The 144,179-nt window shown below is 33.7% G+C and overlaps 2 protein-coding genes and 1 long non-coding RNA gene across 13 annotated transcripts; 2 read left to right on the forward strand and 1 right to left on the reverse strand.

The window, feature by feature from the left end:
• The first annotated feature begins 30,609 nt into the window (after positions 1–30,609).
• On the forward strand, positions 30,610–84,339 carry UVR8 (Regulator of chromosome condensation (RCC1) family protein). Of its 11 annotated transcripts, none has more exons than XR_016528155.1 (14): positions 30,612–30,737; positions 30,996–31,219; positions 35,450–35,636; positions 37,195–37,341; positions 49,121–49,202; positions 65,911–66,066; positions 68,230–68,403; positions 69,737–69,808; positions 73,025–73,096; positions 73,244–73,362; positions 74,678–74,763; positions 74,861–74,913; positions 80,607–80,720; positions 83,974–84,339. XR_016528155.1 is itself a non-coding variant. In XM_039026726.2 (13 exons), the coding sequence occupies exons 2-13, from the start codon at positions 31,147–31,149 to the stop codon at positions 84,055–84,057; spliced, it is 1,305 nt and encodes a 434-aa protein (XP_038882654.1). In that variant the 5' UTR covers positions 30,610–30,737; positions 30,996–31,146; the 3' UTR covers positions 84,058–84,339. The 11 variants fall into 11 exon arrangements, 5 of the variants coding, with proteins under 5 accessions (XP_038882654.1, XP_038882653.1, XP_038882652.1 ...); XR_016528154.1 differs by lacking the exon at positions 30,612–30,737 and adding an exon at positions 30,748–30,882; XM_039026726.2 differs by lacking the exon at positions 80,607–80,720 and having other exon boundaries at positions 30,610–30,737.
• Positions 76,486–78,353, reverse strand: LOC150037531 (uncharacterized). Its single transcript, XR_016528156.1, has 2 exons — positions 78,108–78,353; positions 76,486–77,059 (listed from the first exon to the last, which is right to left on the reverse strand). It is a non-coding gene; the product is annotated as an uncharacterized LOC150037531 (long non-coding RNA).
• Positions 84,340–93,127: 8,788 nt separating the features above from the next.
• On the forward strand, positions 93,128–95,247 carry LOC120074481 (heavy metal-associated isoprenylated plant protein 23-like). Its single transcript, XM_039027616.2, has 2 exons — positions 93,128–93,406; positions 94,842–95,247. Exons 1-2 carry the CDS (start codon positions 93,265–93,267, stop codon positions 95,144–95,146), a joined length of 447 nt encoding a protein of 148 aa, XP_038883544.1. The 5' UTR covers positions 93,128–93,264; the 3' UTR covers positions 95,147–95,247.
• Positions 95,248–144,179: the final 48,932 nt, after the last annotated feature.

The following is a 144,179-nucleotide window of genomic DNA, read 5'->3' on the forward strand; positions in this document are numbered from 1 at the left end:
CGCTTATATTAAATATGATGCATGAATAATATTTATCCGAAGGTGGGATTTTCAAATAAAATTATATGGGATACGTTATGCGACATATATTTAAATTAACCATATATAAAATGCAAAAATTAAATTAAACAGCAAATTGGACCAAATTTTGGTACCTCTAAAAAATTAACTTAATCAATATAACTAATTTATATTAATCTAATTAATAAAAAAAACATATGCAAAAAAATCGAAACCAAGCTCGAACCCACGACCCCACGAATGGACTCACGTGCACCTTTAGCATCAGAGCATCGTAATATTGTACCTTAGCGTTGTGATGCCACGGAAACAATTTCAATTCTGCTTCCCGTCGGAAACTACAACGCTAGGGTACAACATCATGATGCAGCGGCACACAATGCCTCTTTACAGCTTCAAACTTGCATCGAATTGCTTTGTTCTTCATCTCGATCATCAGCAACTCTTGCCAAACTCGAGATCTGAACTTACAGACTCGATAGTAGTAAGATAAACACCTAAAAACAACCGGCCCTTTACAACTTTAATGAAAATTAGAGCAATAAATCTAAGGTGCCAACATTCGAAAATGTCCAATTGTAAAACAACATTAATCACATTCATCAGATTCATAATGTAGAATGCATAATCCCACCTAAACTCTGATTTTCAAATCAAATTGAAAAACTAAAATCACACGATTTGGCTCTGATACCAATTGAAAGAATTAAATCTCATATGGCATGAATTTCGTGCGATTTAATTTTCAATTTGAAACAAAAATAGAAAATATAGAGAATCATGAAACTAAAATTCATAGAATAAACATTTTCCAAAAACGGCGTGCTAAAAGAAGATGGGAAAAAAAAGAAAACTAATACTCACCCTTGAAGACAAATTCTTCTTCACGTTTCCTCTTCCCATCTCACGGGCGGTCACCTCCCCCAGTCTAACCACCACGAACGCAACAAAGGAGAAAGAACTAATGGACACCACCACTAGGGCTTCCTCGTTATTCTCAAGGTTGAGAATCAGCTGAGAATTGTAGGCTTCAATGATTTTTAATATTGCGAAAGGGATAAGGGTTTTTTATGATAGGAAAAGAATTTTTACAAAGAGCTACATTTTGGAGGTCCAAACGTGAGTGATGAAGATGAAGATCTCAACTGTCACACCCCGCCCCGTGCCCGCACTCTTAAGCCCGATGAGAGGCGTGAAGGACCGCAGATACCACACTTTTGTGATACCTACTGTCCAACTAAACCTCTTTCACTACACTCAATAAACTTTAAGTCAAGGAGATAACAACAACTGATTAAGTAGGCCCATTTTATATTACAACAATGTAGTGTTCATACACTCCAAGACTTAATTACAATGTTTACAACAACTATTCTTAAAACCCTCCGGAAGTGTAACTGTGGCTGGTGGCAGACCTTGACCTTAGCAGCACCCTGGAACTCCTCACCTTTCGCTACCTGGGGGAGGGGGGGAAGATATAAAACATGGGAAACATGAGCTACAAAGCTCAGTGAGTGGCAGTTTTAAACAAACATAAATTTGATTTTAGAAATTCATTTTTGGGAATACAATTCCACGATCAACAACAATCACATAATAAAATGCAATCACCCCAACCTGTCAATTGGACAACCCTGGCATGATCATGTATTTTCCCCAGGTATTCTCTGCGAATAACCCGTGATGACCAAATTTGGATACAATCTATAGTCTACTGAGTATATTATTAATTCCTATTAGTCATGCTTGAGTACATTGACAATTCCAGTCAAGTACCTTGACATTCCCAGCCAAGCATCCACAAGGCATGCTAACAGTATCCCAAGTACCAATCCCATTCCAACACAATGACACATGCATTATGACAACAATACAAAAAGAATCAAATCTAGGCCAAAACACATTTTTCGATCATGTCAATATTTCAAACATAACCTATATATATAATTATATTCACATATATACATAGAAATCAATCATACAAACAATAGAATAACCACTCACCATGGTTGGTTAGGAACTTTCCTTTCCGAAGTTCCTTAGATTTCCTTGGTTTCCCTTTTGAACCATAAATTCCAGATTCAATTATCAGCTTAGATTACTCATAGTTCCAGAACTTATGTTAAGATACTTCCTTCTGTAAACATGTTCTAAAATGTCTCAGAAAGTTTACCCTAAAATATTAGCTCAGAACTTCTCGTATTTTGGCCAGAATCATCAAAACATCAAGTTTGGCCCAAGCTTATCTAACAGTTAGACCCTTCTATCTTTTCCTCATTCTCTAGCCCGATTCCTTGGAGCTTCTTCTTCGACAGCCCGAACCTGAAAACTAGACACTCAGAGCTTTCAGGTGGCTTCAGAATCACTCTAAACGCACGAGTATTTTGGGAGATATCCTCATCTCAAGTTGATGCTACTTCCAGACCTTCCTGTCCGACAGCATCTCCTCCTCTTGGAACTTCATGACTGACGCATGGTTTTTGCTACCAACGCATGCGTTCTTCCATCAATGCATAGTTCCTCCCATTAGACCCTCGTACACTCTTCCTAATGTCCTTTGAAGAGAATTCGAGTTATCATCGAAAGTCCTTGTCCCTATTTATAGGTGTCCAAAATCTCCCTTAGTGTGACACCTCCTGCTTGGCCGTATGTCCAAGTGTCCTTTCCCTACAATATTAATGCAACTTTTACATCATTTCAATCCAAGGTGTCTTCCTCCCCTTTTACCAACACATAGCCTTCACATTTGCATGTCTTCTTATGCATCCACCTTATTTGCTTAAGGCCTAAGATTTCTTCCCAACAAGCCACATGTCCGGATGACGACCTTGAATGCGTCCATCCAATCTCATATTCGCCCATCTACCACAAATGCATCCATTCAATCTCATATGTGCTCATCCAATGTCATATGCGTCCATCCAACTTCATATGCATTCATCCAACTAGCACAACACACATGTCCGAACACCACCCCTTGGCACATGCGTCCATCCCATCTTTGCGCCCTTGTGGGGTCTTTTTAAATCTCAACATAACACCCTTCAAACTGCCGCCTCGCACCTTTCCCCATATGCGACCTACTAACCTCGATTGTGCCATTTCCAATTAATGCAACCTTACCTTGTACATCCAATTGATGAAACTTGGTCGCATATGCTAGATGCTCGCAAGGCCCATCCTTGGTCACATGCCCTCTACCACATGGCTTACTTTTGCCCTATGCGTTCAACTAGGATTTTGACCAACCTTTTCAACGCATATTATTTGCCTTGTCCTATGCGCCCACATGCCCTCGGATGTCCAATGCATATAGCAGGTCGCATAGTTCACACCATGCGTTCAACACCAACGCATAGTATTAGCCTTGTCCTATGCGCCCATATGCCCTCGGATGTCCTTGGTGCATAGCACATCACCAATGTATAACAACCTTTGGGTCAACCTAGTTCTCAATTCAACACCTCATGGTATAGCTTACCATCGCCTAGGCTCTTGCTAACGCATCTCTTATGACCAACGCATGTATGTCCTTTTTTCTTGTCAACGTCCTTAATCTCTTGCTCAAGACCAACGCAACTAACCTCATAAACCTTATGTACCCCAAGCCTTAGCAATGCAAGACGTTTCACCATGTGTCAACCATGGCTTGTTTCATCGTTGCATAACTCATCGTCTAGTACTGTTGCTGCATAGCACCATCGCATAGCGTTGCCACATAGCACAATCGCATAGTGTTGTCGCATAGCACCATCGCATAGCGTTACCTCTTAACACCATCACATAGTGTTGCCGCATAGCACCATCGCATAGACTATCGTTTAGCATGACTTCCCGCATCGTCTAGCGCTACACTTTAGCGCAAGATCGCATAGCGCATCGTTTAGCTCCCCGCTTTGATACACGATCGTCCAGCGCCCGCTTGCACGATCGCCTACCTCATCGTATAACTCCGCTCACTTACTATACGATCGTATACTCTATTGTGTAGCGCTGCTCATTTGGTACACAATCGTATACCCTATAGTGTAGCACTACTTATTTACTATATGATCAACCTGTGCACACAACTCCAACGCCCAGCGCCCATGTCCACGCAACTTGAGGCTACCGCGTGCTTTGCTAACCTCTCAAGACATTGGCTGTCGCATGCTTGTCCCTGCATAGCCTTTCCTCTCGGCCACACTTTAGCCTCTTTCAATACCCAAATAACCTCTTAAATTCTAATGGCCAACGCATGGAACAAGACCAACGCTTAGCACAAGACCAACGCATTGTCTAATACTTGGCTATTTTTTCTAGCCTCCAATGCATAGTTCTTTTTAGATTCATACTTAACCAAATTTTCACTAGTAACGGCTTATTTCAAAGCTACTAAATAATCTATTTAAACACTTAGAATTTTTCTACTCTTTAATATAGGATTTAACTTATACTTAGTTAATCCCTTTTATTTCCTGCTTAAGTAGGGAAAATGGAAATCCGAGTTTCACATCAACCTCTCAGTAAAACAGTAGAATTTTGAGAAATTAGTTACTAAAAAATAACTCCATCTCATGTATTATTTAAGAAAATAAAAATTCATAATTCATAATTTTGAATTTCAAATAATAACCAACTTTATTATTATAAATAACCATATGTTATATCATATATAACTTATAACCTATAATTTATATTATATCACATACAATATACCTATAGTTTATTAATCTCTCAATTAACCTATAGTATTAATATGAATTGCATTCATATTAATTTTAACCTATAGTTTTTACATGAATCATATTCATATAATCAATATTTGAATCATATTCAAATATTTATTTATAAAATATATCATATACATTATATTAATTATATCTTATATAATTAATTCCTTTTAACTCCTTAAGTACCACTGATCCCTCTAATGAACAATTAGTAGTACAACTATAACCAAACCCCTCTCGGACCAGGAGAGGGTGCGGCGTCACATTGTTCAAGCCCCAGAATTAGCCTTTAAAGAGAGCAATTTCTCTACTTACCCTAATAGAAGGGATAAAGTGAATTCCTTCTTCTATAGTTGCGTTCTCAGCTCACCAATCAGACGAATCCCTAAAATAGCAGGCTTATTGAGTCGGCAAATCTAGCCACTCTCACCCATACAGATCAAATGACCGCTTTCATAGGTAGGAATTAACAACTCACTCATGATTCAGGTCAAGTCACCTATGGTCATCCTAGTGAAATGTAAGTCTCTTCTAGCATATAGAGAGAGACTATTCATTTCGTGGTCTGATTCTATACAAACACTTCGTATAGGATACCCTCGCTCACATATCTTCACATGAATGATTAGGATTAGATCATTTGTAGCACTTTACAACGATTGTAACAACTACAAAACAGGTCGTATTCGTAGTGTCACCAGGACAAGATACCCAACCTTATCTATCTACTACAAATCGTTTAGGTTATCACTTAAAATTGATCTACCTTTATGTCTTCACATATTTGTTTAAGTTGTTGAGTTTTATATCCTAAAACTTGTGGTTTGTAAACAATAAACTTATTCTATTAATCAATATAGATGTTATTGAAGTTTTATTTAATAAAGTTGTTATTGAATATATGAATTGCTCATTTCATTTTAGAAAGAACCTAAATCCAATAAACTAAGATCCATGGCTATTACATGAGTATTTGGACTTTATGAGGAGACATAAGACTGGATCAAGTTCGAATAGATGCCAAAGTGATTTATAGCATACGGATAAGGTTGGGTACCTTATTCTAGGGACACTATCGAATGTGGCCCACTTTGTAGATATTACAATTGTTGTAAAGTGCTACAAACGATGTGATCCTAATTCATTCATGTGAAGAAATGCAAGTGGGGATATCTTATGCAAAGAGTTAGTATAAGACAAGACCAAGAAATAAGTCACTCTTACTTTATAAAGTTGTTTACTATTTAAGACTAACTATTTCAAAGCGATGACCTAGGTAACTTGACCTTAATCCTGAGCTAACTATGAACTCCTATTTACTCGTGATTATCCTTAGATTTGCATGGGTGAAGGTTGGCTGAACAACATCAGCTCTATAAGCCTCCCATTTCAGAGGTAAGACCAGGTAAATAGCTGGGGACATCGGGTGCAAGACGAAATTCACTCCTAGCCACTTTTAAGGATAATAGAGAGATTGTTCCCTTAAGTGCTGACTTCGAGTCTTGAAAAAGGGGCTCCACCCTCTCATTGGCCCGAGAGGGACTCGGTTTGGTGATTGGATCACAAACCAAATATTCATTAGAGGATCAATGAGACTTAAAGAACAAGATGTAATATCTGGGTAAAATAGCTTTTAACCCAGCCGTTATTAAGAACAACCTGTGAAAGGTTGACATACTAATTATGGCTTATCGAGTGGACAAAAATATATCTACAATGAAGGGAGTGTAATTACTGGGTTTTAGTGGAGTGACCCGGTAGTTAACAAATGTTGGTTAATTAGGTTAAAGAGTTTAACCAATTAATATCGGATCGTTGGAACCCATGATCTATAAATCCTCCTAGTAGCTCACAAACGTATTAAATCTTAGACTAGTGTGATGAGAGAATTTGAAACGTTCAAATTCGAATTACAAGATATTAGTTATATGTGATATAATTAAACGTTTAATTATCGAGTTAAACAAAATTGAAAAATTAGATAATATTTAAATTCGATTTAAATATTAATTACATGAATAGGGATTCATGATTGTGAAATTGGTGATTTAATAATCTGATATTTGATATCAAATTTTAATTAATTAATATAGTTTAATTAATTATTTAGAATTAATCAGAAATTAATTATTAGAACTAATTTTGGTTCATTTTTCCAAATTTTGAAATTTGATTTCAAAATTAAAATTTTAGTTTAAAAATCAATTAAATTGAAATTTAGATTTCAATTCTGAAAATCAATTTAAAAAATTATGTTTAGTGGACTTTTCCAACATAATCTAGCTCCAATTCCATTATCTTCTAAGTGTTTGGTGTCAAGCTAGGAGGAAAAGGTGTATTGCATGCTAAAATGAGATAACTTCAATATCTTCCGCTTGAAAATGGAGATGTAACTCCGATTTTTCTGAGATTTTGGGGTTGAAGAAAAACTCTTCGATACATATACACCAAAAACCAATTTTCTTCTCCAAAATTTCCATGAATTCAACACATTTTGGATCTCATAATCCAATCTAAGGTTCTAGAAGATAGTAGAGAAGATTAAGTGGTGGTCTACGTCTTGCTGAAGAAGAAATTCAAGCTGGTTTTGGAGAATTGAAGAGTTCTTCAAAGATATATCTTCAAAACACTATTTTCAATTTATGAGCATGCTTGCTTAATTGCTAACATTGATTGAATTATAGTGCTTAATGATTCTGTTTACTTCTGCTAATTGCATGTTAACTCCAACATAAGTTACATTAGATAAATTCATATCTTAATTTATTGGTTTTTAGGTTAATGTAACTAAATTTCGAATAAAATACATCTTATTTTGTTAGATAAATAAAATGTTTGTATAAATACCATTACAAACTACAAGACCACAAGATTTAAGACATCAACCCTAACAAAAAAATATTTTTGCTACCTTGTCCCTCCGATTTTTATGTACTCAAACACCCAAATAAATTTTTATTTATTAGTTGTTAGTGTTAATATCTAGTATTGATTAATTGTAAATAACTATAATTATTATAATTATTTAAGTTTTACTAGCTTTTCATCACTATTAACATTAATTTTAGAACTTCACTTCATAATTATTTTAAATTAATTAATAGACATCAATACAAATGATTGAAAATGAGTATTTAGTAAAAAAATCAAAATTAAAAGTGTAAATTTTTAAATCTACGGACCAAATTGAAACAAAATTGAAATCAAATTCAAAATTTAAATATTAAACGCAAGATTTTAAACCTTAAGGACCTAATAGAAACTATACCGAAAATCTAAGGACTAAAAATATATATATTTTTTTTCTATAGAAATAGAAGGGGATGACAAGAGGAGTGGTGGTAGTGAAGAAAGAGAAGCACATAGACATAGAGAGTTTAATAACTTTTTTTTTCTTTTCTTTTCTTAGGAAAATTTCTAGTACTACTAGTTTTCTTCTTTAAGCTTTTTTCATTTCCTGAATTTGTAATAATTGCATTTATTTCTTTTAAAATTGTCCCTTCATATTATTGGGTGCTTAGCCCTTGTTCTGAATTATTGAAGCAGTTTGATGGTAATGCATTTACTCTTTAATTTCAGCATGCGCCAACGCTTTTAAAGCTAAAATTTATGAAACCCTACCTATAATTTGTCTTCTTTTTTTTTTTTTTTTCTTTTCTCCTTTTGTTATTGAAATTGCTCAAAGACACTGACCAACTTAGAGAAAGGGGGGTGTATTCACATTACGAAAATATATAAATAAATAAAAATTGGACCTCAATAATGGTTTGTAAAAAAAAAGAAAAAAAAGCCACAAATAGTTTCTTTCTTTATTATCTATTTTTTAAAACATATTTTCGAAAACTAAGTAAAATTTGACTAAATGATAAAAGAATATACCTCTTTTAACTTTTTACTTTGTTTCAAAAATACTTCTTAACTTTCAAACGTTTCAATAGTACCTCTAAATTTAAAAAAAAAAAAAAGAAAAAAAAAAACCTTTTACCATTGTTTTTTTATGGAAATTATCAATTTGTTTCAAAAATACCCTTGAACTTCTGAAAGTTTCATTACTATCCTTACACTTTCGAAAAATACTCTTAACTTTCAGTATATGGACGGGAATCATTAGTAGTTCAGTTCTTTTAAAAATTCATCTAAACTTTTTAAAGTTATAATACTATCGTTAATTCTTTTTTTTTGAAAAAAAAAAGTCTTTTCCGTTGGTATATTGAACAAAAACCGTTTATATCTACACCCACACACCCCATTTTCCCATCTTCTCTCCAATGCCTTTTTACTCTCCTTCTTTCACTTCCCAGTCTCTAAAACTATCCCTTTCAATCAAGGCATATATGCTATAGCAAGAAGAAAGGAGAATAGTTATACCACTAAACATAAATGTTTTAACAAGGTTACATTAGTAGTTGAGTGTAATTAAGTTAATACGTCATTTTGGTTTAATATATACAAAAAGAGAGACATTTTGAGAATTTCATTCATAATTTTGAGGATTTGATATAAAAGAAAATATATGCATTATCAGATTTACAGCGATGAATTAGATTGTGTTGATCAATTTAGCAATTTAAATTAGTTTGTTTATTATGATAAGTTAAGAAGGTGGAAATGTGATATTCCTTTGTCACATTTTTTTTGTACTTAGTGATTCATCATTTTGCTAAAGTTTTGAGTGGAGATTTTTATTTTGAGACTGAGTGGGATTTCATACTTTAACTTGAATTTTGGATTTATTCTCTTGTTGAGAAAATTGGTGTAAAAATTGGACAACAGAAAGAAAAATGAAAGAATTGACATAAAAAATGAAGGTATGTAAATGAATTGTTTTCAAATTAGTTATTTTCTAACTCGAGATAACTTCTGAAAATTGATTATTTAGATGTTGATATTTTATATATTTATGCTTGGACATACTAAAATGTGAGACCTTTATTGCTTATTAAGAGTTTTGATATTCAAGAGAGAGGGGAAAAAGAGAGAGAAATGAGTTAAGTTTTATATAGATTGGGGAATGAAAGAAGGGGATTAAGAAGATGTTAAAGAAGTAGGGGAAAACATTAGAAATGAGAAAGTGTTAGGGTATAAATTTTGTTTGCGAAAACGATATATATAACAACAGAATAATACTAGCAAACTTATTACATCTTAATTGGATTCAAATAATAACAGTGTAACATATAAACAATGTATACAATAATAATGTTCAAACCTCAAGAGTAAGTTAGATTGAATAGCAAGGGTAATAAATTGAAATGACCAAAAACCTTCAAGATCTTGTGGAAACTCAATAGATAATCGAGGAACACTTACAAACATTGTTCTGAAGACAATTATTCACTTTATATTGTTTGTAAGCAGACAACAACAATCTTCTTTATAGGATACAACAACTAATTTAGTAGAACAACAATCTCAAACTACTGGAATCTGATAGAATTTTTGGATATTTCCTCTCAATTCAACTCAAGATTTAAAAAAATTACCTTGATAATGGTTTGGAAAAAAATATGCACACATACAATGATGGAGAGCGAGAAAACTTTTGAGAAGTTTGATAACCATTCCCCCTTCTTTTAATTACTAACATCTGTTAAGAATTTTTTTGTTTTATGATCTACTTTTTGAACATGTTTTAAAAAATCAAGTTAACTTTGGCTAAATTATAAGAAAAATACCTCTTAATTTTATATTTGTTTCAAAAATACTTTTTCCAAAAGTTTGAATAATAATCTTAATTTTTTAAAAAATAAAACAAAAATACCTTTATCGTTAATTTTTTATGGACACTGTCAATTTGTTTCAAAAATAAACTTAAAATTCTGAAAGTCGTTTCACTAATACCTTTGCACTTTTAGTAAAAGTTCAAAAATGCTCTCACCTTTTAGTATATGGACATGAATCTTTAGTACCTTATTCTAAAAATATCTAGTGAACATTTTAAAGTTACATTAATACCGTTAATTTTGAATTAAAAAAAACTTTTCATTGGTATATTGGACAGAAACCGTTTTTATCTACACCTCTTAGCATCCCTCCTTCACTTTCTCTCTCTCTTGTGCTTTAATCTATGGCCTAACAATGCCCCATTTTCCTCTCTTCCCTCCAATGCCCTCTTACTCCCCTTTTTCCATTCTCCAATCTCTAAAACTATCCCCTTCAATCAAGGCATATAGACTATAGTAAAGAAGACAGGAAAATAATTATACCACCAAGGGACCTTAAAACTTAAATGTTTTAATAAAGTTTCATTAGTAATTGAGTGTAATTAAATTAATACGTCGTTTTGATTTAATGTACAAAAAGATAGACATTTTTAGAATATCGTTCATAATTTTGAGGGTTTGAGATAAAAGAAAATATATGCATTACCAAATTTGCAGCGATGAATTAGATTTTGTTGATCAATTTAGCAATTAAAATTAGTTTATTTATTATGACAACTTAAGAAGGTGGTCGATGATTAAAGGCGATACTCCTTTGTCGCCTATTTTTGTATTTGGTGATTTATCAGTTTGTTGAAGTTCTGAGAGGAGATTTTTATTTTGAGACTTTGTGGGATTTAATAATTTAACTTAAATTTTGGATCTCGTTCGGCTATTGAGAAAATTGATGTAAAAATTGGACAAGTGAGAAAAAAATGAGAGAATTGATAAAAAAAAATGAAGGTATATAAATGAGTTGTTTTCCAATAGGTTATTTCCCAACTCGAGATAACTTTAAAAAAAAAATGATTATTTGGTTATTGATATTTCATATATTTATGCTTCAACATACTAAAAAAATGATAGACCCCCAATTGTTTATTAAGAGTTATGATATTAATAAGAGAGGGAAAAAATTGGGTTAAGTTTTATATAGATTGGGGAATAAAAGAAGGGGTTAAGAAGATATTAAAGAAGTGAGGGGAAAATATAAGAAATGAGAGAGTGTTAGGCTATAAATTTTTTTGGGGGAGAACGATGTATATAAAAATTGAATAACACAAGCAAACTTATTACATCCTAACTAGATACAAACAATAACGGTATAAACATACGAACAATGTATACAATAATAATGTTCAAACTTCAATAGTAAGTTAGATATAGAATAACAAGGATTATAAATTGAAATGACTAAAAACCCTCAAGATATTGTAGAAACTCAATAAGTATTCGAGGCACACAAAGCATTATCCTGAAGACAATTATTCACTCTACACTAATAGACAATAGTGATTGTCTTGGCAGTATATAACAACTAATTTTAGTAGAACAACAATCTCACACTACTTGAATTTGATAGAACTCTTGGATATTTTCTCTCAATTCAACTCAAGATTATTTATAAAAAAAGAGGGAAGGAGAGAATAACTTTCAAATTGGAATGAGATACTCCAAATGAAGAAATAAGTTACTATTTACAGATAAGAAACTTAGTAACCCTTCAAAATATAATATAAAATCAAATAAAATAAAGATTGATATACGTTTCAAACATAACTCAATTGTATGACGACTTGACAAATTCAAACATAACTTCAAATGGTTAATTATAAATTTAACTTTTATGTATGTTAAATTTGTAGAAGAAATCTCATCCATTTTGATGTTTTTAACCATAAATATAATCCACATATATTAAATTCATTTTTACGTGAAGAGTTGACTCATTGTTGATCCAACTGTAGTTATGAGCGATTTGTGAAGGGTTGATTCATTGTGGATTGGTAAAATGGTAATTTAATCCAGCTATAGTTATGAGCGGTTTGTGAAAGGTCAACTCACTATTGATTGACTATATCCGTGGACATAGAAATATATCTACAGTACGAAGAGTGCAGTTATCGATCTTTAATGGATGGTAGTTAATGAAAATTGATTAATTTAACTAAGAGCTTAAATCATTAATCTCATATCATTGGAGCTTTTAATCTGTAGGTTCATAAAATCCCTTGTTAGCTCAATAGATAAGAGGAATGTTATGAATTGTTTAAGTCAATTGACGGAATAATATATTAATGAGATTAATATGATATGGTTAGTTATAGATGTGGTTTATAATTAAGAGAGAAATATTTGAATAAGATTCAAATATTAAATTCTTATGAACTAGATTCATGAAGAATTAATTATTAATTTTGGGAGGTGAAGGCAAATAAACATGTGATGTTTATTTATTGATTAATTAACTATATATATTAAATTGGATTTAAAATATATGGTTATTTAATTGGTATGTTAATTAATTGAATAAACGTTATTTAATTAATTGAGCTTAAGGGTAAATTGAGAAAAACTTTGAGAAGGGGTAAATCCTTCTCCATGTAATATCTCTTTATGGCTAATTTAGGGGATGAAATTTCATTGTGAAGGGTCCCTTAATAGCTGATTCTGGATCTTGAACATTGAGACCTCAACTTCTCATTGGCCCAAAAGGTGTTAGCTTATAGTTGGACTATAAAATGTTTGTTCATTAAATCAGTGGTACTTAAAGAAGTTAGAGTAACTATAGGGATAAAACGGTAATTTGATCCAACTGTAGTTTTGAGTAATTTGTGAATGGCCCACTCACTATTGATTGGTTATATACGTAGACACAGAAATATATCTACAGTGTGAATAGTACAACTATTGGTCTTTAGTGGAGTGACGGATAGTTAATGAAGATTTATTAATTTAATTAAAGAGTTTAAATCAATAATCTCATATCACTGGAGCTTTTAGTCTATAAGTTCATAAGGTCTACTTATTAGCTCACTAAAGGATAAATACGATGAATGATTTGAATTATTCAAGTCAATTTATGGAATAACATATTAATGAGATTAATAGGATATGGTTAATTAAAGATGTGGTGTATACTTAAGAGAGAAATATTTGAAAAAGATTTAAATATTAAATTCTTATGAATTAGATTCATGAAGAATTAATTAATTAATTTTGAGAGGTGAAGGCAAATAAACAAGTAATGTTGATTTATTAATTAATTAACTATATATATTAAAATGGATTTAATATATATGGTTATGTAATTGGTATGTTAATTAATTAAATAAACATTATTTAATTAATTGGGCTAAAGGTAAATTGGGAGACTTTGAGAAGGGTAAACCCTTATCCATATAAATATCCTTTTATGCCCAATTTAGGGGTTGGAATTTCATTGTGAGGGGTCCCTTAATAGCTGATTTCGGGTCTTGAACATTGAGGCCTCAACCTCTCACTGGCCCGAGAGGTATTAGTTTATAATTGGACTATAAACTGTTTGTTCATAAGAGGAATCAGTGGTACTTAAGAAGTTAGAAGTAACTTCAGGGATAAAATAGTAATTTGACCCAGCTATAGTTATGAGCGATTTGTGAAGGGTCGACTCACTGTTGATTGGTTATATCCGTGGATACAAAAATATATCTACAGTGCAAAGTGTGCAACTATCAATTTTTAGTGGAGTGATCGGTAGTTAATAAGAATTGATTAATTTAATTAAAGAGTTTAAATAATTAATCTCATATCATTTGAGCTTTTAACCTGTAGGTCTATAAGGTCGCCTTGTTAGCTCATTAAAGGATAGATAAGATGAATGATTTGAATTGTTCAAGTCAATTGATGGAATAGCATATTAATAAGATTAATATGATATGGTTAATTATAATGTGGTTTATAATTATGAGAGAAATGTTTGAATAAGATTCAAACATTCAATTCTTATGAATTAGATTCATGAAGAATTAATTAATCAATTTTGAGAGGTGAAGGCAAATAAGCATTTAATATTTATTAATTAATTAACTATATATATTAAATTAGATTTAATATATATGGTTATTTAGTTGGTACGTTAATTAATTGAATAAATTCTATTTAATTAATTGGGCTTAAAGGTAAATTGGGAAAGACTTTGAGAAGGGTAACATATAAATATCCCTTTATGGCAAATTTAGGGGATGTGATAGAGTTAGCATGCAATTAGCAAAAGAAATCAGGATCATTAAGCACTCTAATTCATCAATTTTAACAACTAATAAAGCATGTTCATATCAGAAAAAGAGGGTTTCATAAAAACTCACTTTTGAAGACTTTGAACTTCAAAATGAGCTTCAATCTTCTCAACAACAAGGTGTAGACCACCAATAGATCTTCCCTACTATTATCTTGGACCTTGTGGGCTCAAAATGAACAGAATTGAGGGAAGAATATGGAGATTTTTCTTGGTTCTTTAGCTAGAGAATGAAGAACTCTTCTTCTTCTTTCAAAAAAGAAAAAACAGTCGCATGGCTCATCCTTTCAGCCCAAAAATCTCAGGTTTTGTTCAATCTCTTCATGCAATCAGATTGCACATTAAATTGACACCTCTACCTTGATCATTTTGAGTGGGATTGAGTGGAAGATGATTCAAGTTGGAAAAACCCACTAAAATTGGATTTTTCCAATTTTTCAATTTTAATTCAATTTTAATTAAAAATGAAATTGAATTTATCAATTTTCAAAATCAATTCTATTTTAGATTTGATTCAAAATCAATTAATTGATTTTTTGTTAAAATTCAATTTTTAATCTAATTTTCCAAAAATAAAATTAAAACAAAAAGTGATTTTCCAAATTTGAATTTTCACAAAATTTAAATTTTCAATTTTAAATGCAATTGATTTAATTTATTAAAAAATTTAATTAATTATTGTTAATTTAATATCAAATATTAAATTAAACATCAATTTTATAACCATGAATCCCTATTCATGAAATTAATATTTAAATCATATTTAAATATTATTTAATTCTTTAATTTTGTTTAATTCAATAATTAAACGTGTAATTATATCACATATAATTACTAATTCCCTTAATTCGAATTTGAACGAAATTAAACTCATCACGTTATTCTAAGGTTTATTCTATTTGTGAGCTAGTAGAGGGACCTAATGGACCTACAAATCATAGGCTCTAACGATCCGAGATTAATCAGCTAAATTCTTTAGACCGAACTAATCAACCTTCGTTAATTACCGGGTCATTTCACTAAAACCCAGTAGTTTCACTTCCTTCACTGTATATATAATTGTGTTCACTCGATATAACCATAATTAGTAAGTTACCCTTCACATGTTGTTCGTAATAATAACTGGGTCAATAGTTATTTTATCCCGAGGTTACATCTTCTTCCTTAAGTCTCACTGATCCTCTAATGAACAATTGGTTTGTGATATAATCACTAAATTGAGCCTCTCTTGGGCTAATGAGAGGGTGGGGCCCCTTGTTCAAGACCTAGAATTAGTACTTGAGAAAACAACTTCTATATTATCCCTAATAGCGAGTAGGAGTGAATTTCATCTTACACCCTATGTCCCCAGCTATCTACCGGGTCTTATCCCTGAAATGGGAGGCTTATTGAGTCGGCGCTGTTGAGTCAACCCTCACCCATGCAAATCTAAGGATAATCCCGAATAAAGAGGAGTTCATAATTAGCTTAAGATTAAGGTAAGTTACCTAGGTCATCGCTTTGAAATAGTTAGTCTTAAATAGTAAACATCGTTATAAAGTAAAAGTGACTAATTTCTTAGTTCGATCTTATACAAACTCTTCGCATAGAATGCCTTCACTCGCATGTCTCCACATGAGAGACTTAGGATCACTTCGTTTGTAGCACTTTACAATAATTGTAACATCTACAAAGTGGGTTACATCCATTAGTGTCCCTAGAATAAGGTATCCAGCCTTATCCGTATACATAGACCATTTTGGCTATTTACTCGAACTTGATCCATTCTTATTTCTCCACATAAAGTTCAAGTATTCATGTAATAGCCATGGATCTCTAGGTTCATTAGGTTCTTCTACTAGCTCACAAACGGAATAAACATTAAAATAGAGTGGTGAGTTTAATTTGAAACGTTCAAATTCGAGTTAAGGGAATTAGTAATTAGATGTGATTAATTACACGTTTAATTATTGAATTAAAAAAAAATTGGAGAATTGGATAATATTTAAATATGATTTAAATATTAATTTCATGAATATGGATTCATGGTTGTGGAATTGATGTTTAATTTAATGTTTGATATTAAATTAGCAAGAATTAATTAAATCAATTAAATTTTAAATTGAAATTTTAAATTTTTTGAAAATTCAAATTTAGAAAATCAAATTTTGTTTTAATTTAATTTTTGAAAATTAGAGGAAGACATGTTGAAAAACAAACAAACGACTGTTTTAGTTGTCTTTGCTTAACCCATCTCACAAAACATCCAATCAGTTTAGCAAAACCAGGCAATCATAGAACCCTAAATAAATTATTGATTGGATTTTGCAACGATACTTCAGAGGTTTAGGACAACAACCACATAAGGGTGATCAGCTATCCCTCCCCTGAATTGAGACTGTCTCAGCTAATTACTAATTCAAGAATAACCTTTATTCCTATAGCTCTTAGCTACCATTAATTTGGTCAAGGATTCATTAACCTATTAAATTCATCCTGTAAGTGTGAGCCTTTCATTTTTGAATTTCAAAGGTATGCTTCAACATGCTATCGATAAGAAAGACAACTATTGAAAATTAACCTAAGAAATCCTATCTATTATGGAGTTTGGCGTTGTTTCAAAACTTATGATCAGGCCCTTCGAAGGGATGGTCGCTCTAGGACAACACACAAGCGGAACATAAGAATCTCACGATGCAACCTAATGAAGAAGACCGTAAGATACGTTGACATGTGACCTTCTCCCACTTACTTTGAACATTTCTCTTATTCACCTTGATATTGACCCATGCAAATACTTTTCAAAGGGAGGCCATGCCTAGGACGACACGAAGGCGAGCATAAATCTCACGGTGTGAACTCTTAAGGACGTGAGAGCGTAAAAATAATATATTTTATATATCATTTTTCTCCCACTAAAATGTTCTAATTAGGATTTTGTTATACTTAGTTAAATTTCGGCTAATGAATCTATCTAAGTCTATGCCTATTATAACTCTTATAATAAGATCTTTATACTAAAGTTCTAGGCGTATTAAACCATTTAATTGACCTAGTGACATTGCATGCTAATAGGACCTCGGTTAATTCAACTCAGGTTCTGATCCAGTTCCTAGTTAGGATGTGTTACGTAAACCATTAACTTAAATACCTCTAGTCTAAACAGAACTGTATCGATTGAGTTCCCTTATAACCTTAATCCTATTTGTCTTTCTTAGTTAATTTTAAAAATATTTTAAAAGAAACTAAGTAATTATTCTAATCTAATTAGAAATGTGATCTTAGGTCTAATTAATTTTAAACAATTTAAAATTAATATATTTTTCCTAAGATCCTATGTTTGCATGCAACTCTTTGTTATAGGTTAATGGTTGAATCATTAATTTTTATAACTATTACAAATTTTAATGATTTATCCTATTATATACTCACTATGATTTTAATTAATTAGCAATCATATTTTAATAAAAAGTAAAACCACATTACACGCATCAATGCATATTGATTTTCAATTAAATATAACACTTATATTATATTATGAAAATCAACCAAGCATGTTCATATACATTAATAAGTATAACTAATTACATTTTCTAATTAATGTCATGCAACATGCTTCTCTAATTTCATATATTTAACATATCACATACATTAAATAAATCTTGAAATTATAAATCATGTATTTCATACTATACATTATAACACTTATAATATACAAAAAATGTAAGAACATGTTTAATCTAAGGTGTGATTTATTTAAATGACATTTACAAAATATTTAAATAGCAAATGAACCTGCAATTTTGGCCCCTATAATAAAATAAAATAGTAAATTACATTAATTTAGTTAATTTTATCCTAAAATTTTTTCTGCCGCGTTAGAACCGGACCAAACTAACCTGAACCGACTTGAACTAGATCACCAACCTGCGAACCAAGCCAACCCAATCGAACCGGACCTCCGCAATCGAACCAGATCCGCTTTGCTAGCCCTAACTCTACAGAGTCGTGTAGGGATGCCGAACGTCGGCAGAATTACGATTTTTGGCCAAATTGGTCTTGATTTTCATCAACATGAACCCTAATTCTAGACTGAACTTACAGAGAACGATTTGCAACAATAATGCCCAAAAAACAAAGGGGTCTTTACATTGATCATATCAAAATTGTAAATCTAAGGCAATATTGTAGAAAATATTCTATTGCAAACCATAACATTCATAATGCAAGAAATCCCACCAAACCAATGAAAAAATTTTAAATGGCCAAATTGATACTACGATTTGGCTCTGATTGTTGGGGTTGATGCCCTAAAGTCTCGTGTCCTGTAGTTTATATGAACGCTTGTGATATATAATATATGATATTTATTTCACTTATTGGTTTTGCTCATCTGAATGTTTTATTTGCTTTACCACAAACCAATAAACTAAAATCTCTGGTTGTCTTGATGTAACTTAAGCATGTATGTGGTGACATACAAGTGGATCATGTCTTAAGTGATAACCAAAATGGTCTGTAGTATATGGATATAGGAGAGAAACCTTATCCTGGTAACGTTATGGATACGGCCTGCTTTGTGGAATAGTTATAAGTGTTGTGACTTGTCACAGATGGTCTGCTCCTGATCATTCGTGTAGGGGACATGCGAGCGCGGTCGTCCTATACAAAGAGTTGGTATAAGACCTGACTACGAAGTGTTAATGTCTCGTTATATAACACCGTTCATGATAGAGACTTCACTTCACTAGGATGACCATAGGTAATATGACCTCAATCCTGAGTGAGTTGGGAACTCCTGACATTGAGGGCAGTTCTTTGATTTGCATGGGTGCGAGTGGCCAGACCGCCAACTCAAACTTACCATTTTGGGGATTATTCTGATTTGGGAGTTGGGGGCAAGTAGATAGATAGCTCCCTTAAGGGCTGATTCCAGGGCTTGAACGATGTGGCGTTACACACCTTCTCATGGCCCGAGAGGTGTTTCACACATAGTTGGACTATGTTGTATTGTTTATTTGCGGGATCAGTGGTACTTAAGGAGTGAGATGTAACTACAGGGGCAAAACGGTAAATTGGCCCAACTATACTTACGAGCATCTGTGAAGGGTTATCGTACTCATGATTGGTTATATTCGATGGACACAGAAATATATCTGTGGTAAGAAGAGTTCAGCTGTCGATCTTTAGTGGAATGCCTGACAGTTAACAGATGGTAGATCTCGTGACTAAAGAGTTTAGTCAGCTATACACGTACTGTTGGAGCTTCGAGCCATAGGTCCATAAAGTCTCCTTGGTAGCTTGGATAAAAGTTGAGAATCAGTTTTTGGGTCAGTTTGAAATGTTCAAATTGACAAGAGGGAGTGATATAATTGAACTCGTTAGTTATATATGATATGATTGACTAAATGTATGAGATACATTATTTTGGAGGAAATTGGATATAAATATCATTTATATCAAGTAGAGGAGAAAACACTATAGTTGATATATGTTATTAAAATATAGGTTAAAAATATAATATAATTATATTAATTAATTGATTAGGTGGTTATAAGATAATTGACCGAGTTTTTCTCCGAATTCGTGTAAAAGTGGGAAGTTCGATTCAGTTATTGTAACTGAAGAATAAAATGAAAATAATTTTCATTTTGCAAGAGATCCGAAAATTCGGTCACAGTGTGAAAGCCTTCGATCACTTAGTGTTGAGAGCCAATACGATAGCGCCCGCCTTCCTAAACGATCGCACACCCGCGTAACTAAACGATCGTCCGTGATTATCTAAACGATTGCTTACCTTTTGATAGATGATCGCTTGGTTATACCTACACGATCGTGTACCACGACCTAATTGACAAGCACCCGACTATACGATAGTCATCCCTTTCTCCCACTTGCTTGTTTGTTTTACACGATCACTTTTCTTCCTCCCCTATACCAATTCCATCAAAGTTCACCCTTTGGATTCTCACCCCGAGAATACTAAGGGCTTCGAGTGGTGGTGTTATCCCTGGTTGCTTTTGTTCATGCGTTGTTGATCGTGTAGACGACCGTGGTGCTATTAGGCGATTGCTTGCTGGACGAGTAGGAACGAAAAGAGTTCGCTTCTAGTTGGACCGAGTTCCTGTGAAGATTATCTTCAACTGGTAAATCTCTCGGTCTTTTGTTTTATCTTTTAAAGCATGCCAATAATTAGTGTTTACAATGCATATCTGTATGTTAGAATGTGTGTGTAGAAATTCTCTCACAATGAAATTGGAAAGATCCGTTTCCGCTCATAGGCAATTTTGTTTAAGAGTTCCTTTATGGATGAAAACCCTAAAGCACAGTGAAAGCCAAAACACATAACCATTTCATTTTTTTTTCTAATTGGCATTTAAAAACAAAATAATTTTGCATTAGAACAAAAGGTAATATTGATTAAGCATGCAATTCTCAAAAGGACTTGGGATTCATCGCACGTTTTCTCGTAACTTCCCTAAAATAGGGAGTTAATTTGTTTAGTTTAATTTAATTTAAATTAAATTAAATTAAATTTATTAATTAAATCATATTTAATTAAATGATCATTTAAATCATATTTAAATGATTTCATCTCAAATAACCTATAGTTTTAATGTGCATCTAATATATATTAAATTTAACCTATAGTTTTCATTTAATCAATTTAATTATATTCAAATTTTAATTAAATTAAATTAATTAATTATTCATCCAATTAAATATTACATATTTAATTTAATTTCCCATTTGAATCATATTCAAAAACATGAAAAAACTCTAAAACTTGAGAACCAGTAAGCAGAAGCGGATCGTTCCAAACTTAATTGAGAAAGAACACATACAATTACAGTCATTCAGAAACGATTATGTATAAAGAATAAATTATAGCATGCTTTTTAAATAAATACAAGGGGGTCGAGTATAATACCTTTGAAGAACCCTTTCTTCACGTATTTCCCTTGGTCAATCGCTAATGCGTTTAAACAGCATGAATGCAACGATCGAAACTCGATCTCAACAAGCAACTGAAAGATCCTCGATCACCAGCAAGTGAAACTCGATCCACGAACCTTGACCTTCGAACAGAACCTGACACCACCACAAGGTTACCTTGGTATTCTCGATGTGAGAATCAAGGAGTTGTGGGCTCTGTTTTGGATAGAGAAATGGAGGAAGTAAACGATCGAGTATGCGATCAAAAAATCGTGTAGAAGAATAAGCCTCTCATATAGACTTGATACTCGATTGTGTAGTAACGAGTAACTATCGTATAGTAAACTCGATACTTGATCGTTTAGTCTCTGAGGCTATCGTTTAGTAAAACTAGTTTTTACGTGATAGTGTTTTTGTGAGATGTTTCTAATAGAATTTGCACTTAATGATTTGAAAAACAAAATTTTCTTTTTATCTCACAGTTACCATAAAACCTCAAATAACCTCTCACTGAAGTCGGTTATTGAGAAAAAGAATTATTAATTATCATATAATCAATAAATTATAAATAAATACAATAACTAACTTATCATATTATATTTATAATCTATAGTTTTAATATTGCATCATATGCAATATATAAACCATAGTTCTTTTTCTATTTTATGGTATTTAATATAAGTCATATTTATATTAATTCCTCCAATCAAATAATGTATCAGATACACTATATCAATTATATCATATATAATTGAATTAATTTAATTATATCATATATAATCAAATCTCCTCTTGTTAATTTGAACATTTCAAACCAACCCAAAATATGATTGTCAACTTGAACCCATTGAGCTACCAAGGGGACCTTATGGACCTGTAGCTTGAAGCTTCAATGGTACGTGAATAACTTACTAAACTCTTTAATCATGATATCCACCATCCGTTATTTACTGGGCACTCCATTAAAGACCAACAATTGCACTCTTTGCACTACAGATATAATTCCATGTCCATTGGATATAACCAATCAACAGTTCGATGACCCTTCACAAATCGCTCATAAGTATAGTAGGACCAATTTACCATTTTTCCCCTGTAGTTACAACTAGCTCCTTAAGTACCACTAATTCCTCTAATGAACAATAAGTCATAGTCCCACTATGACTGAGTTATTTCTTTTCAAGAGAGGGTGTGGCCATTATGTTCAAGACCCAGAATCAACCCTTAAGAGAGAAATTTATCTACTTACCTCTGCTTTGGGGAAGGAGTGAATTCCGTCTCGTGTAGCTGAATTTTCAGCTCCCCAATCAGGCGAATCCCCAAAATGTTAAGCTTGTTGAGTTGACAATTTGGTCACTCTTACCCATCCAAATAAAAGGACTTCCCTCATAAGTAGGAGTTCCTGTCTCACTCAGGATTCAAGTCATGTCACCTATGGTCATCCTAGTGAAATGTAAGTCTCAATTATCAACGATGTTATATAAAGAGACTAATCATTTCATGGTCCAGTCTTATACAAGCTCTTTGTATAGGATACCCCCACTCGCATGTCTCCACATGAATGATCAAGATCGGACCATTTGTAGCACTTTACAACACTTGTAACATCTACAAAGCGGGTCGTATCCGTAGTGTCTCCAGGATAAGGTATCTCTCCTTTATCCATATACTACAAACCATTTAGGTTATTACTTAAGGTTGATCCACTTGTATGTCTCCACATGCATGCTTAAATTACGTAAAATAACCTCAGATCTTAGTTTATTAGATTGAGTAAATGCTTATTAAATAACACTTATTTTATTAGTAACAATATGTTTATAGAGTTTACAAACTACAAGACTACCAAGAGATTTAGAACACTATTCCCAACAATCCAATGCACATTATTTTTAACTTAAAGTTTTCAATATGAATCTTATTCATGTTAAATTAATATTTGAACTCATTTCAAATATTTCGTTATCTCATTTATTAATTTTGAATCATATCCAAAATTAATAATAAAGTCTAAAAATCAACTTTATATTAAAATGTATCAACATACATTAAAAAATTCTCAATTCTGAATTTGAACATTTCAAATTCGATTTAATGACAAATTACCTGAGACTAATGAGCTAAACTCATTAACCAAATTAGTCAATAATCGTTAACTGTGGGTACACTCCATTAAAGACCCACAACTGCATTCTTCTCACTATAAATAATTTTATTTTGTCCACGGATATAGATCAATAACACCAAGTTAGTCCTTCACGAGTGTTCGTAACACCAACTTGATCAAATTTACCGTTTTACCCCTAGGTTACCTTTATATCTTTCCTCTCGGACCAGTGAGAGGGTAGGACCCTTTGTTCAAATCCCGGAGATACCACTTAAGGGAATACTCATCTATTTACCTTGAAGTCGAGAAGGAGTGAATACTCATCTACTTACCTTCAAATCCCAGAAATTCATAATATACTCAGGAGTATGACTAAGTTGCCTAGGTCATTCTATTGAAATAGAAACCTAATTAGTCAACGGAGTTACATCTAGTGGTTACTATTTCGCAGTCCAGTCTTCTGCAAACTCATTGCACAAGATATCCCCACTCATGTGTTTCCTAGATGAATGCGTTGGATCACTGCATTTGTATCAAATACAAAGTGAGTCGTATCCATAGTATTACTAGAATAAGGTACCCAACCTCATCCTTTTACTATAGACCATTTAGGCTATATCTTGAACATTGATCCCTATATGTCTCTACATATAGTCCAAGACTCATAAGACAGCCTATGATGCTAGTTTATTGGATTTTAGGGTTAATAAGAGAAAACTAAATAAAACATCAATAACACTTATTTATGAAAACATTAATAGCTATTTATTAATGACAGTCATTTAATTACATTCACTATCTACGAGTTTTAGGACATAAAACTCTACAAACTCCTACTTGAACTAAAACTCTAGTTAGTGGGATGTACATTACATGGAACAATGAATCCCTATTCATGTTTTTAATATTTAAATCATATTTACATATTTTCCACTTCTCCAATTCGTTTAATTCGATAATTAAACGTCTAATTATATAATATATATAATTAACAATTCCCTCAATCTGAATTTGAACATTTCAAATCTTCTCATCATACTATTCTAAGGTTTAGTCCGTTTATGAGTCAATAGGGGAACCTAATGGATTTACAGATCACGAGCACCAACAATTCGAGATTAATTGGCTAAACCCTTTCAATCGAATTAATCAACTTTCGTTAACTGTCGACTCACTTCATTAAAGTTTAGTAGCTCCACTCTCCTTGTTGTAGATATATTTATGTCCACTTGATTTAACCATGATCAATAAGTTGATCCTTCACAAGTTAATCGTATTAACAATCGGGTCAAAATTACCGTTTTACCTCTGTAATACATCTTGCTCCTCAAGTCTCCACTGATCCACTGATCCACCAATTAACAATTGGTTTATTATCCTACTAATAAACTAAGTCTCTCTCAATCGTAGAGAGGGTGGGGCCCCTTGTTTGAGATTAGGAGTCAATACTTAAGGGAACAACCTATCTACTAACCTTGAAACGGGTAGGAGTGAATTCCATCTTGTAGGACTATATCCTCAACTATCTACCCAGTCTTACTTTCAAAATGGGAGACTTATTGAGCAACAATGTTGAACCACTCTTACCATTGCAGATTAAAGGATAATCCGAATAAATAGGAGTTCATAGTTAGCTCAAGATTGAGATCGAGTTACCTTAGGTCTTCAGATTGAAATAGTCAGTTTTAATAGTAAACGATCATTATAAAGAAAAGTGACTATTTCATGATCCGCTCTTATGCAAACATCTTTTGCATAAGATGCCCCCACTCGCATGTCTCCACATGAATAATTTCAGGATCACATGTTTGTATTAAATACAAAATGGGTGGCATCCATAGTGTCCCCATGATAGGGTACCCAACCCTATCTTTATACCTATAGACCTTTTTGGCTATAAACTCAAACCTGGCCTACTTTTATGTCTATACATAAAGTTTAAGTATTCATGCTATAGCCAGGGGTTTGTTAGTTTATTAGATTTAGGTTATTTCAAGTGCAATTTACATGTTCAATAACAACTTCATTGAATAAACCTCAAAGACAACTTTGTTGTGATCTATCACTGTCTATCTCAATTCAAAGTTATCAATAATAGATCCACTCAACTAAACAAATATAGAGTGCAAATGATATAGAAATTGTAGAAACAAATATTAGTGTTTACCATTGAAGTCTATCATTGTTTATCTGAGATAGACATAGATAGTATTCATTGTCTATCTGAGATATACAGAGATGATATTTTATCTCTGTCTATCTCAATTCAAAGTTATTAATAATACATCCACTCAACTAAACAAATATAGAGTACAATACTATCTCTGTCTATCTCAGATAGATCATGATAAAACTCTATCACTGTCCATCTGAGATAGACAGAGATAGTGCTCTATCTTTATCTATCTCAATCTAAATTTATCAATAATAGATGAATTGATGTTAAAGTTTTTGCTAAAGTTCCTAAGGTAGATAATGGACATACAAGTACATTATTAAATAAAAATAATGCACAAGTATGTATTGATGTTAAAGTTCTATTGATACATGGAGAATTTGAAGTTATCAACTACTTTAGTTTTACCTTCTTCTTCTCTTCAGATTTGTTTCCTTTTGCTCTGTTTATTGATGATCGGTTTTTATTATTTTCTTTCCTCTTCCTTTGCTTCCATCAACTTTGACCATTTTTTTGCTTACCATCTATTTAAACAAAACTAGGTTCAATAATGTTTAATAAGTATAATTAAATAGAAGAATTAATGAAATAAAAAGATAAGAGAATGATTATAACCTTGAAGGATTTGATGATAGATTCTAACCTTAAAGAATCAAAAGAAGCAATGGGAGAAGAAGATGAAGTAGTGGGACAGAGGAAGAAGAAGAAGGAGAGACTAAAACTGAAGTAGCAACGACGGGAGAAGAAAATGAAGCAGTGGAAGAAGGAGAAGTCGAAGAGATAGAGGGCGATAGATGGTTATCATGTAGTATCTAAGGATTCATTCCCATTGGAAGAATTAGACATGGAACACACGAGTGTTGGGCATGAGCGTGGGTTTTGGATAATCCGATTAATTGTTGGGTGGGTCGCAATTTTTTGTGTGGCTGGAATACTTTTGGTATTTCACATGTTCGGCTGGATTTTTTCCCATCCCATTTTGGTTTATTTTTTAATTTTGCTATTGATGATAAATAATTTGGGCTTTTTTTATTACATTTGAAAAGACCCCTATAATTTATAATACACTACATATTACATATTTTAATTTTAAAAAATAATCGAGTTAACAACATGAGATACTATGTTTCAAAATATTATTACTTTTTCTTTAAATATAATTATGGTGAATATACTAAAAACATAAAAGATGCTATTTCATTTACACTATTTGGATAATATAATTTGAAAACATTTGATGTAGCCTAAGAAATAAAAGGAGAGAAATCTTCAATAATAAAATCAAATCTTTATAATGATTGAAAAAATATCAATGCAAGAAAACAATTCCTCTATTTATATAGAATTAGAAATCAAGCTAACATTATTTTTTAAGAAGAAAAACAAACTAACAGTAATCTTAATTAATCATATAAACTAATCATATAAACTAATCATAATCTTAATAAACTAACAACACTAATCCTAATCTTAATAAATTAATAAAATCAATCCTAATCTTAAAGATTGGACCAAGATATCCTACTTTACTATAATCTTACTAAATTAATAGTTTTAATTCCAATTGCCTACAAAATGCATTTGAGGTTGATTTTGAGAGGGTTAATAGTATTTTTTAGAGAATTAGCCCTTTTTTTTGTATTTGGTAAAACAAATTGAGAGTAAATATATTAAAATCACTTTTAAAACACACGTATGACACTCTTTAAAAATAATAACCTACAAGCTTTTAAATTTTTGTAAGATCATATTTCACTTTTTAATAAAATTTAAAATTTAAAATTTATCCATCAGCATTAAGATTTATTTTATATATTTCCATCTTTCCCAAACAACTAAAGTCCTAATTTTTTATAATTTGAATGCAGCAATTTCTTTAATGTATATATTCTTTAACAATCATAGCAATTTCCACCTTTCTCACACAACTAAAATCCTAATTTTTTTTATATTTTGAATGCAACAATTTTTTTAATATATTTTTTTTAACAATCATAGCATATTGTTTTGTTTTTGTTCTCGTTTTTTCTTTAAAAAATTAAAGCTATTTTCCTTAACCATTAATCTTCAGCAACAAAATATAATATTTTAAAATAATTAGTTAAAAATTATAAATTATAAAAAATACAAATGTTAATAATAAGTTTATTATATATAAACCAAAGTAATTATTTATTTATTTATCAATACGATTTTTTTTTGACAAAACACTATGATCAATTTGTCGAGATATAAAACTAAAATTACAAATTGTTAGACAAAATAAGCATAGCTCGACTTACCTAGTGTTCGTATTTTCAACTTCATAAAGTTCGATTTCCCCTCCCACTTAGGCCACATTTACCCGAACTGAAACATAATCCATCTATGGTAAAGTAAAAAGTGTGCCTCATTTGATTACATTTGTTGTTTTTTTACCTATATTCCGTAATCGTAATAAATTATGGAACCCGCCTCCAAATCTGTAATCGAAACACGCAATCTAATTAAGAAACAGATGGGGTGCTCAATTTGTTTGTGCTTGAAAATTACGTTAGACCCACTACTTTTACCATTACCATTATCGTTACAGATATTGTTACAGTATGAGAATTATGAATATGTCACGTTTATTGTTACATTTACCTTTTGTTAGGGTCAAGTAGTGACGATAACAGTAAAATATGACAAATTCATGATTCTATTCAAATACGATCAAAAGCATCCAATTATATTTATGATTTAGTCCTATTACAATTACACTAATTTTTATCATGGATTGATGAACGTGACATTGCACAAAAAAAGTTTATTTTAAATCTATCACCGAGAAAATTTTTCATACTACCTCTTTCCTTATTTGTCACAATAATAAGGGGGTGTTTGGCTCACCAACATGAGTTGAGTTGGTATAATATACCAACTCATTGTTTGACCCACCAACTTTAAATGTTGGTGGAGTCTAGTTGGTATATTTTACCAACTCACCCCAACTCTCACTTCTTCCCATGTTTTCAATGGCTATACCCATCAACCATTGTCACACTCCGAAAACTAACTCTGGGCTTCGATAACCACCTTCGATGACTCCAACGACCAACTTCGGGCTTCAACAACTACCTCCGATGACAATTCCAACGATGAAATTCGGACTCCAACAATCACCTTAAATGACAGCTCCAACGATCCACTCTGAGCTCCGACAATCTTCGTGTGGCTAACTCCGACAACTAATTTTGGTCTCCGAAAATCACCTTTAGTGACCCAACTCTAACGATCACCTTCACGCTACCAACTCCACAACCAATTGGCTCCGACAACAAACTTTGACTACAAACTCCGATGAAAATCACCTTCAATGATCACTTTGAGCGAGCAACTCTGACGACCAACTTGGGCTTTGACAACCACCTTCAACGACAAAACTTCGACAACCAACAAATACCACCTTCATGCGACTAACTTCGGGCTCTGACAGTCGCCTCTGACTACAATCTCCAGCGAAAAATCATCTTCGATGATCAACTTTGACGATCACTTTCACCCGACCAACTTTGGGATTCGAAAACCACCCCGGATGACAAACTTTGACAATCAACTCCAATATACCTTCATGCAAACCGACTTTAGCTTGACAACTACCTTCACTACAGACTCCAGCAAAAATCATCTTCGATAATCAACTTTGACAACCACTTTCGACTACTATAAGATTGACGACTATTAAAGTATGTTGTAGAGTTGTTGATTATATAAAAAAAATATTATTTTATCTACATTAAGTGCAATATTTATACGTAAAAATTTGTAAAAACATATTTTTATTTAATTGAATTTACATATCAAATGAGTGTTAAGAATATTTAGATGAAAAGTATATAACATATAACAAAAAAAATCTTAAAATGATTTTTTTTGTGGAACATTTTATAGCAACAATTAGTGAAAAATAGAGATTTGTTCTTTGATGATCTTCCAAATTTAGAGGAAATTAAAGTGAAATTGTTGAAGAAATGTGATGATATTCTATTGGCTGATGGAGGAAATTTAGTTAAAAAAATTCATGACATAGTAAAAATATAGAGCAACAATAGGAAGAAGAAGAAAAAGAAAAAGATGATAATGAATTTCATGGAGAAAAAATAGTTAGAATCAAAAGTTTTGATTTCGCTTTAGTTTATCATTTTATTTAAACATATTTATACAAGAAATGTAATAGGTTAATTGTTGTTCATTGCTAGAAAAAGAAAAGAAAAAAGAAAAAAAAGATAAAAAGAAAAAAATTTAAAAATTAAAAAAAATTGCAATCAATATTTTATTCAAATAAAGATGAATATAATTATTGAATAAAAAAATTTCAAAACAAAAATAGTCATTATCAAAGCATATTATTAAATAAAAAAGTTTAAAAAAACTATATCAGATACCCACATATATGAACTCTGCACCCCAAACACTTACCTATGAACTGGAACCAAATAACTCTATACCTCAAATAGAGACATATGAACTCCAGACATCTTATCTCAACTTTGTATTCCAAGCTGTCCCTAATATTTTAGAATTATATAAGATGTATAAAATAAATAAATAATAAATTAACAAATCCTTTAATACCAGTTTGACTTGACGTGAGGAAGTGGTACTCTGCTAGTGCTAATTTTTTTTGGGTTTCGAACCGAAGTCTGACAATAAAGGAGAAACGAAGGTTCTGGTTGTGTATTAAGAAGAAAGAGATGAAAAGTAAGAATTTGTCGGAAATGACGAAATTCATAGAGTGGGAAATGAGAGTGAAACGAAAGAAACCACAGCTCCGACCCCACTGCATTCAATATCAATTTTCTTCATGGTAGGTAGCCCAATGCCCATATGCTCTTGTCTCGTCTCTTTTCCCTCTTTTCCCACCTCATTTCTTTCAATTATTTCTCAATCTCTGCCACTGCGAATGTGAGGTACAGTTTAAATGTTCCTCAGTAGCCAGTGGGTGGTTGTAGGTTTGCTTCACCTCCCCCTTCAATTTATCTCCCCTGTCTCCATCACTATAAATACTTTTTCCCCCTTCTTTTGGATTTATTTGCTTCTTTTTCTGCGAATTTCTTGATTTTAGGGACAAATTCGTGATGGGGTTCTCACTGTTTATCCAAAAGTAATTTACCCTTTTGCTCTTTCCCCACTTTTTCTTTCATGCCCCAACGATTCTGGGATCTTCTTTACTAGATTTTGATTCTGGGTATTGAGACAATATCACTGAGGTTCTGATGGAAGCGACTTCTCCAGTTCGTCGTGTGCTTTTCATCTCCGGGGGTGCTAGTCATTCGGTTGCTCTTCTTTGTAAGCTACTTTCATTTCTCGGCTTCATCTTTTTGTCTTGTTGTCTGGTAGATCAATGTTCTATCGTGCTGATAAACAAGACTTCGATGAATTTATCCATTGGGTTTCGATTAAAAGAATCTTTAAGTAGTGGGTGTTAGTTGACTTAGAACAGTGAGTTGCCATTTTATGACAAGGGTTGGATCTTTTGCTCTGCTGGCTTTTCTCGATTTCGTGGGTCTGTTGTCAGGTTCAATGCCTTATTTTGGGGGTTGATCTCTAAACGATTCTTATAATTATTTTTTATTAGGTTGATTATTTTGGACTGGACACACACTTCGAGCCCTTCTTGTATATTTAATTAATCCTGACTTTGTTTTGGCACCTTTTGTTGGGTTGTCTTTTTGTGCCTGCTTTTCTTTTATTTTTTTTTTCCCTCAATGACAGCTCGGTTTGCTGTAAGAAAAAGTGACAAGGAAGCACAATAGAATTTTGAAACTTATGCAGTGTGTTGCTATGTCCCCAATATATAAAAAAAAGACAAAATGTATTGTCATTAAAGCTCAGATCTCTTTCTGATTATTGCTTATGAACAACTTTGATCAATTATGAGGTCCTACTCTTGAAGTATATGACTATTTAAGTCAACAAACATTTTCTTAATTATTTCAATAAATTTCTAGAATGACCCAATGGTGCTGTCCCTCTTATCTCTCCATCTCTCTGTCTAACTTTTCTCTCTTGCCCCGAATATCTGATCCTTTAATCATGTTCGATACTGTTTGTCCTTTCCATTTGCAAACATGGTACGTTCGTGATATGCCAGCCAATGGGAGAGCTTATGGTAAACTCTTGGCTATTAGGGCACACCTTGTTCTACCTCTCTTTCTCTCTCTCATTTATTTTATTAAATACCCAAGCTTTCATTGAGAAAGAAAAAAAAAAAAGAAAAAGAAAAAGAAACAATATGAGGGCATACAAAAAAGAAAGCCCAGAATAAGCGGAGGCCACCTAAAAGACAAGCCTCCAATCAAGCAAGATAAAATTAAGCGAACAATTATACAAAAAAGGCTTCCTAGTTGAAGCCCACAAAGAAACATGGAACCTAGTGAGAGACCAATCAAAAGGATTAAGTTCATTCTCTTTAAAGATTGTACTATTCCTCTCACTCCATAGCCCCCATGAAATAGCACACCTTCTCCCCAAAGGGAAGATGAAGAAGGAATTCCTTCATCATCTCTCTTACCATAAAAGCTACGTTCTCTCCTTTACCATCTGTTTCTTTTTGGAAATTGATCTAATGGCTCATATTGGAATTTAGATGGAGAAGGAACCTATGGCCTACAAAATTGAAGTTTAAAATCATGAAATCTACCACCCATTTGTTTTCAAAGTAGTGGCATGCTTGAAATGGAGTGTAGGATCAAGTTGGGATTACCTATCATATGAGCAGTAGCACCAGAGTCTATGACCAATTGTGTAGAGGATGAAAGAAGACAATGACTTATGTTACCTGAATTAGCAATGGTTGTAATAGGGGCATGCGCAAATGATGAAGAAGATGCTTTCAATGATATCTGGTATTGTTGAGATTTAGCAAACTCAGTGATAGAATGAACAATGGGCCTTTTAGACATACCATGGATGAATTGAGACTGTAATTGAACCACAGTAGACATCACATGGTCTTGTTCAACCATTTATGAATAACAAATGTAGAGTTGCAAAATTTAATCCGAACCCACGAAATCAGACCCAATAGACTTCATAACTTCTGAAAAAATCTGTTGAAAAGCTGAACTAAACAAGGTTTCCAATAAAAATTTGGTTCTTTTCCAAACCGACGTCTATCACCAGCTGAATATGACCAAAGCAACAACACAAATAGGTCAAGAGTAGCAGATGACGGAAAAAACTAAAAGTCGGAGAAGATTTTAGCCACGCATGCACTCTCACGTGCCAGTGCGTGGGACTGACAGTAGAGGACTACGACGGTGCGTGAAGCTCACTCATTCATCAGATGAACGTCGGACCACCACGGTTTTGTAGATCGGCGGTTGGGCTTCCCTTTGGAATGAGTGGTGTCAAAAAATAACGTAAAACTAACCAAACTTGCAATGGCGGTGGATGGTGATCACACTGCAGATGCCATATGGCGGTGACAAGCAGAAGTGTAAACCCAAACACTTCCCAGAACCCTAAACACAAATAGGTTCTACACTCTCAAACCCTAAGGTCTGCTAAACCCTATTGGCTAGAGCTTTGATACCATGTTATTGTGATATCAAAATATTGAAGAATCTCATTCATTCTATACATTAGAGTTTAATATACACGAAAGCCATAGACTATAGTGAAAAGACAATATAGGACAAGAAATTAATAAGCTCCTTTATTTACATATATACTCTAACAATCCAAACACTTGACTTCTCCTTTGGATAGATTGACTTCTAAAGCATTATGGAAGTCAAAGAGCCTAAGACGTGTCAGCATCCCTGTTTGGATTATGATTTTTGGGTCTTTGAATTGCTCTTTATTCAACGAAAGCCTCCTTCTCATAGCTTGTCTCCATCTATTTGTCCTCTTTGTATGGCTGAAAGTGAAGATTTGCAGCACCTTTTTTTTTGGTTGCTGTTATGTTCAACTATGCTGGTGGCGTTTGCTCTCTTTGTTCAATATCAGTTGGGTATTTGGTGAGGATTTTGAATTAAATGCGGTTAAGATTTTGGTTGGTTCAGCCTTGAAGCCTTGTCCTTAGTGGATTTGGTCTAATGCTGTTAAAGTTTATGCTTGCTGAAATTTGGTTCGAAAGGAATCAAAGGGTTTTTTTCATGATAAATCCATTGCTTGGATAGATCGCTTTGATGCTGCTCGGATTAATGCTTCATCCTAGTGCACTCTCTCTATATCTTTTGCTGAATTTTTCATTCAAGATCTATGCTTAAATTGGAGTGCCATTATTTTTCCAGCTTGATGCTTATTTTGTGTTTGTATTTGCTCTTTGTTGAATTCCTTTTCTTTGGATTTATTCTGGTTTCTTCAGTTTTGATATTGTATTTGGTACTTTATTTGGTATCTTGTATTTTGAGCATTGGTCTCTTTTCACCTCTTCAATGAAAAGAGTAGTTTCCGTTTAAAAAGAAGAAGAAGAAGAAGAAAGAAAAGTTTGGTCCTTTTTGTGGTTCCTCTTCTAGAAAAGCATAAAGACTCACGACAAGGTCTGAAAGAAGAAATCCCACATCTACCTCCCACAAGCTGCCTGAGGAAGGACGAACCATTAATTTTGGCCGTTCTCTAGCTACAGATTGCTAGAACAGATTGTTCAATCTTTTTGGATTGACTGTTTACATGAAATGGTTAAGGTTGTGCATGAGAGATTTTGTGATGGTGGTGGTTAAAAGGCAAAGCCATTTGGAAAAAATGCGACTACAGCCACCCTTTGAAATATATGGATGTAAAGGAATTATAGAATATCCAAAGAGACTTGAAAAACTTCTCTTCGGGTTGCTCCTACTCTACTCTTTTTGGACTAAACTTCCCCAATAATTATTTGTTGTTTCCTATAAGTGTTATTAATATGGATTGGAGTCCGTTTATGGATTACTCATTTTGATATTTCAGGAGGACGTGCGTTCTCTCCTTGGCCTTTTGTGTATCCTATTTTTTGGTGTGAAATGTTGTATCCTATATATAAAAAAAAGAGGTAATTTGGTTAAGGGTAATTATCTCACAGGTAGATAAGAACTTTTGATATGGGAGTTTGTATCCTTGAATTTTCTGAGGTCCTGTACTCTTTCATTTTATTCTCAATAAGAGGTATTCCTTATAAAAAATACATGAAAGATACAGGCTTTCTGTTCCAACTGTAGACTCCAAAGGAAAAAAAAAAAAAATGGAAGCAAGAACATGACAAAGCTCTAGGATCTTTTTGTCTCTTTTAAAGGGAGAAGTGAAATAAGAGATAGGATATCACCTGGTTTTGGGAATTCCCCCCAAAGGAGCATTGTAAACAATTCCAGCACTTTGTAGCAAATGCACAGCTGGTAAAAATATGAATTTGTGTTTCTGCGCTGGAGAAGTGAATTTGTTAACTAACCAACTGTTTTTAAAGTATAATTGGCACCTCTCTACATGTTTCAGTTCTTTTTCTTGATTTCTTTCCTTCGTACACATTGATTCTACATGTCACAATTTTACCATTCGACATGGCTGTCAGCCTCATTTAACCATATTTTGGATGTTGTGCAGCTGGAAATGTTGTTTGTTCTTGGGGACGTGGAGAAGATGGTCAATTAGGTCATGGAGATGCTGAAGATCGACTTTCACCAACACAATTGAGTGCATTGAATGGCCATGAAATAGTATCTGTTACTTGTGGAGCGGATCATACAACAGCTTATTCTGAAGCACGTACAGAAGTTTATAGTTGGGGATGGTAAGTGATTACGTTTTGACAATCACTTTTAAAGCATTCGGTTTACTTATTAGCATATTTATGATAGATGATCTCTGCAGAAGGTCAATGCCTCCATGGTGTTATCTAGTTACTTAGAATTGATATTGCAAAAGAACTTCTCTCTCTCTCCTTTATATATGTGTGTGTGTGTGTATATATCAAACAGAGAAATTTTGTTAAAAAGGACTCGACAAAAACAGCCTGAAGGCTATGAGGATAAGACATCCCTAGACAGAAGGGGAAGGGTTGAACAAAAGGCCTCCAATCTTGGTTGGTAGTGAAACCAATCTTCTGGCAGGTGATTAGTCATCAAAGCGCTCACGCATATATATATGTATATATTATAGAAAATGAGGTTGCTGAATGCAAAAGTTCCATCTCATAGAAGTAGTTAGGCCTTATGTTCACTAGTAATGTTCTGAATTTTTCAGTTGCAATTTTTACTGCCACCTACTTAGTTGTAGGATGCCTTCCTGGGTTCTTACCTTTAAGACCTCTCTTCACTGCCCAACGTGTCAAACGAGTGTACTGTGTTTGGCCTCTCGGTTTGTTTCCTTGTAAAATAGGAGAATCGGAAATGGAATGTTTAGTCTTTGAAGAAAAGCCAAAGTTTTGTGGAATTATGCTGCTAGAGCCTTATTTGTGGCTCACTTCAAAGAGAAGGCTGTGAATGAGTATTTTCTTTTTGTTTAATGTACAGTATAAATCTTCTAGTGGTGCTCCAAAAACAAGAATGTCTTTTGTAACTAGTCTGTCTCGCGATTTTATTTTACAGGAAGGTTCTTTTGTAGGTTTTGGGCTGGGGATATCTCTTCCTCTGGTCCTTGGGCTGTTTTTTTGTGTTTAATACAAGCTCCTGTCTCATATCAAAAAAAAAAAAAAAAAAAAAAAAGAAACCCATAAAGAATCACGTTGACTGGATTTTCATAAACATTTTAACTAGATTAAAATCCTTACTTTAAACTCATCCTCACCTGTTTTGAATTTGGTTTTTGGGGGACACCTTGAGTTGGGTTCTTATTTAAAGTTGGTGAAGTTGCAATATTTTAATAATATCAGGGACCTCTGCGAGGTTTGGTCCTGTCTCATATAAAAAAAAAAAAAAAAGAAAGAAACCCTAAAGAATCACTTTGACTGGATCTTCATAAACATTTAACTAGATTAAAATCCTTACTTTAAACTCATCCTCACCTGTTTTGAATTTGGTTTTTTGGGGGACACCTTGAGTTAGGTTCTTACTTAAAGTTGGTGGTGAAGTTGCAAAATTTTAATAATATTAGGGACCCATGCGAGGTTTGGTCCTTAGTAAGATTTCATATGTCGCTTTGGGCTTTGGAATCGAAGGTCTTTTGTAATTATTCTTTTGGAAACATCTTACCTAGTTGGAATCCCTTCCATTAGAAGGGGTGTTTTAGTGGGCTTTCCCCCCTCCTCTCCCTCTATATTCTTTCATTTTTCTTCAATGAAAGTTGTTGATTTCATAAAAAAAGGGATGTATTTTATTCTTATTGACTATGTTCTTGAACTTGATTTTCAGGGGTGACTTTGGAAGGTTAGGTCATGGTAATTCTAGTGATTTGTTCACACCGAAGCCAATTAAAGCATTGCATGGTCTTAGGATAAGGCAAATTGCTTGTGGAGATAGCCATTGCTTGGCGGTAACTATGGAAGGCGAGGTGCAGAGGTTGGTAGATTTCTCAATTCTTACAAACGTTATTTTATCTGTTGCTTTACTAGAGAAGAAACTTTCTATTGTTCTTATGAAGTTCTGGATGTTACAACCCTAGATTTAAAGGGAAGAATTTTGTACAAATAAGGAAAGACAAGTAACGTAAAAATTCCTTACGGGAAAAATAACCATATAAGGAAAGAAAGAAAAATGGGACAGATTGAAAGTGGGATAATTTTAGAATATTTCCATAATAATCAAACTCCCCCCAAGCTGGATTGTATGTTTTAATACTATTCAACTCGACTCTTATTTATTCAAATGAGTTCCTGAATAGGGGCATTTGTGAGGATATAAAAAATTTGCATCTTGGTTGACATGTAATTAAAGGTAATGCTTTTGTTTTCGAATCTCTCTTTGATGTAGTGACGATCAATTTTCACGTGCTTAAAATGAGCATATTTGAATGAGGTCTTTGGGAATACTTAATTGTGGCTTGGTTATCACAGTAGACCTCTATTAGTGCCTCCAATGTTATATATAATTTAGATACGATTTTTCTGATCCATATTCCTTCACAATTCTCTTGTGTAAGGGCTTTTAATTTAGCTTCAACACCGTTTCTTAACTGTTAGAGTGTTGATATAACATTAAATTTTGCCTTCATCCATGAGCAAGCTTTTGGGTCAATCGGTGATTTAACATGGTACCAAAGTAGGAGGCTTAAGAAGGTCATGTGTTCAAACCCCTACAATGTTATTTCCTCCTAGTTAATATTGATTTCCATTTGTTGGGTCTTCTTGTATTTCAAGTCCACGAGTAAGAGAGAGTGTTAATGTGTTGATATAATATTAAATTTACCTTATCCATCAGCTTAAACTTTTGTGTCAATTGGTGATTTAACATACAATTGTGTGTTTTTTACTTTGCCACGTTACCAGGTTGCAATAGTTGCTAGTTGTTGATCTTTGATCTATTATTGAACTTGTGCAATCTACATTAGTGATGACTTTATTTGACAATTTTTTTGAAATACAATCCTTCTCCAAGTGTTCCCTTTAGGTATCTTATGATTTTATGGCCTGCCTGCAGTCGAATTGGCTTACATAACTAACTTCAAAACAAATATCAAGTCTAGTATGAGTGAGATATATAAGTTTTCTAACTAGTCTTTGATACTATTCTTTGTTAGTTAGAGCATTTTCTTTGCCAATGTTTTAGTGAGGATCAATAGGAGTACAGTACATAGGTTTACACCCAAGCATTCTTGTTTTCTTTAGAAGGTCAAGAATATATATTTTTTGGGAGATCCACAAACCTTTCTTGAGCGAGCCACTTCCATGCCTAGGAAGTATTTTAGTGGTCCTAGATCTATTACTTTAAACTCTTTTGCCAAGAGTGATTTTATGTTAGTTATTTCTTCCTCAGGGTCAACTATACGAATAATAAGCATCCACATAGACAATAATCATTAGTATTTTACCTTTTTCTTTTAGGAATTTTCCTAAGGAACTATTAAAGTAGTCTTTGAGACGAAGTGTTCGAAAGTCTTTCAGAAGATGCTCTCCCTTCCTCTATGTTTTCAGCTTTCATTCGTGTTCCTTTGCTAGTTTCTCTAGCCTCAACCTTTCAATTTGTAGCTGATTTCACCTGGTTCTGTCATAAAAACTTGGATGAATTCTTTGCTAACTCTGAAGTTAGCAGACAATGTTCTTCAAAGGGAGACATGCTAGAGCATGTGATGCCTATAGGTATTGTGGTCAAAGATGTAGAGACCTCTAGATGTCCCTTTACTTTACCATTGACTCTTCGTCGTAAGATCTTGAAATATGCAATAACCAAAGAAGTGGACACAACATTGAAAATCACGAGCAAGAAATTGATCAAATTAAAGGAGAATTGTGGTGAATATAATATCGAGTATAAAGAGATAGTATGAAGAGACCTCTAGTACGAGTGAGACTGGCTGTGCCTGATCCTAATATAGGAGTGGTGGTTCCATCCACTATAGCGACCTTTGGTGAAGAAGTAGATGGAAAAAGGTGAGAGAATAAATTGGGATTACCGTCATATGATTTATAGTGCTAGAGTCAATGACTCATCTTGAAGTGGAGGAAATAATATATTTAGATGTGTTACTTGCCTTTGCAATGGCCATAATGGGAGTAGAAGATCATGTTGTCAACAATTCTTGATACTGTCAAAATTTAGGTAACTTCTCTGCAAAAATTGTGATAGATTTTTTAGTATTATTAGGAGTAGATGCAACATGTGTAGATGAAACCCTCTGACCCTTATTCTGCTATTTTCTACTGTCACGTTTCGTATGACTTGACTTATGATATAGTAGACATCTCTTGAATTTGATCGTTGAGTATTGGGATAACCTTTTGAGCTATTTAATCCAACCTCCCTATTACCTTGATAGTCATTTGTGTGCCCAACCACTAGGAAGCACAGGCACATGTCCGATACCGACACGTGCTTGACATGTGTTAGACACACAATTTTGCTTTATTTATTTTATTATTTTTTTTAAAATAATAAATAATTTGACACGCCAAGACATGCTCGGACACGTTTTATTTTTTATTTTTATTTTTTTTACTTGGTTGAAGTAAGCCCAAGTCCACTTTTGTGCTATCGGATGTTGGAGAGCTCCAGCTGGCTTCAGTGATTATCAGGATGGTGATGGCTTGCGATGGCAGATCAGTGGTGAAGGGAGGGAGGCTGAACGAAATTGGGGAGGAGAGTAGAATAGGGGGATAGAGGGGAGAACAAATCGGGGGAGGGGAAGATAACAACAGCGGCTGAATGGAGAATGAGATGTTAGGGTTTTTTTTTTTTTTTTTTTTTTGGTTTTAATGTGACTACACAAGGGAGAATAAAATATTAGGGTTTTTTTTTTTTTTTTGTTTTAGTGTTTGTTTGACTTTTAATGCGGGTTTTTATGGGTTATTGGTCTTTTGTCTTATTTAGTTTTAGTGGGCAATAATTTATTGGTTTCATGCACCATTAACATTTTAAACTAAATTAAACTTTTTTTAAGCAACTTAATAAACGACATATTTGAAGTTACTTTTCATTCACAACTTTTTATAATTATGTATAATATTTTGTAAAAAATAAAGTATTTTGGGTTTTATCTTTTAATATTATTTGAAAAAAATAAAAAATATGACGTGTCCCCCACATGTCGTGTTCTACATTTTTAGAAATTGGTGCATCGTCGTGTCGTATTGTGTTGCGTGTCCCGTGTCCGTGTCCATGCCCGTGCTTCTTAGCCCAATCAAAGCACTGCAAGACTCAAAGGACATAATTGCTTGTGGCTTCTTTGTACAAATTATTCTTTGTAGGTGGCTGCGACAATGCTTCAGCCTCATGTGATGGTCAAATGAGCACCAAATTCTAGAGTTCTGTAAATTGGCGTCTAGGCTTCCTTGGGGTATGAATGGTGTTAAACAATGACGATGCAAGCTGACCAAACTCGCCGTGTGTTCTGGTAATGACGGTGGAAATAAGTATGGACAAAAACACTTCACAAAACCCTATGAAATGCAAATGGGTCCTAAACTTCAAACCTAAAGGTTCACCAAACCCTAATTAACCTAGGGTTCTGATACTTTGTAAACGCTAAGGTTTAAGAGAATCGTAATTATCTACTTCATTCACTAAAAAGGTATATATACAAAAGTATATCAGAGTAACCTAAGTAAGAGAAGGTAAAATGACAGTAAATGAGAATATGACACAAAATTTACAATAATATACTAAAACAAATATTAGATAGTCGTATATGCCTGTGATCACCTACCATTGCCACCTTTGGCCATTGATCCTCGTGGTCGACTTCTTTTCTTCCTTCTTCCAAGTTGTCAATTTCCTTTTTTCTTCCTTCTTTCGGCCGTCGTTCCTCTTTGTCACTCTCCACCATAGCCTCCACTGATGGCTGCAGATATCTTCGAACACTTACCCTTGACGCCTTGCTCGTTGATCTTCGCTGTGGTTCGTTATGATGGAAATCCAGAGTTGCATTCAAAATTCTTATTTTCGCCTTTGGAATGAGGAGAATGGGTTTTTTTTTGTGTGGAAGATATGAGATACAAACATAGGATAATCCTTTCTCTCTCCCTTTTACGTTGGTTTGAAGCTGATTGGTTGAGCTTTTGCATCTCCCAGAATAGTCATAGATTGTGGAGCTTCAGGAGTCATTTGATTATCTAAGTTTAGATCCTCCTATGGAAGGTGGTTTGAGTGGGCTGTTTGGCCTAGCACCGGGGAAGAATGAATATTCATGTCCTAGCTAGCTTTAACAAGAAAGGATGGTTAGTATTTTGGGAAATGGTTAGAAACTTTTTCTCTGAGCTTGTCAAGTTGAGAAACTTGAACTTTAATTTTGTTTGTTTTCATGAAAATGATCAGCCTCATGAGGAATTGCAGATCAGTAAGTCAAATTTGGGAAGTTTTGTGGAAGTGAATTGCCAAACTTCCAAGTCGAGGCAGTCTATTGGTTCAGTTGAATCAAATTCTAGCTCTCCATGTTTTCAAGAGTCCTTTTAGGTTCGAAGAGAGTGAGGTTTTGGATTTGAAGTTTGACTTTGTTATTGTAGTTACTCGACTGCTCGCACATTATCCCTAGAAGAAAATTCAGTATGCTTTGGAAGATTATTTCTAGTCCAAAATTTCCATTAATACCTTTATGGATGACAAGGCTTTGATCAAGATTGATGAAGATTTTGCGAACTTCAATTTTAATGGTAAATGATAGCTTTATGGGGACTTGCATCTAAAATTGGAGCACTGGTCCAATAACTCTCATTGTCATCCAGAATTTATCAAGAGTTATGGAGGATTGATTGGGATTAAGAATTTACCTTTGATTTATTGAAAGAAATTAGTCTTTGAAGCTATTGGGCAACATTTTGGTGGTTTGGTGGGCAGCTCTTTATAAACTATTAATTGTTTAAATTGTTCCAATACAATGATAGAGGTGCAAAACAACGGAGAAAAAAGAACGAATGGATCTTGTAGGATTCCCGAGAAATTCTTCGATTTCTTCCGGAAGCGGATGATTATTCCCCTGCTCAAACAAAAAAGCCTTTGGAATTGAAAATGCCTTTCGGATTTGTGCCAGAAATTCCCCGAATTGGTTTGCCATTTCCATAAAGGATATAATTGACAACTCTAAGCTCCAGATTATCGTCCACGGAGGGTGAGTCAGGGCCTAAGATCAGGCCGAAAGGCGTAGTCGATGGACAACAAGTGAATATTCCTGTACTACCCCTTGTTGGTCTCGAGGGACGGAGGATTGCAAATTTTGATTTGAGTAATTACATTATGAATTTATAAATATAAATGAAATTCATCAATACATTAATTTGTGGTTTTATTCCTATAGAGATTGTTATTAAGGATCCAAATAAGAGATTTCTCTTTTTTGTTTGGTGATATTGTTCCTTTGGAAGCTCCAAGTTTGAAGTCTTTTAAGTCTGTATGGGCTGGCAATTGATCTTCCAGCCCATACAGAAGGCCAATCGTCAAGTTCGGCCTTTCCCTTTCACACCTACGAATCATTGAAAAAAGATTCATTAGGTGGCCTTTCCTCTCCCTCTACCTTACCTGGAATTAATCCAAAAAATACAAGCAAGGCTTCCATCTTAAAACCTTTTCGAAAACACTTCATGAGAAAGAAAACTTCCTTCCAAAACGGTTGGACTTCCCTGCTGAATGCAGACATTTTAGAAAGCTGTTGCATCAAGGTTCAATTACCTTCCGACTCCTCTTCCAGGTCAGTATCTCATCCCTCCCATCTCCGCTCCTTCTCCTTCCAAGATTTCAAAGTCCTAGACTCACAAGTAGCCTTTATAAGAGGCTTATTCGACCCCCCAACGGAATTTTCCAAAGGTTATGACTCAGATGAAAACTCCCTACTCAGCATTAGCAGTGAGGAGAATGGCAGCCTAGCCTATGACTTCCTCCAAGAAGAAGAATACCTTGATTATGAGCAGCAACAAGACTTGCACTATTTGTTCCAACCTGAAGAAAATTTCAACACAGTTAGTTTCATCAATTCTTGCATCAATCCCATCGAAAAAGAAGATATTCCAAGCAACCTGATTACATTGGTAGAGGATAGTGGATTGATTTTGGGTTAATTACAAGAACTCAATATGAAAATCATTTCATGGAATACTAGAGGTTTGAATGATGCTTCCAAAAGATTGGCAGTAAGAAGAAATATCAGAAAAGTCAATCCGGACTTGGTCATGATCCAAGGAACCAAGAAAAAGTCTTTTGACACCAGATTCATAAAAGAAATTTGGAGTTCCAAAGATATAGGGTGGGAGTATGTGGAAGCACAAGGTCATTCAGGAGGCTTGTTAACCATGTGGGATGAAAGTAAGATCACTGTGACAGAGGTTCTTAAGGGAGGCTACTCTTTATCAGTTAAATGCATTTCATTATGCAAGAAGACAGCTTAGGTCATAAATGTTTATGGCCCTACGGATTACAAAGAAAGAAAGCACATTTGGCCGGAATTATATTCACTTTCAGGGTATTGTTGTGAGTCTTGGTGCATTGGAGGAGATTTCAACATCACTAGAAGGATTCAAGAAAGAAATCCAACAAAGAGATTAACAAAAGGGATGAAGAAGTTTAATAAATTTATTGATTCAACAAAATTATTGGAAATCCCCCTTGGAAATGGCCAATTTACTTGGTCAAGAGATGGTCCTCCAGCTTCTTCTTCACTTCTTGATAGATTTTTGGTATCAAATACTTGAGATGATATCTTTGCAAATATTAGAGTGGTTAGAATGGCAAGAACATGTTCAGACCATTTTCCAATCCTTCTTGAAACTGGTTCTTTTGAATGGGGGCCATCTCCCTTCAGATTTTGTAACAGCTGGTTATCCATAGTAGAAAGCTGTAAAATTCTTAAAGTCACGTTGACAGTGGATGTTCAGCAAGGTTGGGCTGGATTTGTTATCTCTATGAAGTTAAGAAAAGTTAAAACAGCCCTTAAAGCTTGGCATGTAGAGTTTGAGAAAGCAAGAAAATCAAATGAGGAAGTGCTATTAAGAAAATTAGAGGAAATTGATCAACAAGTAGAAGCTTATGACTTAATAGATTCAAACAGAAGTTTGAGAAATGTGTTGATGGCTGAACTTTTTTCCCATTATAGAACAGATGAAAGAAATCTAAGACAAAAAAGCAAGCTGAATTGACTAAGTTTAGGGGATGAAAATACAAAATTCTTTCATAGATTTCTGGATGCAAAAAAAAAGAGGAATCTGATTTCTGAGCTCATAAATGATCAAGGAGTAGCAACCAATTCTTTCAAAGAGAATGAAGACCTCATCTTAGATTTCTACTCCACTTTATATTCCAAATTTTCAGGTCAAAGAACAGTGCCTCTCAACCTGAAATGGTCTAAAGTTTCCACGGCCGACAATACAAAGTTGACAGCAAGGTTCTCTTTAGTAGAGATCAAATCTGCCCTAAATCTGTTAGGTAAAAACAAGGCCCCTGGGCCGGATGGTTTTACAGTTGAATTCCTTCTCAAATTTTGGGATTTCTTCAAGGATAAATATCTAGAACTTTTTGAAGACTTCTACAATAATGGAAAGCTAAATTCATGCATAAAAGAAAACTTCATCAGCCTTATTCAGAAGAAAAAGGATGCTACTCGGGTATGTGATTTCAGGCCAATAAGCCTAACAACTTTGTCTTACAAATTAGTAGCTAAAGTGTTAGCGAAAAGACTGAAAAAAGTAATGCCAAGTATAATAGAGGCTTCTCAAAGTGCTTTTATCGAAGGAAGACAAATTTTAGATCCCATTCTTATTGCAAATGAAGTGGTTGAAGACTACCGTTCCAAGGGAAAAAAGGGTGGATTCTAAAACTTGATTTAGAAAAGGCCTTCGACAGGGTGGATTGGGAGTTTCTTGAAAAAATTCTGGTTGAGAAGAACTTTGACTCAAGATGGATTATGTGGATGATGGGCTGTATTAACACAAAATTCTCAATCTTCATAAATGGAAGACCTCGTGGCAGAATTCAAGCTTCAAGAGGAATAAGGCAAGGTGACCCTCTTTCTCCTTTCTTATTCCTACTAGTCAGTGAAATCCTAAATGCATTACTTTCTCAGTTTCAAGAAAAAGGCAAGTTTGAAGGTTTTATTGTTGGCAAAGACAGAATTCATGTTCCTATCTTACAATTTGCGGATGATACTCTAATTTTCTGCCAAGATGACAAAGAAAAACTCAGCAACCTAAAGAAAATACTTGAATTATTTGAGTGGTGTTCGGGGCTGAAGGTAAATTGGGAAAAATCAGCTTTATGTTGCATCAATATAGACCATTTCAAGTTACAATCAGAAGCAACCCTCTTAAATTGCAAGGCTGTCCACCTCCCATTTATGTACCTTGGCCTTCCTCTAGGGGGATATCCTAAGCAACTAGCTTTTTGGCAACCAGTGATCGACAAAGTCTAAAGCAAACTGGACAAACGGAAGAGAAACAACCTCTCAAGAGGGGGTCGTGCCACCCTATGTAAGTCAGTTCTTTCTCATATACCAACTTACTATATGTCACTTTTTCAGATGCCAGAAAAGGTGATTCAATCTCTAGAAAGAACATTGAGGGATTTTTTTTGGGAAGGGCATTCCGGAAGTAAAATAAACCATCTGGTTAAATGGAGTTTAACTTCACGGTCCCAAGAAGATGGTGGACTCGGCATTGGGTGCTTGAAACTCAGAAATTAGGGCCTTCTAGCAAAATGGGGGTGGAGGTTTTTCTTTGAGGTCAACTCACTTTGGAGAAAAGTTATTATAAGCATTCATGAAAGAAGTAAGTTTGGTTGGCATACCAATGGTAAATTTTCCAGCAGCCTTAGAAGCCCATGAATTAATATTTCAAGATTTTGGTTAAAAGTGGATTCCTTGGCAGCCTTCAAGGTTGGTAATGGTGAAAGAATAAGCTTTTGGAGAGATCCTTGGTTGGATTTGGTTCCTCTAAACATCTCATTCCCTAATCTTTTCTCTATCTCCACCAAACCCGAAGGTTCATTACAAGATTATTGGGATGAGATTTCAACATCTTGGACTTTTCACTTTAGAAGACTGTTAAAGGATGAAGAGGCAGAAAACTTCCCGCTTCTGTCTGGAGAACTCAATCACTGTAAACTTAATTCAATTCCAAATAAAAGGTGGTGGTCTTTAGAACCAAGTGGGGTTTACTCAGTTAAGTCTCTTGTAAAGCATCTATCTTTCTCCTCTCCAATTGGTCAGACACTAGAATCAACATTATGGAAGTCTAAGAGTCCTAGAAGGGTGAATATTCTGATTTGGGTCATACTGTATGGCTCTCTTAATAGCACAGATATCCCCCAAAGGAAGTTACCTACTCATTATATTTCTCCACAGGTTTGCACTTTTTGTTGGGTAAACTCAGAATCTCTCTTGCATTTGTTTTTCCAGTGTGTTTTTGCAGAATTTTGTTGGACATCCCTCTTCAAATGCTTTAATGTCAGTTGGGTTCTTGATAATGACTTTAAGGCTAATGTGCTTCAACTCTTAATTGGGCCACGTCCGAAGAAGAAGCCAAGACTTCTTTGGACCAACGCAGTTAAAGTTTTATTATCAGAAATTTGGTTTGAAAGAAATCAAAGAGTATTTCAAGATAAAGCTTCTTCTAGTTCAGCTAAGTTCGATGTCGCCCATATCAACGCCTCCTCATGGTGCTCGCTTTCCAAAGCTTTTCAAGACTTCTCTTTACAAGACATCAACCTCAATTGGAAAGCCTTTATTTTCCCACCCTCTTGATTTTGTAACAGCATAGTAGTGGTCATTATTTTCAGTTTAACTTTCAGATAATCATTTGGTTGTAAGCCTTGTCTTTTGCAAGGTCCCCTTCATTTTGTACTTAGCTTTGGATTCTAGTATTTCTTGGAGATGATGAGAATGCTAGGGAGGTGTCAACCTAGTTGAGATGTCTTAGTGCATTTGCTGATCCGTTTTGTGCTTTTTAGCGTACTTGTTTGTATTGCACTTTATGTTTGTTTCCTTCTTGTCACTTGTAACATCTTTCATTATCTTAATGAAGTGGATTGTTTCTTGTTAAAAAAAAAAAAAAAAAAACTCTATTGATTGGGCAGAATTAGGCAAGTAATGGAAGATGAAGAGTTTAATTTGGATGATGATTCATTCCGGTGCAAGTTACTTTTCATTTTGGTAACAGCGGTTCTTTCTCTCTCCGGTTTGGCGATATAGTTGCTGTGGACATGCCAAGTTCAAGTAATTTACTTCCTGGCAAATTATCATATAATGACTTTTCTACTTCGATTTATTTAAAGAGGATAAAAATGGTAATGGAAGATGAAGTTTATATTTTGTTGAATATGGTGGCTTTGGTCCTAAGGTAGATGCTCCTTTTCTTCCCGTTGATAGTTTTTCTCCTCTGGAAGAGCCTCCAGAAGAAGTTAAAAATTCATCATCTCAACCTACCCTGAGTTCTAACAGGGTGAAGTCAAGACTCATGAAAGCTTTCCCACAGCATTATTCTTGAAAGAAAGAAGTTCAGTGTTCTTGATTGCCAAGAGAGAAATTCTGATGCTTTAGAAGAGTTGTGCACTCATCTTTTGATTTCTTCATCAGTCACTTCAAAAAATCATCAATTTTTTGATCCTAACAAGTTCTTCAAGCAATCTATTATCTCTCTCCCTAGATCAGATGTTTAGTTTATAAAAGAGGTTTCTAACCCCCCCTTCTCCTAAAGAAGTTTTTTCTTCTTTCGACAATGATGGGGAATCATTGATAAGTGTGAGGAGTGAAGAAGTAGAAGTTCTTACGGAAGAATCAGTGCATCAAGAGTTGCTATCAGAGGATATTTTTGCAGAAGTTTATTATCATACTTTTGCAAGTAAAGACATTGATTCACTTTGTTTAGTGTCTTTTTCTGCCGCTTCTCCAATGTTTTCTTCTTTGATCCCTAACTAATTCGCTTCTTTTGTTAAGGTTTGCAGTCTTCAGTTGTGGGCAATTCCTTCTAGTTCTTCGAGAGTTAAAGTTTAATGGTGTTCATCTTGTTTGTTTATATCTCTTTGCACTTCCATGGATTGTTCGAGGAGTTTTTTTTTCCCATTTTTGTTATTAGAGATTTTAAAGTCCAATTGGCCTTGAGATCTTGTTTCCCTCTCATAAGGGCATTTTTCAGAGTTTTTGTTCTTTTGCAATGCAATCTTGTCAGTTTTTTTGGTTTGGCTTGGTTTGTTTTAGTTGGGTTTTGTCTCTTAGTTTCTATTGGGGCTCTCTCAGTAAATCTTTTGCACTTCTTAGTTGATGGTTTTCTTCTTTTTGGCATGTTTTCTTCATCAGTTGTGTTTATCTCCGATATTTGTCTTCTATTTGGAGTTCTTGTATTTTGGAGTAGTACTCTCTTTTCATTATATCAATTAATATTCATTTTCACTTGTTAGGCCTTAAATAAATCCCACAAGTGAGTGGAGTGTTAGAGTGTTGATATAATATTAAATTTGTCATCACCCATTAGCTTAAACTCTTAGGTTGATTGGTGATTTAACACTTCTATTTGACTTCATCAATTTATTTATCATATTCTGGAGCTTTGCTAAGGTCAAGTTACACTGTGATCTTCATTGGAACTTCTTACAATTTATATGAATGACTTGGGTAGTTATCTGTTTTCCTAAATTTACTTCTGTATATGTATTATTTTATTTTAGTACTTTAAATTGTGCCTTACTTTGTGTTTATTATTGTATATGGTTGAAGTTGGGGAAGGAATCAAAATGGTCAACTTGGTCTTGGTACCACTGAAGACTCACTTGTGCCGCAGAAAATCCAAGCATTCGAGGTAGATTGTTTTTTGCTATTTCAAATGGATACTCCTGTGATGCGACTTGTGCATATAAATTTTCTGCTCTATGATCCAAGGCCTCTCGAGTAGATAAACTTTGATCATTCTCTTCTGTGGCCTGATTTTGAACTAACCTACTGGCACATTTACATTTAAGAAGCACAGAATATATCAATTGATAATGAGAAAAGAAAAATAGTATTTGGACTAAAATTTTAATATGATATCCTTCATTGGAAATAAATCACATACAGTTTTATTCATATATATATTTTTTGCAGGATTAAGTTTTTGCAAATTCTTTAAAGGGGATGTGACTTTTTTAAGGAAACAAACCTTTTTTGAAATAATGAGATGAGACTAATGCTTAAAGTACAATATCTAGAAACTAAGAGCAACAAGAACTAGAACAAGGGATCAGCAGGTGCACCCAGGCATCTCAACTAGGTTGACCTCCCCATAGCCCCCTCATCATATCCATACAATCTATCCAAGTGGACAAGAAATTGGAACAAACACTCAAGACCAATACACAAAAGCCAAGAGCACCATTCATCGAAGCTACAGGGGAACTAAGCAAAAACAAAACAAAACAAACTAAAGCAAGAAGGATCACTAGAAGAATTAGGACTAGTAAGCTGGTAATATAAATGCCCTCCAATTTAAACTTATGTCTTGAACCGTGAAGTCCGCAAAGATCTTGGACAAGTTTCCCTAAGATGAAGCTTTAAGACTTGCTATCACATACCGGTCCAGCCATGGAGTTTTCAGCTAACAAAACTTTGACTTTGATACTTCACAATATTTTAGGGCCAGTTTTCAGCAAAGGATCAACCAAAACTACAAAAATTATCATGAAAGGTGAAAGGGGACAAGTTGAGGGAGACATTCATGGAGAAAGCTTTCGATGCACTAAAGTCTATGCCAAACAATTATAGATTCCATGACTCATTAACCAATCCATGATAATAACTCATCATGGACTCTTGGATTTCCAAAATGCTTTCTCCAACTCCTTTTCAAGAAACAATTTTCATTTCTGAATTATAGGCAGAAAAGTTCAAACAAATTCTGATAAGGAGAGGAGGATCAACCAAAGACTAAACCACATTCTTCGACAATGGACTTCAAATGTGATGGGATTTTTGAAGGATGTAGTGGAGAGAAACAAGCAAACCCATTATATTATCTTTCAAATCACCTTCATTTTGAAACAAAGCATTGAGATCCATCCCAAAATTATCTTCTTACACTGGTTCATCATGATCAACTCCATTCTCATAGTCATCTCAACCTTCGTTGCTAACACTGATAGGAAATTCATCATCTGATTCAAATTTCCTTTTTCGAGAAGAATCCAAAGGAAGACATGGTGTACCTCTCAAAAATTGAACCTTTAGATTAGGAAAGGAGAAAACAGTGTGTTTAAACTGTTGGGTTGGTGAGGAAAGAGTAACTGACCTCTTGGATAGTGTAGGGACTTGAGCTCGGGCACAACACACTTCTAACAAATTTGAATTGCTATCTGAAACACTTGACTTGAGGATGGGTCTTTTCTTTTTGCTAGCAATGGGCCGAATCTGTGCTCTAACACAACAATTCTTTAACAACAATTCTTTAACAATACTGAATCACTGCACTTGCCTTAAAGATGGATCTCTTCTTCCTCTTAGAAGGAGGATAGGCTTAAACTTGAGAACACTAAACTTCCAACTTATCAGGATTGTTTTCTGTTGCCCTTGGCATGAATAAGAATCTCTTCTGCCTTGAGAAGTGCTTAGGGAATGGCTTCAGAAGTGTCGAAAATTTTTGTGAAACCGACGGAAGCTTTGGGGCAATGTCTAAAGAAATAGACGTTGAAGATATATGGTTAAGCGTGCGGCCGTTCATGTTAATATTTTTGCCTATTGGTTAAGTTTTCCTTAGAAGATAATATCAACGGTTCCTTGTTAGTCGTGGAATTTGAGACATCCAAAGTAAGTGCAGGGGACCGTTGGATTAATTCCATTGGAATATCAATGGCCTTAGATTGAGAAGCTTTCAAAATTCCATCGCAAGGGGGATTATTACAAGGCTCATCGTTGGACCTAATACAAAAATCGCCAACTAAATTCTTTCTCCTCATTAAACCCGACTCTTCCAATTCCATTGTTGTGTTCACACCTTTTTGATTGATCTTCATCTTCAATTTTGAATTTTGATGGTTGGCTGACGAAGGATTGTTGCTATTCTTTGGCGAAGAAGACTTAATCTCCAGTTGGATATTTGATTTCTGTAAAACATCTTGGGTGCTGCGAAGGGGTTCCTTGAAAGCTCTGGCTTGGACTGTGATGATGTAAAGAACGACCATTCCGGTTTTAATACGTAGACATCAAAGCCTTCATCTTGTAAAACTTGATTCAAACGGACTAGATCGATTGGATTTGTAAAATCTTTAATAAATAAATTACCATGACTTATGTTTGGAGCTTCAACTGATTCTATGTCCCCATAATTTAAAAAAATATTGTCATGCTTTTCATCCTTGATTTTTACGGTCGCAGAATGAATCCACATAAGTTTTTTCTCACTTGAATTTTGGCTTTTGAACACTATAAAAGATTCAACGCCTCGATTGCAATACTTTCAAGACCTCCAAAATGAGCTCCAGTTGCTTCAAATGTGCTCTGAGACCAATAATCTAGTGGAAGATTTTTAATTGAAAGCTAGCCTCTATATCCTTTCACAAAAGAAGGTATGCTATGACTGAATTTATTTCATTTTTAAAAATTCAAGTGAAATGGACCAAATGCCTGCCATTTTCCTGGGACCTCAATATGATGTAGTAGGATTAGGATAAGTTAGGGTATTATGGTCAAATCTTTAATTGATTAGGATTGTGATTAGTTTCTGTCAAAAATAAAAGAGTAGGGAAGAGAATAACAACACAGTTACATGGAAATCCTAGTACAAGGAGAAAAACCACGATAGACACTAATTTTTATTATTAATTATGATACACAAAGTACAAGAGAATTGGCCAAATAAATAGACTAGTGGGAAGCCCTAGGGTACACATAATTACTAAAATGCCCCTAGGGTTACAAGCTGCTTTTTCAATACCCCCCAAGTTGGGGCGTAAATATCAATAAGACCCAACTTGCTGACACAATAATCAAAGTTTTGTCTCAGTAATCCTTTTGTGAGCACGTTTGCAATTTGCTGATTTGAGGGAACATAAGGAATGCATATACTTCCGTTGTCAAGTCTTTCCTTGATGAAGTGCCAGTTGATCTCAACGTGTTTTGTTCTGTCATGCTGAATAGGATTATTTGCAATACTTATTGCTGCCTTATTGTCACAAAACAGTTTCATTGGGAGCTCATTGTCTTGATGAAGATCTGACAACACTTTTATCAACCAGATCTCTTCACATATCCCTAAACTCATGGCCCGATACTCAGCTTCTGCACTACTCTTGGCCACAACTCCCTGTTTCTTGCTCTTCCAGGTCACAAGATTACCCCAAACAAATGTGCAATACCCTGATGTTGATTTTCTATCAACAATAGATCCTGTCCAATCAGAATCAATGTAGGCTTCAATGCAGCGTTTATCAGACTTCTTGAACATTAACCCCTTACCTGGTGTACCTTTTAGATATCAAAGGATGCGTTCAACTGCTATCATGTGTTCTTCACAAGGAGCCTGCATAAACTGACTGACGACACTCACTGCATATGAAATATCAGGTCTCGTATGAGATAAGTATATCAATTTCCCAACTAACCGCTGATATCTTTTTTTATTGACCGGAACACTGTTATTAGTATTGCTGACCTTTGAATTATATTTAACTGGGGTGTCAGCAGGTTTGCACCCAGTCATTCCCGTTTCTGTTAGAAGATCAATCGTGTATTTCCGTTTGGACACTGAGATTCCTTCCCTAGATCGGGCTACTTCCATTTCGAGAAAGTATCTTAACTTCCCAAGGTCTTTAATTTCAAACTCTGTGGCCATCTTTGCTTTGAGTTTCACAATTTCAACATCATCATCACCGGAGAGCACAATATCGTCAACGTACACAATGAGAACTGCTATCTTCCCTGAAGTTGACTTCTTTGTAAAAAGTATATGATCTGAATGCCCTTGGGTATACCTTTGTCCTTTGACAAATGTGGCAAATCTATCAAACCAGGCTCTTGGAGACTGTTTCAACCCATATAGCGACTTTCTCAACCGGCAGACTCGCTGTTTGAACTGATCTTCAAATCCGGGAGGAGGATTCATGTAGACTTCCTCCTCAAGTTCTCCATTGAGAAAGACATTCTTTATATCTAGTTGATGCAAGGGCCAATCTTTGTTAACTGCAACTGATAGCAATACTCGGATAGTATTGAGTTTAGCTACGGGAGAAAATGTCTCGGAGTAATCTACCCCAAAGGTTTGAGTAAACCCTTTGGCAACTAACCTGGCTTTGTACCGATCAACAGTCCCATCTGACTTGTACTTTATAGTGAAAACCCATTTGCACCCAACCATCTTGTGCCCTTTAGATAGGATCACCTGGTCCCACGTTCCATTTTTCTTCAGAGCTCTCATCTCCTCTATAACAACAGCTTTCCAAACTTCAGTTCCCATTGCTTCCTGTATGTTACTCGGTATCACCCCTGCATCTAAACTAGTGGTAAAGGCCCTAAATTCTGATGACAGGTTACTATATGTCATGTAACTACGCATGGGGTACCTTGTACATGACCGAATACCTTTCCTCAGGGCTATTGGAAGATCAAGAGAAGCATCATATTCCTTCAAACTGTCAGAATTTCCATTGTGATTACTAGTCTCTTCCTGTTTCTCATCTTCAGAAATCACACCTTTTTCACCATTATCTTTAGTATCGCTCACATTTTCTAGAGCTGTGTCTGAATCGTCATTCACTGTCGTCTTCCCATCTGCTATAATGGTGCTATCAGCACCTTTCCCTCATTTTTCCTCTCTGCACTCGTTAGTACAAGTATCAATCTCATTAATTTCAGGAATACATGTACCTGATGTCGGGTTTGACTCATGGACCAAAGCCGGAGATGCAACAGGTGACACTCTTTTCTTTCTGAGATTTTTCCTATAGTATGTTATCCATGGGACTTGATTGGTAGGAAGGATAGGACCAACATGTTCGGGAATAGGGGCAGACTCCAAGGGAATTGTATATGTGGACTAGTTAGTCTCTTCACTAGAGGTCTCCCCCTGAAGATGGCTAATAGGGAAGAAGGGCTGATCCTCAAGGGAGGTGATATCGATAGAAACAAAATATTTGCGAGAGGATGGGTGGTAACATTTATACCCACGCTGATGGAATGGATACCCAACAAAGACGCACTTTTGAGCACGGAGGGTAAATTTCGTGCGGTTTGGACCATGGGAGTGAACAAAGGCAACACAGCCAAAAACTCGAAGTGGTACATCGGAGACTAAACGAGTCGTAGGGTATGACTCTTTTAAACAGTCTAAGGGGTTTTGAAAATTGAGGACCCGGGAAGGCATTCGGTTGATTAAGTGAGTAGCAGTAAGGATGGCATCACCCCATAGGTAAGACGGGAGTGATGTGGATAGCATTAAGGACCTAGCAACTTCCACCAAATGACGATTTTTCCTCTCTGCTACCCCATTTTGTTGGGGAGTGTAGACACACGAACTCTGGTGGATAATCCTTTGGAAGTAAGAAACTCCTGGATGGAAGCGTTAAAGAATTCCCGCCCATTGTCACTTCTCAAAATACCAATCCTGCCATTAAACTGGGTTTCTACAGTGGCATAAAATTGCTGGAATACAGATAATACCTCAGACTTATCAGTGAGAAGAAAGACCCAAGTAAGCCGAGTGAGGTCATCTATAAAAGTGACAAACCAACGTTTCCCTGTGGAGGTTGTGGTTGGTGAGGGACCCCAAACATCACTGTGGACTAAGGTGAAGGGTTTGGATGGTTTATAGGGCTGGAAGTGAAAGGAGACACGACTCTGTTTGGCACGAATACACACTTCACACTTTAAAGAAGACACATTAATATTGCGAAATAAATGTGGAAATAAGTGTTTCATGTACTGAAAGTTCGGATGCCCTAAGCGGTAATGCCATAGCATAAAATCATTCTCAGAGGTAGAAAAATTTAAGGAGACAAGGCTAGTCCTATAATCATTCCTAGATCATCAGTTAGGAAGTAGAGTCCCCCATCGTGCCGGGCAGTGCTAATCGTCGTTCCCAAGCTTAGATCCTGAAATAAAACAGAGTCGGGTGAAAAAACTGCCTGACAATTCAAATCTCTTGTAATCTTACTGATGGATAACAAATTATATGAAATTTTAGGAACATGCAAAACGTCCCGCAAAACCAAACCCTCAAACGGGATAAATCCCCTTTTCCTGCAACAGGTGCGAACGACCCATCTGCAATCCTAATTCGTCGTTACCAGCACTTGGATAATATGAGAGAAACTGATCAGAGATACCAATAAGATGATCCGTCGCCCCTGAGTCAACAATCCAAGGTTTTTTACCGTTCACACTAATAAGACCAAAAGATTGTATATTGCCTGACTGGGCGATGGTACTGATTCCAACCGTACTCAGGCTGGTCGTATTGTCAACTGAGGGAAACACAGGCAGGATATTTGTAGTAGGTAAAATAGGGAAAGAATTTACCGGGCTTTCATCTGGGTATTGGGTCGAGTCACAATTGGTTGGAAACGGGGCAGCCACTAACGGCTGGAAGGAAATCGACGGCTGGAAGGTAGTCGTCGGCTGGAGGCGGTTGTCGGCTGGAGGCGGTTGTCGGCCTGTTGTTGGTCGAATGCGCCTAGGGCAGAATCGGAGAGGTCCTGTTCTCTTTGCCGGACGAGTGGGTTCGTCGGATCTGACGCGAAAATCCTAGGGTACGCCGGCGCAGTTGAGTTTTTGCAGGTCGAAGCCGAAGCCCTAGGCTCGATCGGAAGCTGTCGAAGGTCTGAAGCCCTAGGCCCGATCGGAAGCCCAACCTGTTCGTCGATCAGAAGCTGCTGGTCGAAGGTGCGATCGGAAGAGACTCTGTCTGCCGAAGGGTTGCTGCGGATGCAGACGTCCTCGATGCCAGATCTGGTCTGCCTCGCAATGGGTCTGAGGGGTTGCTGCGGTACGTACCTGATCGGAGCCGTACTTGAGGGATCAGTTGACGGCGGCGCGAGACGAGGCAGTTCGGCTTTGTTTGTGTATTCTTCAGATCTGTCCATGTGCGGCTCCCATTGACGGCGGCTTTCTGTTGACTGCAACTGGACGGTAGAAATTAATTTCGGTAAGGCAGCTTGAAAACACTCCTTTACCGCAGCTCGAATAGCAGTTTTCATATCAAAACTCGAAGATCTACCAGCTGAAAGGGACTGTGGATGGTTCTCTTCCATAATGGCTAGGGTTTCGTCCCCTTGCTCTGATACCATGTCAAAAATAAAAGAGTAGGGAAGAGAATAACAACACAGTTACGTGGAAATCCTAGTACAGGGAGAAAAACCACGATAGACACTGATTTTTATTATTAATTCTGATACACAAAGTATAAGAGAATAGGCCAAATAAATAGACTAGTGGGAAGCCCTAGGGTACACATAATTACTAAAATGCCCCTAGGGTTACAAGCTGCTTTTTCGACAGTTTCCATGATTGATTAGAATTAGGATTAGTTTCCTTGGTTTATTAGGATTAGGATTAGTTTCTTTGACTAATTAGGATTAGGATTAATTTCTTTGATTAATTAAAATTAGGATTAGTTTGCTCATCAATTCTCCATAAATAGAGAGATTGTCTTCTTGTATTAGCAATTTTCGATTCATAATAAAGACTTTGATTTTATTATTGGAGATTTCTCTTCTTTTTATCTCTGAAGCTACATCTATTTGGTATTAGAGCATCCGTCTAGGCCAACGTTGACTACTGCCAGTGGAAGACCGGGAAACTCTTGGCGACGCTGATCGCAAGAGGGAACTTCGTGAGTTGTGCTTGTTGCCAAACAATACACATCTAATTAGGGGGAACCCTTGAAATTCCAAGAAAGAAAGAAGAAACCGAAAATTTATCAAGATTTTGCAAGAATAGACTATTATCGATCAAAGAGGATGTCCAAGAAAAAAATCAGCAGTTGGTATAGGCAAGAAAATCAATTTTACTTCCGAAAACAATGCTGGAATTCTGATTCAAGTGATTCAGAAGAAGAATTCCAACATAATAATTTTCCCCGTGCTCAGTTTTCTCAAAGAACCTATCATTATCCACATTTGAAATTTGATTATAGTGATTCTAGCAATTCCGATGAAGATTCTAATGTAGTTTGGAATGAAATAACAAGGCGACATTATCAACAAAGAGCCTGGCGATTAAATCAAATCGGTTTCTCAAGAAATCGACGTAAGAATTGAGAGTTAGATGATTTCTTTTCTTTTTTTTTTGAAAGGAAACGAGCCTTTTTATTAATAAGGAGCAATGAGTCTAATGCTCAAAGTACAAGAGAGTTATACAAAGATCAAGAGAACCTAAGGATCAAGAGGCGTACCTGACATCTCAACTAGGTTGACACCCCCTTAGTGCCCTCACAAATATCCGTACAAAACTAACATAATGATAAAAGCATAGGACAACCAAGGACCCAAGACAATTCACTAACCGATACACATTTACAAAAGAAGACTATGCCAAATAATACAAGATTGAGACAAAAACTACTAAAAATATGGGAAGATGAAGGCCGGCCAGTTTAACATAATTCCTGTATGGAGAAATCTTCGAAAGTCTTGCATAAAGTGCACCAGGATGAAGCATTTCTTCGTGCTAAATCATAACGATCCATCCAACCTGCTTCTTTATCATGGAATATTCTTTGGTTTCTTTCAAACCACAATTCTGCAAGTAGAACCTTTAACCCTATTATCCCAAATTAACCTAAGACCCTTCTTAAGTGAAGGGCCCATTAGAATTTGCTGAACATTACTTCTAAAATTATCTCTGAACATCCAAGCAATAATTAAAACGGAGAAAAATTTCCACCATCTTGCTGAATGCAAATAGAAAAAATAGGTGCTGCGAATCTTCACCATCCTTTTTACACAATGGGCAAATAGAAGGCAACAAACAAACAAACCGAGGGGAATTGGGAATTAAATGATTCAGAAAATGATTCAGAGTGTGAAAGAAATTATTATCACCAAGCTCAAACAACACCCACGAATCATTCCAACATAAATTCGGAGGTCGAAACATTTTCAAGAAAATAGAAATATTCAAATAAAAACATCTATCAAAAGGACTTATGAAAGAGAATGAATGAAGTTTGGGTTTTTTTGGAAAAAATTCAAGAAAGGCATAATTATAATCTTCAAAATTTTTCAAGAAACCATCAAAAATCACATTTAGTCACTCCAGAAGATCAAGAACTCATTCAAATGGGCTGTGAAGTTGCGCAAAAAATGAACGGAGTCGAAGAAAAGAAAAAATCAATTGAAGACGAGTTGAATAAGAAAGATAGGAAGATCGAACAGGAGCTTGCATTGGAAGAAGAAAAATCGATGGGACTAACACTAAAGTTGCTCAATTCGAACCAGATGATGAGGAACTATTAATTGATAAAATCAACAATGGAGGTGTTGAAGAAGATGAAGCCATTGCAAAGAATATGTCCATTTGGTCAGATCAATTAACTAAGCCACACAACCAACCACAATAACCTCCACCGCAAGAGAATAGAATAAAAACTGGAATTGGCCACCAAGAAAGACAACAAGAGAATCAACAACACCTATGGCATGCAAAAGATGTCCAAGATTTATCAAGAATCATTCAAGAACAACTAAGATCAAGGGTATATTAGAGGAAATATTGGGAGGATTTGAATCCTTTAAGTGTGGAAGAAAAAGATACTCATGGGCAACCTAATTTGAAGAAAATTGAAAATCTTTTTCCTCCATTCCTTGAGGAGTCTGCATATATTTTAACAACAAAGGATTTTTGAACAACTTAATTCTTGGGTTCATTAATAAGAGTATTAATGGAAATAATTTTCTCTTTCAAGAATCAAATATTCGATATATTGGCGCGGCTGGTGAAAATTGGTTGTTATTGGTGCTCGGTATTCCGAGATGTATTCGTTTGAGTGGCTTGCTTTTTTATTTTCGTCTTCATTTTCGTTTTAAAACTCGAGGATGAGTTTTTTTTGGGAGGGATAGAATGATGTAGTAGGATTAGGATAAGTTAAGACATGATGGTCAAATCCTTAATTAATTAGGATTGTGATTAGTTTCCATGATCGATTAGAATTAGGATTAGTTTCCTTGGTTTATTAGGGTTAAGATTAGTTTCTTTGACTAATTAGGATTAGAATTAGTTTCTTTGATTAATTAGAATTAGGATTAGTTTGCTTACCAATTCTCTATAAATAGAGAGATTGTATTCTTATATTAGCAATTCTATTCATACTAAAGACTTTGATTTTATTATTGGAGATTTCTTTTCTTTTATCTCCTAGGCTACATCACAATCAGTTCATCTAACTTGCCCTGATCAATTTTGATCAAAGCCTTATCAGCAAATAGAGGATTGATGATTACTCTAGTTTTAAAAGAAATCCTCAAGTACTTTAGCAATCTCTATCTACTCATTAAACACAAACAACCTTGATATAATCCATAGATTGCTAAAATCTTCCTTGAATACTTCAAAATTCTTTTGAACCCAATATAGATTCGTACTCTGTTCCTTTGTTGAACAAAGGAACTGTGACTTTTTGCTCAAGTTCTCAATCGCCAAAGAGGAAACATTGGACTGCGTGTTCCTTTCACCTTTAGTATTTCCACATAGCTCTGATTATGGCTCTTTTATTTAAATCCCGGAACAGCCATGTTGAAAGGGGTATCTTTCGGAGCTTGACTTTTCAAAGTCTGTTGATCAACATGCTCAGTCTTGCTCAGAAAACCCTTAAAGCCTTCCAAGAAATGAATGCCATCCTTCTTTAGATGAACCCATCGGAACGTGGATGAAAAAATGACCGTTGGTGGTCGGCTAGACAATACACCTCATAACCCAACTTGTAATATTTTGAATTTGGACAATTTCATTACCCCTTTTTTTGGAAAGAAATGCCTGCTCGGGCCTTGAACTAGTTTTGAATTTTGCTCCACAAACTGTTGAAGGTGAGCCTTAGCCAGAGGGAATAGCTTGTTGACTTCTGTTGACTATTTCCTTTGTTGTGAAATTCTCTATTGTATTTATTGTATTACATTTGCTATTTTTTATTCTTTCCTTATTTGTAATTGGGTGTTTCTTCTATTTAAGAAGCCCTTTCCTCCCAAGAGAAATAAGAGAAAAAAAATGCTTTTTACACATGGTATCAGAGCAACCCTAAAAACCGTAATTTTTTTAAAAAGCTAAAAAACTGTAGTTGTGCTGCCGTCGCCGTCGAGCTCTTCCTCGTTCATCGCCGTCGTCGGTCCTTCATAGCCTTGTTAGACGTCACATCGCCGTCAGAGCCATCGACTGTCCAAGCCTTAGATTCTAATCGCGTTTTGTGGAGCTTCTTCATTCATGGAAATCGTTTTTCTAATGCGTTTTGCTTTTCCGTTCGCCTCTGTCTACCGGCCGGTCAAGTCTGTAGCCACTGCCGCTCACTGCCATGTTCTGTCGTTGGTCGCTGCCTCCTACTGCCACCACTGTTTTTCACTTCAATGTTTTTGGTTTTTCTTTTTAGATCTACTGTTTTTCTTTTTGGGTTTGTTTTTTGCAGCAATATATCGGATACTAAGACACCCATATTTTGCGACAATCATATCCATTCAACCGGTTCCACTGTCCAAATAACCATCATTCTACTTAATAGGGACAATTTTCTTCGTTGGTCTTAAAGTGTTCAAATGTATATTTGTGGACAAGGGAAGATTGGCTACATCATGGGATAAAAAACCACCCCTAGTCCATATGACCTGTCATTCGTCACGTGTGATGCTGAAAACTCCATGGTTATGACTTGGCTTGTCAATTCCATGGCATCAGCTATAACTACATGTGTTACTCTATTACCAAGGAATTATGGGATATTGTAACTCAAATGTATTCTAATTTGGGTAATGAGTCACAAGTGTTTTAGTTGAACCTGAATTGGGTGATATACGACAATGAACTAACTCAGTTACACAATACTTTCACTCCCTAAAACGGATTTGGCAAGACCTTGGCCTCTTTGATACGTATGAGTGGAAGTTTACAGAGGACCAAAAGCACTATAGGAAAACTGTTGAAGATGGTTGTATTTACAAGTTCCTTGTCGGCCTCAATGTTGAGTTTGATGAAGTTAGAGGTAGAATACTTGGAAAAACTACTCTACTCCTACTTCTCCTAGTTCTTCATCTCCTTCTAATCCTTTACCTGATGTCTCTGATTTTGATATTCCAATTGCTCACAGAAAAGGTACTCGTAAATGTACCAAATATACGTTGCATACTATCTTTCTTATCATAGATTGTTTGACTGTCATAAAGTTTTCACATCCAAAATAACCAACCTAATTGTTCCAAGGAATATACAAGAGGTTCTAAATGATTTGAATTGGAAATTAGCAGTGATGGAAGAAATTAATGTGCTGAAACAAAATTGCACATGGGATATAGTCGAACTACCAAAACATAAGAAAACAGTGGATGCAAATGAGTGTTCATTGTAAAATGTAAAGCTAATGGTAGTATTGAAAGGTACAAGGCCAGATTGGTTGCCAAGGGGTTTACTCAGATCTATAAAATTGATTATCAAGAAACATTTGCTCCGGTAGCTATAATTAATTCTATCAGAATTCTGTTGTCTGTTGCAATTAATTTTGATTGACCACTTTATCAACTTGATGTTAAGAATGCCTTTCTCAATAGGCATCTTGAAGACGAGGTATTTATGGACTTGCTACCTGGTTTTAAGGTGGATCTCGGGGTTAACAGAGTGTGCAAATTAAAAAAATCACTACACGGGCTTAAACAATCTTTGAGAGCATGGTTTTAACGGTTTGGCAAGGCAATTAAGAGCTATGGATTCAGTCAAACCCAAGTTGATCATACCATGTTCTATAAACATACGAGAAGTGGTAAGGTGGTTGTTTTGATAATGTATGTTGATGATATCAGACTTACAGGTAATGATGAGATAGGACTGAATATCCTAAAGAAAAATCTTGCTAATGATTTTCAAATCAAGGACCTGGGAACCATAAAGTATTTCCTAGGCATGGAGTTTGCCAAGTCCAAAAGTGGCATTCTTGTCAACCAAAGGAAGTAAATTCTTGATCTACTGAATAAGACAGGTTTACTTGGTTGTAAGATAGCAGAAACTCCCACCGGGCAGAATTTAAGTAGTTGCAAAAGAAAAAGAAAAGTACTAAAGACTTGTGGGGAGACTCGTATACCTCTCTCACACATGTCCTGACATCGCTTTTGCAGTTAATGTGGTAAGTTAGTTCATGTATGCTCTCGGGTTAGTTCATTTTGAAGCAGTTTATAGAATCTTGAGATATTTGAAAGGTACTCCAAGAAAAGGTATACTATTTAAGAAGCATAAGCATCTACATGTCGAGGTTTACACTGATGCTGATTGGGCAGACAGTATGACTGATAGAAGATCCACTTTGGGTGATTGCTCTTTTGTTGGAGGAAATCTAGTTACTTGGAGAAGTAAAACATAAAGTGTGGTTGCAAGAAGTAGCGCTGAAGTAGAATTTAGGATGTTAACCCATGGTATTTGTGAAGGCATATGGATAAAAAGACTTTGGAAGAATTGAAATTCTCTCAGACATGCCCATACACATTTATTGTGATAACAAGTCAACAATTTCCATTGCCCACAATCTAGTTCTTCATGATAGGACGAAACATATTGAGATTGATAAACACTTCAAGAAGGAGAAGATTGATGTTGGAATAATAAGCATTCCTTTCTTTCGATAGCAAAGCAAATTGCAGATGTGTTAACTAAAAGTCTTCCAAAGTGGCAATTCAACAAGTTGATTGATAAGCTGGCCATGGATGATATCTTCAAACCAGCTTGAGAGGGAGTGTTGATTATTTCCTTTGTTGTGAAATTCTCTATTGTATTTATTGTATTATATTTGCATTATTTTATTTGCTATTTCTTATTCTTTCCTTGGGTATTTCTTCTTAAGAAAAAATACTTTTTACACAACTTGCATATCCTCAATGAAGAACCATTCGGATTTGAACCAAATGTGCAGAAGATGGAACCATTCACCTTGCAACTTTCTACTTCCATTATTTGTCAAAACGGAACAAAGAACCCGCCCTGATAATTACTTCTTAAAGGAGTTGTGACTAGCACCTTTTCTGTATTATTATTACTCTCACTTTAAAAGCTTTTTTTATTACTAAATCTTCTGGTTTGGGCTCCATGGAATTTTGGTTATTATTTTTTTTTTTGGTGAGAAGCACTGGATTTTGGTTAATGAAATTAAAATTATCATTATTTATTTATTTATTATTGTTTTTTTGAAGTAGAATTTAGCAAATTTAAAAGTTTTTATTGGGCGTTATTGGAATCCAGCAGAAAAATAAATCCCTTTTGGCTAAATGGATCTGGAGATTTCAGGATGATAAAACTGCCTCCAAATCCCCTGCAATTAGTAAAACCCAACACACAATCCGACAACCAACAGAGAGGATGGTCTCATGTTGGAATACTTATATATAGATTCAGGGTAAAACTCAAACAAGTCACGATATAAGACTAAAGTTCAACAGAAAGGAAACAATACAAGGAAAACGAAATAAAGAGCTGAGGTCCCCCCTCTTCTTCAGCCTTCAGCATCAGGATTTACTAGTCTCATGCCCTTCTTTGCCTTCCAAAAACCATTCTTAAACCTATCTTGCTCCTCCCCAATTGGAACATCACTGGAATCAGCTTTATGGAAATCCAAGAGCCCTAGAAGGGTCAATATTCTGATTTGGATCATGTTGAATGGCTTGCTTAACAGTGCAGATATTCTACAAAGAAAGTTGCCCTCTCATTACATCTCTCCACAGGTTTGCCCACTATGGTTGGTAAGTTCAGTTTTCACACCTGTTCTTCCAATGTGTTTTTGCAGAAAATTGCTGGATTAGTTTATTAAACTGCTTCAAGGTTAGCTGGGTTTTCGACATTAATTTTAAGGATAATGTGCTTCAACTCCTAATCAGTCCAAAACTGAAGAAGAAGCCAATATTACTTTGGGTCAATGCAGTAAAAGCTTTGTTATCAGAATTATGGTTTGAAAGGAATCAAAGAGTGTTTCATGATAAAGTATCTCTTAGCCTCAAATTTGATATCGCTCATCTCAACGCCTCTTCTTGGTGTTCCCTTGCAAAAGAATTTAAAGATTTCTCCATTCAAGACATCAATCTCAATTGGAATGCCTTCATTTTCCCGCTTTCATGATTTTGTAATAGCTTAGTTTTTGGCTTTAAGTTTATCTTTCAGTTCCGCATCTGATGTAAGCCTTTGTATCAGGCATGATTTCTTTCAGCTTAGTTCTAAGTTTAAGCTTCGTTGCTTTAAGAGTTAGGAGATTATGAGAGTGCTATGGAGGTGTCAACCTAGTTGAGATGTCCTGGTGCACTTGCTGATCCTTGTTATGTTATGTTTTAGTATTTTGCTTTAGCATTTGTTTCCTTCCTTTCACTTGTATCAGCTTTCATTATCTTAATGAAGTGGCTTGTTTCTTGTTAAAAAAAAAACCCCTTCTTAAACCTCCTTCGTGGACCCCACACTAACTGTATTTCAGCTCACGTCCCAGCCCTTGCTTGTTTCCTGTGTTATTCCTTTCTTACCCCTCCCCGAATAAGTATAATGGATTTGGGGCCTCACGCATCCCCCTCTACGGCTAAGGGTGATTTGGAAATATATTTGATAAAATTAAAGGGACAGTCTTACTTGCACATTGGGTAGAGGTGTTACTACTAATTTTTGGTCAGACGCTTGGCTCGGGAATAGGGTGCTGAGGGAGGACTTCCCCTCCTCATTCACCCTCACACACAAAAAAGGCATTCATCTCTGAACTGTGGAATAATAAATCGGCTTCATGGAACTTATGGCTTAGAAACAGAACTTGAATTAGAAGAATGGCCTAGACTCCTAACATTCTTCCACACAATGCACTCTCTGACCGTGAGGATAAGTGGCTTTAGATCTTGGACAAGAATGGTTCACTTCCAAATCGTTGTTAAGATCTCTTGTTTACATAAGTATTCAAGGGAAAGAAGACCTTTAGGGCCTATTTGTTTCACGGGTTTTTCTTGTGGCTAGTTGGGGTGTATGCTGTTGTGTGAAATCTTTGAGGTGAAAGGAATAATAGTGTTTAAATGTTTGGAGAGAGATCCTAGTGATATTTGGTCCTTTATTAGATTTCATTTTTCTTTTTGGGCTTTGATTTTGATTTTTTAAAATTTTTTTGGTTACTATTCTACAGGCATTGTTTTGCTAGATTGGAGTCCTTTTCTGTAACTGGGTTCTCTTTTGAGGGCTTGGTTTATAGTTATAGGTGTAACTTACAACCTCATGCATTCTAGCGTTCTTTAATTTTTGATTTTATCCAATGCCTGTGTCATGTCTAATGTGTTTATGTAAAATAATTTGACGGACCTTTTGATTTTGTAATTTTTTATTCTAAAGTAGTCATTGTAACTTGGTTGTAGGGAATATCAATAAAAATGGTAGCTGCAGGTGCTGAACATACTGCTGCTGTCACGGAAGATGGGGAGCTCTTTGGATGGGGCTGGGGTCGGTATGGAAACTTGGGGTTAGGTGACAGAAATGATCGATTGATACCCCAGAAAGTTTCTTCTGTTGATGTATGTTCAATTCTAACTTTCTTTATCTTTATGTCAAAATAAACAATGATGCAAGGTCTCTAACCAAGCCTTTGGATTAATGATTTTTTTATTTTTGTTTTTTTTTTTCTTATTATTTTTTTAGGAGTAAGAAACAAAGTTCCTAGATGTATGAAATTTACAAAAGAAGGGCATAAGCTCAAACCAAAAGAGTTACAAAAGATTTCTCCAATTGATTAAAAGAGTAGAGAGATTATAAGACCTATAAAAAATGTACACTTGCACCAAGACATAGTATAATCTGTTGAAAAAAAAGCTTCCAAACGTGCTTCTCTTTTCATTAAAGAGGTGATTGTGCTTTTGTGGAGGTTTGTGGAAAGGTAGATGGTTTCCCGTTCTGTGGGTTGAATGTTTATTGGATTTGATGGACTATCTGATTCAGCTGCATTAAAGGCTTTTGGGTTTATGTCTTGCTTCAAGTTCTTTTGTTTCAGCTGCATTAATTATTTGGGCAATGATCTATTTTCAAGGGATTCCAAGAGGTTCTTTTGGTTTCATCGCATTATTGTTGGTTTTCATAGATTGTTTGTGTCAACGTTTCTTCATGGTACTTTTTTCTACATTTTTTGAAGATTACTCTATTCAAGACATTTTTTTTTTTTTTTTAAAATTGGAAAGCATTTATTTCTTTTTCTTCTATCAGTTAGTTTTTAATTTAGTCTTGTTATGTTCTTGGAGTTTCATATTTCGTTCAATCGTTTATTATGTTTCCTATCTTGTATTTTAAGCACTAGGCTCATTCCATTAATTCAATGAAATATCTTGTTTCCATTTAAAAAAATGTAAATGATCAATAATATTTATCTGGTGACTGAGGTCATTTTTTTAATTAATGTTTTGGGATACGTAGTCCATGAAGCATGCAGTACAAGGGTTGGGAGTCTTGCTAAGTTTGAGTTGTCTATCATAATGATGCAAATATCGTCGTATTAGAATAGGGAGTGTGACTTAATTTGACAGTGGCCAGGATGATTTATTACAATGGAAGATTCAATTGTTGAAGGTTAGATGTTATTCACAGAACTCGGGCATCATATTTTTGTTCCATGATAGGTTCTCGGTCTAATGAATTAATGATAGGTTCTCAGTCCAATGAATTAATCACCTTTCTTAGTTCTGATTTGATTACTTAGTTTTTGGATTAGCTTTCTTTACGTGATATATGTGCTCTTTTCATGTTTAACTGGGTGGTTTGAATAATAGTTGAAATTTTCTTTTCTTGATATGCATAATTTTCCTGCCAATGAGTATACTTCCCTAGTAATTAGAACCAGTCATAATTTTTCTCAAGCTGGTTGGACATATGAATTAGAGTAAGAACTTGGTCTTGATATTTCTTTCTTCTTAGTTTTTGGATACATAATCATGTAGTGGGAAAAGAATAATCTTGTAATTTGTTTTAGCTTTTAAGCTTGGTTGTTGTTGTTCTTTTTTTTTTTTTTTTTTTTTTTTTTAATCTTTTATCTTTTTTTCTTTTGATAAGATTGTTTTTTTGTTTATTTGTTATGCAGCTTTTGATATACTGCTTTAGTTATTTAAACTTAGTTGATATGCCGTATAAAAACGAGGACAGATCTTTCTAGTCTCAACTCCTAAATAAATACAATTTTTTATTCTGAGACACGTAACCATTTTAGTACCAGAGCTTATAACCCAAATTGAATATGGCTATGTGGAGGCACCAGTTGAGGGAGGAGAAGACCACCTCACCCATATGAACATTCCAGCTTTCTACCAAACTTGGACCGTGCCCCACTAGTTGACCATTTTGGTGACAATTACAACTATTCGAAAAACCATTTCCTCACCTACATAGCGATGAATTGGTGAGCAGAAAACCGAAGTCCAATAAGAAATATAATAACAGTTAAAAGAGAAGAAAGTGAGAAAATGGTACTGGCTATCAATCGCTTTCAAGAACAGCAATAAATCTATCATAGCGGTGGCCTAGGAATTTTTAAATTCAATAACAACTCTGCTAGTTGAGAGAAAATTTCAACCAACTACATTAGAAAAAATGTTAAAATTTCAACCAACTCTACGAGCGATGTCCAATGTGCTTGTGGAATCTAATAATTTATGATTAATTTTGTGGATGTGATCTTGCAAAACTTACACTGGTAGGGTGACAAGATGGTGATGGTTGCTTGTGGATGGCGGCATACGATATCAGTTTCCTCCTTGGGCGGATTATACACTTACGGATGGAGCAAATATGGACAACTAGGACATGGAGATTTTGAGGATCGCCTTGTGCCTCACAGGCTAGAAGCATTGTGTGGAGATAATATTTCTCAGGTGGATTTTGTGCGGTTATTATACTAGATGTTTTTGTTTCTATGCATAATCTCGCTCATCTGAAAATTTGACTCTTAAGAAGAGGACAGATTGTTAGAATCTCTAGAGTAGAAAAGCTGAGTTCAAATCTTATATTTTTATACTCATCTGAATTCAATCACATGTGGAGTAGGAAGACTCAAATCTTTAATCTCTTGGTTGAGGGTATATACCGAGAAAATTTTTAGTACTAAAATAGTATGGACTAGGACTACTAACTTTCATTGAATACCATAAAAGAAGTATTTAAAAATTGTGTGGGACCCATGAAATACAATAATATGTGACAAAATATCGTGTCAAATGATGAATGGAAGGAGTATGGATTACTGTAGTACTAAAATTTTTTCCATATATGCTTTAACTGGTTGAGTTATGTTTAGGTTGACATTATTAAAATAATATTTAAATTCTTTGTTCCCGTAAGAAAGTGATAGCAAGTGTATGAACAACTTTTCTTAATTCAGTCTATAGAAGTTCCACGCAGGGGAGGTGCAGTGGACCATATTCTTTGGCATTGTGATTTTACGTACATTGTCTGAGATTTTTTTTTTCCAGATGTTCAACGTGTTGTGTGCTCATCATAGGGATGTTAGAGATATGATCGAGGAATTCCTCCTCAATCCCCCTTTTGGGAAGAGAGGCCTTTGACTTATTAGTGTTTGTGCTATTGTGTGGGTGTTGTGGGGAGAGAGGAATAGCAGGATTTTTAGGAGGTTGGTTGAGAGGGAAGCTAAAGAAATTTGGTCCCTTGCCCGTTTTCATGTTTCTCATTGGGTTTCAATTTCAAATATTTTTTGTAATTATTCTATTGATATGATTTTGTATAGTTGGAGTCCCTTCTTGTAGAGGGAGTCCCTTTTTGTGGACTTGATTTTTATATGTCCGTGTATTCTTTCATTTTCTCTCAATGAAAGTTGTTCTTATTAAAAAAAAAAAAAAAAAAAAAAACTAATCTGACACAATAGCATGAGATTCTATGAAAAGTAGAAACTCAGTAGTTTCTTCTTTATGTTTAGCAAGGGTTAGACTGGAGGGTTTGGAGGTAGATTGAGAGAGGATGAGTGCATGTTGAACTAAATCTTGACCGGAAATAATGGTGCTGAAATGAAAATGCTGGAAGTGAATTGCTTTATGAGGATTCTTTTGCTGTGATGTATCTCATGCTACCACATGAAACTGGATAACATTTGACCTCATTAACAATAAACAACTCTCATGTCATTTAGATGCCTTTACCCTTTTTTTTTGTTCAAAATTGTAATATGAGGCATTGTTATCTCATAATTTTCAGATATCAGGTGGTTGGAGGCATACGATGGCACTTACAACTGATGGAAAACTGTATGGATGGGGCTGGAATAAGGTTTCTATGTTGGATTTCCCTTGTAATTCATTTTAAATTTATAATTGTTGTAAGTGGTTCGTATATTTGAATTAGATAGAACTTTTCCTTGAATGAACGAGAGACTAACAATACTGAAATGAGATATATTGCCCTCATGCCCTAGTGCGGTTGAAATTAAGGATGTCCAATTTCCCCGCACGAAACATGAAGGGAGTGGAAGAAAAATATCATTGTGAGCTAAACCCATTAGCTTTATGAAATTGAACACAAATCCTTTTATATATATGTGTGTGGGTATGAGTGTTCGAGCCAGCTTATCTGCACCTCGACTAATCTCATGGGACAACCCACCGATTCTACAACATTTGGGTGTCAAAAAAACTCGTAAGATATTAAATCCTAAGTAGATGGTCACCATGGATTGAACTCATAACCTCTTAGACTTTATCAAGGTCATAAAAGAAAACAAAACTCCTCTAAGAAATGGAAAAAAAATGAAACCATTAGCTTAAATAAATAATGCTTATAACATTGATAAATATTGTCGTCTAGCCGATTGGCTACTAGATGGCAATTGTGACCTATGAAGCATATGATTGTGCAAATGTTGAATAAGAAGATGTCAAAGAAGAAGAAAGCATATCAAGGATATGATTATGCAAAGGCTACCATATGACAATTGCTACCAAACAATGAAGGAGAAGAAGCTAAAGAAGAAATTGATGAAGAACAGAAAATGTCGATGATGTCAAAAATTGCTTCAATTTTTTGCTTATTAAAAAGAAAAAAACAAATCAAATGCATGCTTTTGTCTATAATGAGGATGCCAAAAGGTGAGCCTAGGCATCTCCGGCGAGCACTTGGTTGAAGATGCTTGCCCTGGCAATGGTCGAGGTGCAACAACCCTAGATCCCGTTACCTCTTACCTTAGTAGTGCATTTAGTGTTGTGTCAAGAACATTATAGTAAGTAAAATGAAAGTCCTTATTAAAAAGATGCTATCAGCCCCTCCTTTGATACAATTCTACTAAGAATGCCCACGATTATTTAAGTGCTTCAATGTCAGCTGGGTTCCTGATAATAATTTTAAGGCTAATATGCTTCAACTCTTGATCGGTCCATATTTGAAGAAGAAGCCAAGATTACTTTGGACCAATGCAGTTAAAGCTTTGTTGTCAGAACTTTGGTTCGAAAGGAATCAAAGAGTGTTTCAAGACAAGGCTTCTATTAGCTCCTTTAAATTCGATTTCGCCCATATCAATGCCTCCTCTTGGTGCTCTCATTCTAAAGCCTTTCAAGACATCTCCATCCAAGACATCAATCTCAACTGGAATGCCTTCATCTTCCCACTTTCTTGATTTTGTAATAGCCTAGTTATGATTTTTAATTCTCAGATTATCTTTCTGTTGTAAGCCTTGTTATATGCAAGGTCTTCTTACTATTGTACTCAACAATAGAATTTTAGTCCTTCTAGGAGATGATGAGAATGCTATGGAGGTGTCAACCTAGTTGAGATGTCCTGGTGCATTTATTGATCCTTTTTGCGTTATTTAGTGTTTTGAATAGTTTTGCTCTTTATGGTTTGTTTCCTTTTATACACTTGTAACATCTTTCATTATCTTAATGAAGTGGTTTGTTTCTCGTTCAAAAAAAAGAATGCCCACGACTAACTAGAAAAGAATAGGAGGGAGTGGGTCACTTTGCTTGAGACCTCTTGAAGCACAAATTTTATGGCTTACCCTTAATGAGGATGGAGTATTTAAGTGTACCAATGCAACTCGATATCCACGATCTCTGCTCAAACTCGAAGCCCTTCTTCACAAGAATCGTAATTAAGAAATCTCAACTTGCATGAGATGCCTTCTCAAAGTAATCTTAAAAATAAAACCCTCTAGCTTTAAACTCTATAGTCCTCTAATGGCTTCATTGGCTCAAATTCCTAGGTCCCGACAGAATGATAGGGGATTTTTTATAAAACATTTTGGAATACTTTAAAGCCTGATCTAGTATAAGTGTTTTAGGTGTTTTTTGCACTTTTCATTTGAACTAAAATATCTTTTGATACTCCTCATCCTCTCTCGAGATACTTCCAAATTAGTATGTGGTGCATTTGGATTCTTGTCATCTTGAAGACAATGGTTCACTACAATACCTATTAGATAACATGAGGTTTCATCTCAAAACCAAGCAACAAGAGGAGTAGCCCATCTATCTTATAAAGAGTGTGAAGCCCCTTAACTTTTCCAACGTGGGATCCTCAACATGTCCCCTCAAGATGGTATCTCTTTTGGGTTCACCATTCTTGATCGGATCCCAATTTCTTTTTCTTAGACTGAATACTCATTTGGGTTTTATGGGCTCTTATATCATATTAGGTAACATGGGTTCCATCTCAAAATCAATTGGCAATTGGAGGAGTAGCCCATCTATCTTATAAAAAGTGTGAGGTCCCTTGATTTTTCCAATTTGGGATCCATTAATCTTTCTAATTCTTTTGGTATATTGTTGGGGAAGGCCAGAATCCTCTGTTCCTCTTTTCCCTTTTCCTACAGGCTTTGGGTTAATCTATCTAACCTATTAGACTTCTGTTCTTCCATGCTCCCAAAAGTGGAGTAGCCAGATAATTTGTTTTTGTGAAAATGCTGGAAGCATCAAGATGAAGTTTGGTGGGTCCATTGTTTTTTATGCTCTGTTTTGGCTAGAAACTAGAAAGGACTGGGGAGTCTTCTACTACTCTTTCTGAAAATTTGACCGTCGGAGATTGTAGTTCTTGTCTGTCTTTTTTATGTCATATCCAAACCTTTATGATCATTATTATAATCTAACATATATATATATATACACACACATTTGTAATTATTCTCTGTAAACTTCATGGTTCAACTGGAGACTTATTTGTGACTTTCTTTAGTACATTTCATATATTAGATAGACTTTTTTTGTTAAAAATAAATTAAACGATAATGTAATGCATCATAAAGAATTTGCTTAACAAATTCACGAAAAATAAGCTTGATGCTTCTAAATAATTCCATGTTTAGACAAATAAATATGATGGATATGGAGATGCATTCTTGCGGATGCTATGTTCCTCGCACTGAGCTTGTTACTTATTTGACCTTTAACTTTATTTTGAATGGCTTAAAAGTTAAAACTATATTGTTTCTAGTCTTTAGTTAGTTTGTTTAACAATATAGTTGGCATTGATCTCATATTTTTCTCTCTTCATGTACAGTTTGGGCAGGTAGGAGTTGGTGATAACGTTGATCATTGCTCTCCAATGCAGATAAAGTTCCCCCAGGACCAGGCACATCCTTGTTACTTGGCTAAGAATTTTTGAAGCCTGTCATATATTTTTGTTCAGTGAAAATATCTTTATTTTCCACCTCGTAAAAGATAGGAGACATGATTAGCCTTTTATTCAAATTTTTTATCTTTCTTGCTGTCTTAACAGAAAGTAATTCAGATCTCATGCGGATGGAGGCACACACTGGCTATTACTGATAAGCAAAATGTGTTTTCTTGGGGCAGAGGTACAAATGGACAGCTTGGGCATGGAGAGTCAGTTGATAGGTAAAATATATAGCTGTTTGGACTAATATACATGTCCTACAGTGTATATGTCTTTTTTTTTTTCTTTTTTTTTTTTTTTGGGTTTTTTTCCCTTCAGAATCATCAATATTACTTTTGTATTGATTTCTTGTTTCAGTTTCAACTTCTATTCCATATATTTTATATACTTTTTTTAAAAGTATTAGCTCAATCTTTATTGGTGTTTTATTCTATTTTCCTGTATCTTATTTTGCGCTTGATGAGACCAATCAATAATGGGGGAAACCTCAAAACGATTCAAATTAAGCTAATTACAAAGATTAACCCTCATTGAGGATTAATGAGTTATTGTACAATCTATTTCTTGGCTAATAAAATAGTGAGCGTCCTAGTTATGGTGGTATTAGGATAATTATTATGGCTATTAGAAGGGGTATAGTCATAAACTAGTAAATAACTAGTAAGGGACGTTTGGGGCAAGAAGTTGATTATCTTAAGTTATTATAGTTGGGTTATAATAGTTTGTGTTTGGGGTGTAGATTGTTTTAGTTTGGGTTATAATAGTATGTGGTTGAGGTATAAACTATTTTAGTTTGAGAAGGATAGTAAACACTATAGCAAAGAATAAAAAAAATGATGAATGTAAAATAGTAAAAATTGTAGCAAATGGGGGTTTTGAATAGTATTGGCTGTAGCTAATTGGGGATTATAAAATAGTATTTACTGTAGCAAGAGGTAGTTATTATAGTCTTAGAACACTCCTTGCTCCAAATGTCCCCTAAGTTTGTTAGGGCTTTTAGTTATAAATAGGGGGGAGATCATATGTGTAGGAATTTCTAGTGTAGAAATTTTGGGAGTGTGGCCCTCACAAAAAGCTACATTATATTGTAACTTCTTTAGATATTACTGAATATTTTCATCTTTCAATGTTCTTTTGTGTTCTTTTGTATTCTTTAGTGTTCTTGAGTGTCCTTGTTAGGTGGTAACTTAACAAAAGCTCGGTTATTTTTTTTAATTAATTCTATAAATAAAGCATTTCTTTTTTGGCTTTTAAAGATCAGTTGGTGTAAGTTGTGTGATATGGTAGCTTAACTCTATAGAGGACAATTTTTGTTGGTAGAAAGATTCCTTAGCTCAATTGGGTATCTAGAATCTTGGATTGAGAAAAACTCTTGTATTTCCTACGAAAGAGTAACGATTATAATGAGATCAGAGGTTGATGTTTTTTCTATTTTAATCTTCCTGGACTTTAACTGGATGTCTTATCTTTATTTGTTCAACAATCCTACTTCAAAGTTGTACAATGGGACTGATGATATCCATTCTTTAATTGAAGGAACACACCGACGATCCTCGAAGCCTTAAGTGTTGATGGTTGCAGTGGTCAACAGATTGAATCCTCAAATTTAGATTCATCTTCAGGTACTGCTTTATTTTACTCACAGTTGCCACTTTCATGGGTGCATCTGCAAATATTTCTATCGCACAATTATGCATTCTTATGCTATTTCTTCTGCAGGAAAAACTTGGGTATCCCCAACAGAGAGATATGCAATTGTTCCTGATGAAACTGTAAGTTTGGTTTTAACTAGTCTTTCCATTTTTATGACATAACATTGCATGGTTTGCGAAAGATCGACCCAGTATAATACTTGCATAGTTAATCTTAAATCTTTAAGACGGCCAAAGAATCATTTAATTTTAAATTCTAAAAGGCCAAAAATTTCCATGGTGAATACATTCTTTTGTTGTATTTATAGTTATGAAATGCATTATAAGAAGCAAGATGAGATGTTAGTGAGTGGCTAGGCCACAGTTGTTCCTATTCTATTACTAAAATTCCAAATTCATTTCAACTTCGTTCTCATGAAGTTCGGTGAGATTAGTCAATGTTATAGATCGGTGAGATTAGTCAATGTTATAGATCATTGCTTTGCACTTTACTCTCTACCCTTTCTTCTCATTATGGTAACCTTAAGACTCCGAGTGATAGGTTTAAGTTATTAAATTTTCAATTTGGGGACTTGAATGTAGGCTGATCCTCCTTATTATACCAGGGTTGATGTTCATAGCTCTATTTTTTTTTTAAAAGGAAACAAAATGATTCACTGAAAAATTGAAGAGACTAATGTTTAAAAATATATTAACCTTCAAGAGATGAGAGACATTGATAAAAACAAAAGAAGACAATACTATTGAGATACAATTAAAAAAAAACACTAAAATGCAAATTCTTAAAACCTAACTAACCAACTCCAAAAAAAAAGAAACTCAAAGCCATAGAACACAAACTTTTAACTTGTTAATATCTCTGTGTTAAATAGTATTATCATTACTTGATTTTTTTTTTCCTTTTTTTTTTTTCGTGGGGGGGGGGGGTATTCCTCTCCGACAACTGCACCAATTTGTTAGTTCGGGATTTTATCGCCTATAAACCCTTACTAAACAAATAATATTTATAATTCACCAAACCCCATTACTTATACTACTAGGTAGCACAAACGGCAAGTACGGGGTCGAACCACAAGGAGCCAATGAATTACATCTCTCCTAAGCTAAATTTAACTATGGAAAGCAACAAAAGCGGGATTTTTGTTGTTTGGTTGACAGGAAAAACTAAATGCAGAAAAGTAAGATGGATTGAGAAAGACAGAGATTGAACACAAGATTACCTTTGCCGGTTTAGAGATCGCCAAGTTTTCTAAGAATCTAATCAATGATTAATTATGAAAATAATCTTAAATAACTATTTCTTAAGCCTAATCGAATGTAGGGAAAGCCCTAACAGACTTGCTAATGAAAATCGATTCCTAAATTAACTAAGCTCATTACAAAAGCAACTTACTTAGCTAATTGCATTACGTTCTTGGATTGATTATAATATTAAGCAAGATTGGCCAATTTTAACCTAATACATTTTCAATCTTTAGGTTTTGTTATCAATTAGGTAATCCTAGATAGCCTAGAAATCATGCTATAATTCAAATAAAACCTATTACTACTGAATTAAGCATGCTTTGAATGCTATTACGGACATTAAAAATCATGCATAGCAAAGACAAACATACAAGAAATTGAATTGACAATTCAATCAACCTATATGCTTGTTCTAGAAATTAAATCAAAGAAAGGAAATCAATAAGAAACAGTAAGTTTCAAGAAGATTCATGATAAATCTCATAAAATCCAAAGAAAAACGCTACCAACCTAAAAAACCGACGTTGTGGACTTCAATTGTCATCAAATCTGACTCACGATGCCAAAATTTACAATTACAAACCAAAATTTGAAGGAAATCTCATGAGTTTTGATCTGGAATGGCCAAAACCGAGCAAAATGCTTTCTAGAATGGCTTAACTCTCCTTGCCCTTTACCTAATTACTCTGGCTTTTTGTTATCGAAGCGTAAAGCAGCAGGGTAATCATGCTGAGGGCTATGCTGATCATGCTGAGGGGCGCAACGCATCCTTTCATCATTATCTGTAGTGTAACAACGCTGATGACAGGGTCATTATGCTGCCCTGTATCCTCACGTTCTGCCTTGTAGCGTAACATTGAAGCATTGAGGGAGGGTAGCTACGTTATGGGCGATGCGGTACAATGTGGAGATGCTGCTTCCATGTGTAAAACGCTTGCTAGAGAGTAATTACGCAGCAACCATGGGCAATTTAGTCATTTTGCATCCTTGAAGCTCCGGTCTTCAATTTCACTTCTTAAAGCTACAAATTAACCCGAAATGGTCTACAAAGCTTTAAAATGCATGTTTTGCTTGGTTTCTTACAAAATTGAACATTTAATCAATTTAAATATATTAAGCAAAGGTAATTGGGGACATAAAATTAACTCTTCTTGAGAGCTATCAAGTACCCTCAACCTAATTATTGATCGTCCTTGAACAAGGTAAAATGAGATATAGATATAAATTTCATGATGCAAATGAGTGACTCGGTACTAAAAGATGAAAATGACTCAAAATTCACATGGATAAAGCCATTCAAATGTATGCATGCAATTGAGTATTTTAAAATTAATTCTCTACTCCCTACGTGTGTGTTTAGCTAATCCTACCTACGTGTGTGTTTAGCCAATCCTACTTAGATCTTACTAGACAGGGAAAGTTTTATTCAATCCTTCATTTATGGTGAAGGAATAGAAAGGCACCCTAACACCCTAACCAACGAGACATCCCTGTCTTCATCAACATTGGCATAGAACTTTCTTACTAAAGGAACAACTGTCTCACCAGGTGGGCCCGCTAGGATCTTCCATTCATGTTCCTGTATTTCAGAAATGATGTGGGAATAGAAATTGGGTTCAGCGACACTGCCCTTTTGGGGACTAGTCTCCTAACGATTACTACATGGTGGAAACGGTCTAAAGCTCCCTGAGACACAAATCTAGGGTGTTGGAACTCAGGCTGTGGAATGGGATCCCTATTACTTGAACTAGCTACGTTTTTACCCATATCTCTCCTAGGACCCATGTATTTTTTATGGAAAAAGGCTCACTACTCTTGGTCTGAAAGTAGGATGAACAAAGAACACTCCTAAATTCAACTAAATTCAACAAAAATCTCAAATTAAATCTAACCCCAACCTGCACACCAGAAAATCCCAAGCAATCAACATTTAGTTCTTCAAAAATCAACATCTAAATAAATCTCATTTTAGAATTTAAGCATCAATCCACTAAATCAGAGCATCACAACCTAAATCTAGAAAATCCTCAAGAGATTAATTAAGAAAAAAAAAACCCCAGAGATTTTACCTTAGATTGCAAGAGAACTCCAAAATTGTGAAAAAAAAAAGCCCTAAAATTTGCAAATGGGAAGAAAACCCACGATTTTTAGGTTTGAAATCCAAAGAGATGAGAAGAAGCTTGTGATTCTTGAAGAAAAGCAAGAGATTTAAGTTTGAAGAGGTGAAAATCGGGAGGAAGATGGAGATTTTGGGAGAGAAAAGTCGAGAGAACAAGTGAAAACAGTATGCCCTTCGAATAGTAGATCTGCCTCGCAAGGCAGCGTTGTTACGCTGCTGCCCTTTTTCTTTGGAAATTAAAACTAAACTAATATTAATTCTAATTCTAATACTAATTTTAAAACTATACTAAATTTATTTATTCTAAAATGAAAAACAAAGTAAGTAATTAATTTTTTTTCACCTGGCTTATCCTTAGAAAGGACAAATTTTTAATGTTGATGGTTCGACGTGATCCGTCTCCTATCAAGGTACGAAGAAATTTTTGTATTTCTCCGGTCCTTTCTTGGATGAGTCGATATAGCCCGGCAAGGCTATAAGGCATCACATCTTTTGAAGAGAATCGGATAGGTCGAATTTTATATTTTTCATGTTAGGTAAAAAAGTTTAAAAGAACGAATTAAAAGACTCAAGCGACTCTAAAGAGTCTAAAGAAATAAAAGACTGGTGTAAACCAACTAATGAAAACTCAAAATGAATTATTGTATATCATTAAATGAAGAACCCATCCTTTTAATTTATAGGCAAGGGCAGTTACATAGTTGGAATCAGTTAACTAGGTAGTCGGTTAATTAACAGATATAACAGAAAATTTAAAAACAAACTGTGTGCTAAACATAGATACATCATATTCCTTCCTCCCTAAAAAAAACTCGTCATCGAGTTTAACAATACATTAAAAGTATAGAAGAACTACGTAAAGGATCAGTAGGTGCACTCTGGCATCTCAACTAGGTTGACACTCCCTTAGCACCATCATCATATCCAAAATAGTGGTTAAGTTGCTAACTGAAAATCATCTGAAGCTTGATATGGATGTCGGTCTGCAACATTGCAAACAGGGTTGATGTGTAGGCCGGAAGGTAAGTCCAATCTGTCAGCATTTGGTCCAAACACTTTGATGGCTTTGAAAGGGCCAAGTTTTCTGTTTTTTAGTTTGTTATAAGTCCCAGCTGGAAATCTACTTTTGTGAAGATGAACCATCACCGAGTCACCTTCTTGGAATTGTTGGATACTTCTATGTGTATCTGCTGCCTTTTCGTATGAAGCATTTGCTTTCTCAATGTTGGCTTGGATGTCTTGATGACGTCGAACAATCTTTTCAGCCATTTCTTCATCATCACTATTAAGATCAATAGAAGAAGGAAGTTGAGCGAGATCAATAGTTAAAGCTGGCAGTTTTGTATAAGCAATATCAAATGGACACTTCCTTGTTGATCGGTTCTTCATGAATTTGAATGCAAACTCGACTTGGGCAAGGGACTAAGGCCCACTGCTTTGGGTTTTCTCCACATAAACATCGGATTAAATTTCCTAAGGTTCTGTTAGTAACCTCGGTTTGGCCATCAATCTGTGGGTGGCTAGTGGTGCTATATTTAAGAGAAGTGTGGAATTTTCGCCATAGAGTCTTCTAAAAGTGACTAAGGAATTTGACATCCCTATCTGAAACAATTGTTTTAGGAATACCGTGTAGGCGAACTATTTCCTTAAAGAAAAGGTTAGCTATGTGTATGATATCATGAGATTTTTTACAAGCGATAAGATGGCTCATTTTGCTGAACTTGTCTACCATTATTGAATCATACCCACGTTGAGTTTTAGGAAGACCAAAGACAAAGTCCATGGATAAATCCTCCTAAATAAAAGTTGGAGTTGGTAGAGGTGTGTAAAGTCCATCATTAGTGGAAGTTCCTTTTGTTGTTTGGCAAATGAAACATTGTTTGACAAAGTTCTATACATCCCTTTTAATTGAGGCCAGAAAAAATGAGTAGAAACCAACTCAAATGTTTTTGAAATACCAAAGTGACCGGTCATACCTCCAAAATGAAGATCTTTTATTAAGGATTCCCGAAGAGAAGTATGTGGTATGCATAAGAAATCTCCCTTGAATAGAAAATTATCAAATATATGAAAGTCTTTGCATTGGATGTTATTAGAACACTTGTACCAAGGACTTTCAAAATCAGGATCAGTAGGATAAAGTTTTGAAATGTGTTGGAAGATAATGACTTCACCTGCTAAAAGAGTTAGTAATTCATTTTTTCGACTTAAAGCATCGACTACTTTATTGTCTTTTCTCGCTTGATGTCGAATACAAAATCGAATCGTTGAAGAAATGTTAGCCAACGAGCATGCATCCTGCTAATTTGTTTTTGAGATTGCAAGTACTTTAAAGAAAAGTGGTCAATGAGCAAAATAAATTCTTTATAAAGTAGGTAGCGTTCCTATTGCTTGAGTGCTCTAACAAGTGAATAGAATTCTTGCTCATAGGTGCTCCAATTTTGTTTAGGTTGGCTGAGCTTCTCACTAAAATATTCAATAGGGTGCTTATTTTGAGACAAAACTGCTGCAATACCTACCCCACATGCATCAACGACTACTTGAAAAGGGATAGTAAAGTCAGGTAATCTTAGTACGGGGCTATGTCACAAATACTGTTTGATTGTTTTAAAACTTTTCCTTTGTTCTTTTTCCCCACATGAAATTGTTTTTCCAAAGGCAGCCAATTAGAGGGGCTGTTAATGAACAAGGAAGCTAGGCCTAGGAAGGATAAGATTTGTTTGATTGATGTTGGTATAGGCCAACTAGAAATGGCTTCTACTTTTTGGGGATCAACCTTAACTCCTCCAATCCAATTATAAAATCTAGAAAAGATATATCATTAACAAGGAAGACACTTTTTGGGATTTATGACTAATTGATTTTTTTCTAATGTAGAAAAAACTGTGTAAGTGTGTCATATGTTCATTAGATTTACTGAAAACAAGTATATCGTCGAAATAAAGAACGACAAATTTATTAAGATGGGGAAGAAAAACTTGGTTCATGAGGTGCATAAATGTACTTTGGAGTATTGGAAAGACCAAATGGCATGACAAACCATTCGAATAACCCCTCATTTTTCTTGAAAGCTGTCTTCCACTCATCACCTGGTTTAATACGAATTTGATGATATCCAGTTTGGAGGTCTAACTTAGAAAAGGCGGTGGCACTGCCAAGTTGATCAAGTAAATCTCCAATCCGAGGAATTGGAAACCTATGCTTATAGTTATCTTGTTAATGGCTGTACTATCAACGCACATTCGCCAACTTCCATCTTTTTCTTGGAGTGAGGAGAGGAGACACAACACATGGGCTGATGTTAGGTTGGATGAATCCCTTATTTAATAGGTCTTGTATATGTTCATGTAAGATTTTATATTCAGCAGGACTCATTTTATAGTGAAGGAGATGTGGTAGGGAAGCTCCTGGAATGAAATCTATTTGGTGCTGAATATCACGAAGGGGAGGTAATGTAGTTGGGGGTTGACTAATGTTTGGGAATTCTGAAAACAACTTTTGTACTTGCTCAGGACGTTCTTTGTAGTAATATTGTTTTCCCTTCCCGTAGTTATTAATCCTCAGATGATGTCCTTTTGTCTTAAGAATTGCTTCCCATTGAGGATGCGAAATAGTTGTCCTTTTGGAGCTTTGGATTCAATTGATGAACTTGATGCCGAGAGTGGAAGGAGTACAATTTTCCTCCTATGCCAAGAAACTCATACACATTTTCACGTCATTTGTGGGTGGCTTGTAAGTCATATTGCCATGGTCTACTGAGAAGAATGTGATAGACATCCACGTCCAAAATATCGCACACAATTTGATCTTTATAGCTATTGCCAATTGAAAATTGGACTGTACAGGTGTGAGATACCTGAACCTCGCCTCCCTTCTTGATACAGCTGACTCTATATGGTTTTGGTTGTGGTTCCATCTTTAGGTTCAGTGCTTGGACGAGCTTCTTAGATACCATGTTTTCAAAGCTTTTACTATCTATGATGACATTGCATATTTTTCCCTTCACTGTACATCTAGTCTTGAATAAGGAATGTTGTTGGTTGCGAGTCTTTGACTTTGGTGTGAGTAGAATGCGTTGGAACACAACTTACTCTGCCCCTTTCATCTGGCTCTAAAACATCTATTTGCTCATCTTCTTCAATTTCATGTTTGTTCTTGGCAATCTTTGTCATCTAGAATGGCCCCTGTTTTGCCCCAAGGAAAATTGTTAGATAGGTGACCAGTCTTCCTACATCTAAAACACTTTCCAAGCGTAGGTCTGCCATATTGATTAGGTTGTTTTATTGTTGCTTCATTAGTTGTCCGATCTTTATTGGCTATTGTCTTATCCTCTTTCAACCTTGGTAGGTTTTCTTGCGTATTAGTGGCCTGAGTTTTAGCCACTAGTGTGCCTCCTTTTCTAGCATTACTTGATGATTCCCATTGATTTCTTCTATTGGTCCTTGATTGAGAGTCATTCAATTCCTCAATTGTTTCAACTAAAGTGATCACGCCCGTGAAGAAGCCTAGATGTTGAATCTTTACCTTTTCCTTGATGTTCGTGCGTACCCACAAATCTAGCTATCAAATGTTCACTTTCCGGTGGGTTAGTTCTAGCCCCCAATCGGTGGAAGATTTCTGTATATTCAACAACAATTCTTGAACCTTGCCGCAGATTTTGATATTGATTGTATAGAGTTTGTTCATAATTGGCTGGCAAGAAAAGATCTTTCATAAAGTGCTTCAATCTTTCCCAACTGGTGATGGGGTTTTTTCCATTTCAGAATCGATTAACTTCTAATTGCTCCCACCATGCCGAAGCACCCCATCGAAATTTCAATGCTACAAGCTGTACCTTCTTGTCTTCAGGAGTGTTAGCGTATTTAACGAATCCTTCCAGGTTCTTGTTCCATTCCGAGAACTCTTCAATGTCCCTTTTTTCAATAAAAGCGGGGATATCCAATTTTACTCTATATTCATTTGTCTCAATGTGTTGTCGCGCCCCCAGTCGCCATCGTCCCAGCTGATCTTCATTTTCCCTCTCCTCTTCACTCGAGACATCACCATCTTCTTGCTGCCTCCTTTAATAAACTTGCATTCTTGGTCGATCTTTATGAATAACAAGTAAATCTTGGATTCTTGGTTGATTATATTGTCGAGTGTTGATATTTTGTCTTTCTTGAGGTAGATTGTTGGGTCTTGGAAGGTCTTTTTGAAGTTGTGATGACTGCCGTAAGGTCTGGACATCACCAGTGATCTCTTCCATCTTCAACGCCATTCTCTCCAACAATCGGTGGATACTACCAATGGATTCCTCGATGGACAACATGCGTCTTGTTAAGGACCTAGGTGATAGAGCCGTGGATGTACCTACCTACCTCATTGTTTGTGGGCTCAATTGGTATGTGGTCTTTCCCCTGGAAATCAATCTATTCCTTTCCCTTGTTATTGATGATCATCCTTTCCAGGGGTGAAAGGTCTTTGGAAACATATTGTTAGAGCTTTCCTCTGGTTGGTCTGGCTCGAACAGAACAACCGCCTCTTCAACAACAAATCCCAATATTTCGACCTCTTTTTTGATCATATGATTAGCATTGCTATATTTTGGTGTAAATTATCTAAGCAATTCAATTGTTATAGTTTTGATACTCTTTTGACCAATTAGAGATATCTTTTGTAACTCTTTTGGTTGTGGGGCTTCTTTCCCTCTCGTTTTTGTAATTTCATACATCAATGAAATTTGTCTCATAAAAAAAAAAAAAATTGTAGGAAAATCTGAAGTTGAAATATATGATGTTAAACACAAGTTAATGGTTGGTATGATATTGTTTGTTCAGGTGCAGGGGCCATCAACATCTGTTAGGGGTAACGGGAGCGATGCCAACGTTCCGGAAAGTGACGTAAAAAGGTTACGTGTCTGATTTCCTACGATTTAAAACTAGCTGGAAAGATGTTACCCTGCATTGATTTGCTGATTATTGTAAATTCTCTCTATTTTGTTAGAAATTTAGTCTCAAATGTGTAGGGTAAGGGAGCTATAACATAAAAACCATATGGCAGTTTAACCCATAGTTTTTGGGTCTAAATGTTCTACCTTTATTTTGTTTGGCTTTAAAAATAGCCTCAGTTCTAAATGTTTTTTGATTCTGTAGAACCAATGTCTTTCCTGCTCTTATGGCATGAAAAGTAACCTTTCTAGACAATCACATATATTTTCTTGTTCTTTCTTTGAAGCCTTATCTATAGGAGTCTATGGCAACGAATGACTAAATTTATACACCGTCGAGTTTAAACTGTTTTTGTATACTCTACCATTGGTTTCCATACTAGATCGAGCCTCCTTGAGCCTCTTTTGTTAGTATTATTATTATTATTATTTTGGGTTCTAGTTATATGAAGCTATGGGGGAATTGTATTAAATGGAAAAAACAGGCTAATTATTTGCAAATATCGCAAATAATTAGAACTTAGCACTAAAATGGCAATTTGATTCCCTCTGTTAGTTATATCCAACTTTACTTTTAATACTTAATCTACCTAATCTCACAATGGCCCAAAAATTGCTGACTTAGAATTCACTGTCTCAACCTCCTTTTTAGAAATACTCCACTACTCTTTGCCCTTGCAGACGAGCTCTGCAACGGCCACCTTCGTGCTACTCAATTCCTGTCAGAATCCCTTACGTTCCCCCTCGCTTCTCCTCCCACCCCTAATTAGCACTTGCAAGGACACAGTGGAGTTATGTTAATTGTGGGCATTCATACAAGTCAAAAGATAAAACCAACCTTTCTAGCTTGTGTTTTTCTCCAACTCTAGTGATTACCATCTCCATTTCCACATACGAGAAATACGTCGTGGCATTTATGAAGAAAATAACCTATAATAAAAAAATGCCTCTCCATGAATCAGGGATAGAACTAGTAATAGAACTTAAGTAGATGTCAATGTTACATGTGTATTGATGTAACTTACATAGATATCATCAATATCCATATATTAGATAATCAGTGATATTAGTGATGCAACTCAAATAAATATTTATGTAGATATTAGTGATATTCGTTTATTGGTGATGTCGATGATAGAACTTTAGTAGATGATGAAATTGTCTAGGTGTTGATTTTGTGGAAATACCGATGAATGGAAATTTTGAAGAACTTTATAGAAATCGATGAAATTTGTTATAATTAGTTAATGAATATTTGATTGTGGCTTAATTAGATTATAATTGACAATTTTTAATTATCATTTGTATAAGGTAAGATAACATTTAGATATATATTATAAATGTCAGTGTAAATATTGACACGATAGTATAAATTTAAAAAGGAAATTAAAAAATAATTACAAAAAAATATCAAATGTTGGTAATTAATTACAAAATTGAAGGAGACATGAAGTATATGCATAACAAATAATTTTAAATTGTTTATCGGAAGATGAATGTCTAATACCCAAAGAAAGACAATGTTGCATTGGATCCAAAATCTTGATAATTTTGATAGAAATTACAATATTAGAAAAGTTGAATATTGAAAAAAGATGAGGAAAAACGACGTAGAAGAAAGTATTGGCAATATTATAGATATATAGGTGATATTTCTATAATATTTCGAGAGTATATCAGCGATAATTTGATCGTTGATCCAATTTTGTAAAGCCACTATAGATAAATCCATAAAATGAAATAACATTAATAAATCAATGATATTAGCGATAAATTGTGGAATTTTGAGAAAAATGATGTTACACCTGAATCTCTATCAGTTACTTGACTTGGTGGATATTTTGGTGAAATGTCGCAATACTTTCAACATGCTATACAATTGACGAACTTGAATTCAACTAACGCATTAAAAAAATTATAACCTTCAAATTTGTTTGAAATTTCAATATTTCTCAAAATTTTGAGGTTTCTCAAAATTTGAGCTCTTTGAAATCTTAAAATTTTGACTGAACACTATTTTATCTCTATTCTTTGAAGTTCATTTAATTGGTGATACAACTTTGGTAAATATTAGTGATATTCGGATATTGGTGATAGAACTTATCCCATTTTATCGACATCATGAGTCATTATTTTCAGGTTACCTTTATTGATTTGGAAGAAGTGATAAATTCTTCATTCTAATCTGAATTTTAATAAACTAATTGTCTTGGGGACGGTTGCAAGCACAACAACCAGGTCTAAAGTATTTACATATATAGTCCAATGCAAAAAAATTAACATTTGATAGACCATTTTGCTAATAGGAATCTATTAGCGATAGAGGAATAAAGTTTATTGCTAGTATATTTTTCTACATTTGCAATTCTTTAAAAATGTTGCTATGCACTTAGGTTGCAATTCATCAATGGGAATGGAAAAAGTAGGCTCCCTTTGATTACGTTTGTTGTTGTTTACCTATGTTTCGTAATGGTAATGAACCGTAGGGCCCACCTCCAAATTTGTAATCAAATCGTGCAATCTAATTGAGAAAAGAAGAGTGCTTAGTTTGATTGTGCTTAAAAATTATATGGGATTCATTATCTTTACTGTTACAGATATTATTATTGTAATTGCTTGAGAATTATGAATCTGTCACATTTATTGTTATTTTTACCTTTACCATTACCATTACCTTTACTTCTTAGTGTCAAAAGGTAACGGTAACGGTAACGATAGCAGTAAATGTTACAGATTCGTAATTTGTAATTTTAAGTAAACTCGTTCAAAAACAATTTAATTACGTTTGCAATTCAGGTTTATTATAATTGATCCATCAATAGAATTATATTACGATTATACCGATTTTCATTATGGTTGGTAAATGTAACCTAAACTATTAGCGGTAAAAGTACCCTCAATTGTAATTACCCTCGTCCCCCAATAACTCATATTGATATTCTTATGTCGAATTGTAGCATTATTAAAATTGAGTTAAGAAAATGTATTACTATCATAATTTTGAGATAGAATAATGGAAATAGATAATAATTTTAATTGTTAAATAATAATAAAAAAAAAACAATGATCAAATGTGAGCGAAAAACACTTTTTTTTTTTTTTTTTATTGGACTAGTTGCATAAATCAAATTTAAGCCTAAAATAATAGAATATGTAGTACAAGGATAAAATAATTGCATATATAGATAAAAAAAAAAAATGGTAAAAGACTAAAAAACCCATGCCTAGCCAACATTTTTTTCGCTTCTTCCTCATTTTCTCAAATTAAAAGCTATCATTGATAGCAACTATCAGTGATAACCACTGATAGCTGCTATCAGCTGACTACTGATAGGTTCTATCAGCTGCTATCGTTGATAGCTTCTATCAATTGCTATCGAGGATAGTTGCTATCAGCATAGCTTTCAATTTTAGAAAAATTAATACAATCTTGAAATATTAATTTTTAATTTGCTATCAATTATTATTGGCTATCATTGATTCACTTTCATCAATTGGAATCAACGTTGAAATATTACTACTTAAGGCTATCAGTGGCTATCAATGATAGATTTATAAATCGTGATCAACTTTGAAAAAAGACCAACAACTTTGATTACCATAGTAGTTATCACTAATAATCTTTTATCATGGCTATCACTGATAACAGCTATCAGTCATTATCACTGATAGACTTTCATCAATTAGAATCAACCTTGAAATATTAACACTTAAGGCTATTAATGATAGATTTCTATAACTAGTTATCACCTTTGAAAGAAACTCGATATATAGATATCACTTAAGTTTTATCACCGATATCACTAACATCACTCATATTGTGGTCATCAGTGATAGCTTCTTTCACTGATAACATCACTAATAAGATGCTATCAACGATCTCACTGATATCATGCTATCAGTGATAGTTCTCTATCACTGATAATGTGCTATCAGTGGTAGCTTCTATCACCGATAACGTGTTATCAGATAACTTCTATCATCGATAACATGCTATTAGTATTAGCTCTTATCATTGGTAACATGCTATTAGTAATAGCTTCTATCAATCATAACCACTGAACACCTTTTTGCCCATTTCTTGTCATTCCCAAATATTTATAAGTCTCTTTTCTTTTCGATGATAGCTTCTATCACTGATAAATATTCTATTAGTGATAACTTCTAGGCATTCCACTTATATTTTAGTTCGAGATTCAACTTTATTAATTAAATTCACTAAGTTGGCTATCAATGATAGATTTCTACAAGTGACTATTAACTACGAACATATAATCAAAGATTAAGCTATCAATGATAGAGAATATTAGTGGCTATCACTTATAGACTTTCATTTGCTATTTATATTTATTATTTGTTATAATAATCAAACTTGATGATTGGTTTGTTGGTGTTAAGTCACGTATGAATTGAATACTTTCAAGTCATGCGTATGAAACTCAGCCTCATAATTCTTGTGAAAAAAAGGGGAAGAAGAAAAAATTCAAATAAAGGAAAGAAAAATTTTAAAAATAAGAGAAAGAGAAGAAGCAAAAAATCGAAGAAAGACAAGAAAATAAAATAATAAAAAAAAGATAAGGGAAGAAGCAAAAATCGGTGAAATGGAAGAAAATAAAAATTAAAAAAAGAAATAAGTAAGAGCTGAAGAAAGAAAATAAAAAAAAGGAATAATAAAAAACTGAAGAAAGAAAAGAAAATTTTAAAAATAAAAAAAATAAAAAAAGAAGGAAATGAAAGAAAATAAAAAAAATAAAGGAAAGAATAAAAAATCGGATAAAGGAAAGAATAAAATAAAAAAAAAAGGAGAAGAAGCAAAAACTAAGAAAGAAAATAAAATAAAAAAATGAAAATAGGGAGGGAAGAAACAAAAATCAAAGAAGAGAAATAAAATAAAAAGACTAAAAAAAGTTGTACAACAAAATAAGACAAGGGAGGATGAAATTGGAAATTAAAAAAAATTCAAAGATTGGTTAGTCAACTCATGCATATTTACAAATATTTTAAAAATATAATATATTTTTAAATTTTTTCTCTTATTCTATTATTCATTACAAATATCTTATTTTATTTTCTTAATACATAATTATAAAGATGTGACATTGAACTATTTACCTTTGTAGAGTACATGCGAATTAACATTCTTTAGTATGAAATAAATTTATTAAAAATAAAAAAAATATATGCTGCAAAATAAATTCATAAATAAACAACCGAAATAATTACCAAAGTTCAACAATAGATTGTGGGGGACATAATTTCATGCTCTTAAAGTAGAAGAATTAGATTCCAAATCTTCTAAATATTAAATTAATTATGAAATTGTTCTATGAAAAAATGGGAAGTTTCTTTTCTAGCAAAAGTTTTTTGACTTATTGCCAATTGTCAAATGTCCATATTTTCAATGTGCTGCATTACTGAAAAACAAATGTTGCATATCTACTATATACTTACACATTATATAGTATATACACACTAAATACATACATCTTTAAATATATATATATTTTTATATATTTAAAAAATTTCAATTGAATCTTCGCTCCATAATCATGTGAATAAATTTTATGAATTGATTATTTTTCAATGTTCAAATATGTAAGGTTGGGATTTGAACCTCTAACTTTCGAAAGTAATTTATTTCTCAATCAATCCTAATTATAGAGAGTTAACATGATATTAAAAATTATTATTTATTTAAAATGAGATTTATTTTCTTAATGTTAAAATATTCAACTTATTTATACTCAATTATGTGTATAGGAATTCAATCCATGGACATATCAACATCACTATACTATTTAGGTTTAAATGTCATTTTGTCTCAATATTTTGACGTTTGTTTAATTGTAGTCCTAGTTTTAATTGTCTAGTTTTTGTTTCTGCATATTCATTAGATTTTAAAATTTAGTCCCCACTGATAGTTTATTATTGATTTTTAATTTTTTTTTTTTTTTGTTATCTATTAACATTTTTACTATAGATTTTGAAACTAAATTCACATATTGCAATTTCTTACATGAAAATTGATATTATTATTATGTAACCAATTTTGATAAAATTAATTTTTGTGAATAAAATTTAAAATTTATTGAAATTACGGGGACTAAAATAGAACAACTGAAAGTACAAATACTGAAATTGATCAAACTTTAAAATATGGAGATCAAAATGGTATTTTAACATATATACTACCCATATTATATGATATCATCTTATTCACTTAAAAAAACTAATATTCACCTAATAACATAAAATACATGCCAACAAGAGCTTAGCTTTGACATCTATATATGCTGACAACTAAAAGGTTCGTAGTTCAAATCTCTCTATTCCTATTCGTACTAAAAAAGAGAAAAATAACATAAAATACACGTAAGACACTTCAAATGTCATGTTATTGATTCTTGTTTAATTTTCATTTTTTTTTTCTTCTTGTGAGGAATATATCAACTCTGATTTTTAGGGTTATAATGGATGATCTATTCATTAGGATTAATTAATACTAATGAGGTTATCAATAATTTTTTTTTTTATCATTTTTTTAAAGAAGCTATCACTAAGTTACTGAGCATGAAAAAAAAAGAAAAAAACTAACATCAATGAGAAAGATCCAAAAGAATTACGGAAAAATTTTTACTGTTACCGTCGTATAGAACTCTTCCATATCTCTTCTATCGAATGAGTAACATACGTCACTATTATGGTCCACCTTCATTTTACAAAACGATTCGATGCTCTTTTTTTTTCTCTCATATTTAATTTTTAAAAAATAATATAAATTAAACATGAGAGGAAAAGTTATTATAAAATAATAATGTAAATTAACATGAGAGAGAGAAAAAGAGGACGAAATTGTTATATAAAATGAAGGTGGTTCATAAAAATGACACATGCCACATGTTACTCATTGGATGGAAGAGATATGGAAGAGTTCCATACAACGGTAGCACTAGAAATTTTTTCAAGAACCACATCGTTTTTAAGAAATAAATGATAAAAGGATTTTTTTTTAAAAAATGTTTGGGGCAAAAAAATGTCCAAGAAATAAACCATAAATGTGCAATAATTAAGGTAAAAAATGTATGTATATCCATTATTCAAAATTATTTCATTATAAATTACTTTGGTAAGCTACCATTAGAATCATGCCATGTATACTACATTATCAATTTCATTTGAATAAACTAGAAATCATATATTGCAAACCTTTTTGTATCTATTTAATAAGCAGTGCATAACAACTTTTTTCATGGTGAAGCTTTTTCTTTCCTATGGAGAAATCTCTTAACCTTTTTAAGATAAATCCCTAATTTCAATATTAGGATAATGGCCCAAACTATTGTTAAGTTTTGATAGTCACTAACTAAACTTTTAAATTATGCTAGTTCACCACAATTTTCATATAAATCAATTTTACTATATTTGTTACTTTTTTTTTGGAAAATTGTTGAAAATATTTTTAAATGTAGCAAAATGTCACAACCTATCAGTGATAGACACTAATAGATATCTGTTAGTGTCTCTTAGTGATAGATTATAGTAGTTTGACGTTTTTCTATATTTGTAAATATTTTAGTTTATTTTATTATATTTTAAAATAACCCTTTTTTTTTTAAAAAAAACAATACTTGTCTTTGCATTTTTTTTTCATAGGAATTGAATTGCTATTAAATAAGAGATCTCATAGCTTAAGGTCAAATACAAATAGAACACAATTAGAAGGAAAAAAAAAAGACAAGAAAAACAACTCTCAAATAGAAAAATTGACACAACACCAAATTAAAACAACATTAGATTGTACAATTAGACTAATCACTTGGGTGGTCGTAAGCTAGTCTCATAAACATAAAAACTATGTTATCTCGAAATAATAACTATACACCAAGCTATTCTCCAAATCTTATGATGCAATGTATATTAGAGGCAAAAGGATTTGGATGGAACCAATCGGGATGAAATGCAATGAAAATATATCAATAAAAAACACTACAATTCATAAAGTGGAATATAGAGTATAGCCAAATATTCCTCTCATCTTTCTGCCTCTCATTTTTATAATATTAAGATATTAAGTTTTTGCACCAAAGTATAAAAGAATTTTAAAGATTTCCTACCAATAATACACAACAAAAATCCCAAGAAACAAAAAGTTAGGGTTTTCAAAGTTCATTTTTCAAAAAAGAGAAATTGGATGTCATCAACTTTCTTAATCAAAGTTTCCATTAGTTAAATAAAGGGAACATGATTTATATATAAGCGAAAGACAATTATCTTCACTGATATAAAGATAATTTTAGTGAAATCAAAAGTGAAATCCTAAAAGCTTATATCCAAAGTGAATAATATCACACATTGTGAAGAATTTGTTGTCCTAACAAAGGAAGTTATATTGTAACTTCAAAGATGCATTCTTGAGGAGATTCGTGAACTGAACTGATTGTGTGCTCATGGAGAAGAGGAATTGACTTAAATAAGAGTTAAATAAATAGATGACTCTTGAAGATAGTCTAAGACAAGGTCCATGCCACATGTGAGTCCAAACCCAAGAAAACCTTGAGAGTACATTTGCATGCCTCGAAAAAAAAAAAAAATAAAGGCTCAAGTCTTGGGGTCGACCGAGCCAAGTCTGCTCTATATCACCAAAAGGGTAATATTACACCTGTAGCATACGAAAATATTAAAATATATGTGGACTCTACAAATGGTCTCATCCTTCACCTTCAAGGGATAAAAAAATATTATGAGAACTTAAATACTTTGTATACTAATTTGGGCATTAGAGTGTATCTGACACCACACTTCACCAGTACGAATTTTCTTGTAGGTCAGTTCGAACAAATTCTTTGAACAAAAGAGCTCCACGTAAAAACAGGTGACCAAGACGAGATCTGCATGCCAACAATGATAACTTGTGTCCAATAAGAACAATTCAAAAAGAGACAACTCAAAACAAAGAAGCCAACTAGAATAGCCTTTTTAAGATTTCACTTTAGCCAAAGGAGAGGGTATACCCTGTTTTCTTAAAAGCTGTAACCAATCAACTTCCTCTTTCTCCCCTGTTTTCTTCATCCTAACTTTCTCTCTATATAATATAAATTCAATCAATAATACTTTCTTAGGTGTTTTCTTTTCATATTAGTTTCATTGTGGAATTTGGGTGATAGCCATTATTATTCATACAATGGGCTTTGAGCATTATTTGATATGCATTTCCCATAAACATTACAACAAACAACTCCAATTACAGACTGTGGAGCTCAAGGTTGCCATGGATTGTGATGGCTGTGAACTTAAAGTCAAGAAAGCCCTTTCTTCTTTACCAGGTTTTTCCTCATTATTTTCTCTTTTTCTCTTCTTCTCTTCTTCTTTTCACATCTTTTATCATGTTTTGTGAGAATTTGAAACTACGATATATAAAACATGTTTGGGAGTGATTTTAAAAATGCTAAAATTACTTTTGTCCAATCTAAAACTTAATTTCAATCACTCAAAATCGATTCAATGTTTAATTTTACGCATTTAAACACATTTTTATATTATTACAATTGATTTTAAATGATTAAAAGCATTTTCCGAGTGATTGTAAAAATAACAAAAGTGATTTTAGATGTTTCAAAATCATTACCAACACATGCAATTTAAAGGGTACTCATACATAAATCACCTCTCACATTTCCAAGTTGTGCTACCTCACGTTTACAAAAAATGTTGTATGTTTCATTTCACCGACAGTTTGTTTGATGATTTTTTTATTTGTCGTTGAAGAGGTTTTGGGATGAAATGAGAGCTTTGTTGACGTTTTTGTTTCATTGCTAATTGTACTATTTGTTTTTTTTTTTTTTTTAATTTTTTTAAGTACAACAATTACGAGAATGGGGATCAAACCTTCGACCTTTGGGAAGGGAGGCAATCCTAATAACCATTGAACTAAGCTCATTTTGACTAATTATAATATTTATTGAAGTGGCATTACTATTCTTCTTTATTCTTGAAAAGTTGTTTCCCCCTCTTTTTCTTATGTAAAAAAATATGTTTCAATGTAACAACTTAAAAATGTTATAGTTAACATGAGCATAGTTTAGTAGTACTTAACCTATATTTCAAATCTACCTACTTTGTTTATATTAAAAAAACTTATATATTTGTTTTAAAGAAATTTTAAAAGCTAGGGTTGGTGTGGAAAATAATCTTTTATAAAGTTTTCTTTACAAAGACATTCAATTTTTTTTGGGAAGGAAAAAAAGGAAAAAGAAAACAAAACCTGTTTATTTGACGAACTACCAAAAAGAAAATCAGAAAGTATTAAATAATGGAAATTAGAGAAAAATTTGATTATTTCATGTTTTAATTTTATGAAACTCACCATTTATAATTGACTAGAATTGTATAAATAATATAATAACTTAAATTCCAGGGAGTGAATGGTTTTTACTATTATTATTTTGAACACAATTATTGCAATTTTTTTAATCTCAAATTCAATATACTAACCCATTTTTGAACATTTTGCCAAAAAAAAAAAGTAAAAATAAATAAAGATAATATATAACATATAAAATTTATCAGTGATAGACTCCCATAAATAATAGACTCTATTAATGATAAACTCCCACCAACATAAATTTCGAGAACCAGATTTAAATTTTTCTGTATTGTTATATTTACGACTACCAAAATTGAAAGTTAAGAACATGTTAATTATATTTTTGAAAACTTGTAGTTAGAAGTTGAAGGAAAAGAAAGTATTGGTGTTTGTAGGGGTGAAATCTGTGAAGATAAACAGAAAGCAACTGAAGGTAACAGTTATTGGATATGTAGAAGCAAACAAAGTATTGAAGAAGGCAAAATCCACAGGAAAAAAGGCAGAGATTTGGCCATATGTGCCCTATAATTTAGTGGCACATCCCTACATTGCTCCAATTTATGACAAAAAAGCCCCTCCTGGCTATGTGAGAAATAACAATATAGAGGACAATAATGGAAGTTTCCTCAAGTTTGATGACCCTTCAAACTTTGTCACCATGTTTAGTGATGATAACCCTAATGCTTGCTCCATTATGTAGCAAATATAAAAACATATCTTATTTTAATTTTACAATGTTCTTCTTGTTAGACAATGTTTTGCTAAAAGTAATCTTATGACTCTCTCATTCATATCCTCTAATTTTTTTGGAGATGGATGTTGTGTGATCAATGAAACATAAAAGAAAAATATTTGATGTAGTTTTTAGGGTTGCATCTATCGTTTTTTAAGATGGGTTAGAATTTTTTTCGCTTGCAAAAGCATAGATACAGTCTAGGATGCACTCAGATATATTGCTTAGATATAAAAGGTTGACTATTATATATTATGTTGTTGAAAAATAAGCTTTTTGTATTATTATTTCAAAGTCCAATGCAAAAGTTTGACTATGTTTCCAATTCATCCTACATTTACAAATTTATGAGAATGAGATTTGATGAATAAATTTATTTTCTAGTAGGACTTTGGTTTATCAACTTCTTCTTTGGCACTTTGAATTTAGGTTTCTATAGTTATGAATCACTCATCTTTAGTACATCTTCTATGCAACACAAATTTATATTCTAACTTGAGTTTAGTTCAGCGATAATTGACATTTAGAGGCCGGAATAACGATCCTACAATTATACATAAAAGAAATAAAGAAATAAATAATCTACAAATTAAATAAAAATGATTCAAATTTAGCTTATTTGTAAAATCCAAACACACATTATACTAAACTTTAAAATTTCATGAGTATGCATATATGTTTTTTAGCTTAGTGAAATCATGAGTTTAAACATTATTTAAGATTTCAAAATAATATAAGTAACAATTATTGTCATATAAACCATCGAAGTGATAAGAAAATAATAATATAAAAATAGACCAGAATGTAATCTGTGATTATAATAATATTTGAAATTCAAATAGACTTCAAAAAGAAGAAAAGGAAAAAAAAAAAAAAAAAGACAAGTAAAAGGAATAAAAACAATAAAGAAATTGAAACAAAAGCATCACTCGGTTGTTTCTAGGGCTTGGCGAGGATACCAACAGAATCAACTTTTATCTTCTTTTTGGCTTTTTCAACTTTTCCTTCCCTCCCTTTTTTCTTTATTTATTTTGCCTTTTCTGAATTTTTCTCAAATCCTAAGGCAGCGTAAAGTCATTATAATGAGAATTTCAAATTATTTCAAATTAGTAATATTGATTGAATGTTTCAAGGACAAAATCTACAAATGTTTGGGAGTTTAGTTTGTTGGATAAACAATATACTTTTAGGATTAATTATCTCCTCTTGTGTGAACCTACTGGGAATTTAGTCAACTAAAAATAATAATAATTATCAAATAAAGACATAAGTGATTTTAATACGGAAAAACCTCCTCAATGTGAGGAGTAAAAAAATCACCGACTGAAATCAAAATCTTCAGTATAATCAATAATAGGTGCAACAAGTTCTCCATAGTCACAATCATAGGCATTCACAAAATATATCTTAAGATTAATAATCTCGACAATAAATGGAAATAATAATGAAGAATAAATTAGAAAGGTCTCACTTTTAGGGATAACCAATTACCCACTGTATGTGAATATAGGTAGCTTCAAAAAAAATCTCCATCGTCTAGATTGAAGCTCCTCATTTGAAGAATATGCCGTCAAAATTTCAGCTCGATCGGACCACGAATCGACCCCAAAAAGCTGAAGAATGTTAATATTCAAAATGAAGTTTTCTCCAAAATTCTTATTGTCGTTTTAATTCCTCTTGGTTTGCGTGTTGCCAAAATAACTGGCGATTGCTAAAGGTTTTTCCTTAAAACCTAATAAACCCTAATGGGGTTTTATGTTCATCCTTCACTTTAAGTGAAATAATCCCAACACTTCTCCCCATATTTCACGATGTGGAGGAATTTTCCATTCCACAACGGAACGAAAAAATTCAAGCTTCTCTCTTAGTAGATTCTTCGTCAACATATCGATCTATTATGATCAGTATGGATCTTCTCAAGTTCAAATAGTTCATCATTCAAAACATATCTTATCTAGTGAAACATCATAACTATATACTTCGTTCTGGAATGAAGTGCAAGATTCTTACCAAGATGAATCGCACTCAGATTATTACAGTATAGCACATATCATTATTGTTTAAAGCCACACTCCTGTATAAAGCGCTTCATCCACAACATCTCTTTGCAAGCCTCTACTGCTGCAATATACTCTATTTCACTTGCAGAAAGTTCAACACACTTTTGCAAGCTTGGCTGCCAAGACACTTTGCCACCTGCAAATGTCATTAAATAACCAAAAGTAGACTTCTAATTATCTATATCTTCTGCAATATTTGAATCATCGTAACTAGCAAGTATTGATTTTCCACTGCTAAATGTAAGCTTCAAACTAGAAGTGTCTCGAAAATATCTCATGATACATTTAATTGCCTCCCAATGTTGGTTTCCTAGATTAGACATAAAATGACTTACACCACCAACAACACGAGCAATATCGGGTCTAATACATACCATAACATACACCAAACTCCTAGTTGCTGAGGTATATGAGATCTCATTCATATCTTCCTTATCTTTATATGTAGAAGAACTCTATTTACTACTCAGTTTGAAGTTACTAGATAAAGGAAAACTGACTGGTTTTTCTTTACTCATGTTGAAATGCTCAAGCACCTTCTCCAAATATTTATCTAAATCTCATAAGTATAGCTGGGCCAAAATTACCGTTTTATCCCTGTAATTACATCTAACTCCTTAAGTACCACTGATCCCTCTAATGAACAATAATTCATAGTCCAACTATGACCAAACCCTTCTCGGGCTAGGAGAGAGTGTGGTGCTACATTGTTCAAGCCCCAGAATCAGCCCTTAAGGGAGTAATTTATCTACTTATCCCTACATTGCAGAAGGAGTAAATTCCTTCTTGTGTAATGATGCGTTATTTTATGCAGTGAAATAATGAAAGAATTATGGTGATGGAAAATGTGTTGTGCAACAAGTTTTCTCAGCAGGACCTAAGTATAAATCCTACTGAGTTTCCTGGTAAGCCCAAGGTCAAACTCAGGGACTAAGGAACAATATGCGGCAATAATTTTTTATATTACTTTGCGGTAACCAATAAATCAAAGAGTTGTTGGGTCGTTGTTTACAGTATAAAATATATGCGATGGAGTTAAGAAAGGAGTTAATAATAAGGAAGATGCGATGAATATGCGGGGAACGGGTTGGGAAGGGGTTCAACTAACACTTCCTAGGATTGCGTTCATATATGCGATCATGCTACACACATACAATAGCAAATCATCTCTCAACACAAATGCTACGGCTTCTAGTTTTGGAACGCATGCGATATATGCGATGATGTCTATAGGACCTATACATAAGCCTCTATTCTTGTATATGTGATGACAATTGACACTCACACATACAAGGTGACCGCATAATATCATAACCTATCTCTAGGGTGCATGCGATGCATGTTGACAAACAGAGCTTATCTTTAAGTCTCTATCTCTTGCTTATGCAGATCTAATCTTGCTCTCTCGAGTCTAAATTCTAACCTAGCTCTCTCAAGTCTTAGGTTCTTTCTTTAGACTCTCTCTCGAGTAGCTCTAAAGGGGTGATGGGCGCAACATAAGACAAGATGATCGCATGCAATGAAAAACCCTAGGTCATATTAGCTAAGTTCTTCTCAACTCATTCGATAGATTTAGCTACTCATGCGTGCTTTTAAGAGAGTGAACAGATGTAGATAAGTAAGTTCCATTTTATAGATATATAATCGAAATACAGAATAACAATGCAGAATAAGAATAAAGAGCCTGGTAGCAATCTCTTGCTTCCCAAGGCTTTTACATTGTTCTTCTCTACTCTGCTCAAAAGATAATCTTGCTCTCGCAAGAGTCGACCCTCTCTCCATTTTTCCACGCCTCCTGGGTTCTCTCTCGAGCTGACCAGAGCAATCTTCTGGTGTCTCTCCCCTTCTCTCGCTCTGCCTTCTAAATATATAAAAACTATGAACAAGGCTACTTCTATCTGTAGAGAAAATTATCTAACTGAATGAACTCCTTTACTGAAGGTGGCCTCTGGTATTTATAGAGTTTTTGGGTGAAAGGCTTCTTCTCTTTTGTGATTGCACTGATGGGATGACATTAATTCTTTGTTTGATGCGCTGAATATTTGTCAACGAAAAGTTGAGTGTACTTGCTACAGTAGGTCGTTAACGGCTTGTCAACTTAATTTGGAGTCGACTGTTATCAGCTTTCTGTCCCATCATGATTTATTATGCTTTTCACCCAGATGCGCCCACCAAGATGCGACGGCTCTATGCAACAACCTTCTTGAGCAGATATTCACGAGCGCAAATGATCGCATAGCCTTGCGTTAACACAATCTCTTAATGCGCTCGGCTGTTGATTTCTTTGGATCGCATTTTCCGCCTTGCGTCAATGCATATTTTGCACAAAATTACATAAGTTAACTGTTTTAATGTGATGGGCGCATGCGATCATAATATTGTGAACTTAATGCTTTTGAACGCAATATTGTATATTTTTATCAATGCGATCCTACATTGTTTTATAACTTTGTGTTGTAATAACGTGCATTTTTACTTGTTATCATGTAGCTGTGTTCCCAACTTCCCAATCAGATGAATCCCCAAAATTGTAGCCTTGTTGAGTTGGCGATTTGGCCACTCTTACCCATACAAATCAAAGAATTGCCTTATAGGCAGGAGTTCATAACTTACTCAGGATTTAGGTTATGTTACCTATGGTCATCCTGGTGAAATATAAGTCTTTATTATGAACAACATTATATACATTTTGTGGTCTGGTCTTATACAAACTCCTTTGTATATAATACCTTTACTCACATGTCTCCACATGAATGATCAGGATCAAATCATTTATAGCACTTTACAACAACTGTAACATCTACAAAGTGGACCGTACTCGTAGTGTCACTAAGATAAGGTATCCAGCCTTATCCATCTACTACAGATCATTTAGGTTATCACTTAAACATGAACCACCTGTATGTCTCTACATACATGTTGAAGCTACAAGATAACCTTGGATGTTAGTTTATTGGTTTGTGGGTTTAATGCAACTAAATGTCAAATAAAACATCACATATTTTATTAGATAAACAATATGTTGTACAATATAATTACAAACTAGAGAACCCTAAGAGATTTAGGGCATCAACCCCTACTGCATAGCAGATGTTAGGTCTAGTACATAACTTCACATACATTAGGCTACCAAAAGTTGATGCATAGGGGATCCGTCTCATTTTCTCAACCTCTTGAGGTGTCTTAGGACACTGTTCCTTAGACAATATAACTCTATGCCTAAAAGGTAAAAAAACATCTCTTAGAGTTCTGCATCGAATACTTGACAAGCATTTTGTCAATGTATGATGCTTGAGACAGAGCTAGCATTTTGTTCTTTCGATCTTTAAAGATCTGAATTCCTAAAACAAACTGAGCCTCTCCCAAATCTTTCATTTGAAATTGGGTCGCTAACCAGTTCTTAATTGAAGTCAGTAGACCTACATCATTCTTAATGAGTAAGATATCGTCTACATACTGTTGGGGTTGATGCCTTAAATCTCGTAGGGTCCTATAGTTTTTATTTGTAATGTACAAACATTTTATTTATCTAATAAAATATTTGATGTTTTATTTCAAATTTAGTTGCATTAACCACAAACCATTAAACTAACATCTAGGGTTATCTTATAGTTTAAACATGTATGTAGAGACATATGGGTGGATCATGTTTAAGTGATAACCTAAATGGTCTGTAGCAGATAGATAAGGTTGGATACCTTATCTTGGTGATACTATGAGTATGACCCCCTTTGTAGATATTACAATTGTTGTAAAGTGCTACAATTGATATGATCCTGATCATTCATTTATAGCACTTTACAACACTTGTAACACTTAAAAAGCGGGCCATATCCGTACTGTCACCAGGATAAGGTACCCAGTCTTATCCATCTACTACAGACTGTTTAGGTTATTATTTAAACAAGATCCACTTGTATGTCTCTACATACTTGTTTAAGTTACATGAAATAACCTTAGATCTTAGTTTATTGGATTGAGTATATGTTGATAAAATAATATTTATTTTATTAACAACAATATGTTTATACACAGTTTATAAACTACGAGATTACAAAGAGATTTAGGACACCAATCCCAACAAAACCACGTTTGATCTTCGTTTTAGGGAATTAGTTCTTGGTGGCAATTTCATGCTGGTGAGATGACGATGCGGGTTGGAACTGGGCACATCGTTTCAGCTGTGGCAGTGGGAGGTCTCCAATTGACTTTATAGAATAAATTCATTTTACTAAAAAATTTATATATAGTTCCTGGTTTAAAGAGGAACTTAATTTCTATAAAGTGTTTGCTAGAACAATCACATTGTATTACTTTTCTTGTAAATAAAGTGTTTATTTCTAAGAATGGTGTCAATATTTGTTCAGCAGAACTGGAAAATAATTTATATGTGCTAAGGTCGTTAGTTACTAAAGCTCTTTATAACACTGAGATGTCAACTACGGTAACGAAACATACAAGACTTAAAATTCTCCTAAAGAAAATGCCCAACTTTGGCATCTAAGATCAGGACACATTAATCTTAATAGGATTGAGAGGTTGGTGGAAAATGGAGTTCTAAGCGAGTTAGAAGGAAATTCTTTACCTGTGTGTGAGTCACGATTAAAATACCCTTTATAGGAAAAGGTCACACGACCAAATAACCTATGAAGTTGGTACATTCAGACATCTGTGGTTTGATGAATGTAAAAGCTATGAGAAGTTATAAATATTTCATCACTTTTACTGATATTTATTCAAGATATGGGTACGTTTATTTAATGCAACATAAGTCCGAATCTTTTGAAAAATTTAAAGAATTCAAGGCTGAAGTTGAAAATGCATTAAATAAAACAATAAAAATATTTCAATCTGATCGAGGTAGAGAGTTTATGGATCTAACATTCCAAAACTATTTGATAGAACATGGAATTGTATCCTAACTCTCATCATCTGGTACACTTCAGCAAAATGGTGTATCAGAAAAGAGAAGTCGAACCCTGTTTGACATGGTTCGGTCTATGATGAGTTACACTTTCTTACTTGACTCGTCTTGGGGTTATGGAGTAGAGACTGTAGCATATATTTTGAATTTTGTTCCATCCAAGAGTGTTATCAGAACACCTTGGAAGTTATGGAATGGTCGTAAAGCTAGTTTATGTCATTTCAGTATCTAGGGTTACTCAGCATATGTGCTTGAGGCTAATCCTAAGGAATTGGATCTCATTCAAAATTGTGCCTATTTGTAGACTACCCCAAAGGAACAAGAGGTGATTACTTGTTTGACCCAAAATAAAACAAAGTGTTTGTATCCATAAACGTTACTTTTCTTGAAGAAGACCATATAAAGGAGCACAAGCCCCAAAGTAAGATTGTGTTGAACGAACTTTCCAAAGAAACTACTGAACCTTCAATAAGAGTTGTTGAAAAATCCAATACCTCAACAAGAGTTGTTGAAGTTGGGTCATCTAGTAGATCATATCCACCTCAAATGTTAAGGGAACCTTGACGCAGTGGGTGAAGGAACTATAATTATAGAGGACCTTTGAGTGGAAGCGAATCGTTCCAAACTCCATTGTGAAAGAACTCAATCATTTACAATCATACAGAAACGATTATGCATTAATCAATAAATTACAACATGCTTCGAAACAAATACAAAGGATAAGAGAGAAAATACCTTTGAAGAACTCTTTCTTCATGTATTTCCCTCGATCAAACTCGAACGCAATGATCAAGAACTCGAACTTGATCTCCCTCAAATACCAGCAATGACTATAACCCAATACTCGAACAGATGGACACTACCACAAGATTAACTTGGTATTCTCGGTGTGAGATTCCAGAAGTTGTGGGCTCTGGTTGATTTTGGGTAGAGGGATGGATTGGAGTAGTCGATCGAGTATGCATCACACATTCGTGTAGTACATGACGTCTATTGTATAGACTCGACGCTTGATTGTTTAGTAAATGAGTACTATCGTATAGTAAACTCGATCCTATCATTTAGACACTCGATAGTTAATCTGATATGATAGTAAACTCGATTCTATCGTATGGTCTTTTGATTAGTAATCTGATAACTTGTTGTTGTGTGTTGTGTGAGATTTTGAAATCTAGTTTCTTTTTATCTCACAGTTACCATTAAAACAGTGTATAACCACCCACTAAGGTCAATTATTGAAAAAAGAAATATCAATTATCATATAATTATAAATTATAAATAAATACAATAACTAACTTATCATATTATATTTATAACTTATAGTTTTAATATTGTATCATATGCAACATATAAACCATAATTCTTTTCTATTTTATGGCATTTAATATAAATCATGTTTATATTAACTTCTCCAGTCAAATAATAATGTATCAAATACATCATATCAATTATATCATATATAATTGAATTAATATAATTATATTATATATAATCAAATTTCCTCTTGTTAATTTGAACATTTCAAACTAACCCAAAAACTTATTCTCAATTTGAATCTATTGAGCTACCAAGGGGACCTTATGGACCTGTAGCTTGAAGCTCCAACGATATTTGAATAACTGACTAAACTCTTTAATCACGATATCCACCATCTGTTAACTGCCAAGCACTCCACTAAAGACCGATAGCTGCACTCTTCACACTACAAATATATTTTTCTTGTCCATTGGATATAACCAATCAAATAGTGCGATGACCCTTCACAAACTACTGCATCGGGGAAGAAGTGAATTCTGTCCTGTGAAGCTGAGGAATCTCCAAAATGGTAGGCTTATTGAGTTAACAATCTGACCACTCTCACCCATACAAATAAAAGGACAACCTTCATGAGCAGGAGTTCACAACTCATTCAGGATTCAGGTCATGTCACCTATGGTCATTCTAGTGAAATGTAAGTCTCTATTATCAACGGTGTTATATAAAGAGACCAATCATTTGGTGGTTCTGTCTCATACAAACTCTTTGTATATGATATCCTTACTCGAATGTCTCTACATGAATGATCAGAATCAGATCATTTGTAGCACTTTACCACATTTGTGACATCTACAAAGCGGGCCGTATCCGTAGTGTCACCAGGATATAGGTACCCAACCTTATCTATGTACTACAGACCATTTAGGTTATTATTTAAACAAGATTCATCTGTATGTCTTTACATACTCGTTTAAATTTATATAAAATAACCCTGGATCTTAGTTTATTGGATTGAGTAAATACTTATAAAATAACATTTATTTTATTAATAACAATATGTTTATACAGAGTTTACAAACTACGAGATTACAAGGAGATTTAGGACACCATTCCCAACAATCTCCCACTTATCCTAAAGCCTAGGGAGACTAATGTACAATACAAAGATAGTACAAAATACAATAAACAAGGGCATACACTATACCCAGTAACGATGAGAGGGTTGCAAACCCACCTGTCCGTTACATGGGTTTAACTGAAATCCTAGCTATGGTAGTTGACGGAGATGTTGAGGATCCATTGTCTTACGAGAAGGCAATGGAGAATGTTGACAAAGATGAGTGGATCAAAGCTATGGATCTCGAAATAGAGTTAATGTACTTCAATTAAGTATGGGATATTGTCGATCAACCTGATGGGGTAAAACCTATAGGTTGCAAATGGATCTACAAGAGAAAACGGGGTGCTGATGGAAAGGTGCAAACCTTCAAGGCTAGACTGGTGGCAAAGGGTTATACCTAGGTTGAGGGAGTCGACTATGAGGAGACTTTCTTGCCCTATGCCATGTTGAAGTCCATCAGAATCCTTCTGTCCATTGCCTCATATTATGACCATGAGATCTGGCAAATGGACATGAAAACTGTCTTTTTGAATGGAAATTTTAAGGAAACCATTTATATGGAGCAACCTGAGGGATTCATAACCCAAGTTGAAGAGAAAAAGTTTGTAGGCTTAATCGGTCCATTTATGGACTGAAGCAAGCTTTTTGACCTTAGAACATAAGGTTTGATACTGTGATAAAATATTATGATTTTGATCAAAATGTTGATGAGCCTTGTATATACAAGAGGATCATCAATAGTTCAGTAGCTTTCTTAGTATTATATGTAGATGATATCCTACTCATTGGAAATGATGTAGGTCTACTGACTGAAGTTAAGAACTGGTTAGCGACCCAATTCCAAATGAAAGATTTGGGAGAGACCCAGTTTGTTTTAGGAATTTAGATCTTTAGAGATTGAAAGAACAAAACGCTAGCTCTGTCTCAAGCATCATATATTGACAAGATGCTTGTTAAGTATTCGATACAGAACTACAAGAGAGGCTTACTGCCTTTCAGGCATGAAGTGATATTGTCTAAGGAACTGTGTCCTCAGATACCTCAAGAGGTTGAGGAGATGAGACAATCCCCTATGCATCAGTGGTTGGCAGCCTAATGTATGCGATGTTATGTACTAGACTTGACATCTTCTATGTGGTGGGGATAGTCAATAAATATCAGTCTAATCCAAAATTTGATTATTAGACCGCCGTTAAGAATATCCTCAAGTATTTATGGAGAATGAGGGATTACATGCTTATGTATGGTTCTAAGGAACTGATCCTAACTGATACACGGACTCTGATTTTCAGACTGATAAGGATTCTACGAAATCCACATCATGATCAGTGTTCATTCTTAACAGAGGGGCAATAGTATGAAGGAGCACCAAGTAAGGGTGCATTGTTGACTCCACTATGGAGGCCGAGTATGTAGCGGCTTGTGAAGTTTCTAAGGAAGTTGTTTGACTTAGGAAATTCTTGACAGATCTGGAAGTTGTTCTAGACATGTCAAAGCTCATTACACTTTATTGTGATAATAGTGGTGCTGTGACTAATTTCTGAGAGCCTAAAAGTCACAAGCGAGACAAACACATCAAGCGGAAGTATCATCTCATCCGAGAGATTGTGCATCGAGAAAATGTGATTGTCATGCAAATAGCTTCAGAGCATAATGTTGCTGATCTGTTTACAAAGGCCCTCACGACTAATGTGTTTGAGGGTCACCTGCAGAGTATGGGTCTAAGGGACAGACCATGTTTAGACTAGGGTAAGTGGGAGATTTTGTGCCGACAGTTTATGCCTTGGTTTATTGCTTTTTGTACTTTGTATTACAGTTTGACTTTTACACTATACACTCCACTAGCTTTAGGTCAAGTGGGAGATTGTTAGGGTTTATGCCTTGAATCTCATAGGGTTCTATAGTTTGTATTTGTAATTTACAAACATTTTATTTATCTAATAAAATATTTGATGTTTTATTTCAAACTTAGTTGCCTTAACCACAAACCATTAAACTAACATCTAATGTTATCTTGTAGCTTAAACATGTATGTTGAGATATACGGGTAGATCATGTTTAAGAGATAATCTAAATGGTCTGTAGTAGATGGATAAGGCTGGATACCTTTTCCTTGTGACACTACGAGTATGACCAGTTTTGTAGATGTTACAATTATTGTAAAGTGCTACAAATGATATGATCCTAATCATTACCTTATTCTGGCGACACTACGAGTATGGCCAGTTTTGTAGATGTCACAATTGTTGTAAAGTGCTACAAATGATATGATCCTGATCATTCATGTGGAGACATGTGAGACTTACATTTCACCAGGACGACCATAGGTAACATGACCTGAATCTTGAGTGAGTTGTGAACTCCTGCCTATGAGGGCGGTCTTTTCATTTGTATGTGAAAGTAGCCAGATCACCGACTCAACGAGCCTACCATTCTGAGGATTCGTCTAATTGGAGAGCTGGGAACACTACACAAGATGGAATTCATTCCTTCCCCATTATCGGGGCAAGTAGCTAAATTGCTCCCCTAAAGGCTGATTCTAAGACTTGAACAATGTGGCGCCACACCGATTCCTGGCCCAAGAGGGGTTTGATGATAGTTGAACTATGATTTATTATTCATTAGAGGGATCAGCGGTACTTATGGAGTTAGATGTAACAATAAGGGCAAAGTGGGGGCCCATTTGTATTTACAAGTAATTTTTGAAGGGTCATCGTACTATTGATTGGTTATATCCAATGAACACATAAATATATTTATAGTGCAAAGAGTGGAATTGTTGGTCTTTAATGGAGTGCACAACAATTAACGAATTGTAAATAATTTAATTAATTATTCACGTATCGTTGGAGCTTCAAGCTATAGGTCCATGAGGTTCCCTCGGTAGCTCAACAGGATTTAATGAGAATCAGTTTTGGATTAATTTGAATTGTTTAAATTAATTGAGGGAATTAATTATATATGATATAATTAATTAAATTTTAATTATATGTGATATAATTGTTATAATGTATTTGATACATTATAATATAAAGTTTATTTGAGTAGAAATAAATATTTGAATATGATTCAAATATTAATTATGTGAATTAGATTCATATTATTAGATTTAATATAAATATGGTTTATATTAAATGTCATTAGTGAGAGAAAAGAAACTATAGGTTATATTGTATATGATACAGTATTAAAACTATAGGTTATATGTTATATTTGATATATCATATAGTTTAATATATATTATATGATAAGGTAGCTATCATATTAATATATATTAAATTATCTATTTATATATTTTATATTATTTAATTATATTAAACTAATTAATGGGAGGGAGTTACAACAACTCTTGTTGAGATGTTGGGTTCTTCAACAACTCTTGTTGAAGTTTCAGTAGTTTCTTTGGAAATTTCACTCAACACTATTTTGCTGTGGGGCTTGTGCTCCCTTATGTGGTTTTTTTTTCTAGAAAAGTAATGTTTGTTGACACAAAACACTTTATTTTCTTTAGGGTCAAATAAGTAACCACCTCTTGTTCCTTTGGGATAGCCTACAAATAGGCACAATTTTGAACGAGGTTCCAGTTTCTTAGGATTTACCTCAACCACGTGTACTGGAACACCCCAGATTCTAAAATGACGTAAACTAGCTTTACGGCCATTCCATAACTCCAAAAGTTGTTCTCGTAACACTCTTGGATAGAACACAGTTCAAAATATACGTTGCAGTCTGTACTGTAAAACCCCAAAACGAATAAGGTAAGGAAGTGTAACTCATCATAGACCAAACCATGTTCAACAACGTTTGATTTCTCCTTTATGATACACCATTCTTCTGAGGTGTCCAGGTGCTGAGAGTTGGGATACTATTCCATGCACTATCAAATAGTTTTGGAATGAAAGATCCAAAAACTCTCCACCTCGATTAGATCAAAATGTCTTAATTGTTTTATTCAATGCATTTTTAACTTCGACATTAAACTCTTTGAACTTTTCAAAGGATTCAAACTTATGTTGCATTAAATAAGCATATCCATATCTTGATAATCATCAGTAAAGGTGATGAAATATTTAAACCCTCATATTGCTTTTACATTCATCAAACCACAGAGGTCTGAATGTACTAGCTCTAAGGGTTCTTTGGCCCTATGACCTCTTCAGGTAAAAGATCCTTTAGTCATTTTGACTTCAAGGAACGACTCACATACAGATAAAGAATTTTCTGCTAACTCGCATAGAAGTCCATTCTTTACCAATCTCTCAATCCTATTGAGATTGATGTGTCCTAATCTCAGGTGTCAAAGTTGGACATTTTCTGTTACGACCCGACCGCCTAGGAGTTAAGTTAGGTCGTTACTAAATACATGCATGCATAGAACTCAAAACGACACTCGGTTATGGCAAAATAAATGCTAATTAAATAAGGTAAATTCAAAAGACTTTCATTAAATTAAAATACTAAAACAATAGTATGGTACCCATAAATCATAAAGGATAATAAATAAGTCTGAAAAATGATTCTTAAAAAGTAAGTTTTAAACATAAAAACTAAAAGTTAAGAGGAACATGAAAATGACTCTAAATCTCATGAATGGAAGCGTAAAAACTAGTCCCAGTGGCTCGATCACGAATTCCACTTGTCCATCGCAGACGCATCTCTACCCTTACCTGAAACAACAACATGAAAAAGAATGAGTATAAAATATTCAGTAAGTAACCCCACTACTGGGTCAGGCTGGGAGCCTATGTCCTTAGATACCCACCTCTGGTAAAACATATAAACTGCTCTAGTCTTCATGGGACACATATACACATGAAACAAGAAGAAGACTGAGTCCTATCCTACTGTAGTTAAGTATGCCCACTACCTCTGGTGAATCCTGAAGGAGACACAAACTGGTGAATCCCGAAGGAAACACAAACTGGTGAATCCTGAAGGAAACATAAAATCTAATGGGCATCTAACTAATCAGTAAGGATATTTGCACAGTCTCAACATCACAATCAACACTGTACGAACCTATGACATACATATAAACCTCAACATCATGACTCTATAACATACACATATACCTCAACATCATGGTTCTACAACATACATGTATATCTCAACATCATCAGATCAAATACAACCATGGAAGCACATACCATCTCATACTAGCATTCAAGTGTCTATTAAATAATTCAGATCTCGTAACAGAACATACTTTGATCATGTTATACTATCAATCTATCATGCTGTCATTCTGCCATAACATTCATTTATCATGCTAGCATACATCTAATGCCTGGCCCGTGGGCAGTTCCAGTAGTAAGATTACTTACCTCAAAGTTAAATCCAAAGAAACTCAAGCAAGCTTATCCTTTTTAAGGCAAGCAACACTTAAGATAAATCCAATATTTAAATCGATATTTTGGGTCTTAACTCCAATTAACCAAATTATTTAAAGATCTTCGATTTAACTTTACCTAAATCGAAAATCTGCAGACAATTTCAGACAGCCAACGAAATCAGCAACTCCCAGTAAGACCTTGACATAAGAACGCAACCAAGTTTTAAAATTAATCCAATGTTTACTCGCACATACTCCAAGTATTGCCAAAAATCCGAGTAAACTCAACCACGGTGTGATATGAAGCGTCCCAAATCTGCTAAACAACTCCAACTTCACCAAACAATACCTTAATACCTTCAAGAACATGAATCCAAGGTTGACATATAAAGGCCTCAATTGATTGGTGCCAACAGTAAATGGGCAGTCAAGAATCAATTGAAAACAACCCCAACCAATAGAAATCTTACCCAAGTTGACAAATCTGATGATGGCACGAGCAACGATGGCGGAGACAGGAAGAATCCGATGCAGATCCGGTCGATTGTGCTACGACGACTCCGGTGCAAACGCGTCTGGAGCGACGCTAGTCAGTTCGGATGAACGGTGAACTAGGGTGGCTTCAGGTCGCGTGAGTCTGTAAATGGAGAGGACTTGAAACGATGGCTGAAGCGGCAAACAAGGTTGGGTTTCCGGCAGAGGGGCGGCAGATGCGCGGATCTGGAGGGCGGGGCTGGGAAGCTGCAATGATGCAGCGGGAATGGCTGGGTCGGCGGTGACAGAGACGGCTTGGACCGACGTCGGGCAGACGCCGATGGCTGAAGGCGACGTGGTCACGAGTTGAGTCGACAGCTAGGTTTTCTCAAGGGGGGTGCTGGATGTGTGAGGAAGAAAGGGGATTTGATTTTTTATTAAAAAAAAAAATAATAATAAAAACTAAAAAGGAAATAAGTATAATTATACTTTATTCTTTTCCTTATTCCATTTTATATTATTAAATTCCTTTTCTTTTTAAAAGAAAAATAATTCATGCTATCAATTTCCAAATTGAATAATTTCACCCCAACAATTAAATTCCCGCACTTACACTTGAAGTCCAAAACTAATAACAATTACTGAAATTTCAAATAATAAAATTATTGAAATTACATTATTACTAATTCTAAGTCTTTTCTTTTGAGTCACTGCAGTTTTAAACATTTCAATGTTAAGGAAGGATTTAGTTGCTAATGGTCTTAGCACATAAAGATTATCATATTCGTTTTCAAACTTGGACTCAAAAATACATTATCTAGTATAACATATCATTTCTATAAACAAAATCGAAGTCTTCCCACTGTTGTAGCTAGGACGACGTGCCCAGTTCCAACCCGCATCGTCATTTTCCCAACTTTCAGTTGCCGCTAAGAATTAATTCCCTGAAATGAAAAACAAACATGGTTAGTAGTTCCCGAATCAATTATCCAGATTGAATCATCATTCTCCACTAAATAGGATTCCAAAACAAGAAAATCATATTTATCTTGCTTGGCCTTCTTGCCCTTCTGGGCAGCAGCTGGTGGGTTAACTTTACCTTTTCCACCTTTCTTGTTCTTCCAGTTTTTGGTACTGGAAGAAGAAGACATAGACTTCGTCCCAGAAGTCGAACCTTTGAAGAACTTCTTAGAAGATGAAGAAACATTTGCCTCACTCTTCTGTTCCTTAGTTTTCATCAATGATTGAAAGCTATGTAGCTCATTGAGTAAGGTGGTCAGATTGTAATCCATCCTGTTCATAACAACATTGCTACAGAACTGTGGGAAACTTTTAGGTAAAGTTTCCAGGATGAAGCTAACCTGACTGGCTTCATTGATGACGAACCCATTCCTCTCTGCCACGTTGATATGGACCATCATGTTAAGAACATGTTCTTTAACAGATGCCCTTTCTTGCATATGAGCATTGAAGATATATTTTAGAGCATTGTGCCTGAGCTGTGTGCACAGTTATCTAAACATTCCCATCAGGGATTTCATGATCTCACGATCCATGAGCATGGGCTCATGCTTTTCGGCTAGGACTTCAGAAAGGCCTACGAAGATGTACGTTCGGGCCTTCTTGTTTGTCCGTGTCCATCGCTCATAAGCTTCTCCAATATTTTGAGCAGAATTTAAAACTGGAATGGGAAGATGTTCCTTCATTAGGACAAACTAGAGGTTATCAATGATGAAGATAGTGTTGATTGTGTTTTTTCAAGTTGTGTAATTATCACCCGTTTGTCTATCGGTGATGAGTAAATTAAGAGTCACAGAAGTCATTATGAATAAATTTGTTGAAACCATACAAATTATTTATATTAGTCTATTTGCATTAAATCACTTAGAAAAATCAATCAATTTTAGCAAAATAATCTAATGTATCCTAAGTGACATCTTTTTTGCAATGATGTGATCAGGTGCCCCTTTACTAAAATAAGACAATCTCAACCAATAAATAGAACAAGTCTTTGTTACTGTAACTATCAGTCACCATTGTTCTGTCTAGAAACTGTTAAACTCGCTTAACAATTCTTGTAAGTGTAACCCCTCATTTAAGATTCTAGAGTTTCGACCCAATGAGCCAACCGTAGGAAAAAACTGATTGGGGCAAAAACTAAAGTAACCCTTATCCATTTTTGGAGTTTGAATAAAACATCATGTAAAAATGCCATCCGTAGGGGGACACTCAAGGTGCTACGAGTCCGTGCATGAAACTTTACTGCAAAATAATGAGAGAGGCCGAGGGATGTGTTGTGACATGTTCTGCTCCCACTTATTATAAACACTTTCTCCATTCACCTTGACATTGATCTATACAAACACCATCCATAGGGGAACACTCAAAGTGCCTTGAGACCGAGTATAGATCTTACGGGGTGAACTTTTAGGGAGAAACATGGAGAGGATAAAATAGAGTATCATATACCCTATTTTTCTTTCACTGAGCATTTTACCTAGGGTTAATTAACTTAGGAAAATCCGACTACTAATTTTAACTAAGTGATTGTTTAATTTGCCCAAAAACAACATTTGCTTTGTATAGTTAAACTATTTTATATTAAGGTTCATTAAACAACTTAAAAAAAGTTAACCAATAATAGCATCCTTGTAACAAATCTATCTAATTCACCTTTCTAGGTAAGTTCCCAGGTAGGGGTGTTATGTTTCCGTCAACTTAAATACCTCAACCTAGATAGAACTAGTTTTAGACAAAATATCCCTTATAGATACATTTGTTACAATGTTAATCTTTTAATTAAACCAATTTAATTATATTAAACCAATTAAAAGATTAAACTAAATTTCTAATCTCATTAGAAATGTGATTTTATGTCTATATGAATCATATTTTAAAACAATTTTAAAAGATGATTTTAACCTAAGGTTTGCATGTAATACTGCTTTATTGATTTTAATTTCTAATTTCATTTTGTTATGATAATTATAAGCAAAAGAAATAAATTAACACCATATATTGCAAGTTAAGCATACTTAGGTAATATTATAACAATTATAAATTATCCTAAAGTGGTGACATGCTTCGTGCACTTCCACTTCATTACTAACATACATAACAATTATATACTAAAGTAATGAAATTAAATAATAACATACATTTAAACATACATCCATATTATATATTATAACTCTTATAATATAATTGAGGCATGTATATATTATTAATGCATACATACATATATTATAACATTTATACTACATGCTATAAAATTAAATCATGCAATTAAACATATATTATAAAAATTATAATATAAATGAGGCATGAAATTAAATGCATTACCTATGGTGGGATTTAATATTATATGACATATATATTTAAATAAAAATCATACACAAATGCATAATTAATAAAAAAAATTATTGGACTGGGATTATACACTTAAATAATTAATTAAATTAATATAACTCTTATATTAATCTAATTAATAAAAAACCTAAATATTACATAAAGAAAATAATGAACCGATTCAAAACAAGTAAATCAGGCCTTGAACCGTTCGAAATTATACATCACATTATATAAATTAATATGATGGAGAATACATTTTACACAATTGAGCTATGTTTCGATTATCATTTAGTACATTACAATTTTTTTTTTTAAATAAATATCAATGCTGGCTATGACATTGGATACCCCAACAAGGATTGTTTCTCTCCTTGGCATCACAACTACGCCACTACTCAACTTCTCTCTTCCTTCATTCCACAAAAACTACATTTGATGTTGTGGAGGTTTGTTCTACCTCTAAAATTTACACATTTTTTTTTTCATTTCAAACAATATTTTCCTAGCATATTAGCAAATTCATAGCAAATAGAGTACAATATAAAAAAACAGATATAACAAAATTTAGATTTAACTTTCGAAGTTAGATTATATTATTTACTTAAATCCATTGATGATAGAGTCTATCATTGATAAATTTTTACTATATTTATAATTTCTTTCAAAATATTACTATAAACTTAATTATTGGCTTTAATAGTGCTACTCATTACAATTGTTGTATTTTTTTTTTTAAAACTGCACAATTTATTTTGTGGACTTTATTCAATAATACAAATATATAAACTATGCACATTTATAATTGCAATTAAAAGTGTACAACTATATTATAATATAGTTCTATCAACATGATTTGTTATACCTCCATACATTGAAGATGTGAGATTTTGGGCAAACCCTTTATGTAAAATAATAATAATAATAATAAGGCAAACACATCAAGGAAAAAGGGTTGTAACAATTCTTGATTTTTTTTTTCAAAAAAATAGAAGATTTTCAAAAATAAAAAAATAAGGAAAATTATTTACATAAAATAACAAAATTTTAATTTTCTTTGATAGAGGTTGATGTCTATAAGTGATAGAAACTGAGAAGTCTATCACTGATAGACTTTGATAGAAATTGATCAATTTTTTTTGTACTACTTCTGTAAATAGTTTAACGTGAAAATTTTTCCTATATATATAAAAAAATATGATAACACATACATATTAACTAAATTTGTTCCTAAACCCTAGTTTTTTTTTATAAAAAAAATTATATCCTGGGTTTTTTAAAAAATGATTATGCATAACAACCCTTACTCCCTTTTTATTTCATAATATCATATGAATATGAAATTTATGTTATTGTGTTGATAGCATGAAATTGGAGGGTCTTGCATGGATACAATGACAGATATTTGTAATCCATAATAGAATAAGAGAAAAAATCTAAAAATATATTACATATTTAAAATATTTACAAATATAGATGAGTTAACTAATCAATCTTTGATTTTTTTTAAATTTCTAATTTCACCCTCCTTTGTCTTATCTTGTTGTACATTTTTTTTAGACTTTTTATTTTCTTTCTTTCTTTTGATTTTTGCTTTTCCCTCCCATTTTTTCATTTTTTTCCCTCAATTTTTGCTTCTTCTTCTTCTTTAATTTTATTCTTTACTTTATCTGATTTTTGTTTTTGTTTTTTTTTTTTTTATTTTTTATTTTATTTTATTTTCTTTCACTTCCTTTTTATCCCTTTCTTTTTCTTTTCTTTCATTTCCTTCTTTGTTCCTTTCTTTATTTTTATTTTCTTTCTTTAGTTTTTACTTATTCTTTTTTTTTTCTATTTTATTTTCTTTCGTTTCTCCAATTATTTTTCTTCTCTTTCTTTTTTATTATTTTCTTTTCTTTTCTTTCTCCGATATTTTTGCTCCTTCCCTTTTTTTTTTTTTTAATTTTCTTTCATTTCTCCGATTTTTACTTCATTTTTTCTATTTAATTTTCTTTCCTTCCTTTTTGCTTCTTCTCTTTCTCTTATTTTTAAAATTTTTCTTTCATTTATTTGAATTTTTTCTTCTTCCACCTTTTTTTTCACAAGAATTATGAGGCTGAGTTTCATATCCAAGACATGAAAGTACTCAATTCATAAATGACTTAGCACCAACAAACCAATCATCAAGTTTGATTATTATAACAAATAATATATATAAATAACAAATGAAAGTCTATCAGTGATAGTCACTAATATTTTCAATCATTGATAGCTTAATCTTTGATTATATTTTCATAGTTAATAGCCACTTATAGAAATCTATCATTGATAGCCAACTTAGTGAGTTTAATTAATAAAGTTGAATCTCGAACTAAAATGTATGTGAAATGCCTAGAAGTTATCACTAATAGCATGTTTATCAGTAATAAAAGCTATCATCGAAAAGAAAATGGACTTATAAATGTTTGGGAAGATCAAGAAAGGGGCAAAAAGGTGTTCAGTGGCTATGATTGATAGAAGCTACTATTGATAGCATGTTAATAGTGATAGAAGCTAATACTAATAGCATGTTATCGATGATAGAAGCTACCCGATAAAACGTTATCAGTGATAGAAGCTATCTGATAGCATGTTATCGGTGATAGAAGCTACCACTGATAGCATGTTATCGGTGATAGAGAACTACCACTGATACCATGATATCAATGAGATCATTGATAATATCGATGTTATCAGTGAAAGAAGCTATCATTGATAACCACAATATAAGTGATGTTAGTGATATCGGTGATAGAACTTAGGTGATATCTATATATCGAGTTTCTTTGAAAGGTGATAACCAGTTATAGAAGTCTATCATTGATAGCCTTAAGTAGTAAGATTTTAAGGTTGATTCTAATTGATGAAAGTCTATCAGTAATAGCGACTGATAGCTGCTATCAGTGATAGCCATGATAAAAGATTATTAGTGATAGCTACTGTGGTAATCAAAGTTGTTGGTCTTCTTTCAAAGTTGATCACTATTTATAAATCTATCACTGATAGCCACTGATAGCCTTAAGTATTGATATTTCAAGGTTGATTCCAATTGATGAAAGTGAATTAATGATAGCTACTGATAATTGATAGCAAATTAAAAGCTGTATTAATTTTTCTCAAATTGAAAGCTACCGCTGATAGCAACTATCATCGATAGCAATTGATAGAAGCTATCAGCGATAGTAGCTGATAGAAGCTATTAGTGGCTATCACTGATAGCTGCTATCAGTGATAGCATTTAATTTGAGAAAACTGGGAAGAAGCGAGCAAAATGGTGGCTAGACATGAGTTTTTTTTAGTCTTTTACCATTTTTTGATCTATATGCAATTATTTTATCCTTGTATTACATATTCTATTATTTTTTTGCTTGAATTCAATTTATACAACTAGCCCTACAATGATGCCACAACAAGTTGATAGGCCAATTACCACAATGGCAAGTTGTCTCAACCCAATGTGGATTAAATTTTTATGTTTGTGTGTAAATATATAATTACATTTGTATACATTTTCAAACTTTTTTTTTATAGGCAAGATTTGTTAATTAATTTTGTAAAAGTTGTTTAATTAATTTGTTTGAATTATTTTCTTCTCTAAGAAATGGGATTTTTGTAGTTTAACTTTTAACTATTGTAATGCATAATTAATCAAGATATAATTTAAAATAAATCAAAGTAGATGAAAAAGATTCAAGAGTGCAAACTGAAAATCATAAAACTATATAAATCAAACAATATAGAAATTTTCATATTTCCTAGTTAAATAGTTAAATTCTTAGCAACTTTCCAAAAACCAAAACAAGTTTTTGAAACTACTTGTTTTAATGTTCGATATTTGGTTTTTGATTTGAAAATACTTCTAAAATGGAGACAACAAAACATAGAAACTAACGGATATAAATTTTATTGGTAAGCTTGATTTTCAAAAAAAAAAAAAAAAAAAAAAAAACAAATGGTTATTAAGAGGGCAAAAAATCATAAATTTGGATAACTTTGATTTTGTATAGTCTACTTTATCTTTGAAAGAATTTAAATTATAAAATTTGAATTTCTGAATTTCCGGTAGCACTTTGTACAGAATAAAGATAATACAAATATGTACATATGGATATATATTTATGTATGTATTTGTCGAACAACAAATCAACCAACACTAATGCAAAAAATCACTTATGTAAATGAGTAATTGCATTGGTCTTTTAAAATTTTGTGAGCAAGAATGTGAGTCAAATGATTATGTCGACCATGGGGTGGGTGACACAATCAACAAAGAATGCTAGCTAGATAAGATCCACCAAATTCTTGTTCAGTAGAATTACTGTAACATCTCGTGCTTCACATAAATTGAAATTAATTAGCATAAAATTATTGGGGGTTTCCCTTTAATTTTGGATTTTTGAAACCAAAATTGAAGTAATTTGAAGAAATAATTGATTTATTCGAATTGTGTTTGATTAAAGATATTGAAACATTTAGGAATTAAAAATAAAAGGGAGAATCAAAGTCTAATCAAGTTGTGTTTGAATGTATGTTTGATTGGGTCGAAGTCAAATCAAGTTTTGTGTGTGCGTATGTGATGGGAGAAAGAAACTTCAGAATTTTGAATCTAGACGGAAAGACTCCTTCACTCTCTAGTCTCTCTCACGCAAACGAAAAAGTTTCGAGATATTACCACTTTGACTCGAAGTTTTTTTCAATTTAAAAGTAATCTCATTTGTAAAATTTATTTTTTTTTAACTTCTTTTCCATCTTTTTAGACTTTAAGTTGGGGTCCATCATGTGAAAATACAACTTTGTCCTTCAATTTAAATCAATTTATTCATCTTTCCGTAAAAATTAGGATTTTTCTACTTCTTTTTCATCTCATTGAGTCAACTATTCATCTTCCTGTGAAAACTTCAACAATTGTTGGACTCTCTTCTCGCAAAGACTCTCTTAACTCTGTAAAAAAGACTCATCTTTTATGGTCGTGGACGTATTCCATTCCTCTTCACGCGATTCAGATTTTGACAAAAGTTACACAAGTTCCTTTTCCATTTTCTTTCTTTCTAAATGATTAATCAATTTTATTGTTTAAATGGAGGAGTCTATGTGATTTCTGGTAGGAATGTGTAGTGAAAAACCTAAAGCCCCTTTTCATCCTTTGAACTTTAACGAATTTAAAAGAACTTCACAAGACAAATATCCTATGTGGGGTAAAGGGGTAAGTGTTCGTCTGGATTTGATTTCAAATTTTTTGAGGTGCATGGAACTTCACACGACAAATGTCTCGTGAAGTTGTTGCGAATAACTTTGTAAATATTTGTCTCATGAAAGTATTTGCAACAGTGGAAAATTTCTAAAATAGCTTGAAAGCTCTCTATCGTTTGTCTCTAATGTTATAAGTTTGTCTCGTGAAGTTACTTCATGAGATAACTTCACGAGATAAACGATAGAAATGAACTCAACTTTGCGAGAGACAAAAGTCTTTTATCTCGTAAAGTTGAGTTCATTTCTATCTTTTATCTCGTGAAGTAACTTCACATGAAAAACTTATAACTTTACGTGACAAACAATAGATTATCTCGTTTGTCTCATAATGTTGTAAGTTTTTCTTGTGAAGTTACTTCACAAGACAACTACACGAGACAAAAGACTTACTTATGAACTCAACTTTATGAGACAAAAAACAGTTTATAGTCTCGTAGAATTCATTTCTGTCTTTTATCTCGTGAAGTAACTTCACAAGAAAAACTTATAACTTTACGAGACAAGCGACAAACTATCTCTTTTATCTCTTATAATATTGTAAGTTTATCTTGTGAAGTTACTTTATGAGAGAAAAGACTTACTTACGAACTCAACTTTGTGAGACAAAAGACAATCTATAGTCTCGTAAAGTTATATTCATTTCTATCTCTTGTCTCATGAAGTAGCTTCACAAAAGACAATCTATAGTCTCGTAAAGTTGATTCATTTTTGTTTTTTGTCTCGTGAAGTAACTTCACAAGACGTTATGGATCTCTGACTTCTTTCTCGATAAGTTTGTCCTTTTAAAGGGTCTTTTCTTTCACTAGGGATTTTAACATTGTACCATGTTTTGTGTCTGTATAGGTAATTATTATGGAGTCGAGAATCGAGCCAGCATAATTCTTTAAAGCTTTATTATCTTCATGTTCTCATCGGGCTAAGATCTGTATGGTGATCTGTATGAAGTTAACGAGGGTTTAGTTAGACATATTTAGACAGACCATATTTGGACCCATCTTAGATAATACTCTCTCCCTCAATGGACAATTGATACATCACCTACTTTCTAGGGAGGTTGTGGATGATAGACCAAACATAATTTCCTTTAATCTGTTTGGGTCTAGGGTGTCATTTGATAAGGATGAGTTTGACCTCATCATTGGGTTTAGGGTACGGGTGCGAGTGGTGCAGATGAGTCCACTGAACCGAAGATACGTGAAACTCGATAAATCAGTTACTCTCTGGAAAATTCCTATTTCTACTAATTTATGTTGTTATTAAAATAGTAATCATATGTTCTTCCCAGTGATGTCATCATACCTAGTCCGCTTGAACAAGGCCCGAGAACAAAATGTAGATACAAGGCATACAATCCATCAGTTACTGAGATCGAACCGGTTGGTATTGTACATATTTTATGTACGTTGTTATATTAAGTTTATTCATTTCAGCCAATCTGGTACGATGAGGACGGGGATAAAAAGAGGAGGACCAGTCGAAAGGACAAGACATCCATAACCTCAGTTACTGAAATTGTTGAGGTTAGAATTTTACGATGTCAATATGTGCTTTCAGATGTCGTAGTACGTTCCTCATAGTTTTTTGTGGCAAGATACATCCACAAGAACATTAGATTGTTCTAAAAATAGCTGAGGAATGCCAAAAGAACCTCTAGGCCTAGGAGGAACAGTAGGAAACTGCTCAGTTAAAGGTGAAACATGAGGTATTTGAGATACTGGATGACCCATTCCAGTTCCTATTCCTATTCCAGTTACACCGCACGTTCCAGAAATAACACCGACAAACTCCTGGTGACTATGTGTACTATCTAGGAAAGGGAATGACTGGTGGAAATCCCTAATTCATCCTGGTTAATGGTTAGATGACAAGGTAACAATCTTAAGTTTTTTTCCTTCTTTACTTTTTTTTTTTTGGATAGTCTTTATTAAAATAGATTTTAAGCTCCACATGTACATTATGGATCCCTTGTTCGTATTCTTATGAAACAAGATATTGAGTGATAAGTCTTCGACCCAGGGTATTCATTCGTTCACGATAGATGATAGAGGAGTTATTGTAAGTTATCGTCATATATCTAATTTTGTCTATGAAATTTTTTTTATGTTCATCATATCTAATTTTGTTTACAGACTTCTTTTGTCATCCACATAAGCTATACTCTAAGTTTAGGAATCAAAATACACCACGACATATGACTGGGATAAAGCAAGCACAGTAATGAAGTATGTTTGAGGCGAAATGGCTGATTATAGTATTCTGTGCTCCACAGTTGATGCCAAGTACATGCCTTACAACGTACTTGACGTATATTGGATCCTGGTTAAGATAGGCATGGTGTGAGGACGGTTAGTTGTTTGGGATTCATACAAGAGACTATGTCCTCTACTAGAGCTGGAGTATCATTCAGTGGTCATGCGAACGGTTGTACCTATGTTAGTTCATAGAGCGGGTGTGATGTTGACTCGCCTTCAACTACCATTGACTCCTTGGGAGATGGAGTGAGTTGAGGATGCACCATAACAATCAGTTAGTGGAGATTGTGGTGTATTGTTTGCTAAGACTTTTTAGTATGTTGTAATTGGGTGTAATATTCGATGTTGATAGAATCAAATATGGATTTCTTCAAATGTCAATTTGCTGTACAAATATATATGAACGAAGCTATTTATTAATATATTTGTTTATCTTCAACGATGTTTGTTTTCTATTTAATATTAACACTTTGCTTGAGATAATTAAATATTACACCGTCAAATTAGTTTTCAAATCCAATTTCTATTTATTATCGAACCTTTATCCATATTGAAATACCCTGACCCACTTTCAAATCCAATTTCCTCCAAGAATTGAGCCACTCCTTTGATTGGGATAATTTTGGCTCAATGTACTTGAAAAGTAGTCTCATGGGTGATTTTGCAGCTTGGAAGAAATCAAGGAGGGAGCTTTTTTCCCAGAATGCTTAAGTAGGTTTAGACTTACATGATGAATGCAGAAACAATGGAAGGTAGAAGGAAATACCGTATTGATTGCCTTGCCAATGCTTACTTTACGATCCGATACAATGGCAAGTTCAGATATAGCCCCAACTGCCTCGTTAACCTACTCAAAAAACCATATCCACACCTTTTCCATTTCACCATCCACAACGAAAAATGCAGCTAGATAATGTCCTTTGGCCAATAAGTCGTACTAACGTTCGTGAACTTGGACTTAATTAGATGACCAACTAACTTGCTTCTAGCTTGACGGTGGTCGTGATCCATTAATTCCTATGAGCATGTATGGACATCTTGATACCTTGTTAATTTGAAAAACTCTGAATCCTTAAGCTTTCGAGCCCGAATCCTCCAATTACAGGGATCATGTCTACACTTAACAACAGTAGTGTTTTCGTGGATTTCTTAACCCTATGTTCAAAATTTCGGCGTATAGCGAAGAGAGACAATGCAAATGAAAATTATTCCTCTTAGAGATATATATGCCCTACCTTAATATCAATGTTCTTGCTCTCAAACATCTGACTTGACACGATCATTGCCACTTTAGGACATGAACTCGGAGGTTCCATTTGAGTATTTCCCACGTACAGGTTGGTATCTTCCCATTGATGGTTAACATACTCACTCTCCATTCGAACGTCCCTATCATCCTCTTCAGTCAGATCATCAGACTCATAAGTCTCATTAGACTCATCATCCAATTCCCATTCATAGTCTAAATCATCTTCACCTATGTTCTTCTCTTGGTTCACGTTATCCTCTCCTACATCATGCTAAAAAAACCCTTTAGCATGTACTTTTCATCTTTTGTCTCATTCTCATCACTTACATTATGCTCAAACCCCCCATCTACACAAATATTATCCTCCTTATTGTACATTAAGGATGATGGATCATTATCCTAAGGATTGTATGGATAAGCAAAGAAACTGTCATCAGATTGGTTATATGGGGCAACATTAATATCGAACAGGGTTAGTAATGTAGCATAACCTGATGAATAATTTTGTTAAAAGGAAGGTTATGTAGGATAATAAGGGGGTGAATATTCTTGGACTAAATTGTATGAAAAGCTTGGTTGGTATGAGCAACTAGGATTTTTTAAGTCACTATCACCATACATAAGTTTGAACTTCATTGATAAATACATAGTAACCCTGGATCCAAAATTGTATAGACATATTAGGTGAGATCTTGGTTGTTTGGCTCAATCCCACTTAGATTATACAACTCCAACAAGAAGTCCTAAAAGCAAATGTCATCTCTTACGTCCAAACATCTTAAATTACCGCCTACATATTCTCGTTCATCCTCATTCCAAATATCACTAGAGCAAACAAATATGTCAGGCATTCTGCAAGTGAAAATAAAATTTACTGACTGAAAGAAAATGTATAAATGAATATTAAAAGAAAAAACCTAGGAAAAAGTTGATTTAAGTTGACCAACTCAACTTACTTAACCAACTTTATGAGACAGCTTGATTGGTTCAACTTCACAAGACAAAAGTTAAACAAAGGAGTTGTCTCGTAAAGTTGAACCAACTTAACTTTTGCTTAAAGTTCGACAAAGTCATCTTCACTAGAAAGACAACTTCACGAGACATCTACTTTGAACTTTACAAGACAAATCACAGAACACCAACAATAACTTTCCCATGTTCAATCATGTTCCAGTACTTTTCATTTTTCAATTTTCTCTCTACTTTTTCTCCTAAAACGTAAGAATTCTCCGTTATAACATAAATACGTGAAAAAACAGTAATAATTTCATTGGTTATTGAAAACTTTCTTTAAAAAGTATTTTTTGGCTCCACTTTGCCGACTTTCTAAAAAAATAAAAGACCACTTTTCAATATACCTATCTCTTTTGAAACTCTAAAAAAGAAAAAGAAATTGTTTCTTTGAACTTGGAATCCTCTGAAAAGGATTATTCCTCTGAAGTTGGAACCCTCACGTAAAGCATTTCTATCTTAAAAATAAAATGTGAAACTGAAGATTGAAGTTTCTAATTTAAGATATGTGAGTTAGGTAAATTGAGTGATTTCATATTCAAGGCAATTGAATGACCATTTATTGAGGGATAAAATGGTACTTTCATATAGTGGGTCCCTCCACCTAAAGACGGAAAAGATAGAAAAGAGGTTAAAACAGTAGATTTTAGAAATGAGATTACTTTTGAATTGGAAAAAAATATTTTAGGTCAATATCGGTAATTTCCTAAGTTGCCTAGCCACACATCGTTCTTCGCGCTATCGACAATAACTGCAACTTGTCAGTGAATTTTAATTGTCTTTTTCTCTCTCTATCTAGTTCGTCTCTGCACAACACCAAGTCGTCGCCTTTGATCATGCATGTTGCCGTTTCTAATTGGTCGAGTTAACTAGTTTGAAAGCCCTAATTTGTAGAACTATATGTGTAGAAAGCTCTAATTTAATTTAATAATATATTCAAATTTTTTATTGGTCAAGTTAACTAGTTTGAAGACTTAGAATTATTTTCTACCCTAATAAAATAATAAAATTATATTAATTTAATTATATACAAAAAAAGAGAGAAAAACTCAAGGAAAAACAACAGCTAAAACTCGAATCGGTGACCTTTAGCTCATGTGCGCCTCGGCTTTAAACGGTCGTAACGTCGTGATGCTGCAGTCCAAAATCCCAATTTGCAGCAATAATCCTCCAAAATCCGATGATCTTTGTAGCAACACCAACCACGAACAACACAGACTTGAATTACAGACTCGATTGCTTAAAATTACATGCCCAAAAACATACAGCTCTTTACAATTGATCAAATCAACAAGCAAACAAATCTAAATGTCAAATATCGCAAACATCTATTAGCAAAAACCCATATGAATTACAGTATTCATCACATGAATTTAATATGCAAAATACCCACAAGAAAATCAGAATTGATAACCCTAAACCAAATCAAAGACAATCTATTGACTCTGATACCAATTGAAGAGATTGAATCACAATGCAGAAGCGATTAATCGTTTCATCTTTGAATTGGGATTGGGGAAACCAATATGATTTTACAGAGACCTATTTTAGGCTAAGCATAGAGATTTTTCATGCTAGAAAAATATGAGAATAAGAAAGTTTACCTTTGTAGAAAATCCAAATATTCACGAAATTTCCCTTCTAAGGACACGATCAAAGCTTCTATGAAAACCCATAAATCATTTTACCCAATAAGAACACCAATATGGAGTCCTTGTTATTTTCAGGACACAAGGAATGAAGTATGGGCTTTTATGAGTTTTGGCAGAGAGAAATTTGTGAGAGGGAGTGAGAGAGAGCTAGAAAAATATAGAGATTTTTTCATTGCATTCACCACTATCTTTCCACGCAAAGAAAAAGAGGAATATGAAGGGGAGGAGGAGGGATTTACAATAACTCCCCCACTCCCCACATTTTTTTAAAAAAAAATAACTTCCTTAATTAGGACTTATTTAACTCTAATTAATATTATTTTAATATTAAATAAATAAAATTAACATAATGTTTATAATATGGTTAACTAACCATTAATAACATATTATATGCATTTATAATCACATTATAATGCAACTTCCTCTTTTAATCTATAATTTTAAATATGAATCAAATTCATATTAAATATTAATCTATAGTATAAGACCTATTTGAAATGTTTGAATCACATTCAAATATTTATCTCTCACATATTATATAATTTTAATTATAAATCATATTTATAATCAACTATATATTATAATGTACCGATATACATCAATATTAATCATATTGATATATAATTAATTACTCAAATTTCCATAAATAATTTGAGCTAACAAGGGGACTTATTGGACTTACATATTAGAAGCTCTAATGATTTGAGATTAACCAACTGAACTCTTTAATTGGATTAATCAACAGTTATTATCTGTCAGTCATTCTATTAAAAACCAATAGTTGCACTTTTATGTCCATTGGATAGAACCAATCAATAGTAAGTTGACACTCTTCACAAATTGCTCGTAACTCCAACTAGGTCAAAATTACCGTTTTACCCATGTAGTTACATCTAACTTTTTAATTGCCACTGATTCCTCTAATGAACAAACAATTCATAGTTCAACTATAAACTAATCCCTCTCGGATTAATGAGAGAGTGAGACTTCATGGTTCAAGACCCAAAATCAGCTATTAAGGGAGCAATTTATCTACTTTCTCTTTCTTCGTGAAGGAGTAAACTTCATCTTCTGTAGTTGTGTTCTTAGCTCCCTACTCAGACAAAACCCTAAAGTGGTAGACATATTGAGTCGGCGAAAAAGGCAATTCTCACCCATACAAATGAAAGGTTTGCCTTCATTAACAGAAGCTCATAACTCACTCAAGATTAAGGTTAAGTTAACTATGGTCATCCTAGTGAAAAAGTTAGTTTCTTCAATCAATGGTGTTATACTTAGAAACTAATCATTTCGTGGACCGGTCTTATATAAACTCTTTATATAGGATATCTCCACTCACATGTCTCCACAAGAACAATATGGATCATATTGTTTATTGAAGGAAATCAGAAACGATGATTTCCATGAGCAATGGAACAAGACTATTCCAAATTACAATCATGAATGAACATATACATTTACAGTCGACTTCAAACATAAACGGTCATGCAAATCTTACAGAAATTACAACATGAATAACAAATGTATAGAGGAAAACTGAACGCACAAATGCAGAAGCGTCTCCACGCTCTAATGCGCACGACCGCTCGAACAATAGCAACCTCGAACGCCCGATCTACACGATCACAACACCGCATGAATACAGCACGAACACTTCGTGCTCATCCTCAACGATCTCCTCGGTCATGAACTCCTCCGCAACACGAACGGCCTCCAAAAAACCTTGACGGTGTCGAGTTGAGTCTGACACTACCAACAAGGTGACCTTGGTATTCTCGGTGTGAGAATCCAGAGGGTGGGCTCTATTCGGACTTGGTGTGAGGCAGACGAATGGAGGAAAGAACGATCACATGCACAACTGGGCAAGGGGGAGAAGTCGGAGCCCTATCGTATAGGTCGATGCCCAGTCGTTTAGAAAAAGCTATGCGATCGTCTAGAAAAAGCTATGCGATCGTTTAATAAACACTGATGATCGTTTAGCTCGTACCTGCACGATTGTTTAGCTCGTCCAGCCGTCGTTTAGTAAATCTGTATTTACTTGATGACTTCCATGGGTTTCTATACGTCGAGAGAAAACTCAAAAATCCTTTTCAATCTTTTTTTAAAAACTTCTTTTCAAAATAGGAAACCACTTTCCTTTTGAACTCACGATTACCATGATCCAATAACCACCCACTACATTAGTTATTTAAAAGAAAAAGTATTAATTATCCAATAATTAATATTATTATAAATATAAATGATAACCAACTTATCATTCTATATTTATAACCTATAGTTTTAATATTTCATCTCATGAAACATATAAACCATAGTTCTTTTATTATTCCATGGTACTTAATGTAAATCTCATTTACATCAATCCTCCACTAGATGTATCTCATACATCATACCGATTATATCATATATAATCAAAAGACCTCTTGTCAATTTGAATATTTCAAATCAACACCAAGAACTGATCCTCAACAGAATCCAAGCTACCAAAGGGACCTCCTGGACCTGTAGATCCGAATCTCTAATGGTACGTGAATAACTAACTAAACTCTTTAGTCACGAGATCCACCATCTGTTAACTGTCAGACACTTCACCAAAGACCGACAGCTGAACTCTTCTCACTACAGATATATTATGTGTCCATCTTAACCAATGAGCAGTACGACAACCCTTCACAGATCGCTCGTAAGTACAATTGGGCCAATAACCATTATACCCCTGTAGTTACATCTGTCTTCTTAAGTACCACTAATCCCTTTAATAAACATAAATCATAGTCCTATTATGATTGAGTCTTCTCTTCCAAAGAGAAGATGTGGCCACTGTGTTCAAGCCCCGGAATCAGTCCTTAAGGGAGCAATCTCTCTACTTATCCCTGCTTTGAGAAATGAGTGAATTCTTTATTGTGGATTGAGTTCCCAGCTCCTAGATTAGACAAGTCCCCAAAAAGATAGGCATGTTGAGTTGGCAATCTGGCCACTCTCACCCATACTAATCAAAGGACCGCCTTCAAAGGTAGGAGTTCACAAAACACTCAGGATTGAAGTTGTGTCACCTATGGTCATTTAGGTGAGATGCAAGTTTCTAGTATCAACGACGTTATATACAGAGTCTAGTCATCTCGTGGTTCAGGTCTTATACAAAATCTTTGTATAGGACACCCCGGCTCCACATCTACACACGAATGGTCAGGATCAAGTATTTGTAGTACTTTACAATACTTGCAAACCTCTACAAAGCGGATCGTATCCGTAGTGTCACTAGAATCAGGTATCTCACCTTAATCCTTATACTATAGATCGATTTAGGTTATCACTTAGGACATGATCCACTTTTATATCACATATACATGCTTAAGTTCACTTAAAATAACCAAGGAGCTTTGTTTATTGGATATGAGTAAATGCCAGAATTAAATAACACTTATTTTATTCATTGAACAATGTGTATCTTTACAAAACAACGAGACTCTGGGAGAATTAGGACACCAATCCTGACATTTGTAACACTTACAATTCATATAACAATTACAAAGTGGGTCGTATCTGCAGTGTTGCCATGATTAGGCACCCAAACTTAACCATATACTGCATACATTTTAGATCATTATTTGAACGTGATCCACTTGTATGTCTACCACATACTATTCAAATTTCATTAAATGACCTTGGATCTTAGTTTATTAGATTAAGTTATTGATATCTAAAGGTCAAATAAAATACTGTTTATCTTATTAAATAAATAATTTATATTTACAAAATTACAAACTACAAGATGAACGACATTTAGGTCACTAAATCCAAAAATTATTTTGGATGGTAGGTTGGTAAGTTGGGATGTTTGGAGGCACTGTCCAACAGGTTTATGGATCAATTTTGGAATTTAGGTTTTGTTTGAGTGAGTATTAGGATCTTGGAACTATTTTGGAAACATCAAAGGTTGGTGTAAATTGAAGGATTGAGAAATTTTGGCTTTATTTGTAAATTCTAAATTTGGTTTATGACATAGGACTTGGTTCATGATCTTATTGGACAAGAGTTAAGGTTGATTAAACTTGTTTGGGCTAAAATTGAGGTAAGTGTCTTATTATTGGTTCGCCTTCGAACTAGTCGTCCCATTCGTATGATGATGAAAAGATTATTTTATTTAATGTTTATGGATTATTTTGACTTATATTTTATGACATGATGACTGAGGATGTTCTAGTAATTTTCTTCATGAGTTAAGTGACTATGATTATGGTAAAGGATATTTGTGTGGACTGATGCATGGTAAGTGTTTATGGTATTTGTTAACCTTATTTTTATTTGGACGGAGTACACTTTCGACTGTTTGTGTGTTCCTTCGGGTTCAAACCTATGACTGTTTTGTGTGTTTCTTCGGGTTCATCTCTATGGTTGTTTTGTGCACCCTCGAGTTCACATTTATGAGTGCTTTGTGTACCTTCGAGTATATGCCGATGACTGATATGTGTACCTTCGGGATACACACCTATGACTGATATGTGTTCCTTCAATATCCCATTTACAACTGATTTGTGACCCTTTGGGTTCACCATGACTGATATGTGACCCTTTGGGTTCACCATGACTAATATGCTATGTGTTGTATACGGATTCCTAGATAGGAAAGTTAACATGTTACCTAAAGGGGCCTAGTAATTGGTCACCTACTGTGTATTTCATACTCACCCTTCATTACTTTATGATTTTCCGGTAATGACATAAACAGACGGACGAGTGATAGACGAGACCCGTGACAAAGCCATATGGAGACAAGAAATTTCTTCCGTTCAGTCTATGTCTTTAGTTATTTGAATGTTTTGAAATCAGGATTTAATGTCAAACATAATATTTTATTATTTTGAATGTTTTCTTTGTAAACGTTTTAGAGGACCCCAAATAAATGTTTTGTTTATTTGCTTTTTATTAAATCATAAAAATTGACTTGGAAGTTGTCTCTATTGTGCTATCGAATTTTACTTCAAGGGTCAAAAGTTTTGAATGTGGAAGTGTAATTGTGAAGTAACAACCCTTGTCAGAGTTGTAGAAAGGTTGGGTCATTATATTAATTATTTGAATCATATTCAAATAAATTAATTCTCTCATAATCTATTTAATTCGAATCTTATTCAAATTAAATAGATTATTTATTTATATGTATCTCATCCAAATAAATAATTAATTATTTGAATCATATTCAAATAGATTAATTCTCCATATTATAAAGTTATAATTTGAATCTCATTCAAATAAACTTTATAATAAATCCTATAATTAATTGTATCTAATACAATTAATATTTTCCTTCATAAATTTGAATGTTTCAAATTTTCTTTCAACATATTTGATCCTTGTTGGTCTATGGTGAGCTAACAAGGCGACCTTATGGACCTATAGATAAGCTTCAATGATCAAAGATAAATTAATTGAGCTCTTTAATTAAATTAATCTTTATTCATTAACTATCGGCCAAACCACTATAGACACATAATTAAACTCTTATGCACTGTAGGACACGTTGTGTCCATGGATATAATCTTTATAAAAAGTCGATCCTTCACAAGTTATTCATAATTACAGCTTGGTCAAATACCCGTATTACCCCTGTAGTTACCTCTTTTCCTTAAGTACCATCGGTTCCTCTAATGAACAATTTGTTTATGATCTAACCATAAACTAAGTCCCTTTTGGACTAGTGAGAGGGTGGGTCCCCTTGTTTAAGACCTGAAATCAACAATTAAGGGAACTACTCATCCACTTACCCTGTATGAGAATGAGTGAATTCCATCTTGTGAAGTTATGTTCCCAACTCCCCATTTAGTCAACTCCCCAAAATGGTAGGCTTATTGAGTCTGCAACTTGTGCCACTCTCACCCGTGCAAATCAAAGGACTTATCTCACATATAGATGTTGATAAATCACTCAGGATTAAGATTGAGTCGCGGATGATCATCCTGTGAAGTATTAATCCCATCAATTAATGGGTTTACAATGAGAGATTAAATATTTCGTGGTCCAGTCTTATTCAAAGTTTTTGTATAGGATACCCCACTCACATGTCTCTATATGAACATTTTGGATCAAAACATTTGTAATTAGTACAAAGTGGACCGTATCCATAGTGTCACTAAGATAAGGCATTCAACCTTATCTATATATTATAAACCTTTAGGTTATTTCTTGAACATGGTCCACTCGTATGTCAATTACATATATGTTCTAGACTTCATGCAATACCCTTAGATTTTTCTGATTAATGGATAAATTTATATTGCATAATTAATAATTAAATTAATCAACTAATAAATTACGAGACTTTAGGGCATAAATCCCACACATAGAACATTGATTGATATTTTATAATAGCCTAGCTCTTTTAGCAATCCTTTTAACTATACAACCTCTTTATTTGCCTTTAGGACTATTATAACTCACCTTCTATTTTAGATAAGGATACAAATGTATGTAGATTAGACTTCCATATAATTGTATTTCCTCCAAAGATAAAAGTAAAATCAGTAAGAGGTCTCCTCTTATCTAAGTCCCCAACATAGTCTATATCTATGTAGCCTAAAAGTAGACTATTGATGTTTATAAAATAGTCATCTTCTGTTAGTTCTAGCTAGGTATCTAAACACCCCTTTAGTAGCTTCCTAATGCTATCAACTAGGACTCCCCATGTACCAGTTAAGTTTGGTCTTGTACAAACCATAAGATACATCAAACTCCCTTTTGGCTTGGGATAAAGAATTCGATCCATTTTATCTATTTCAACTTTTTCTTTAGGAGAATCTTTAGGCGACAGTTTAAAATGTTGGATTAGAGGTGTTCCAACAATTTTAGCTTCTGCCATGTTAAACTTGTTATTACAGTATGATTGCCTAATTTTATTACAGGCAAAACTTGAGCAATATATTTAGAAACATATCTTGAATTATGTCAGCAACATATTTTGTGATTTTGTTACGTGACAGGCAAAAAATTATGAAAAATATTTTTTCCTTATCTACCAACATAACTTTGTAGATTTCATGGCCTGTCTTCTTTTTTCCTGTAGAGATAATTTATTTCTCTTTGAATATCATATCAAAGCTAGTTATATATATGTTATGGTCTTGTTTAATTTTAGGGTAAGCCTCCTTATTAAAAAAATTTGTGTATTGAGAGTTTTGAGCTTAAGGATTGTCTAAGCCACAAACTTCATGTATTGTGATTAAAACCTTTTTTTTTCCACTTGTGGGTTTGTTCCAGTCGTCAATTAGGGTTGGTTGGATTGTTGTGGGTGTAGTGAATCACATGGAGAACTTGGGATGAGGTTTTTTTTTTTTTAATTGTACTGAAGGGAGTTCAATCAAAGTTTGGAAAACGTTTGCTTATGAAGGTGAGAAGATCTCACATTTAGAGAGAGCCTATGAACGTTGTATTGAGAGGATCTCATATAAGGCTTGGAAAAGCATTATTGTGAAAGTAGGGGGAGTTTGAACTTAGGGGGAGCCTAAGTTGAAACTGAAAAAGTAAGTTATATATGAGTCAATGAAGAATGGGTCTATCATATTATTGAAAAATTGAATTCCTCAGCTGAAGCGAGTGATCACCTTGTGCCAATGAATTTCATTTTGAAAAAACTCAAAAATAGAGAAATACAATAGAACTAGGATAACATTAATTTTAAACAACATGTTTAGAAGGAGATTTAGCGGAGAAGAGAAGTTAACCTTTGAAGACTGTCTTCTTGGTATTACTCTCTTCTTCATCGGAACCTACAAACCTCAAATTGCTTCCTCAAACTCAACGTATAGTGAACACAAAAGACACCATCAATTTGATCTTCCTTACTATTTTCCATATAAGAATCAAAGGAACTGTTGGCTCTTTCATTGTGATAGGAAAAACAAGTTTAGAAAGAGTTCTAGGGAGGATGAATTTACAGAGAGTTTTCTTGTTATTCAAATTATCTTTTTTCCTTTTTGGAAAACATTGCTATTTATTATGTGTGTGAGAGAATCGGTCTCCATCAAACATGTTAAATAACTCCTTTGGGAGTTATTCTTCTTTTCAAAATTAATTTAAATATATTGAATCTAATTTAATGTATGATTAAATAAATAAAATCAATTAATTAATAACTAATTAGTTAATAAATTAGATATCACATACTTGAATCATATTCAAATAATATTTTCTCACATTACCTATAGTTTTAATATGAATCTCATTCATATTAATTTTAACCTATAGTTGTATATGAATCTTATTCATATAATTAATATTTGAATCCTATTCAAATATTTATCTCTCTCATAAAGTATAATTTTGAATCTCATTCAAAATTAACTTTATATTATAATGTATTCATATATTAATTGCATCTCATACAATTAATTTCTTAATTAATTTGGACCTTATGGACCTATAAATTAGAAGCTCCAATGATATGAGATTAATTAATCAAACTCTTTAATTAAATTAATCAATATTCATTAATTGTATGTCACTTCATTAAAAACCCACAACTGCATTCTTCGCACTGTAGATATATTTATGTATCCATGGATATAACCAATCAACAGTAATTCGACTATTCATAATTTCCTGTAACTAAAGTTGCGTCAAATTATTGTTTTACCCCTGTAGTTACATCTAACTTTTTAAGTACCACTGATCTTTCTAATGAAATAATACTTTATAGCCCAACTATAAATTAACCTCTTTCGGGCTAGTGAAAGGGTGAGACCTCTTTTATTCAAGACCCGGAGTCAACCCTTATGGGAGCATTTTATCTACTTACCCTAAAGATGAAAATGAGTGAATTTCATCTTCTACAGTTGTGTTCTCAACTCCCTACTTGGATAAATCCCAAAATGGTAGGTTTATTGAGTTGGCAAATCTAGGCACTCTCACCCATACAGATCAAAAGATTTCTCTCGTAAGCAGGAGTTCACAACTCACTCGAGATTAAGATCGATGGTCATCCTTATGAAATGTTAATATCTTCAAGTAACGGTGTTATAAAGAGAGATTAATCATTTAGGGATCCGGTCTTTTACAAACTCTTTGTATAGGATACCCCCACTCACATGTCTCCACATGTACGATTAAGATCTAATCAGTTATAACATTTTACAATTATTTTAACAATTACAAAGGGGATCATATTCGTAGTGTCACCAGGATAAGGTACCCACATACCATTTAGATTAGTACTTAAACATGATCCACTTGTATTTCAACCACATACATATTCAAGTTACATAAAATAATCTTTGATCTTAGTTTATCTAATTGAGTTAATACAAACTAAATGTCGATTCATGTACAAAAAAATTACAAACTACGAAACCCATGAGATTTAGGGCATCAACCCCAACAATAAGTACTTCGTTGTAATTGTTGAACTTTTTATATATTGAAGTTTTTTTCCACCAGGTATACAACCACCCAAACATAGGAGATATGTACTGAACTGGGTATACCGATCTCTGTGTCTTACTATCTCTATTGTTCTTGTTTGATAATCGTTATTTTGTTTATGAGTTTTCTTGTTACAAATATCATGCTTGACATTTATTTTCTGTGTTAGATCCACTTTAATTTTTCAAAACTTCTTTAAGATCTTCTTAATGTAACTAATCTAACAAACATACATAATTCTCTTAGGGATTGTTTGGTTGGAGGGTTTTCTACCTGAAAATTGACACAGGCATACAAAACCATGTTTGTTTCACCATTTTCAACACTTTGCTTCTAAATAAGCTATTCTCAGGCATCCCCATTTCCCACAGACAAGAGTTTTCTATTCCTTTCCAAAACTGTGGGTGTTCGCTTTACCCTTTTCCATCTTTTTTCATTTTGTATATAATTTCATTTTGAATATTGCGTATTCCGAAACTCAAGCAATGGCCCTTCATAAATGCTCATAACTACAACTAAGTCAAAATATTGTTTTACCCTTACAGTTACATCTAACTTCTTAAGTACTACTAATTCCTTTTATGAACAAATAGTTTATAGTTCAACTATAAACTAACACCTCTCGAACTAGTGAGAGGATGAGGCCTTATTGTTCAAGACCCAAAACAAGCTATTAAGGGAGCGATTTATCTACTTTCCCATGGTATGGGAATGAGTGATTTCTATCTTGTGTAGCTACGTTCCCAGCTCCCTGATAAAACAAATCCTCAAAATGGTAGGCATATTGAGTTGCTATCATGGTCACTCTCACCCATACAGATCAAAGGTTTGCCATCATAAACAAGAGTTTACAACTTACTCAAGATTAAGGTCAAGTTTTCTATGGTCATCCTAGTGAAATGTAGGTCTCTTCTAGTAACGGTGTTATATAGAGAGTATTCATTTCGTAGTCTGGTCTTATATAAACTATTTGTATAGAATACCTTCACTCGCATGTCTCTACATGAACGATCAGAATCATATCATTTGTAGCACGTTACAACAATTGTAACATTTACAAAGCAGATCGTATTCGTAGTATCATTAGGATAAAGTACCTAGTCTTATTCATCTACTATAGACCATTTAGGTTATTACTTAGACATGATCCACCTATATGTCTCCACATACATGTTTAAGTTTCATAAAATAACCTTGGATCTTAGTTTATTGGATTGAATTAATGCAATTTAATAGTCATATAAAATACCTCGGATTTTATTAGATAAATAATTTGTGTTAACATAACTACAAACCATGAGATACACTAGATTTAGGACAAATCCCAACATAATAATCTATTAAAATATTTACTTATTTTTCAATAAATATTTATTAAGTAAATGCAATTACTTTTTTACATAAATAATTAATTAGTTAGCTAACAATATCTTAAATATATTTAATTAGTAAATTAAATTAGTTAAATGTAGTTAGTATGAAAATTTATTTTTCAATAATAATAATTGATTTTTTTTTTTTATAATCAAACAATTATTTATTGAGATTAATTTTAATTTGATCTTTCATTATAAACATATAGTCATTACTGATTATTTATAATAAGTTAAATATTTATTGTAATTAATTTTTATTACTTCCTTCATTATTAGCATCTCATATTTATAAATTTTTTTAGTAAAATAATATTTATTAACATATCACATTTTTTCTCATTTTCACTTTTTATATAATATATTGTTCATTAAAATATATTTTCTTATATTATTTAATCATCATTAGAATTACTAATGTTGAACTTCATTAATTAATTATTAAGTATTAGATTATAATTAATATGACATTCATGAAATATATTAATTTGTTAATTTTAGATATAAATTACTCAATTTTCAAAATCTATAAATTAAAGTTATTATTGATTCTTAATTAGTTAACTTTTATTAGTATATTGAATGATATTTATTTTTAATTAATTAATCTATTATAATTATATAAGATTGTTATGCTTAATTTCATAAATTAAATACAAACATAATTTTTGTTCATAAAATTGTGATAGAATTTCTTATGCACAACCAAACATCTTTGATTCCCAGACATATTTTCCTCAGACAACCTATTCCTATCATCCTTAATTCTTAGGCATTTTTAAAACCTTAAATCAAACTATCCCTTGCGCATCTATTTTTAGAAACTTCTATTCCTCAAATTTTATTTACAACTTCTCCTAGATCTTTCATTTCAAACTCTTTAGATTGAAACTTCTTAGTCTTCATTAAATCTTTCATATCTCTCCCTGCTAAGAGCATATCATCTCCATATAATAGAAGAAATATTCCATTATCAGAAGTTTCCTTAATGTACACACATGGATCAAACTTACTTCTTTTAAAATCGATTCTAGCAATGAAATCATCAAATCTCCTATACCAACACATTGGAGATTATTCAAGTCCATACAATGTCTTATTTAACTTACATACCAAGATTTTATCCTTCTGTACTTCGAAACCTTGACGTTGCTTCATGTAAATTTCTTCTTCTTGCTTTCCATATAGAACTTATTTAAAGCCTCTAACAACTAGTCTAACTTTGTATTTGACTCCGCGTTTTCTCCCTTTTCTATGTTTTCTAAACACCAATTTACAAGAGATGGGTTTTTTTTAAGAGATACATAAACTAACTTCTAGGTATTATTTTTATGAAGAGAATCTACTTCTTCCATAGCATTCAACCACAAGGTAATTTCATTGCTGTTAACAACATCTTCAAAGAATATGGACTCTTTTACAAGCAAATCTTCCTATATTCAGAGCACAAGCAACAAAATCAGCATGTATGTACCTTGTAGGTGGCCTTATTTCTCTCATCTGTCTATCCCTTATGAGAGTATAGTTTGACAGATTCATAAAAGAAAATTCAGGTCGTTTTTCTCTATTAGTAACCATCAGTTCTGCATCTTGAGCATTTTCTAAGTCTACTTGTTCTATTGCTTAAATTTCTTGTTTCTTATCAAACAAGTCCACTTTAAACTTAGAACTTGACACATCTTAAGGGTTCTTTGTTGGTTGCTACTCATTCATTTGTACCATATAAAACTCATCTTCTCTGAAAGTAACATCACGGCTTAATACTCCTCTTTAATATAAAATCTCAAAGTTTATAACCTGTGGAAGCCTCAAGATAGCCAAAAATCATGCAGTTCAAATCTCTTGGATCAAGTTTTCCACTTTTAGTATGTGCAAAGGAAATTCACCTAAAAATCTTTACATGTATCAGATTTGGAGGATAACCTTTCTACTTTTCTTCAGGTGTTAGTGAGCCAATTGAAGTAAAAGGACGTCTATTAATTGTAGAAGAGGCAGTGACAGCAACCTTGGCTCAAAAACTATAGGACAATTTAGCTTCACAAAGCATAGATCTTACTTTTTCCATTATGGTTTTATTCATCCTTTCAGCTTCAGCTGAGGAATATAAGGAGTAATCCTATGTCTTGAAATTCCATGATTAACACAACGTTGATTGAAGAAACCTCCCAAAAACTCCAAGTCATTATATGTTCTCAAGTATTTAACCCTTTTCTAGTTTGGTTTTTAATTTTGACCTTCCATTCTTTAAATTTTTCGAAAATTTGATCTTTGGTTTTCATAATAAAAACTCACCTTTCTCGAATCATCTACTAAAGATAGAAAATATCTTGATCCACAAAAGGAAGGAGTTCAAGATGACCCCAAATATCAACGTGGACATATCATAGAATCTTCATAGTTGAGTGATGGCCTTAGTGAATTTAAGTCTCTTTAACATACCATAGACACAATGCTCACAAAATCTCAGTCTTTTAGTTCCCTTTGATATTTTCCCATGTTTTAACAAATTATTTATGGCCACTTTCACTGATATGAAATAGCCTACTATATCACAACTCAAACTCTTCACCTTTCACATTTTGTGACACCAAATCATTCTTTCCGGTGAGAGCACTTCTTTTTGTATAAACGTCATGTTATGTAATGTGATTGGATGATATTATCATAAGTCTATATTGTGGTTGGTTGACTTTATTATAGGCAAGACTCGAGCAACATGTTATACAACATGTCAAACAAATTGTTATTAACATTGTTACATGTCTGGCAACAGATTCAGCATAATATCTTTTCCTTATCTGTCTGCATGATTTGCAGATTTTCGCGGCTGCCTTCCTTATTTTCCTACCGAGAATTTTTATTCACCCAAAAATATATTCTCAAAGCTATTCTTATTTATATGGTACTCTTAATTTTTTTAGGCTTAGCTATATTATTAAAAAAAAAAATTATACTGAGGGTTTTGAGCTTGGGGTTTGTCTAAGCCTCAACCTCCATGTATTATTATTGAAAATCCTTGTATCTGTCATTGAAATTTCGGTTTGACAGTCATCAGTCATTGTAGAACTCAAGAGGAGTTTGATTAGATATTGTATTTAGCGGGAGCCTAAATATGATGAATGTGAAGGGTTCTCACTTTTAGGGGGAGCCTAAGTATGTTGTATTGACGGGATCTCATACAAAGCTCGGAGAAGCTTCTTTGTGGAAGTGAGGGAAGCTCAAACTTAGGGGGATCCTAAGTTGAAACTGAAGAATAGTTATAGATGAGTCATTGAAGAGGGAGTCTATCAGATAAATACTTTTGTTGTAATTGTTAAACTCTTTATATAGTGAAGTTTTGTTTCACTGGGCACATAGTTCCCCAGACGTAGGTGAATTTGTACCGAACTCAATCTCTGTGTCTTTACATTTCTGTTTGCTTTCTTGTTGCCCAATTGTCATACATATTGCCCGTGACATCGTGTTTGACATTGTATCTTGTGTTAGATCCACCCTATTTTTTTTTTCAATTGGTATAAGAACGGGTTGACTACTAGTTCATTGAGTATCCAATAAAGTTGATTAGGGAAGATGGATCAACTACTTGTGCTCCTATTTTAGTGGAAAGAATTAATTATACTGAAAAACTTGGATGATTACTTTTCTCAAATCTACTAAAATCAAGTCATGGAAGATTGTTGTGACTGGTTGGTCTTCTCTTCAAGTTGTTGATAAGAATGTAGTAGTGAGGCCAGAACCTAAAATATATCGGACAGAGGTTGAAGATGAAGCATCATTTGGAAATTCTCGTGCTCCGAATGCTATTTTCAACGAAGTTGACAAGAACATTTTTTGACTTATCAATACATGTGTTTCTGCTAAGGAAGCATGGGATATCCTTGTCGCGGCGCATAAAGGCACCTTTAAAGTGAAGTTGTCTCGTCTGTAGATTCTAACTTCAAAATTTGAATCTCTTAACATGTTAGAAGATGGCAATATTGCCGAGTTCAATGCTCGGATCCTTTGCTCTTGGTGAAAAAATGTCTGAAGAAAAACTTGTTCGAAAGATTCTACGTTCACTACCAAAAAGATTTGATATGAAAGTTACAACTATCGAAGAGGCCCATGATATTGCTATCATGAAGGTGGATGAGTGTTTTGATCTTTGGGAACCTTTGAATTGACCTTTGATGAAAACTGTGATAAAAAAGGTAAAGGTATAGCTTTGTAGTCTATTTCTAATGAAGATCAACCTCGAAATAAAGACAAAGATATGGAAGAAAATCTTGCTGATATTCTATCCTTATTAATTAAAAAAATTCAACAAAGTTATAAGACGCTTGGACAGGGGATCTGGGAACTTTCGTACATCACATGTCAAAATCAACAATAGTAACAACAATTCTATTATGCACAAAAAGTTCAAACCATTTAGAAGAATAAGAGAAAGTGAACGCAGTTTAAGCAATGCTTAGGGCAGAAAAGATCAAAACTTTAAATGTAAAGAATGTGAAGGATTTGGTCACTTCCAAACTAAGTGTCTGAATTATCTGAGAAGATAGAATAAAGGATATTAAGTGGCTTTGTCAGATGATGAGTCTTATTCAAGCAATGAATCTGATGAAAAAATTTGTGCCTTTACTGTTTGTGTTGCATCTAACAATACTGAAGAGTATGAGATATCTAATAAAATTTTGAGTAAGAACTCAAGGGTATCCAATCATGCTTCAATAAAAATTGAGAATTTACCATTAGAAGAAGTCCTTGAAAAATGGGAGGAAGACTGATAAGTTTTGGAGTTACAGAAGGATCAGATAGAAAAAATGATTTGAAGACAATCATCATCTATTAAGCACCATTTCTGAGCTAAAGAAAGAGTTGAGGGCATTAAAAGTTGAACTTGAATCAATGTCAAAGTATATTCACAAATTGAACTCTAGTATTGATGATCTCAACAAAATTTTAACTATAGGAAAACTTGTGTTAGATAAAAAGATTGTTGGGTTCAACAAATCTGAGAAATCTAGTTATAAAGGTAAGTCCTCTTTCCATATCACATTTGTTCCAGCTAAAAACTCTCATATGTCTGAATTGAAATCAACAGATAAAGAACCCACTTCTCATCCCTCATCCAGTGGCATGAAAAAGAGATAGGTGTGTCACTTTTGTGGTAAGGAAGGTCATATTCGACCTTACTACTTTCATCTCTATGGAATATTTATATATAGAACTCAGAGGTATATTTCTACAAGATTTAACTCTATAAATCAAAGTATTAGGAGTGCTCCAAAGAATAGGCTTGAATAACATAAAATAAGAGGAATTATCCCAAACTAACCTGAAATGCAATGTGGCTTTTACCTCTCTAAATTCTTCAACTAGAGAGGACTGGTATTTTGACAGTGATTAATCTCGCCATATGACATGTGAAAAAATATTTTGTTACAAATGTTCAATCGTGTGGTTCAGGTCATGTAACTTTTGGAGATGGAAAAAAAAGGGAAAAGTTCTAAGCAAAGGTCAATTGGTATATCCTGGTCTTCTAGCTCTTCAGGATGTCCTTCTTGTCGAAGGGTTAACAACAAACTTAATCAGTATAAGTCAGCTATATGATCAGGGACTTGTTGTAAGCTTCTCAAAAGATAAATGTTTGATGACAAATAAAAACAATGTGACTATCATGTCAGGTATGTGCTCCTCTTATAATTGTTACTTATGGACTCTTAATGTTATTAATCAAGTTGGTAACATCCTTAAGCACAATAAAGTTGGATGTAATGTACTAATTGTCAAATTTCCATTTGTCTTGCTCTTGAGTCAAGCTGTGTGGGCCCAATTTTTTAAATTATGAAGGGAAAGAAATTTTAATAATGTTAAATATTTTCATCATTTTGGTGACACGAGTTATATTCTGGCTAATCGTGCCTTAAGAAAAAATTTGGTTCCAAGTAATGATTACAACATATTTCTGGGATATTCCATCAACAATTGAGTGCATCATGAGTATGAACTTAAGCCTGCTCTACTTTCAAGAAATCAAAAGGAAAGTTTATTGTTTTTCAAACTTATGATGATCATATAGCATTCAGAAAGATGTCTCAGAAGATGGTGGATCATTCTATCCAACACATGCAAACTAAGCTTAAAATGAGTTTGGTCAAACAACTTACTTATATTTTGATATCTTAAAATAAAAAAATGAAAACTATGGAGGTAGTTTAATTTGAAATCCTCGGAAGAACTTTATATCATTGTAGAATTGTTTTATATCAACTAAAGATATTTGATCAAGGAAAATCAAAATGGGTCAAGTCAGTTTTTATTAATAGGGTGAATACTTGTCAAGGTACTTAGACGTCTACATGTAAAATGGTCAGTAAATTAATAAAGAAGAAAAATATTTTCAAGAAAGGGGATTTTCCATTAAGAGTCAATATCTATGGTGTTTGAGTGCGAGGTCCTTCTTTCTCTTTTAGTGGTGAACCTACGATACATAAGAAAATCAAGAAGGAAAGATAACAATGAAATACTGCATAGATCATAACATTGTGTTCACCAGGTATGTTTTTATGAATACTTCATATTGGCTCTCTACGTTTCCTAAAGATCTTAAAGGTATTACATCTACAACTATATCTAGTTTTTCTATTGAGAAGTCTAGTAATTTGACTCCACTTGATTTGGTTGTGGTTACTGAAGAAATTAAGGTTATGAGTGGTGACCAAATTATTAATAATGTTGATAGTACTATGATGAAGTCTGTGGATCTTGTTGACCATGTTAAACATGTTATTAATCATGCTGAATTGTCTAATGTTTTGATTGTTGCTTATCTAAAACTGGGATTGATCACTTTGTGGCTTCTGAGATATTTGTTGAGACTCTTGTGTTATGTGATGGTGCTATTGATAATGCTGTCTCCTCTGAAAATATCACGAATGATAATTCTCTAATTGTTGATCAAATTGAATTCACTACTCATGTTGCTGCTGCCATTGATTTCCAAGGAACTGTTGATCCTACTATTTCTGAGAATGTTATACACAATGTCATGTCTGTTGTTGATAATATGAATGTGATATTTCTTGAACCTCATGCTATTGAAACAAATGTGCAAAATGTAATGGAATATCTTAAGGCATATAAGTCTCTTGATCCTGAAATGGATATTGATAATACTTCTACTAGCATCAATTGAGTTATTATTGTTACTTTAACTAGTCAGTTAGATGATTTTTATGCTTCTACTAATGTATCTACTAGTGTTACTATTGAAAATTGGTTTTTTTTGTGGTTGAGGTGCCTAAGAATGATTGTTGATAGTGGTCTAATTGACAAAATGGTTGTGAGCACTTGTTGTCTAGATGCTAGTAAAAATGTTATTGTTGTAAATGTTGACAGACTTGTCTGAAATATTAGTCTGCGTGATGTTACAAATAAGTTTGTTGTTAATCAAGAAGAAACTAGGGCTCTTGAAAGTCGTGTTCTTGTTGTTTTTGCGAAGGTGGCTTGTGATTCTGTTGAGATTAAGTATGCTTATATTATTTCTTCCTATAAGACTGATGATGTTTCTAAAGATATTCTTGAAAATGTTGTTGCCTTAGTCTTATTATATACCGACACTGATAATACGAATAATCCTACTAAGGTAGAGTTGACTGATAAGGATGGTGTTAGGTGTGACCTGGTTAGAGGTATGATTCTTTTGTCTGTTGTGGTTCAAAATAATGTTGAAGAAATTTTTTAAAAAGAAAATGTTGCTAATATTGAGCAAATTCTTGAGAACATCAAAGTAATTAGTCCTAGTATTGTGGAGAGCACTAGGGAGAATATTTATGATGATGATATTTCTCTAATTGGCTTTAGTAAGAAGCAAGTTATGAAAATTGAGTATATTGATTACTCAACTCCTAAGGATAGCTTTCATCCTACTGAGAACTATAGTTATTGTAAACCCCGTACTCCATTTTTCCTACATAAGTGAGTAACAAGCGTGTTAAGTAAAATTATGGAAGGAGGTAAAGAAAGTAGGAAGATGGAGGAAGAAAATTCTAAGTGTTGGAAATACTTAGTCATGGGTGAGTTTTAGATAATATAACAAGTGAAAATTGGCGAAGTATGGAAGCCAAGTGTAAGTATGCGTCGATGGAGAAGTGTAGATGCATGAGGTTGTGTGTGTAGCAACCAAGTGAAGATAAAGGTGAACTATGTGTTGGTACTAAGGTTGGACGCATGTTGGCTGAAGTATTGGCAAGAGGCATTGCCAAGAGTTGCTCATGTGTTGAGTTTG

The sequence above is a fragment of the Benincasa hispida genome, chromosome 3 (assembly GCF_027475165.1).
Source record: "Benincasa hispida cultivar pf3 chromosome 3, pf3_genome.v1.1, whole genome shotgun sequence".
Taxonomy (NCBI): Eukaryota; Viridiplantae; Streptophyta; class Magnoliopsida; order Cucurbitales; family Cucurbitaceae; genus Benincasa; species Benincasa hispida.

Coding starts and splice junctions, on each gene's coding strand:
- UVR8 (XM_039026723.2), top strand. CDS start 31,967: ATGTTCGATACTGTTTGTCCTTTCCATTTGCAAACATGGTACGTTCGT. Junction 68,404..69,736: donor GTGGAGATAATATTTCTCAG/GTGGATTTTGTG, acceptor CATAATTTTCAG/ATATCAGGTGGTTGGAGGCA. Junction 74,914..83,973: donor CAATTGTTCCTGATGAAACT/GTAAGTTTGGTT, acceptor TTGTTTGTTCAG/GTGCAGGGGCCATCAACATC.
- LOC120074481 (XM_039027616.2), top strand. CDS start 93,265: ATGGGCTTTGAGCATTATTTGATATGCATTTCCCATAAACATTACAAC. Junction 93,407..94,841: donor AGCCCTTTCTTCTTTACCAG/GTTTTTCCTCAT, acceptor TGGTGTTTGTAG/GGGTGAAATCTGTGAAGATA.